The following is a 144179-nucleotide window of genomic DNA, read 5'->3' on the forward strand; positions in this document are numbered from 1 at the left end:
TTTCAAATTCTAGTAAAACCAAAACTCGTCTGAAATTCATGAAACTTGGCATGCTATCATGGAGCGGCATCAACATGTCGTGGTAAATTTTTTGTCCCATTTGGGGCAGGTTTGGGTATAAGCTTCTCACAAACAAGAGCTTCTCACAACAAGCCTGGTGGTTTCGGTAGGGCACGTGCCACCTTTGGGGATGAAACAGTATCTGTTGCCTCTTATTGCTTTCAAAATTTTTCTAGTGTCAACATAGAACAACAAGAGTGTTTTGTTAAATTTTGGAATTTTTGGGGTTCGCTTGGACATTTTTATACATTAACTCGGTTTTCTAGGCATTTTATGAGCATAATTCAAATTTGAACTACATGCACATGCTCCAGTGCATATAAATTTCTTGAAAAAAAATCAAATCTATGTCCTTGGGTGCATGCTTAGGTCCCATGCAAGAAATGGGAATGAATTTCAAACACGAGGGCACTATTGATTGCCGGCAAAACATTGAGATACTTTGTTTTTAAATTCTAGTAAATCCAAAACTCGTCTGAAATTCATGAAACTTGGTATGCTATCAGGGAATGGCACCCAACATGCCGTGGTATTTTGTGTCCATTTTGAGAGAAGGTCCACTCGAATAACAACCAACAATGGCATCTTGAAAAAATAGCTGCCACTTTAATATCTCAAATGTTTGTATAATTCAAACCGTAAGCATTCTGTTAACCATTCACGTGACGCCCCGTGTCTTGGTTTTAATGGATATAGGAGGTGCCGTGCGGACAACTGCTTGACTGAGCGGGAGGCGTGCGAGCGGAGTCCGGTGCACAGGCTGACCGAGAGGCGTGCAAGCTGTCCTCCAATGCGAGGCTCATCGGGAAGCGTGTGAGCTGTACGCTGCGTAGGCTCGTTGGGAAGCGAGCCCTTTGACTTCCATGGCCACCCGCCTTCCTCTCCATTAATGGCGCCCAAGCCGCTGTTTAATACGGGCGGCCTTACTGTTCTTCTCCTATTCCCCTCCCTCCCACGGACCTCCACCACCGCCATGGCGCAGAATGATCATCTGCCAGTAGTCTTCAAGTTTGGTGAAGTCGACTCCGAGCCAGAGGAGATAGAAAATAAGGAGGAATGGGGCCTCATGGACATGGCCCAGAATGAGCTGGCTGCGGCGGTTGCTGCCCCCACTCCCGTCCCAGCTCCCATCCCCGTGCCTGCGCCAACGACCATCCCCGTAGCATTGACGGGTTGGTCGCCGAGCACTATCGTAGAGCTGGAAGCCACGGTCATCAGCAAGGTCTCCACCGACCCGCACGAGCTCGTGTACATGCCAGCGCCCATGCCCGTGCTCGTGCGCACACCTCCACCCACTGTGGCGCCGATCCCCGTGCATTTGGCTGCACCCGCCGCGCCCGTGCCCTTGCGCGCCCCTCCACCCACCGCGGCACCGGTCCCCATGCGTTTGGCTGCACCCACCGCGCCTATGCCCGTGCGTGCGCCCCCCTCAGCAGCATGGGACACCGCTGTCGACCGCTACCTCTCGGCGGCACCAGTTGCCATCCTCCTGCGCCCGCCCGTTTATCACGCGACGACATGATGTTTGATTTACAAGTGAAGAACATTATGTGTTACCTTGAAGACTTCAACAACGGCGTCCCAGAGGACGACAATGACGGCGTGGCACGCCACCTCCGCCGTCTCCGAAAATAGTTTTTTTGGGGTTTAATATTGTATCTCAAATTCTCGATCATATGAATATAAATTTGTAGTGTGACTGAATGAAAGATATGGTTTGAACGAACTTACGTTTTTCTCTCTTAATGTACAAACTTATCAAACGATTTTATTTTGAAAATAATGTCAATGGTTTTTAAATATAAAACACTCATTACAAACATTTTTGGTAGAACACCCGTATGCAAACCAACAGCTTCCCCACGAAGCCAAGGGAAAATGTGCCGAGCAGGATTTGTGCAGCTCTTGATCGCAAACGTTTTAGATAGAACATCTGTATGCAAAGTGAGAGCTATGGTCTTCCCCCTTAAGTCAAGGGAAAATTTGCAGCACAGGATTTGTGCATCCCTTCAACGCAAACGGTTGTTTTGGATGACCCGCATGCAACCACGTAGAAACAATTGGGTAAGATTTGCATCTGTCATATTGGGTATGTTGCCATTTGTCAAATTGGAAAGATTGACATCTGTCATATCTAACAATAATATACGCCGCCACGCGACCTGTGTGCCGTGCGAGCGGGCGTGAGTTGATGGGACACATATGCAAATGTATCATTCATTACGTACAACAAGTCATCAACACACAACGACAACGAGGATAGATGTTGGATTATAGATTATTTCCAACAAAACATTCTAGTAAAGTAAAGTTTTTCTCACAAAAAAATAACAAAGCGATGAAATGAAACTTCAGCTTAACCAATCCTCGGCGTTGGAAACGCATGCTTTGAACCATAACTGATTCTCTGGGAAGGGCCAACTATTGTCAATCTCGAGACCAACGCAGGACTGATCATCCAGGCCGAAGCGGCCTATATCAGGACGCATATTGTGTGACGCCCCGAGACCATTGTGCTAGGTGTCTTCCAGTTATTCGCTGTCTTTGCCATGTCATTCGCTTGCGTGTTGCATCTTGTCATGTCATCATGTGCATTGCATCATCATGTTTTTCAAAACCTGCATCCATCCGGGTTTCCCCAGTTCCTTCTGTTGTCCGTTCTGAGCCCAGACACACTCGCACGCGCCCGCGGCATGTCCGTAATATTATTTTATAAGTGGCCGGAAAAATGTTCTCGGAATGGGGTGAAAGTTGGCGTGTGGTCTTATTATAGTGTAGATAGACCGCCTATCAAGTTTTATTGCATTCGGAGTTCGTCTGATAGCCCAACCGTTAAACTATAGCAGCATTATAGCCGGGCACATGTTGGACGTTTTCGGTCTCCGAAAACAGTCACCGGGCCTCTCCTCTTCTATCTTCTCAGCCCTTTGCCTTCTGTACTACCTCTCACCACCAGGCCCTACATAACCTCTCTTTTCAGCCCGCGGACCTCCTCCCGCGCGCGTCCGAAATCTGTCCTGGACCCGACCCGAACAGACGTTACCGCTGTGTCCGGGTCATCCCCAAACGTCTACAAAACATCTCCGTTTTTCTTTTTGGACTCCCTGCCTATTTTATTCTCGTCCGTCGGATTCCGATCCGATGATCCAAATCCCTCTCCTTTAATCCTTTTGCTATATATATCAGACCAAGCCCTAAAAACTAGGTCGTTTGTCCCCCTCAGCCGCCGCCTCACTCCAAATCCCCCTCGGGATCCTTCCCCTCAGTCGCCGCCGCATCCTCCTTGTTTTTTCTCAACCACCAAACCAGATCCACTCCTCCTGTCTTCCTAGAGATCCACCTCCTCCTTCCCCGAAGCTCCTCCTCTGCTTTCTCCTCGAACCCGTAGCTACAGCGGAGCAGGAGCCTTCGCACCCGAGCCTCACCGACCCTGCAGGCTGCGCCCTTCGGCGACCCCGTCGCCGGCGGCCACGACCAGGACCGGCCTCATCTCGTTTCTCTCCTCCTCCTAATTTTTCCTCTCTCACTCTCACGGTGGCCCTCTCTCTCTCCTTCCCAGGAACGAGCAGGAGCTCGCTCAAGCCCCATAGCGTCGCCGTTGTCGTTTCGCTTCGTCCGGTAGCCCCCGAGCAAGCGCCACCGCCGGATCTGCTCGAGCCCGCCCTGCCTTGCGCCTCAAGTCCCGCGTCCGCCGTGGCCGTGGAGCACATCGGTGTTGTTCTCGCCTCCCTGCAGGAACCGAACTGCGCCGCCGCGCCCAGTTCCTCTGCCTCCTCTGCTTCTTCCTCGAGCCCGCAAGGGAAATGAGCACCGCGCCGCGCCCTGCTTCCATCCCCGCCGCCGCGCCCTGCTTCTTCCTCCTCCTCGAGGAGATGCCCCTCGCCTCGAGCTCCAGCGCTACAAGGCCGCCTTCTGCAGTTCGTTTTCGAGAGAGTTCCCCAACACCAGCAGGTCACCGCACCTCTTCTCCGTCGCCTCCTTCCTATCTCTTTCTCTCACCGGACTCCCTCTGTCTCCTCTATAATAGAGCCGTCGCCTGAGAGGCTCCTCGTCCGCCGCAACCTTCAACCAACACCGCCGGTGCCCCATGTTCCGTGCCATCGCGCCGTCCCGGCCCTGCACCGCCCTTGCTCGTTCCCGCGTCGGCCTGAACCCGTCACTGTCGTTTTTCCTTCAGAACGTCGACTAGCACCAGTGACCGCTCGACCACGTTGACTCGATCGAGTCAACCACCAGATCCACCGCGCCTGGACCGGCCTCGCCTCGGCCCAGCTTTGCCTCTGCCGGCCTCTCCCTCCTCCAGCAGGCCTTGGCCCAATGTGAGCCCCCACAGCCCCCTCTCGATTGGGCCAGCAGAGCTTTCAGATTCGGCCCGATAGGGTTTTTCCCCTGTTCTGTGATTTTGTTCTTTATCCGCAGGATTGCAGTTTTACAAAAAAGCCCTTGTTGATCATGCATTTAATATCTCACAAACCGTGCATCGGATTAAAATAAATTATATATGAAACTTGCTTAGAATTTCATCTAGTTTAATAATATGCAACTTTCATCCATGTTTAAAATGTTTAAAATGTTGTTTGTTTAAATTTTGCCTATTGCCATGCTAAAATGTTTTATTCCATAACTTAATAACCGTAACTCCGAATTTAATAAACTTTACATGTAATTGGGGTGGAAAAATGCCTAGTTTAACATGGTGCACTCATCTTGCATGTTTAACAACTATAAAATTTGGTTTAGGGCAGAACAGTACCAAACCCAATACATGCATATGAGGATTTTTCCGGACTTGTTGTTTGTTGTTCCGGCCTCATTTAAACTTGCCTAGATAGGTAGTTTTACTTTGCTTCACCTCTTGCCATGCTAACCAACATTTAATATTGTTGAGTACCTAAATGAGATCGAAGTAAATAACTTGATGTGGTATTTTGTCAATATGCATCCCGATGCATATTGAGCTTCACTTAATTTGTAGGATTGCTTGTGCACTTTGTCATGCCATGCATCATTAAACCGGACATGCATCATACTCGATTGTGCATCATGCCATGTTGATGTGTTGGTTGTTTACTATGTTGTTTGCTTCTTTCCGGTGTTGTTTCTTCGGTTGGTTCCGATAATGTCGTGTGTGTGAGGATCCGTTCGACTACGTCCGTTTATCTTCTTCATGGACTCGTTCTTCTTCCTTGCGGGATTTCAGGCAAGATGACCATACCCTCGAAATCACTTCTATCTTTGGTTGCTTAGTTGCTCGCTCTTTTGCTATGCCTATGCTGCGATACCTACCACTTGCTTATCATGCCACCCATATTGTTGAACCAAGCCTCTAACCCACCTTGTCCTAGCAAACCGTTGTTTGGCTATGTTACCGCTTTGCTCAGCCCCTCTTATAGCATTGTTAGTTGCAGGTGAAGATTGAAGTTTGTTCTTTGTTGGAACATGGAGATGTTGTTCCTTGTTGGAATATGTTTACTTGTTGGGATATCACAATATCTCTTATTTAATTAATGCATCTATATACTTGGTAAAGGGTGGAAGGCTCGGCCTTATGCCTAGTGTTTTGTTCCACTCTTGCCACCCTAGTTTCCGTCATATCGGTGTTATGTTCCCGGATTTTGCGTTCCTTACATGGTTGGGTTATAATGGGAACCTCTTGACAGTTCGCCTTGAATAAAACTCCTCCAGCAAGGCCCAACCTTGGTTTTACCATTCACCACCAAGCCTTTTTTCCCTTGGGAGTCGCACATCTCGAGGTCATCTTTATTTTAACCCCCCCGGGCTAGTGCTTGTCTAAGTGTTGGTCCGAACTAGTGCCACTTGCGGCGCCACCTCGTGGAAACTTGAGGGCTGGTTTTAGCTATACGTAGTGTTCATCCGGTGTTGCCCTAAGAACGAGATATGTGCAGCTCCTATCAGGATGTCGGTGCATCAGGCGGTCTTGATGGACTTGTTTTACCATTGTCGAGGATGTCTTGTAACCGGGATTCCGAGTCTGATCGGGTCTTCCCGCTAGAAGGAATATCCTTCGTTGACCGTGAAAGCTTGTGATGGGCTAAGTTGGGACACCCCTGCAGGGTTTTGAACTTCCGAAAGCTGTGCCCGCGGTTATGGGCAGATGGGAATTTGTTAATGTCCGGTTGTAGAAAACCTAAAGTTGACCTTAATTAAAATACATCAACCGCGTGTGTAACCATGATGGTCTCTTTCCGGCGGAGTCCGGGAAGTGAACACGGTGTTGGAGTAATGCTTGACGTAGGTTGTTCTAGGATCACTTCTTGATCATAGTTGTTCGACCGTGCTTTTGCCTTCTCTTCTCGCTCTCATTTGCGTATGTTAGCCACCAAACATGCTAGTCGCTTGCTGCAGCTCCACCTCATACCTTTTACCCTTCCTATAAGCTTAAATAGTCTTGATCGCGAGGGTGTGAGATTGCTGAGTCCATGTGACTCACAGATACTTCCAAAACTAGCTTGCAGGTGCCGAGGTTACCGTGCAGATGACGCAACCCAGCTCAAGGAGGAGCTCGATGAAGATCTTGTCCTTTGTCTTGTTTCGTTCTAGTTGATCAGTAGTGGAGCCCAGTCGGGACGATCGGGGAACTGTGTAGCTTTTGGGGTAGTCTTCTTGTATTTTGGTTCCGTAGTCGGACCTTGATTGTATTTGGATGATGTAATGCTTTATTCATGTAATTGTGTGAAGTGGGGATTGTAAGCCAACTATGTATCTCTTTCCCTTATGTATTACATGGGTTGTGTGAAGATTACCTCACTTGCGACATTGCTTTCAATGCGGTTATGCCTCTAAGTCGTGCTTCAACACGTGGGAGATATAGCCACATCGAGGGTGTTACAAGTTGGTAATCAGAGACTTCCCCAACCTTAGGAGCCCCTTGCTTGATCGAATAGCTGGCGTTGTTGAGTCTAGAAAAATGTTTTGAGTCATTTAGGATTATATATATCGGAGAGTTAGGAATTCTTTTTACTCCTCAGTCCCTTCATCGCTCTGGTGGGGCATCCTGACGTAGAGTTTTGACTCTCCTCTTCTCAAATTTTCACAAAATTTTTTTTAGGATCACGCAGGTATCTTGGAATCCTTCCGATGGTTTTGTGACGAGAACATTGTTCTTGGTGCCTCCTGTCATTTAGGGGTTGTGGCAGTGTCCCGGGGAGTTGAGCTCCGAGGTGTTGTCGTCACAATTTTATCGTTGCAGTTCTGGAATACCTGAGTTAGTTTCGCCGACATCGAAAATCTCTTTTATGCAGTTGTTGGTGAGATAACCTCGACGCCTCCCAGTACCGGGGCGGGAGTTCGGGAGTATTGCCATAACTCGTATAACAGATGCTTTTCGAAGGTTGAGGTAGACGATTTCCGAAGGTTTCTTGGTTATGTGTTGAAGGATGGATACAGTTGGATGTAGGATTTGTTAGTTTGGGTGAGATATTATGCTTCCCCTGTATCCCCAACACCTGATTGCATAACCGGAAAGTTTCGGGAGTTTATAAGTGGGAATTCAAGTAGCTCTTAGGATATCTTTCCGACAGATGTATGATATGAAATTGGGGTTCGACGTCTAGTGGTCCGCCTATTCACGGTCGGTTTTACAGTGGTCTCGTTGTGTATTAAAGAGTCCTTGGCTATGTCGACTCGGGGACGCTTAGTATGTCATGTGCACTGCCTTGTACATGATGGTGCTGTACGATCAAGCCTGTGTAGGCCCCACCACGAAAACTTCGGACGAAATCTCTATCATATGTTTGTTCCGGCTTATTCTGCGAGCCAATCCTTTGTTTTGTTTTGAGTTGTGGTATTCGAGTTGCTTCGAAGTCAAATGTTGATTCCATACCTTTCCTAAGTGGTGTTCTCATACCCCGATGTGAACACTAATCCTTCTCGATCATCGAGTTTGTCATGTCAATCCTTTTTAAACCGGTGTGCTTCTCTTCAAGTGGATCCAATCATTGCAACATCCGCAAGATCAAGTATCAGTTCTTCTCAACGGTGTTTGTTTCATCCGTCCCCAAGTTGCCTTTGTTTTCCCGCCCACCCACCCTTTTTCTTTGACGACTCAGATTTCTTAATCAAGTATCCTTTTATTATTGTGAAGTCTCTCCATTCCTTTTTCCGTCAATGTTCTTACCCAGTGTTTTCCATGAAGATGTTCTACTAGCTCATCTTTCATCATTCTTTTTCTTCTCCGGTGGATTCAATTCAAGCTTTTGGTGTTGATCATATCCTTTCCTCATTTCAGAAGTTTTATCATACCGGTGCTCATCATATTCATTCATTTCTCGCTATTCAATTATTCTGGAGTGCTGAAGATATCTCGGAAGCCTCGTCTTTTCCTTCAAGATCCGTTCAAACCTATTTCGAGGTTGTTATCTCATTCTAGCCATTTAATTCAACCGGTGCATTCTCTCTTTTTAAATTGTTCTATGGTGTATCTTTTGAGTGGGCCCTAACCCACAGGTCTTTTCCCCAGGATCTTACCTGACTCTTCTAATTTCCGGAGTTATTCTCATATTCATCTCAAAGTTTGACGTAAGAATGATTTATCATCAGTCAAATGCCTTTCTCCAAGATCGGTTAAATTCTTTTCATCGTTGGCTCAACCTTTTCCATTCTTCATTCCAGAGTGCCTCAACAATTCTTGGTGGTGTTTCTCGTCATCTTTCTCGGATTTTGAAGACCAAAAAAGAGTTTTTCCTCCATATCTTATCCGTTCTCTCAGAGATTCGTGATTCTAGTTTGAGGCCATCCTCTCATAATTGTTTTTGATTGTGGAAATTCTTTTCATCCATCCAGAGCAATTCAAGATTCTTTTCAGTTTGTTTCTCCGGAGCCCATCATCTCAGAATTTATTCATTCTCAGCTTTCAGCTATGGTTCTCCAAATCTTACTAGTGCTTCGTTCAAGTGATCTCTAATCAGTTCGTGATCCCTTCGTTCTCATGTATCTAGATTCTCTCACGCATCTTCATTCGTTTGCAAATTCTTCCCATTGATTCGTTATCTTTTATTCATTCTTTTTCAATTCTTACGGTGGTTCGTTCAAGATTCTTCTTACCTTGTTATCATATCAATTCATTTGTTGTTTTCAATCCTACCGGTGGATTTGTCGAAGACCTTCCCAAGTTTGTGCTATATCTATCTTAATCCTTTCTACGAGAATAGGTAGTATGCCAAAATCCATTGCTTGTCATCAATTTGAATTGGTGAAGGATAAGCATAATGTAATTCTTATTATTGTTTCATCCAAGTGATTTAATTCCTTATTCTGGAGGTTCATCAAAATTCTTGATTTCAGTTGTTCCATCTTTTCTTTTCCGGAGTTCCAAGTTTTTCTGCATTATATCGTCGCGAAGCTCCATCTAAATCATCGCAAGGCTTCACCTTATATTCTCAACTTCTCTTTCTTTTTGTTATCCTTTCGTTTACCGGAGTTCTTCATGGAGGTTCTACATGATGGTTTCATCAAGGAAATAATCCCTTCTCCAAGTGTTCATTAAGATTCTTTTCAGAGGAGCTCAAGCATTCTTCATCTTGCAATCTAGAGTGCAATTCTTTCTTTCGTATCATTGGAGGTGGTATTATGTCATTCTTGATAATTTGAGTTCATGTTTCGTGATTCACATGTTGTTAAGAATGAGGTATTTAAAATCCATCAACCTCTCCGTTGGAGTTATCTTGTGCCATGTTTCACCTAAAGCCTTCCCTAAGGTTTGTTGCTATTATGGTACTTATAAATGACACAAGTTCTTCATTTATCCTCACGGTGAAATAAGTTTGTTGTCTCCTTGTTCATATCAATCCAATCTTTTTCTGGGAATGGCAGGTTGTCACCTCATAATTTTGAGATGTATTCCATAAGTCCATATCAAGCTTATCCTTTTCGTTATTGATAACCCAACAACTTCGTTCTAGCTTTTGGTGTAAGCGTGCTCTCTCAAGACCTTGTTTTTCTCCCCCGTTCATTCAGATCCATTCTCTCAATTCTTCTGGAGGCATTGTGATGTTGCTCTCTTCAAACCTTCTTCTTGTTCTTGTCAGGATCATGTTCTTTTCGTGTTATCCATTTTACCGGAGTGTCGTGCCCTATTTTCAAGTTCTCTCATCTTATCAAGTTTTGTGTCCCTTCTCAGACGGAGTGCTGTCCAAATTATATCATTCTTAATCCTTCTCTATCTTGACTTAACCGGAGTGGTTTCAATATATATCTTGCCCTTCAACCTCAAGGTTTTTTGCAATGTTCTTTGTCCCTCTTTTCTAACGGAGTGTTTTCGACCTTGTTCACCTTCGTTGTATTCTTTTCTCGAATTTGTTCAACCTCTCAAGGTTCCTTGGTTTCACTCGTTTGTCAAAGAAGCAACTTAGTTTTACCTCTTCTCTTTCTCTTCCGTTTTCCCTCCAGTGCCATTCTAGATCTCGGGACGAGATCCTCTCGTAGTGGTGGAGTGTTGTGACGCCCCGAGACCATTGTGCCAGGTGTCTTCCAGTTATTCGCTGTCTTTGCCATGTCATTCGCTTGCGTGTTGCATCTTGTCATGTCATCATTTGCATTGCATCATCATGTTTTTCAAAACCTGCATCCGTCCGAGTTTCCCCAGCTCCTTCCGTTGTCCGTTCTGAGCCCAGACACACTCGCACGCGCCCGCGGCATGTCCGTAATATTATTTTATAAGTGGCCGGAAAAATGTTCTCGGAATGGGGTGAAAGTTGGCGTGTGGTCTTATTATAGTGTAGATAGACCACTTGTCAAGTTTTATCGCATTCGGAGTTCGTCTGATAGCCCAACCATTAAACTATAGCGGCATTATAGCCGGGCACACGTCGGACGTTTTCGGTCTTCGGAAACAGTCGCCGGGCCTCTCCTTTTCTATCTTCTAAGCCCTTTGCCTTCTGTACTACCTCTCACCACCAGGCCCTACCTAACCTCTCTCGTCAGCCCGCGGACCTCCTCCCGCGCGCGTCCGAAATCTGTCCCGGACCCGACCCGGACAGACGTTACCACTGTGTCCGGATCATCCCCAAACGTCTACAAAACATCTCCGTTTTTCTTTTTGGACTCCCTGCCTATTTTATTCTCGTCCGTCGGATTCCGATCCGATGATCCAAATCCCTCTCTTTTAATCCTTTTGCTATATATATCAGACCAAGCCCTAAAAACTAGGTCGTTTGTCCCCCTCAGCCGCCGCCTCACTCCAAATCCCCCTCGGGATCCTTCCCCTCGGTCGCCGCCGCATCCTCCTCGTTTTTCTCAGCCACCCAACCAGATCCACTCCTCCTGTCTTCCTAGAGATCCACCTCCTCCTTCCCCGAAGCTCCTCCTCTGCTTTCTCCTCGAACCCGTAGCAGCAGCGGAGCAGGAGCCCTCGCACCCGAGCCTCACCGACCCTGCAGGCCGCGCCCTCCGGCGACCCCACCGCCGGCGGCCACGACCAGGACCGGCCTCGTCCCGTTTCTCTCCTCCTCCTAATTTTTCCTCTCTCACTCTCACGGTGGCCCTCTCTCTCCTTCCCAGGAACGAGCAGGAGCTCGCCCAAGCCCCACGGCGTCGCCGCCGTCGTTTCGCTTCGTCCGGTAGCCCCCGAGCAAGCGCCACCGCCGGATCTGCTCGAGCCCGCCCCACCTCGCGCCTCAAGTTCCGCGTTTGCCGTGGACGTGGAGCACATCGGCGTTGTTCTCGCATCCCTGCAGGAACCGAACTGCGCCGCAGCGCCCAGTTCCTCTGCCTCCTCTGCTTCTTCCTCGAGCCCGCAAGGGAAATGAGCACTGCGTCGCGCCTTGCTTCCATCCCCGCCGCCGCGCCCTGCTTCCATCCCCGTCGCCGCGCCCTGCTTCCATCCCCGCCGCCGCGCCCTGCTTCTTCCTCCTCCTCGAGGAGATGCCCCTCGCCTCGAGCTCTAGCGCTACAAGGCCACCTTCTGCAGTTCGTTTTTGCCGGAGTTCCCCAACACCAGCAGGTCACCGCACCTCTTCTCCGTCGCCTCCTTCCTATCTCTTTATCTCACCGGACTCCCTCTGTCTCCTCTGTGACAGAGCCGTCGCCTGAGAGGCTCCTCGTCCGCCGCCACCTTCAACCAACGCCACCGGCGCCCCAAGTTCTGTGCCATCGCGCCATCCCGGCCCTGCACCGCCCTTGCCCGTTCCCGCGTCGGCCTGAACCCATCACTGTCGTTTTTCCTTCAGAACAACGACCAGCGCCAGTGATCGCTCGACCACGTTGACTCGATCGAGTCAACCGCCAGATCCACCGCGCCTGGACCGGCCTCACCTCGGCCCAGCTTTGCCTCTGCCGGCCTCTCCCTCCTCCAGCAGGCCTTGGCCCAATGTGAGCCCCCCTCTCGGGTTGGGCCAGCAGAGCTTTCAGATTCAGCCCGATAGGGTTTTTTCCCTGTTCTGTGATTTTGTTCTTTATCCGCAGGATTGCAGTTTTACAGAAAAGCCATTGTTGATCATGCATTTAATATCTCACAAACCGTGCATCGGATTAAAATAAATTATATATGAAACTTGCTTAGAATTTCATCTAGTTTAATAGTATGCAACTTTCATCCATGTTTAAAATGTTTAAAATGTTGTTTGTTTAAATTTTGCCTATTGCCATGCTAAAATGTTTTATTCCATAACTTAATAACCGTAACTCCGAATTTAATAAACTTTATATGTTATTGGGGTGGAAAAATGCCTAGTTTAACATGGTGCACTCATCTTGCATGTTTAACAACTATAAAATTTGGTTTAGGGCAGAACAGTACCAAACCTAATATATGCATATGAGGATTTTCCCAGACTTGTTGTTTGTTGTTCCGGCCTCATTTAAACTTGCCTAGATAGGTAGTTTTACTTTGCTTCACCTCTTGCCATGCTAACCAACATTTAATATTGTTGAGTACCTAAACGAGATCGAACTAATTAACTTGATGTGGTGTTTTGTTAATATGCATCCCGATGCATATTGAGCTTCACTTAATTGTAGGATTGCTTGTGCACTTTGTCATGCCATGCATCATTAAACCGGACATGCATCGTACTCGATTGTGCATCATGCCATGTTGATGTGTTGGTTGTTTACTATGTTGTTTGCTTCTTTCCGGTGTTGTTTCTTCGGTTGGTTCCGATAACGTCGTGTGTGTGAGGATCCGTTCGACTACGTCCGTTTATCTTATTCATGGACTCGTTCTTCTTCCTTGCAGGATTTCAGGCAAGATGACCATACCCTCGAAATCACTTCTATCTTTGGTTGCTTAGTTGCTCGCTCTTTTGCTATGCCTATGCTGCGATACCTACCACTTGCTTATCATGCCACCCATATTGTTGAACCAAGCCTCTAACCCACCTTGTCCTAGCAAACCGTTGTTTGGCTATGTTACCGCTTTGCTCAGCCCCTCTTATAGCGTTGTTAGTTGCAGGTGAATATTGAAGTTTATTCCTTGTTGGAACATGGAGATGTTGTTCCTTGTTGGAATATGTTTACTTGTTGGGATATCACAATATCTCTTATTTAATTAATGCATCTATATACTTGGTAAAGGGTGGAAGGCTCGGCCTTATGCCTGGTGTTTTGTTCCACTCTTGCCGCCCTAGTTTCCGTCATATCAGTGTTATGTTCCCGGATTTTGCGTTCCTTACGCGGTTGGGTTATAATGGGAACCCCTTGATAGTTCGCCTTGGATAAAACTCCTCCAGCAAGGCCCAACCTTGGTTTTACCATTCGCCACCTAGCCTTTTTTCCCTTGGGAGTCGCGCATCCCGAGGGTCATCTTTATTTTAACCCCCCGGGCCAGTGCTTGTCTAAGTGTTGGTCCGAACTAGAGCCACTTGCGGCGCCACCTCAGGGAAACTTGAGGGCTGGTTTTAGCTGTATGTAATGCTCATCCGGTGTTGCCCTGAGAACGAGATATGTGCAGCTCCCATCAGGATGTCGGCGCATCGGGCGCTCTTGCTGGACTTGTTTTACCATTGTCGAGGATGTCTTGTAACCGGGATTCCGAGTCTGATCGGGTCTTCCCGCTAGAAGGAATATCCTTCGTTGACCGTGAAAGCTTGTGATGGGCTAAGTTGGGACACCCCTGCAGGGTTTTGAACTTTCGAAAGCCGTGCTCGCGGTTATGGGTAGATGGGAATTTGTTAATGTCCGGTTGTAGAAAACCTGAAGTTGACCTTAATTAAAATACATCAACCGCGTGTGTAACCGTGATGGTCTCTTTCCGGTGGAGTCCGGGAAGTGAACACGGTGTTGGAGTAATGCTTGACGTAGGTTGTTCTAGGATCACTTCTTGATCATAGTTGTTCGACCGTGCTTTTGCCTTCTCTTCTCGCTCTCATTTGCGTATGTTAGCCACCATACATGCTAGTCGCTTGCTGCAGCTCCACCTCATACCTTTTACCCTTCCTATAAGCTTAAATAGTCTTGATCGCGAGGGTGTGAGATTGCTGAGTCCCCGTGACTCACAGATACTTCCAAAACCAGCTTGCAGGTGCCGAGGTTACCGTGCAGATGAAGCAACCCAGCTCAAGGAGGAGCTCGATGAAGATCTTGTCCTTTGTCTTGTTTTGTTCTAGTTGATCAGTAGTGGAGCCCAGTCGGGACGATCGGGGATCTGTGTAGCTTTTGGGGTAGTCTTCTTGTATTTTGGTTCCGTAGTCGGACCTTGATTGTATCTGGATGATGTAATGCTTTATTCATGTAATTGTGTGAAGTGGCGATTGTAAGCCAACTATGTATATCTTTCCCTTATGTATTACATGGGTTGTGTGAAGATTACCTCACTTGCGACATTGCTTTCAATGCGGTTATGCCTCTAAGTCGTGCTTCGACACGTGGGAGATATAGCCGCATCGAGGGTGTTACATATTGTGATAGCCAGGGTAGGGAACCATAGCAATGTCCAAGGTATAGATACAGTTGCTTCTCATAAATGGTACTAATGTTGTGTCAACAGTAGCTGGATTGCCTTTCACCATCATTGGATAGTTTTGTCCAAGGAAGAGCGAGTTTTCTCCAAGACTATCAATACTGAACCAAGGAGAAGGTGTTGGCGCTAGCACACTAGTATCCATCCCGAATACCTGCAACGGATGTTGGAATAGGTCTAGAGAGTGCGACCATGGGAGACAACACCTACTTCGTTAGTAACATCAGCAGTGCCCTGTATACATACAATAAGAGGTGATCCATCGGAATAAGTTGCCAGGCGCCACTAAGTATATAGGTCCTGCTCGTCCTCATGCTGATGATCATCACTATCGTCATCTCCCCCTTGATTATAATTTTTTTCAAGTATAAGTTGTGGAATGTTCACAAGACCTTGGAAACACAGGAAGGTTAATTAGTAAAGGGAAACGAGCTAACCCGCATGCATGTGGATGAAACAATTATAATTACGGTGGAAGACAAACATACCAAAGTCATAAGGATTCCATGCAAAAACAGTGCCACGAGTGGTGGTAGCAAACACATGACTCTCGTATTGAATTGCATCACAATACTCATCCGTGTACAAAAATTGATTTTTGAGCAATATCCATCGAGGCGTGGAAGTAAGGATGACAACAAGCTTGTCGAAGATAGCAACAACTTCATAGTTCTTGTAATTCCAAGAGCGGTTGGGAACTGGACAAATTGCTATCTTCCGTAGATGATAGTCACCATGATCGTATTTGAACATACATAGATCATCTGTGTGCTCAACCTCAGGGCAGTCTGTGATTTTTGGAAGTGGAACCCGGTGACGAGTGTACACATTCACAAGTTCCCACTCACAGTTATACCCAATATAAACAACCCAATCTCCATTTACACCTGCCCAAGCCTTACCCTCAAGCGATGACATCTTAACATCACACGTATCATTATCAAGCGGCATCAACTTACACAAGGTGACGCTTCCATTGTCCCCACGCCGGCGCCCAGCGTCATGGTGAAGAAGATAGGGGAGATCAAACCGCTCCTGAACCCTTGGGTTCTTTGCAATGATGTTATTTGTGGAGTCAAGAATGGACTTGAATGAACCTGCCGTGCTAGCCGAGGTGATGACGTTGCACCGATCAATGAGTTCCTCCACCACGTCATCTTTCAGATCAGGGGAAGAATAATGGGGTCGTTTTCGGCCTGTTCCCTCCATGGAGAAGATGATCGAACAATGGCAGAAGGAAGGGTGAAGGCAAATGGAGGGAGGAAGAGCGTGCGACAACAGTTCCAAATCGAGAGGGAATGGCGAAGAGGCGGTGGACAGTTGCCATGGTACAAGAAGAGGCTAGTGGGGAGCGAATGGTTGCCACAGAGGTCACACACTAACGACAAGGCCGAGTGAACCGCATGCCATATATCACACACACCTTGATCTAGCTGACCGTTTCTTTTGTGTTGCCCAATCACAAACAGTTCATCCGAGTGAACTGTATGTTGTATATCGCACACACCTTCATCTGGCTGCCCGCTTGTTTTGTTCCTCCTCATCGCAAACAATTAATTTAACTGAACCATATGCCCTGCATTGCACACGCAACTAAAATCCAAACTGTGTTTGATGCATCCGTCATTGCATACATTTTGCACCTTTTGTTTGCGATTATTGCATCGCACACAATTTCGTCGAAGGGTCTCTGATCATAGTGTCGCGTTAGCAGCATCCTGCAGAAGTATCACTTCACCATCATCGTCACCATGCCGTCGTGTTGACGGAGCTCATCTACTACCTCGACGTCTTGCTGGATCAAGAAGGAGAGGGATGTCACTGAGCTGAATGTGTGCAGAACGCGGAGGTGTCATGCATTCGGTACTTGATCGGTTGACATGACAAGAAGTTCGACTACATCAATCGCGTTGTGAAGCGCTTCCGCTTACGGTCTATGAATGTACATAGACACACTCCCCCCTCGTTTCTATGCATCACCAGGGATAGATCATTGCGTGTGTGTAGATTAGGGATGGCAACGGGGCCCCATACCCGCCAAACCCATGGGGATTTCATCTATTAGGGGGTGGGGATGGGCGAAAAACATCCCCATGGGGATATTTACCAAACTATTGTATTCCCCATAGGGTACGACGGGGATGGGGACGATATACTATTCCCTAGACCCAATACCCATCGGGGACCTGGTTAGTAACTGTGATACTGCGGTCAACCTTAAAATATTCACACAAAAACTTGCGGAAACAAAAAAAAGCTCTGAAAAACCCTTAAAACTATCTGACATCCTCACATCGGCTGCCATCATGACCAAGAAGTCAATATGGCCTAGATAGGCATTAGCAGGACAAGGACAACACCATGTATGTATGTTGATTATAGGGTGTCATATTATGTATATGAGTATGGGGAAATTTCATCCCCAGTCATGTAAACGGGGATGGGGATGGGATGATAGGGAATAGATGGGGATGGGGATGTTTTAGGTATCCCCATAGGGGATTGTCCCCATTGCCATCCCTAGCGTAGATTTTTGTTTTGTTTTCCATGCAATGATTCCCAACAGTGGTATTAGAGCTAGGTCTTTGGGTAGATGATATGCACAAGTAGAACACAAAGAGTTGTGGGCGGTGATAGTCATACTGCTTACCACCAACGTCTTATTTTGATTCAATGGTATTGTGGGATGAAGCGGCCTGGACCAACCTTACATGTCCACGCACATGAGACCGGTTCCACTGACTAACATGCAACTAGTTTGCATAAAGGTGGATGGTGGGTGTCTATTTCTCCTACTTTAGTTGAATCGAATTTGACTGCGACCGGTCCTTGAAGAAGGTTAAAATAGCAAACTTGACGAAACACCATTGTGGTTTTATGCGTAGGTAAGAATGGTTCTTGCTACAAGCCCGTACACTACACCATGACACTACAAAGGCGACATGCATCTGTTGGTATAGGTGAGAATCGCCGACACTTATTTTGTCTCAAACTGTACCGACACACAGTATGTCGGAGTTATATAAGCTCATGACATATTATCCATTGGCAAAGCTCCACAGGAGCATCGACGTCATTTTTTTTGGTAGATGAAATCTTTAGCGATTGCCAGTGTGTCGCCGATTCATGTGGACACCAAATGTGTTGGCGTTCTTCGCCTCAGCCCACAGCCAAAAATATGGCGCGAAAAGAGAGCCATGCGCACGCCATACGAGCAGAAAAAGGCAAAGATAATAAAAAACCCTTCGATCCCAAATCCCCAATCCCCAATCTCTCAGGCTCTCAGCCCTCGACCTAATCCACTGTCGCCCCCGACCTGCGCCGTTGCCCCGACCCACTGCGCCTCCGCCCCTACCCGCGCCGCCGGCCATACCCACTGCGGTGCCGCCCCGCCTACGCGCCGCCACCCGTCCTCTGGCCCTCCGTCGCGCCACAACTCTCTAGCCCGCTGCGCACCACCCTTCCAGGAGCTGCAGCTCCGTCCGCTGCGCGAGGAGCAGCAACACCGTCGACCACCACTGGCAAGGAGAAGCAGCAGCAGCGCGTCCACCTGGCCGAGGAGCAGCAGTGTGTTCACCTCGCCGAGAGCAGCAACCTGTCCACCTCGTCGAGGAGCAGCAACTCATCAAGGATCCACCTCCACGGTCGACCTCCATTCCTGCTACTTTCCTCTGCCCCGTCTACTGAATTCAAGAGGTGATTTACCTTCTGTAATTACTAATGGCCCGATTGAATAATGCTTGTGTGATGATCTGATTGGATGACTTGCATGATATTTTTTCAGTTTCAAATTTTTGTTGTTCATTTTCTATTTCAAGTAGTTGCAGATTTGGTTGTGTGAACACTACTTAGTGTGATCTGTGTAATGCCTACTGAACTATTATTTCATCATAGATAGATCTCTCTAGAAGGCATATGATTAAGCGTATCCAGGCTGGTTTTAAGTTTAATGTCCATGTTTTAAGTTTTTTTCTATTTGATATGCATGTTCATAGTGAATGACATTTTTTTGCAGCAACATTGATATTCCGAATCTCTACAGCAACATCGATATTCCAAATCTGTACATTTCAGTCTCTGAATTAGTTGTCAAGGTGCAGTCACCATGGACAAAAGGTGGATGGATGAGCCTAGGTATAACACACAATTTTAGTGGTTATAGGGCGTTTAGCAATTATTTAACTACATTTGATCTGATGCACATGTATATTTATATAACATGTAGGCACCCAAAGGTGTATTTGGAAGGGGTGGAAAAATTCTTAAGCTTTGCATTTAGTAATTCATACGGAAACAAAATATTATGTCCTTGTAAGAACTGTTCAAACTCATTATGGAATGAAGAAAGAGAGGTGCGTGATAATCTGGTATGTGATGGGTTTCTCCGTGGGTATAAAGCTTGGATTTTTCATGGAGAATCTAGTTCTTCTTTCTTGAATGTTCCTGACGCTCATGAGAATGAGATCGAGGAGGAGTCACCCGAAGAGGATGACATTTCTGATTTGCTTCGAGACTTAGGGGGTGGTTTAGATAAGGAGGGGGACTTTGAAGATGACACCGTTTCTGAGCAGACTGATGCATATTTAGAAGCTCTTCAAAAGTTAAAAAATGACTCTAGTCAAGAGCTATATCCTAGGTGTAAGAAGTTCTCAAAACTATGTTTCATAATTAGATTACTTCATGTCAAATTGCTTGGTGGATGGTCAGATAAAAGTTTTAACCTGCTGCTAGATCTACTTAATGATGCTTTTCCTGAAGGGTCCTCACTAGCGAAGAACTATAATGAAGCTAAGAAATTGGTGAAATGCCTAGGACTTGGATATGTTAGTATTCATGCATGTGAACATGATTGCATTCTTTTCTGGAAAAACCATGCTAAGGCTAATGTTTGTCCAATATGCAATACTTCATTTTGTACAATATTATGGTCTACAAAAAATCACATCTATTCCATCCTGACTTCATTTCGTTGCTTGTGCTTGTCATTTTCTAAGATTGCTCAAAGATACAAGTTCTTTTGCAGGGACAAATGGCAGAAAGTAGCAAGTAGTGAAGTTGATCTAGGATGTTCCACTGATCGCTTTTGACCATAACATGGAACATTGTCGACGCATTTTGTGCATATGGAAGTTGATGTCGGCTTGATCGAAGACTAGGTATCTTCCATAATATTTTGTAGTAGTCAAGTGATAAAATGATTGGTCTTTTGAGAACTTGCTCATATTTTGTAATAGGACATGACCAGAATGTCAACTCTGACATATGCCACTTGGCTATTTTCTTAGTGGATGTAGCTACTTGAGTGAAGAAACCCAATGAATCTTCTGTGAATGTTGAATGGATGATGTGCCTGTTATCTTGTTATGAATGGAACAGTGTAAGTGGAATCATCTACATATCTTAGAATGAATGCATTGCTTGTTACCTTGTGATGAATGGAAGAGTGCAATTGTATTGCATATTGAACATGAATTGAAATGTATAACCCTCGCACTAAGTGTGTCGGTAGAAGTGTTCATGTCACATTATATGTTGGCATAACACACTGCAGATAAACTGTCGGCATAGAAATGGACAATGAACTATCTATCGGCGCACGTAGTATCAGACAGACTGTCGGCGTAGCTATGGCATCACTTAAACCGTTGGCATAGAGCTATTTGTCGCTGCAGAAATGTCTGTCGGGAAAGATATCACTAATGTTGTCATGTTATCTGTCAGAAAAGGTTTATCCGTCGGCAAAGCCCTTTCCCGACAGGACTATAGGCGACACCCACCTTTATGTCAGGAAAGGTCTCTACCGACATAAAATGTGTCGCTGTAGGTGACTTATGCCGGCAGATTGTCTAACGCTGCTTTGAGTGTCATGGTGTAGTGGTAGCAGCCACGTAAAACTTGCAACAACAAAGTAGAGGACGTCTAACTTATTTTTGCAGGGCATGTTGTGATATGATATGGTCAAGATAGGATGTGATAAACATTATTGTATGAGATGTTCATGTTTTGTAAGATATCTGACAACCGACATGAGCCTTGTGGTTGTCTCTTTATTGTATGAAATGCACACGCCATGTAATTGCTTTACTTTATCACTATGAGTTAGCAATAGTTTGTGTCACCCCGACTCAGAGAAACAGGAACGCCCCGTATTCCAACCCAGAGATCGAGGAGAAGTCTTCTGGAATACGACACTGCTTAGCATAGAACAAATCAGCTCTTTATTACAATCTATATTGGGTACAAGGGGTTCTGATATAATGAGGAATTACACTGGCACGACGACACTACGCCTGCCACGGTTGCTCTATGCAAGTAGCAGAACAACTCGAAGCAGCGGAATGAGTTCTAGCAGCGGAACAACGACGGCGTGGTGAACTCCACTCCACAGGGACTTTGGCTGGAACCCTTATCCTAGCTCGCAAACAAGGAATCCACGGCAAACAAGCAATCAAATCCGGCATGACCCGCAAACTAGCATGACACGCCAGGTCAGTACATTGAATGTACTTGCAAGCTCACAATAACCAGAAGCATTCAAGACAAACAACAGCATGTCAATTACATGTTAAGCAGGGATTATCATGAGATCATCAGAACAACATGGCATTAACAACATGGTATAGCTAGAACAATATGAGCATGGCATGTGCATATAAACATGATGACACTATCATGCAACATGATGACACTATATGCCCCACTTATTCTGCTCGGTTTACCTCGTAACCATCACATGCATCACGTACCAGCCTCGTACATCACACGATCATCTCAGGATCAAATTAAGCTTGGTACAAACAATATCGTAGTAATCATTAAATGACCACAAGGAGCTTGATCTTTTCCCACGATTCTCGCACAACATCACGAATGTCCAACAACTCGGTATCCTCGATACCACAGTGATCATCTCACGTTCACATAAAGATCAACCAACTCTGGTATCCACGATACCTCCGTGATCCTCTCTTGATCACAACCAATCTCTTTCTCATCATCGAACCGGGGTTGTTGTTAAGCAATTTATTATTATTATTATTACTGTTGACCCATAGTGTGAACAACTACGAACTAGGCCCTTATCCACGGGCGTGGCTACCGATAGATTTAATACACTCTACAGAGGTAGCGCACTTTACCCACACCATGGAACCCATGGCCTCGCACTCCCATTCGGGTGGACCAACGTCATTCTGATAGAACTCTCCCTTTGCCATGACACTCTTACGGCAACTCCGACCAACTCCCCACTGGGCTTAGTCCTGGGTGACCCAGCCTACCAAAGGCAAAACTACCACCGTCGTGGCAAATAAACAATCCGAAACGGGGACATGGTACCATAACAACAATGGGTCCACAAGATTATGTTTCCTTACCGGGCCAGGGTAACACATGCCCATAACCTTGCCTCGTTGGAAGCACCGACAAAAGGCATGGCAACGAACGACTAACGGCCTCCCCATAAAGGGAAATGTGGTTGCACTTGTCATCCCGATATGGTGGCACCATGACTCAACCAATAGTTGCTCTAGTTCAATTTAATTCGGTTAAACTTGAATGCAATATGCTGAGCCATGATAAAATAACATGATGCAATTACAATGCATGAGCATGATATAAGCATGGGGTGCGACAACCATATCAACAATGAATCATATCCAACTGAGCATGGCATGATGACAAGCATGAATATCACAAGTACAACACTACTCATAAACATAGCAGAACTACTACACTACAAAAAAGACACATCATGACATTTTGGGCCGAATGATTTTTTTCTATCATGCTTATGAAACTTCTATGATGATAATTGTGACAAAACCTGGTATCATCATAGATGTGGTGGGCTCCTACATCTATGACAAAAAATCATGACAGAAAATGGGCTTTTCGTCCTGGGCGGGCCGGAGACGCAGCTGCATGACATTCTTTGGTCGTCCATGACGGAGAAAACCGTGGTAGAAGTGAGGGTGAGGAAAATATTGGGGGAGTTCCTGGTTATGGTGGGTGGTCGGGGCCGAACGTTGCGTGTTTCTCTTGTAGGTATGCGCGTGTGTGCGAGGCGTTGCGCTCTAACTGAACCCGAGCGATTGCACTGCAGGCTACACGTTACTGAACCCGAGCGATCGATCGATCCCTTGTTGTTAACTGAACCCGAGTGATTCCTTCGCTACTGCTTCTAACTGAAGCCGACCGATGCTGCCTCTTGATGAACAGTGAGCATTGTTGGGGGGTTTGGATGAACAATTCCTAGTGGGAGGTTAGATGAACAGGACCCCGTAGTAGTAGAGGCCGTTGCCGCTGGATGAAGAGGACCCTAATCGATCGAGTCGGTGGATGAACAGGACCTCGTGGAGGGCTGGATGAACAGGACCCCGTGGAGGGCTGGTTGAACAGTAGCCGGTGGAGGGCTGGTGGAACAGTAGCCGGTGGAGGGCTGGATGAACAGTAGCTCATGGAGGGGTGGTTGAACAGGACCCCGTGGAGAGGGATGGTTGAACAGTAGTCGGTGGAGGAGTGCGCGGTGGAGGCTGGATGAACAGGAGCCCGTGGATGAACAGTCGCAGGTGGAGGCTGGAGGAGGTCGATGGTGGATGAACAGGAGCCTGCGGAGGCTGGAGGAGGTCGACGGTGGAGATGAACAATATCCCGTGGAGTACCATTTTGCGGTACGCCACACCCCTTCCGATGAACAGGACCCCCGTTTCGACCGTAGCGCTCCAACACATGTCTGTTTCCTCCGTTTTCCGGTACGCCACACCCCTCCCGATCAACAGGACCCCGTTTCGACCGTAGGAGGTCTGTTTCCTCTGTTTTGCGGTTCGCAAGACCCCTCCCGATGAACATGATCCAGTTTCCATCGTGGCCGGTCAAACACAAGGCTGTTTCCTCTGTTCTGCGGTACGGCAGGCCTCATTTCCATTGGCTCCTCCGTCCAAGCCGGTTGGCTCCTGATGAACAACACGCGTTCCGTTGCCTCCCAATGAACACAGCGCATTTCGTTGCCTCCCCATGAACACGACGACGATGCAGTTTCTCTGCTCCGACCTGGCCACAACCATGTACACGAGCCCTAGCTGTACGTATGCATGAGTAGGCGTTCGAGACCCCGCCCGTATGTACGTATGTGGCCGTATTTTCTTTGTTGCACCCTGGCCGCTGTACGTACGTGTACATGCTACGTGTGCGCCTCTACTATGACACATGCACGCCTCCACATCAACCAGTATGTACGTACATGTTCGCGACCAGAATGACAATGCTAGGTACGCTTCGACCAGGTGGGTCCCAACTGTAGGCACTTCCTTGCGTGCGAAGATGTAGCTGGTGGATCCCAGTAGTCACGGGGCGAATCATTTTTTTGCCCACAATATGGACGCACTTCCTTGCGTGCGTAGATGTAGCTAGTGGGTCCCGGTAGTCAGGGGGAGAAAACATTATTTTTTAGGGTAAAAAGGATGCAGTTGGATGCATGCATCAATGGGCGTGGTGCGTCCCCACTGTCAGCCTCTCATGTACAGTCATCTCCCAATGACTCTCGTTTGTTGACCATGTTGACCACACCGTGCCAAGTGCACCAAGGATGGTGGACGATGGCGAGGCCCCATACTGGAACGACCCGGAGATGGGGAAGACGCGGCAGTGGAGTCGCAGATGGAGATGAGTGGGAAACTTGACTGGTTCGGGTGCGCGGCAGCACTACCGCCCACGGGAGACAGGAGCAAGAACAGAGGTTGAAGAAGGAGCACGGGTATTGGATTAACGTCCAACGGTCCAGCTGCTAGAATTATTTGTTGATTAAGTTGACAAAGCCCTGCGTACACGTCCGCTTAGTAGGCCCACAAGTCAACCACCAAATCTAACGGGTCCCAGCTGTCAATGGGAGGAATAGTTTTTTTGGCATAACAAGGATGCACTTCCTTCCGTGCGAAGATACAACCGATGGGTCCTAGCTGTCAGGGGGAGAAAACATTTTTTTCTGCTTAATAAGGAGGAACTTTCCTTGCGTGCAACCATGGACCTCATGGATCTCAGCCGTCAGGCTCTCCACGTACAGTCCTCTTCTGATGACTCTCGTTTGTTGACCATGCCGCGCCGAGCGTAGCGAGGCGGTGGACGACGGCAAGGCCCTGGATGAGAACGACCCGAAGATGGGAAGACGCGGCAGTGGAGTGACAGATTGAGAGGAGTACAAGGGTTATAAGTGGTTCTGGTGCGGCGTGGGGCTACAGTCGGTGGAGAATAACAGGAGGTGTGGTGGTGTGGAGGGATAGCCTGGCAGGCGGTGGGGTAGCACTTTGCAGTGATGCGTGCTAAGCAGAGCCACTAGCCGCCAGAGGCCGGGCCAGGCGGTCCCAGCGACGCTGGAGGAAGAAGACGAGAGATTGAAGGTGCATGCCGGCCGTTGGATATAACTCCAATGGCTGTGGATGTTATAATCATTTGTTGACCAAGTTGACAACACCCTGCGTAGGCTTCGACCTATTGGCCCACATGTCAGACTGCAAAAATGTGGTATATATTTAACCCATGTTTTCTTTTTTTAACCCATTTTCTAGAATGTACAGTCCATTTGTTGGGCTGGGTGAACAAATAATTTCGCATCAATGCAGCCATTTAATATTTTCTAAGAAATCCCAGCCCATTTGCACTTTCTTGAAATACACGAATTAGCCGGGCTCATTCTATATACAGTATAATGTTAGGTTAGAAGGAGCAACTTATATCAAAAAATAAAGCGCTGCGACACATTTTTATATATAAAATTAACAAATTAGCGAGTTATTGCTCAAAATAAAAATGAGCGCGTTATTATTACATTGGTCCTTAAAATCTTCGCAAGCTTTTGTACGCAATCACCAGGATTTTCCTACCTGTGAGTCAAAAGCAACCAGGATTTTCCTTGCCAACTTCTATTAAACATTTACTTTTATAAGTTAATAACACGTGGGATGTTTTTATAATGTATATATAAGTCTCTATAAAATATACAATATTAGTAATTATATAAATATATATAATGCGGTTAGAAGGGAAAACATAAATTGGACACAACATTAGTATTCTTATATATAGATAAATAGAACAGAGATCTGCGTTTTATTAAGAAAATACATTGGGCTGCCAATCTTTAAGAAAAAGTAAAACCTACGCTGGGAGGCCCATAGGCCGGTATGGACCTAAAAAATAAGTTGAAACCCTGTCTTCATATGTCGTGGGCTACGCATACCTAGGCCTAGCTGATACTTGTTCGCCCTCTGGAAAAAATGATACCAGCTAGATCCCCGAGCGAACTGGATTAAAGAGGGGGCCGGCGGCACGACTGAAGAAGCACATCAGACACATTTTCTTCTTCTTTAGTGGATGGCTCTTGATGGTGGTTTTTTACTTGCCTCTGCACCATACAACTTGTATTTTTATCCTCTGAGTCTGTGGTGGACCAGCAACCCATTTGTTGGGCGGGCCAACCTACAGAAACTAGCACTCGATTTTTCATCAAGCCCCAAAACACTACAAAAAAATACACTTCCGTGATGATACGTGTTTGTCACAGTAGGTTGCTTTTTTTGTCATGCATGTACATCCATGACAAATTTATGACAGAATCAAGATAGTCATACCTGTGCTATCGTAGAAGTGTTCCATGACATTACCGAAATTATCATCACGGAAGTACCCACTTCCATGACGATAAATCACGCGTCACAGAAGTGCTTTCGTCAAGGGTGACCGACACGTGGCATCCACCGTAATGGAACGCCGTTAAGCTATTATGCCGGGTTTTGGATCCGATAACCCGTTAACAGCCCCAACCAATGGGGATTTTCCACGTGTAATATCATCATTGGCTGGAGGAAACACGTGTCGGTTCATCGTTGGGACAGATGTCAACCACTCATTGGCCAGAAGGCGCCTATGATACATTGACACGTGGCACGGCCCAATAGAGGCCCATTCCTGTGAAAAGGCCGGCCCATTTGACTTGGTCAAAAGCTGGCGGGCCGGCCCATGGAAAGCCTGTTAACGACATGTTCGAATATAGCCCATTTACAGCCTGCTAACCCAAGGCCCGTTACACCCTATCCGAATTAGGCCCAGTAGCATCATGTGGGCCATCCAATATGATTCCAGCCCGTTTTCACTTCTGGCCCATGTATGGCCCATGACGTCTTTCGACCCATATGAGGCCCTATGTAACTCTTGGCCTACCAACGGCCTATGGTGAAACTGGCCCGTAATGAACAGTGTATCACTTTACACCCATTAGCGGTCCATGGTGAAACTGGCCCGTAATGAACAGTGTATCACTTTATACCCATTAACGACACGTTATTCCGTTGGGCCGTTTCCATCCCATGTTATCTTTCGGCCTTCTCAGAGCCCATTTATTCTTGGGCTTATTTCCAACATTCGTTTACTTACGGCCCATTACTGTCATTTTCTTCTTGTGGGCCAAATTCAGCCCGTGGTTACAGTCGGGCCGTTTGTGGTCCGTTAATACGCTGGGTCGATTTCATAGCGTCATCAAATACGGCCTATTAACGATGGCCCGTTATGGTCGGCCCATGAACGGACGCTTCCAACTCTAGCCCGTTTACGGCCATAATGCGGTCTGTTTGGCCCATGTTTGGCCAATCGATTATACGGCCCGTATAAGGCCTATTGATAATACGGCCCGCAGAAGGCCCATTGTTTCTACGGCCCATAGAAGGCCCACTGGTTCTACGACCAGTAGGAGGCCCAGTGTCACTACAGTAAATATTAGCCCATGGTTATTGTGGCCTAGCTTTAAAAAATAGGTTATTGCTGCCACTAGCTAACCGCGGAAAAAGAACTGCAATGACTACAAGCAAACAAATAAACAAGACAACAAGGAAATAAATAAGCAAGCAACTAATGCTAGGCTATCACGGCTATTACACATATTACATCCACTGGGCATCAAAGTTCGCCGCCAGTGCAAATATAGGGAACAAAGCAACATATCATATACACTGGTTGTCAAAGTTGGTGACCAGCACAAATAAACGCCGTAGCAAAACAAATCCAGAACTGAAACCACTTTAGAAGATCTCAAGAAACAATATCCTGGGTACCCATAATGCTAGCAAGATGCTTAGCAAGCTTATTAACTTTCTCTTGTTTGGCACTTAAATCCTCCAGCGCTTGCTGTTGCACCAGAAAATATGCATCTGAATTCTCTAGGGACTTCCTCAGTCCTTTAGCTTCCTGTCGCAGCACATCTGATCGATGTCTTTCAACTTGAAGTTGAGACTCAAGAAGATGAACTGATTCAGGCAATGAGTTCGAAGAGCTTGTGCCAGCAGTAGTGGCCAGTAACTCGAACACTACATCAAGACAGGACTTTTGGGTTCCCTCACTGTCGTCAAGATAGTTTTTATCAGCTTTCTTGGAGACCAACAGGGATGTCTCACTATCTTGAACCTTATCTGCATTACTTCCTTTACCATTGGATAACGCGGTACTATTCTCCAATATTTTGTCCTCATTCTAAAAGAGAAACAAGCAGACACATCACATGTTTACCATGTTGTATATGAAACTCATTTTGGTAAATGAGTTCAGTAGTAAAGTGGACAGGATAACAACATGAAACAAACATATATCTATGTACCATGGTCACTTTATGGTCTATATCATTCTAGTTTTTGTTGCCAAATCAAGATAGAGACATAGTTCAAATAATATTTGTTCAAGACAAAGCAGAATAGACAGAATATAAGTGTGGGTAACTATAGAGCAATAACAACACTTGTAATGTGCATGGCATGAGAACATAACTTTTTATTCAATTGAAACTGAAATCAACATAGAGCAGGTTACAACAGCAAACCAGTTAAAGAAACAGGTTTAAAACATACCTGTTGCGCCATTGGAGTTTCAATTCCATCCTTCAAATTTGAAAATAGTTGGTATGAGTAAATACAGTCATGCAAGAGCAAAGGAGTATGAACCATAGCTACAGAACCTGACCTGAGAACAAATCTTCTTCTCCTTTAAGCGTTGAGTTTGGATTCGGAGTGGTGGTCCTCGTGCTTTGGGCACCGCAGTTCCCTTACTAACTGCTCGTGTTTGGGTGCTCTATGGTGGAGATGGTGCTGTGTCAACTGGAACTGGGTTACTATCTGCCGGGGTTGGGGTTAGAAGGGGTGTAGCTGGTTCTCTGTCCAACTGGGTAGGGGTACAATCTGCGAGACTCTGGGTTATGTGTGGTGGATCTGGTCCTTGGGGAAGTACAACCGTGGTTCTATCTGCATCAACTGGTAGCACTATCTTTTCTGAAGACCGTGTTGTTACTCCCTTAGATACTGCCATCACGCTCTCTAATTCAAATGGCTGATAAACAAGAAAAGTAATTGAAAGTATAGACATTGTATGATAGACAGGTGCAATGGATAGTGGGGAATAAAAGAGGGCATGAAATAATTCATATTTATGTTGTCTAACCAAACAGGATAGCATGACACAATTTCACATATATGATGGCTAACTAAACAGGATAGCATGACACAATTTCACATTATGATGGCTAACTAAGAAAGATGGAAAGACATAGTTCAAAATATGAGACTATGTAAATAGGATGACATGACATAACTATATAATGTGTTTATTAAATAGGTTGGCATGCCATAATTCACATACATTCACGGATAGAATGCCATAATTCAAAATATGATGACTGTAAACACTAAACAGGATGAGATGATATAACTATATGATGTCTTTATTAAATTGGTTGCCATGCCATAATTCAGATAGATGATGTGTATGTACTATGTAAACATGATGGCATGATATAATTCAAATATATGATTTATATAGTAAGCAAGTAAGTAGATGGCAATCCATATATGATGTAAAAACTAAGCAATGCAAGACAACATGCATGACATGGGTAATATAACCCTGCCAAGTTTGAGCATAGACCTTAGGGGGAAAATAGGACTGGTCATCAGTCTTTGAATCCTCCTCTGAGGAGCTCTCTGTAACTAGCAAGATGTCTGCTTCAGCAGGTAGCATTGTATGCTCTGAATACCTTGTTTTCACTCCAGATACTTCCATCACCGCTTCAAATGACTAATGCACAGGAAGAGTAGTTGAATATACAAACATTGTCGCCAAATGGAACACGTAATACAAAAAAATGATAGCATGATATAATTCACATACATGATGATTGGCTAAACAGCATGGCATTGCATAATTCACATATATAATGCCTTTGCAACAATATAGCATTGTATAATTCACATATATAATGTCTTGCAACAAGATGGCAATGCATAATTCACATATATGGTAATTAGACACTAAACATGTGGCATTCACACAAAGCATGTCTAAACTAATCAAATGACATAGCAAAGCGAGACACCATACGCACGATATGAGCAACATAACCCTGCCAAGTTAGAGCATACACCTCGAGGGGGGATAGGACTGGTCATCTGTCTCTGAATCCTCCTCTGAGGAGCTATCCGTAACCAGCGAGATATGCGCTTCGTCAGATAGCATAGTCTGCTCTGAAGACCTTGTTTTCACTCCAGAATTTGCCATCACCATGTCAAATGGCTGATGCACACGAAGAGTAGTTGAATGTAATAACATTGTTGACAAATGTAATATGTAACGAAAAAAAGGATGACCTGATATAATTTACATATAAGATGACTGGCTAAGCAGGATGGCATTGCAAAATTCACATATATGATGCCTGGCTAAACAAGATGGTGTTGCATAATTCACATAAACGATGAATAAACTAAACAGATGGCATTCACACAAAGGATGTCTAAACTAAGAAGATGACATATTTGATGTATAAAGTAAGCAATGCAAGACACCATATGCATGATATAACCAACATCAGCATGCCAAGTTAGAGCGAAGACCTCAGGGGGTAAATAGGAGTTGTCTTCTCCTTCTGAATCCCCCTCAGAACAGATATCTTCCTCTCGATTACAATCTGAAATGCGTGGAGGGGGGCTGCCTTTGCGCCTACCATGGAGTGATGTCTGCATGAAATTTTATTGCCACACAAGGCTCGTCTCTTTTGCTCTACATGTTCAGTTCCATTGTTTACAATAACTGTCATGCATAGGAATAAAACATAGTGAGATTATGTAAGGAGTGCATGCAGAAATCCAGAGTGATGGTAGCAACCTGTGGATAGACCCAAAACCAATAATAGCAGGCAGATAATGGCTTCAGTTAAAAAATACAGATAATGGCTTCTTTACTATTTGTTTCCCACCCAACATGAAACTCATAGTAGACACCGGAGATTAACCAGATAGTAGATAGATACTATTGATAGCGGCCCCGATATGTACCCCACAACCATTTAAAAACTCAAGTTTGACCATTAGTTTGGATCTGACTCAGAGTCTAATCGGTGAATAGGACGATAAAGTAGCATGTAATATTAAGCGATGCATAACGTAAGCAGACACGAAAGAGTGCGACCTCTCTTGCGGACCCGTGTAGTCCTCGAGGTCATCTGCTCGGTTGATGATGGTAGTGCAGTTTTCATGGCTGCCAGCAGCGGGAAAGAAGATCTGAGGCAGCGAAAGACAGTCTGGAGGCCGGATCCCTGCTACGCTGGACCCTTCTGTCGTTGGAGCAGCTGAGCTGGGGTGGACGACGGCACAGCAGGAGCGGGACAAACCACGCAAGGTTTTCTTTGACAACTATCTGTAAGAGAAGTAATTCTGTAAGGGCTCGTTTGAATTGGAGGATCCCAACAATACAGGGATAGGAAATAGACATGAATAGGATAGGAATGCACATGCAAAACAGAGAATTTAAAAACACAGGATTTCTGCCAATCTGGGTGTTTGATTCACAACAATTGGAAGATCACAGGATGCAAAGAAGCATGGTGAGATTAAGTCAAACCACAAGAAAATGTACGGTTATAACGCTATTATGCTACTATCTCTTAGTCTTGTGCTTCATGAATAGGAATTTGAAAAGGAGGACAAGTGAAAATTAAAATTCCTATGTTTTTTCTTTCAAGGAGACACTAAAGGAACAAATCCGTGTGCTCAGTGGACAATATATATAACATGTAGAGTAAAAAAGAGATGCAACAAATGTACAACCTATTTGGCGAAGCCATGTCGATCTTAGCGTGATTGGGTTGGCCGGTGAGGATGCTCCGGCTGACTTGGCTGTCGGAGGAGGGGAAGAAGATCTTAGGCGTCTGGAGATGGAGCCCGAGGTACTGCTCCGCTGTGATGGAGGGTTTCATCGTTGGAGCATCTCCGGTGAGTTGTACGACGCCGAGGCTGAAGCAGGACAAGAGAGACAACGAACAACGTTAACCTGAGTGGAATTCTAATAGCATCTCCAATACATGACGTAAAATACATAACCACAAAGTGCTATATGTAAAATACATCAGCCGCTCATCTCCGAACTTAACTGTCAAAACTGAATTTAACTATCAAAACTGAACTTAACTGTTGAAACTGAACTTAACTGTCGAAAGTGAATTTTGCTGTCGAAACTGAATTTTGCTGTCGAAACTGAACGCACTAGCAAGGTGAGGCTGCACGTCGGTCGACTAACTTTTTCATCTCTGGTCAGTCGATTTTGCAGCCGCTGGATACACAATCAAGGGCCTGCGGTTCATCTTCAACCTCCACCCCCCTGAGCCGGCTAAACAGTAGCCCCCCGCCGGCCGCGGTGCGCCGCCTCGCTCACCCCGAAAACACTCCCCACCGCTGGTCCGCCGCCGTCCCGGCCATCCCTCTAGGCCCCCCCCCGTGCCGAGCTTTTTCTCCGGCGATCCCCACGCCACCGCCCCGCCAACGCCCCGCCACCGCCGGCAACCACCGCCCCCATCCTGAACCCTAAGATAGATAGTGGGGTACCTCTTCGGCGAGCCCCCCCTCCCCGCTGCGGCTAGTTCTTCCTTCAACCCGGCGGCATCGAAGTGAAGTGTAGCTAAATCGGAGCAACATCACAAGCAAGAGCAAGAGCGAGAGCAGCAGCGCGAGCAAGAGCAATAGCAATAGCAAGAGCAGACCAGGCAGGGGACCGAGAGCAAGAGCAGAGCAGCAGCGCGAGCGAGAGCTAAAGCAGCAGCAGGTCCTACTGATGTGGACGTCGCCGCCGAGGGAGAGACACCGTGGAGGAAGTGGCCGGCGACGCCGCCGTGGATGGAGCCGCGCCGTGTCGTCTCAGGATCGAGCGCCGGCAGCACCATGAGATCGAATCAAGAAGAAAATGCGGTGATTAGTGTACAACCTCTTTGGTGGCGCTGATTAGGCCGCAGCTTCATCCGAGGAAACGGTGATGATGATGCTCTTCCGGTGGTGCAGGTGAAGACGGCGGTGTGGGAATGGAGGTGGCGCGATAGACGAGGGGAACGTCGGGGCAGCTCCTTGGAGGTGGAGGACGGGGTGGCTGAACCGGCGGGATGATGAGATCGATGACGGATCCTCATCTCGTACGGTGGGTGAGGGACGTCGAGGTATTGCTGTGGACGACGTCGTCGGGGAAGAGGCTCTGGCTGGGTGGCGGACGGAGCAGGGTGTGGGGTTTCATCGTGGGTTTTCGCGGCCTCGGTGTACGAATGGGTGGGCGGACGGGATGGCAGTGGGGAACCATGGCTTAGAGACGCGCTTGTCCGAAATGTGGGGTAAGTTACGAAAGTACCCCCACCGATTTGAGGCGGCTCTTTCGGTTCAGGCGTACCACGGGCATTTCGCGTGTCGAGATTTCATAGGAGGTGGGAGTTTTTGCGCGTGTTGTAATGTCGGAATAGCAAGGCATGGGTTGAGATGGAGGGAGTTGTCAGAGCACAACGAGACAAAGATATATCTTAAATATTTCAGGCTAACAAGGCGCGGGTTGAAATTTCCGGACAAGCCTAACGTGTACTGTACCAAATCAATGCACCCTACAAATGTCATTCAAAACTTTGAATTCATGTTATGTTCAATTAAAATATTTTGCTACATGTATAACGCATGCAACCTACTACTCAAATGAACGTTTTAGTGCATTCCAAACGTATATACTACCGCTTCAATATGAACTAAATTTGAATTCGTTTCTCTATTTGAATAAGATCTACAGTAATGATTGTTGTGAAGTCAAAGCATTTGAATTCGTTTCTCTGTTTTAATAAGATCTACAATCATCATTATTGTCAAGTTAAACCATCATTTGTGTATTATCTTCACAGCACACCACATGATTAGTCTCGAGTTACATATGTACTATGTGTACTATATGAACTCAAACTAGATTTTTTTAATCCACTTTATTTTGATTTCAAATCACATTACATTTCTAGCTCTAGCTAGATCTTCATAATCTAAACCATGTCTCATATGTATAATGTGCTTATCACATTATGTATGGTGCCCCGCCCCCTACGCCTACAAGTATTTAGATGTGAGTTGTAAACACCACACATTACCACAAATTCAAATAAAATGTGAGAATATTCGATATATAGTATTGTTTAGATTATTCGATATTTAGTTGTAAGCTGCAAACGCCACACATTATCACAAATTCAAATAAAATGTGAGATTGTTTGATGTATAGTATGGTTTAGATTGTTTGGCATTTAGCTGTGAGTTGCAAACACCATGCATTATCACATTATGGTATAACATGTGCACAACACGTGTATCACCGCTATATTCATGCATGCAATGTTTAAAACACTATGATCTCCTATTCAAATATATGAATCCGCTTTCATATCAAATTATGATCTTTGTTAGTCTCTTACACCCACACAATCCTCTAACCTTTGTAGCTACCACTAACTTTCTCTCATGCATGCACACGCACCCCTCGCCCTCCCCCTCCCTCGGCATTCTATCCACCAGGCACATTCATTTTTTTCTTTAGGTCGTTCTCCTAGAGTCTCCACAACTCCTTTCCGACACACACCGATCGATAAACCTCTCCAGCGATTCCTGCCTACAACATACAAACACACCTTCAATCTCCTCTATGTGTCCTTGCCTTGTGTCTCTCATACGGTCAGACACATGTGTAAACTCTCGCCCCTCTTTTCATCGCTCTCACAACCGCACACTCCTCCCCCTATCTAGCTAGTAGTTGGGCCTCTCGCACCACCTCCTAGCTCCATTCTCTCTGTCTATCCGTCTCGCTGGGCCTTATTTGCCTCTAACAAATGGACGTACACCGATCGATCTCTCGCTATACATATAGCTAGCTAGGTCCTTATAACTCGTTTTTACCCACACGTCAATCGATATACCTCATTAGTTGTGTCTCTCCCTTCCTCCGACAAACAATAATTGATCTACTGATCTAGTTAGGTTTGCTTACCAAACACATGGTTCCCCTTCATCATCCATGGATGTGTCCCGACAGATCTATCACGCACAGGCACACACAGAAACACATCCCCACTCTTATTGATAACATTGCAGTTTCACCCTCAGTCTGTCTAGTAGGCCTCTCCCACCATCTTCGAGAAGCAACTCCATCACCCATCCAGCACTCTACCCCTCTCCCTCCCTCTCCCTCCCTCCCTCTCTCCTCTCTCTCTCCCATCATATTTCCCGTCCTTCAGTTATGTATGGATGTCGACCGATCTCCCTCAAGACATAGCTGGGTCTCTCCTTCTCAACACATATACGAGTCGTTATACCTCTATAGTTAGGCCTCTGCCTACCCCTCCCACCACCCCCTCCCCCCCACACACACCGATACATCGAGCGCTCTAGTCATGTCTCCCTGCCACACACAAACTTGACGTGTGCCCTCTAATGTTCCGATAGGCTAGTCGCCCTATATCTTTGACTTTTACACACACACGATTCTGATGGCTCTCTTCATCGATCTCGCACCCACCCACTTGATCCTCTCTTCGACTCTATCGATAGCTATGACCCCTCCCTCTCTTCTCGTGGATTGCCCGACCCTCTATGTATGATATGGATATGCCTCCATTTCACACACATTGCATGCAAAATTTTGTTTAAGATGTCATCGACACATATTCCCACAAATAATTCATGAAATCAACCCCCACCCCACCCCCACCCCAAAACAAAAAACACTCACGAACGTGGTTTGTATCTCTCACACACACCCACGTAGGTGGGGGACGTGCACGAAGAGAAGAGGTGCATGCACGGTGCACACACTCCCGTCTCTTTCCCAACCACACCCGCGCGGGTACACGGTGGAGCTCATTTCTGTACGAAAAAGGCAGCCCACGTGGTAATTTGGCACGTGTCCACTTGGTGGAGGGAGGATCGTCTACCACGGGTGAACAAACAAATTGCGACTTGACACTTTATGTTAAAAAAGAGGCAAACCATGTGGGGCCTACCTTAGAGGCAAGGCTCTATACACTGGAGTACTTTTGATGTGTCCCGTCAACTCACAAAACGAGGAGAAACTTGCTTAGTATGCCGCCTCCCCGCCCCACGGGTGCGGTGGCTCGCAAGATGAGGTGAAGCTTGCTTACTACGCCTTACGCCCACTCCCTCACCCTTGTGTGTAGTGGCTCGCAGGACGAGGAGAAAAATTTATTACTCCCTCCGTTTACTCCTCGTCCCTACTACCTTGGTTATAGAGATTATATCATATTGTTTGGAATATATATGTCCTTTAGTAGATTTCAATATGAACTACTAGTACATACTCCAAACACTGATGTATGTATATAGACGTATTTTAGAGTGTAGATTCACTCATTTTGCTCCGTATGTAGCACTCTCCCTCTCCCCTCGACCCTCGCCCACGTGGTGGACGTGCAGCAATTCATTCGGTCTCATATAGCCAGAACGATATATACTGCACTACCATTATTGCTCGACTTCTCGAAGAGGCGAAGAGCCAATCGCAAGGTCAATATTTTGGAGATGCCTAGCGCAAGGTTATAGGAGAACGAGTAGTAGGTGCCACATCATTTATAAATAAAGTTTTTTTTCTTCAGTGGCACGTACGCAATATGATAGGTTCATATGGAGAGAAAAGGAGTACATAGTCAGGACGTGCCAGCCTACACGGTTGCTTGCTGGGGTTGCTCTCTTCACACTTTCTCGCACAAAACGACTGTGGCCACATCTCTAACATCTCGGCGGATCACGTCCGCTTGGGGAAGGGGTGGATGCTTAGTGTAGATGCGGTGGCCGTCGCCGACGGCGAAAACCCACTGTCGGCACGTCCCGATCAGGGGTCCCCGCCGTTCTCTCTCGCAAAGCTGGTGAGGTTGCCTTCGTCCCTTGCTCACTCCCGCGACGTGGGCAGTTGCCGCCTCCCGCCACCCTCCTCAAGGTTGAGCTACGTCCCTTAGGTACAACTCCCTTTACAGCCGGCTTGCACCACTGCTCCAGCTGCCCACATCACTCCCTGTGGATATTTCTCTACTTCTTTGCCCCGCACATACCTCTACTGGCTTCTACGTACTGTATTTGTGATGAGTTTATGTCTCATCAACTAGTCCCAGTAATCTTATTCTAATCACGCTTGTTCAATTTCTTTGCCACAGGGATGCTCATCTCGATTTTGGTGAAACTGCACAAAATGATCCGATGGTTAAAGGTTGCAAACTTCATTTATTAGGAAGCTCGAAGGTTGCCAGCAAATTGAAGCCTGGTCAGGGTTCACGGTTCAAGGGCTAGGGACTGCATGGATCGTTTTTTTCTTTAGCTGCCTCTGTTCCAAAATAAGTGTCAACTTTAGTAGTAGTACAACTTTGTACTAAAGTTTGCACAAAGTTGAGAAACTTATTTTGGAATGGAAGGAGTACATATTTGCTATGATCTGTCAATCATTGAGATGCAATAGCATGCATGTTAGTCTCCTTTGTATTTGATGAAATGTTGCAACGGGCAACCTTGGACGCAAGATACATGTAACAGAAGCTGGAAGCTTCATAGCATTGTACAAATTTATCTCGCTGATAAACTACAGTACGTACTATACTAGTACTTCCTCCATTCCTAAATATAAGTCTTTGTAGAGATTTCACCATGAACCACAGGCGGATGTATATAGATGCATTTTAAGTGTAGATTCATTCATTTTTTTCTGTATGTAGTGGAATCTCTACAAAGACTTATATCTACTAGTAATAGCTAGCCCCCACTACTAGGAATTCTCTATCCTCTCCTTGAGCCACGTCATCAAAATTGATGTAGTCGTTAGATGAAGTAAATCAGTCCTTAATAGCCGTCTGATCTTGATGTTGAGAGGCTCCTCACTAAGCCACATGCAAGCATGCAGAAATACCGTGCCACATGGATGTGAGTGGGTTTTAAATCACATCAACATGTCTTCATGCAAGCATGCACCGGTAGCATGCATGTAAGTGAGCTTTTAAGTCCCGTTAACATGTCAAAAAGAAAAATATAATCCCATTATGCAGTAGGAGTTGCACTGGCGGAGCTACGTATGAACAAAACAGTGCCATGGCCCGCCCAGCATGAGCCCAAAACACTGAAGTATAAGGGTAAAATTGGTCTACAAGGGTAAAAGTTTCATGTGGCCTTTGGCTTGGCCCGCCCAGAAAATTCATTGTAGCTCCTCCACTGAGGAGTTGGCTGATCTATTTTCCTTACGTGGGATGATCTAAATGATGATGGGAGTTTATTTAGTTTGGCTACCACATTTTTCATGCGGTTATAGAGTTTTTTTTTTGTTCTATGGAATCGATAATTTTGCGCAGAGAGATATACCGCTGTTCCGTGCCAATGCGCGGGGACTCATCTAGTAATATTTAGGAACGGAGGGAGTACTATGTAAAGAGTTAGGTGTCGCACGGTGATACTGTGAGGTGGGCCATGTAATCACTGAGCCTGCGTGTTTTCACTGCTCTTGCACGCCGCCGCTGTAAGAATGGAGAAAATTGTAATCTAGTAGTAGTAGTATACCTCATTTCGCCGAAAGCGTGGGACATCCAACAGTCCTACCACCTCAGTAATAAAGACCAATGAGCCGTCAAATCACATAGACCCAGCAGTAAGTTGGACGGATGAAGCAACCATCACTCTTGCGCCAGTGAGAGGCCGCGTCCGCTCTGCCCGGGAATGAATGCGGCACCGATTCTTTGGAGCGGCGCTGGGCGTTTCAGGCGGGAAGCACACGCGGGCGATGGAGGGGCTTTGGGTGGGCCAGGCTGGTCAGGAGCGGGCATGGCAGCTGTCTGCATGTCCCTACCGGACACGCCCGGAAATGAGAGGATGCACCGACTCTCGCGGCTAAAATCGTACACTACACAACATCTCTCTGTAGGAGTAGGTCGATTTGTCGCTCTCTCTAACACACACGTGGTGTTAAACACACACACACACACACACACACGCACACGCACGCACCTTGTTCCCATTGCACCTTCTAACATGACTTATTACACCTAGACGGAGGGAGTAGTAAGTATACGAGATACGGTGGCACACTGACTTAAGTCGAATACAAGTGGCCAAAATTTGTGTGCATGTTATAATAAGGATTCACTTAAAATAGCGAACAGGGGGATCAATTGGACAGTGTTCCCGAGCAGTAGCGAGATGTGTGAGGTAAGATACAACGCTGACGCTTTTAATTTTTCTTACTAATTTGTTTGTTTCACCCTCTGACTGGTGGGACCCAACGTACTATGTGGAGAGAGGTAAGGTGACTAAGGCTGCATTATTTCTGCACCACTGTGGATAGTCTTACCACCAAAGCCACATGACACGATTATGATTGAAATCCCAATGGCTCCCACACACACAAAAAAATACGGCATGCTTGTCACACGAATGTAGGAATGTATAAAAGGTTACTCCCCCCTTCCTTCTATATAGGGCCTAATGCATTTTTCAAGACCGCCTTTGACTATTGATAAAATTAATACTATATAACATGCATAATGTGAAAATTATATCATTGAAAGCTCCTTTCACATACGAATTTGATGATGTGCTTTGTGTAAGTTGCATGCCATATATTATTGATCTAACATTTGGTCAAAGTTAGCCTCGAAAAATGCATTAGGCCCTAAATAGATGGAAGGAGGGAGCATTTCCCTCTCATTGAACATAACGGGAGGGTTGTGTAGCTGGTTAGCCTGTTCACTCATTCTCTCGCCCTCTCCCACTGGAGCCTCAGCGCTTGTAGTTGCTCTCTTCACACTCTCTCGCCCTCTCTAGATCTAAACAAGACTTCATTGGCCTCTCTCTCCCCTCACTGCTGCTCAAAGAGCCGGCAGGATCCATCCGCCGGGAAGGGAAGGAGGCTTAACGCTGTCGCCGTCGGCGAGGGACTACCGGCGCGGCTGTTCACTTTCCACCCAGCGGCGGCGCGGGAGGGCCTCCGACCCCTTCTTCTTCGCCGCTGTCCCGTCGCCCACCAAACCACACCCCAAGAACCTTAAGGCATAATTTACTTACTCCACATGCATTGCTCTAGCTGCATGTATACCATGAATCTAGGACGTGGTTCAAAGAGGAAAGGAGTGGGGGAAAGTAGTGGGAAAAGTTGTATATAGCATGAATCTAGGACGTGGTTCAAAGAGGAAATGAAGGGTGAAAGTTGTATAGCATTAATCTAGGACGTGGTTCAAAGAGGAAAGGAATGGGGGAAAGTAGTGGGGAAAGTTATATCACATAAATCTAGGACGTGGTTCAAAGAGGAAAGGAAGGGGCGAAAGTACTAGTTCAAAAAGGAAAGGAAGGGACAAGGCTGTAGAGTTTGAGCAGGACTAGATTTGCTGCGCTCACATAGGGAAAGGCGTCTAAAGATAACAAAACCGGGACCAACACAAATATGCTCCTTGGTTGGTTGTTCTTTGTTGCAACAGACTGTGCATGACCACAATACATCGGTAGATGCACATGGTGCTGGTGCGTCCACTGTCCCGTGCAACTCATTAGCTGTTGTTAATCTAAGGCCCTGTTTGGTTAAAAACTCCCTAGTCCCTACCTGCTGGGTTCCAGGGACTAAACATGGACTAGAGGTTATCAAATGACATGCTAAAATACCATGTTACCCCTAGTAATGAACTAACAGAGACAAGGTGCGATGCGTGGCAGGGGCAACTGTTGGAAAAAGTCCCAAAAAGACTCCCTCGGGGTCTTCTTTCTTTAGTCCCAAATGCCCACTTTTAGTCCCTAAAAGTTCTTCCTCTTTGGTTTAGATGGGACTGACACGGAGGTTTTTTAGTCCCTACACCAAAATGTCCCTGTAAACAAACACCCTCTAATAATGCCGCTGGAAAATTGATGCAATGCCACAGTTAAAAGCAAATTACATGTTTAACGAATTTATTGTTAATATAATCTCTATGTTAATATTAATCAATGCCACCATTTGAGAAATGCTACTGTCTTGCTTTCTTTCCCATTTAGATAAGGTAGATGCTTATTTTTGTTGGCTTCTGTGTCATCCACCGTTATTGACCACTAATTGTTTCCTTTGCACCTCTGTGTAAACAGAGTTATCTGCTTCACCTTATTGCCATTGTGACCTTTTGTTGCATTGCACAAAACACTTTTGTTTTAAGAGTGTTTTGTGCAGTTCAACCAAAATGTCACACCGACAACGTTGCTTGATTGCTTGATCTTAGTGGAACTGCACAAGAGGAGATCTTACTTCCTATCCGTTAAGGCGAATTTGGTTCAGATCTTCTTCTTGTGAGTTGTTTGAATTCCGCATCATGAGAGGTCAGTACTAGCCTTCTTTCACATGATTCTGCAGTGTGCATTCATATGTTGTGCTACTTGTACGATAATGTTGCTTGATTTTAGTGAACTGCACAAATGGAGACAAGACTTCCAATCTGTATGTGCACCGTAATATCCCATTAAGGTAAGATAAGGATATTTCACAACTGCTGGCCTGTATTTTGCCACTTACATCAGAAAATTAAGTTTAGTACTATACTTGTGCTCCCTAATTGACATGCCAAATCTTACATTGAAGGTGAAGCTTGTTTGTTATTGAACCAAGTGATGAAGGGGAAGAACAAGGGGAAGCAAAATAAAAATCAACTCCCGGTGCTGTAATGAAGCACTGGAACTGTGATGACACAAGTAATGATATAGTTTTGCATCTTAATTTATTGCTATGTCTGGAACGAGCAATTGTTTTGCCACTAATTTGATGCCACTCTTAATGTAATATGTAATTATCTCTACTTGTGCAAACAGGGATCTTCTTTGAAGATACCATATATTTTAGTGGAACTGCACAAGAAGATGTTGGAAACATTAAACTAATCGAGGAGTATATAGTAAGCATGGCCACCACCGTAGATTGCAACAGATGGTTCCGGAGAATAGCTTCATTTGTATGCTCTACACAATAAGCCTCCTGACAAAGGTTGGTACTCGCCCACTGATTTCATCCATATGATTGAGCTTTGTCATCTCTATTGGTGTTGTGCTACTGTTTAGATACTGTCATGAAAAAGTGGTATTGTCCTTGAGAAGTGCTTCATCTATGCTGTTTTAAATATTTCCTTTCCTTTTTTTCGAGCAAACAGTGATGCTACCATTTAGTAGTCCTCTTGTCTTTGCACAACAGGATCATCTTCCTCTGAAGAAGAATATGGAGTACGTGAAGTGACTAGTTCCGATTATGCTAGGATGAAGAAGCCCTGTCTATCTTATCATCAGAAGGAGCAGTTGAAGGATGGTTACATTACTCCCCACAAGACTAAACTAACTTCAGCTCAGAAGGACTGACAAAATCTCCATTTTTTTGCTGTGATGCGCGAGTACAATGTTGTTCTAGGATTCTTTCTGGTGAGTTCCATTTTTCTAAAAGTGTGCTCTACATGGATGATGTATGTGCCTGTTGAAACTGTCAATTCATAGTGCAGTTTGCTCTATACTAATCACTTTTTTGTATTTGTGCAAACAGGGGTGCTCAGCTTGATTTCAATGGGAACTGCACAAAATGTTCATGAATACATCGAATCATTCATTTCCACCACAAGAAAGGAGGTACCGATAAGTTCAAGGCGTTGCAACATATAAGGGCAAAACATACAAGCTACGCGCGAATTTGGTTGATTTTGGTGGAACTGCACAAAAAGAACAGCTGGTTTATTTAGCACGAGGTGCCATGTCAATGTCCGAACTGATGGCAAACCTTGCCCATTCCACAATCGTAGGCATTTGATATTTTGGAATGGGACAACCTTGTCAAATTTTGCTCATTGATTTTAGCAAGACATGCGTTTGATATTTTCGAATGGGACACCCTTGCTGTCAGCAGCGTCGATCAATTTTTTCTTTATTCTTTAGTTGTGAAGTAAATATTGCCTCTGACATGTGAGTCACCGAGATGCATAATCATCAATTGTTTTGAATCTTCTCTATGAATTGCCAGGCCTGTGTGTTTGATTGTAATGTACAGAAATGCTAAAAACCTGCTCAAACTCCTTGTACTCCTTCTGTTCCTTTTTACTTCGCACATTGTGAAAGTGCATATTTTTTTGTATAAGATTGGTCAAAGTAGAGATACTTTGACTGCAGACAAAACTTGTATGCAGACTAGAAAGGACCGGAGGGAGTACATGTGAAACTGCTGCAAACGAGGTGATCACCCTGGGAATAATGCTAGTGCATATTGTTTTGCATGTTCATCCAATGCCAGTGATACAGGAATTCAAACTAATCAAAATAAATTCATTCATACATGGTCGGATTTCATATAAACATGCCAGATTTCATTACATTTCATACATTCTTCAACTAAAAAGGGGTGCTCTGGAGGTATAATTAATTAACCGAAGCTACCCACCTGTGTCCCGCTGAGCCGAACAGAAGCTTCTGTGACTTAACTGCAAGTGCAGTTGCGTAACTGACATGTGGCCTGTTGGGCCCACATGTCAGTCAGCCAACTGCACTAGCAATTAAGTAGAAGCAGCGTTATTCTCTAGCAGAACTCCCCGACTCCAAGTTGCCGCCAAGAAGCCAACCGGCCGTCAATGGTCAACCCGCCTAGCTTGGCTTCAACAGGAGGGTAGCAGCGGTGACCTTACTTGGACCCGAGCGGCGGCGACCTACCGTGTTCTACTCTTCCTCGTTTTCTGTGTGGCGCGGCCTCGTTGGCAGCGGGGCGGGGCCTCGGCAGAGCCAGCGATGTCCTTTGTCTCGTTGCTGGTGGGCAGCGCCTCAGTGGAGTGGTGGAAATCCTCCCCAGCGTTGCCGGCAGGGTGGGGCCTCGGCTGAGCCGGCGATGTCCTCTGCCTCGTTGTTGGCGGGGCGGGGCCTCGGTGGAGCCGGCGGTGTCCTCTGCCTCATTGTTGGTGCCACGGGGCCTCGGTGGAGCAGGGCCTCGTCGACGCCAACAGAGCGGGGACTCATCGGAGCTGGCATTGTCCTCTACCTCGTCCTCGGTCTCGCCAAACAGCGTCTCGCCCGCTTCATCGCCCTCTTTGCTAGCCTCTTTGTAGGAGGCCGCAGCCTCCGCCACCCGCATGCGCTCTCGCCAGCGCTCGAGGCGGCCCTTGCGGGCGGAGCGGTACGAGTCAAGCTGCACCTCCTGCTCTGCCCGCTCCGCGGCGATCTGCTCCTCCGCCTGCAGGTGCTCCCGGAGGAGATGGTGGTTGTAGGCGGCTTTGGCCTGCGCCTCTCGGAACTACTCCCAACGCATCTGCGTCACACTGTCCATATATTGGGCACGGGCCTCGCTGATGGTCATGGTGCAATGCACCGACGAGGATGGCGTGGAAGAGGGGGTTGGTGCCGGATCGTCGACTACCATGTTCTCCATTGGGACGTCATCGTCCTCCGGCTGCCTGCCGGCCAGCCGGTCGGCAGCAATGGCTGCCATCTCCTTGTGGTCCGTCGTCCGCCCATCCCGAAGAGCGCTGGAGCGCGAGGAATCCATGATGGGAAGTAGTGGTGTGGACAGGAGAAAGGGAACTGATGCGGATGACTGCGGCTATGGCTGGCGCAACAGTTTATATAGCAATGGTGGGCGGGCGGAGGGACGGACGTGTGGCGCCGGAGTAGCCGCCTCGGCAACCGCGTATCATTAATGTGGGCGGCAGATGGACGGACGGACGACACTTGTGTCGTTTGAAGGCGGAGCAATCGCCTGCACCGGGAAGCAGGGCAGGTGGCGCTGACTGTTTCGGGCGGAAAGCATGTGCGGGTAGGACATGACTTTACTTGGAGAGGATGACAATGGGGACCCACCAGGTCCATAGCCTCACGTACGCAAGTGCCTCCTTATTATATATATGTATAAAACTATACTCCCTCCGTCTAGGTGAATAAGTCGTATTAGAAGGTGCATCACGACCTAGGTGCAAGCAGATTGGTGGAAAAGAAGAATATATCTCTCTTCTAAACACAACATTTAATCACAGCAGTTAAGAGGATGCCTTATTAGCTACCCATGCAGGCCATCATAATTCATAGCATGCAAAGCGCTTTTATTTCTTGCCTAATAACCGCATGGACGTGCTGCATGCATTGGTCCTTGTCCGAGCAAAAAAAGGGAGGAAAGGGGTTTCCACGGGAGACAATGAGGTAGAGGTGGAAGCGCTCGCTGGAGTTATTTATTTCGCTTCCCTTGGTTTCCTGACATCACGGTCCCACACCATTGTCAACCTATGTAGTACTAGTCAATAAACGAGAGAATTGCACAAGAAGCGGCCGATAGCTGGGACCAAGCAGCTCGAGCAGTATTTGTGTTTTTGAGGTGTGAGCACTGTAGAGTTTTTCGATGTTCAGCCCAGATATTAATTTTTCTCCTCTGAACAACAACGAAAACATCACTGCGAGTATTAACTGGGCGGGCTGTGGCCCGTCTAGTCCAGGCCAGATATCCAGCCCAGATATTAATTTTTTTCAAGCTGAAAATGGCTAGCCCAGCTATACTTTTTTTAGGAATACCCAGGCAAGGTCAAGTTGTTATTCTCCGCCCCGCTGGGCTGCAAATCTTTCCTAGGAGGGATGCATTAGGCTTAACAAGAAAATGGGCTTTAAGAAATAATAAATGGGATGTAATTATAAAAACTGGGCAGTAACTATAAAAAAATGCACCAAACATGTGATTACTTTATAAATATTATTTTTGGATATTGAAAATTTTAATTTCATTAATTGTGTGAGCGCAATGTTTCGTTGGATTTTTACGTAATATAAATTTATATTGAAATTGTATTTAATTTGACTAGAAATTTTGGGATAAAAATATTTCGGATCCCATCAATATGTGGGAAATTTTATTGAATTCTATTTTGAACGGTTGGTTGAAATGGGCTGTACTTTTAACAAACTGTAAATGGGCTATAGTAAATTCCATTAGAATTCAAAAATGGGCTACACCTTCTTACAAATCTCAAATGGGCTATAAGTTCTCTGCCACACACTTCTGGCCTTACTAAGTTGACGCGTCCCCAAAAAAAACAGAGTTGACGCGTATGCAAGGCTTTGTCAACTTATAGTCAACACATGGTTCTAGCAGCAGTGGCCGTTGGATGTCCATCCATCGGATGCCGTGCTTCTTCTTCAATCTCGGATATTCTAGCTTCACCCGCCCAAAAAATGATTCCTCCCCCTGACATCTAGGGCGCACCGTTTCAAAAGCTGGCCCGTGGGCCTACTAAGTTGACGTACCAAGGGCTTTGTCAACTTAGTCAATATAAACGATTCTAGCTGCAGTGACCGTACGATGTCCATCCAACGGCCATAGTGCTTCTTCAACCTCTGGTCTTCTTGCTCCAGCCACCCAAACCAGCGCCGGTCGTGCCGCCTGCTCCTGCCTCCTGTGGCCGGCTGTGCTGCCTGGAGGCCTCACCGCCCCCTACTATTCCCACCGCTGGCCAGGCCCTGCGGCGACGGCAGCCTCACACCGCAGCCGAACGAGTGAACCCTCATACTCCTCTCCGCGTGGGCATCCACTGTCGTGTCTTCACCGGCTCCGCGTCGTCCCCTTCCTAGGCCTCGCCGTCGTCCACCGCCCTGGTGCTCTCGGTGCGGCGTGGTCAACATGGAAGGAACGACTTCCATCGGACGTGGACCATACGTGGAGAGGCTGACAGCTAGGTCCACGGCGGCAGCAAGGAAGTGCCTCCTTATTACGCGGAAAATAATGATTCCTCCACCTGACAGCAAGGACCCACCGGACGGGCCACCAGTATTTTGCGAAAAAAATCGTTTCCCCCTGACTGCTGGGATCCACCGGACGGGCCACTGTATTTCACAAAAAAAAAACGTTCCCCCTGCCGTCAGCTCAGACCCACCGGAAGTGCCTCCTTATTACGCACAAAAAATGAATACTCCCCCGGCTAGCTGGGACCCACCTTTCTAGGAGGCTGACTTGTGGGCCTACTAAGTTGACGGGGACGAAGGGCTTTGTCAACTTAGTCAGTATGAACGATTATAGCTCCAGTGACCGTATGATGTCCATCCAACGGCCGTAGTGCTTCTTCAACCTCTGGTCTTCTTGCTCCAGCCTCCCAAAGCAGCGCCGGTCGTGCCACATGCTCCTGCTTCCCGTGGCCGGCTGTGCTGCCGCAGAGGCCTCACCGCCCCCTACTATTCCCACCGCTGGCCAGGCCCTGCGGCGACGGCAGCCTCACACCGCAGCCGAACCAGTGAACCCTCGTAGTCCCCTCCGCGCGGGCTTCCACTGTCGCGTCTTCCCCTTCCTAGGCCTCGCCGTCGTCCACCGCCGTGGTGCTCTCCGCGCGGCATGGTCAACATGGTCAAGGAACGACTTCCATCAGAAGAGTACTGTACGTGGAGAGGCTGACAGCTGGGTCCACGGCCACAGCATAGTTTTTTTGTGATTTGCCAAGTAAGTCGCTTTGTCAGGCCCGTTGGGCTGTAAATCTTTCAAGACGAGGAGAGCTTTCATTCGGCTGGCCGAGAAAATGGCCCATCAGTAATGAGAAATGGGCTGTACATTTTTAAAACACATCAAGCCGGCAATTAGTTTCAAATATCTTTTTTTTTCATTTCAAGATTTTAAATTACATTAATTTTTATGCGTGGAGAATTTGTTGGATTTTATATTGATATACATTTATTTTTAAAATCAGTTTGAATGTGAGTCGAAACTTTGGGATTAAAAACAGTTCGGACCGCACCGAAATATGCAAAATTTCGTATAATTTTTTAACCGTTGCCACAATATGGATTGTAATGCTAACAAAAAGAATATGGGCTCCAAAAAAAACCTTAAGAATTAGCAAATGGGCTGTAAATTATTAGAAATAATGGCAGATGGGCTGTATGCTGTTTTCCACAGATTTGAGGCTTTCCTAAAAAAAGGTTGACGCACAAGCACTGACTGTTGGATGTCCATCCAACGGCCATTGTGCTTCTTCAATCTCTGCTCTTCCTGCTCCAGCCGCTCAAACAAGCGCCGGCGGGACTGCCTGCTCCCTCCTCCTCGCGGCCGGCTGTGCTGCCGCGCAGGCCTCACCACCCGACCGTACTCCCATCGTTGACCTAGCCATCCCTCTACTCACCCACACCTGCTGTTATTCTCCGGCGATGGCAGACGAACCAGTAAACCCTCGTACAGTCATACTCCCCTCCGCGTGGGAAACAACTGTCGAGTCTTCCCTGCCTCCGTATTGTCCCCTTCCTAGGCCTCGTCGTCGTCCACCGCCCTGGTGCTCTCGGCGCGGCGTGGTCAACATGGTCAAGGAACGACTTCCATCGGACGTGGACTGTACGTGGAGAGGCTGACAGCTGGGTCCACGGCCGCAGCAAGGAAGTGCCTCCTTATTACGCGGAAAATAATGATTCCTCCACCTGACAGCTGGGACCCACCGGACGGGCCACTGTATTTCGCGAAAAAAACGTTTCCCCCTGACTGCTGGGACCCACCAGCTACATCTTCGCACGCAAGGAAGTGCGTCCGGGCAAAAAAAAAAGATTCGCCCCCTGACTGCTGTGACCCACCAGCTACATATTCGCAGGCAAGGAAGTGCGTGACAGTCGGGACCCACCTGGTCGAAGCGTATCTAGCGTTTTCATTCTGGTCGCGAACGTGTACGTACATACTGGTCGATGTAGAGGCGCGCACGTGTCATAGTAGAGGTGCGCATGTGTCGTAGTAGAGGCGCGCACGTAGCATGTACACGTACGTACAGCGGCCAGGGTGCAAGAAAGAAAATACGGCCACGTATGTGTACATACGGGCGGGGTCTCGAACGCCTACTCGCGCATACGTACGGCCAGGGCTCATGTACATTGCTGGGTCACAACGGAGAAACAGCGTCGTCGTCGTGTTCATGGGGAGGCAACGGAATGCGTCGTGTTCTTGGGGAGGCAACGGAACGCGTCGGAGCCAACCGGCTGGGTCGGAACGGAATGCGTGGTCGTGTTCATCGGGAGGGCTTGGACAGAACAAGCGATGGAAACGAGGCCTAGCGTACCGCACAACGGAGTAAACAGACATACTATGTTCGGAATGGGGTCCTGTTGATCGGGAGGGGTCTGGCGTACCGCAAAACGGAGGAAACGGACCTCCTACGGTTGAAACGGGGGTCCTGTTGATTGGGAGGGGTGTGGCGTACCGCAAAACGGACGAAACGGACCTCCTACGGTCAAAACGGGGGTCCTGTTCATCGGGAGGGGTGTGGCGTACCGCAAAACGGGACTCCATGGGATACTGTTCATCTCCACCGTCGACCCCCTCCAGCCTCCATGAGCTACTGTTCATCCACCGTCGACCTCCTCCAGCCTCCACCTGCGACTGTTCATCCACGGGCTCCTGTTCATCCAGCCTCCACCGCACGCTACTCCACCGGCTAGTGTTCAACCAGCCCTCTCCACGGGCTCCTGTTCAACCACCCCTCCACGAGCTACTGTTCATCCTGCCCTCCACCGTCTACTATTCATCCTGCCCTCCACGGGGTGGTCCTGTTCATCCAGCCCTCCACGGGGTCCTGTTCATCTAGCCCCAACCGGCTCGATCGATCGTGGTCATGTTCATTCAGAGGCAACACCATGGGGTCCTGTTCATCCACCCCCACCGGGAACTGTTCATCCAAACCCCCTCGCAACGCTCACTGTTCATCCAGAGGCAGCATCGATCGGCTTCAGTTAGCAGCAGTAGCGAAGGAATCGCTTGATCGGGTTCAGTTAACAGCCATCGATCGATCGCTCGGGTTCAGTAACGCGTAGCCTGCAATCGCTTGGGTTTAGTTAGAGCCCAACGCCTCGCTCGGGTTCAGTTAGAGCCAACGCCTCGCACACACGCACGTATGTGTATGAGAGAAACGCGCATCACTCGGCCCCGACCTCCCACCGTAATTGGGAACTCCCCGAAATTTTCCTCGCCCTCGCTTCTACCATGGTTTTTTCTGTCATGGACGGCCCAAAGAATGTCATGCAGATGCGTCTCTGGCCCACCCAGGACGAAAAGCCCATTTTTTGTCATGATTTTTTGTCATAGAAGTAGGAGCCCACCACATCTATGATGATACCGGGTTTTGTCACAATTATCGTCATAGAAGTGTCATATGTATGACAGAAAAAATTTCGTTCGGCCCAAAATGTCACGGATGTGTCTTTTTTTGTAGTGAAAACAATGCAGTACTATGCTTGTTTTGAGGCCGAAAACATTACGGCAGGGGTTGAGCGGGGGAGGGGGGAAGACAGAGCAAAAATATTAAAAAGAGCCGATGCGCCATTGCTACCCTAACAAAGCATGTGCAATTCTTCTCGGGAAGAAGGTGTGCTGTTGACACCCACACATCACAAATCCCACAGTAGATATACTAACAAGTTCACACACAAGTACAACAGAACAGGTAAACATTTGTATCAAACTCAGGTTCACATGACACGTTCATATTCATAGCCAACATTCACAATCAACAACTCAAAAGATTCATATATACACAAGTTCAACATGTCTATGCATCCAAATGATTGATAGATCACATGACAATATTCATAGATAATTCACAAAAAGATTCAGATATACACATGTTCAGTATGTTTATGCAACCAAATGATTGAGATCACAGCCAATATCATCCATGGATGAACTTTATTTACCTAGGGTACAGACTGGTAAATGGTGTTCAGCCGGAGGTACTTCTTGCTAAAACTAATGCTTGTACGAGTAAACTTTCGAGTACATAAGAGGTAGCACAGAAAATCTGAACTTTTCTTGTAGGTTTATCCTCAAATGGTGGCCTCAGCCGAGGGAGGTTTGAGCAACTTGGCCACTACTTTCATCCAACTAGTTTACTGGCTCATCTTGGTCCTGTAGCTCACCAGAATTCTACATCGCAAACAAGAAAGGAGGTGAGGGAGTCCTGGATTAGGGGGTCTCCGGACAGCCGGACTATATCCTTTGGCCAGACTGCTGGACTATGAAGATACAAGATTGAAGACTTCGTCTCATGTCCGGATGGGACTCTACTTGGCATGGAAGGCAAGCTAGGCGGATACTCCTTTGTAACCGACCTTGTGTAACCCTAGCCTCCTCCGGTGTCTATATAAACTGGAGGGTTTTAGTCCGTAGGACAACATACAATCATACCATAGGCTAGCTTCTAGGGTTTAGCCTCTCTGATCTCGTGGTAGATCAACTCTTGTAATACTCATATCATCAAGAATAAATCAAGCAGGACGTAGGGTTTTACCTCCATCAAGAGGGCCCGAACCTGGGTAAAACATCGTGTCCCCTGCCTCCTGTTACCATCCGCCTTAGACGCACAGTTCGGGACCCCCTACCCGAGATCCGTCGGTTTTGACACCGACATTGGTGCTTTCATTGAGAGTTCCTCTGTGTCATCGCCATTAGGCTTGATGGCTCCTACGATCATTGATAGCGATGCGGTCCAAGGTGAGACTTTTCTCCCCGGACAGATCTTTGTGTTCGGCGGCTTGGCACTGTGGGCCAACTCGCTTGGCCATCTGGAGCAGATCGAAAGTTACGCCCCTGGCCATCAGGTCACGTTTGGAAGCTTAAACTACACAGCCGATATCCGCGGAGACTTGATATTCGACGGATTCGAGCCCCTGCGGTATGGATCGAGGATTTCCTCCTGCACATCCACATGGCCCGCGGTGATGACCTACACGCCATCAAATACCTCCCACCAAAACTCAAAGGACCAGCTCGGCATTGGCTCAACAGCTTGCCAGCAGAGTCCATTGGTTGTTGGGATGAACTGGAAGCCGCATTCCTCGACAACTTTCAGGGCACTTATGTGCGACCACCAGATGCCGATGACTTGAGCCACATAATTCAGTAGCCAGAGGAATCGGTCAGGCAATTCTGGACACGGTTGCTAACAAAGAAAATCAAATCGTCGACTGTCCGGATGCAGAGGCCCTAGCAGCTTTCAAGCACAACATCCGCGACGAGTGGCTAGCCCGGCACCTTGGTCAGGAAAAGCTGAAATCTATGGCAGCCCTCATGACACTCATGACCCGCTTTTGTGCGGGAGAAGACAACTGGCTGGCTCGCAGTAATAACATATCAAAGAACCATGGTACTTCGGATACCAAGGACGGCAATGGCAGGTCACGTCGCAACAAGCATAAGCGCCGCATTAACAGCGACAATATTGAGGATACGGCAGTCAGTGCCGGATTCAAAGGCTCTAAACCCGGTCAACGGAAAAAGCCATTCAAAAGAAGCACTCCGGGCCGGTCCAGTTTGGACCGTATACTCGATCGCTCGTGTAAAATACACGGCACCCCCGACAAGCCAGCCAACCACACCAACAGGGATTGTTGGGTGTTCAAGCAGGTCAGCAAGTTAAATGCCGAAAATAAAGACAAGGGGTCACATAGCGATGACGAGGAGGAGCCCCGGCAGCCGAACACCGAAGGACAGAAGAGGTTCCCCCTTCAAGTGCGGACATTGAACATGATATACGCAACCCACATCCCCAAGAGGGAACGAAAGCATGCACTTAGGGACGTATATGCGTTGGAGCCAGTCGCCCCAAAATTCAACCCATGGTCTTCCTGTTCGATCACCTTCGACCGCAGGGACCACCCCACTAGTATCCGTCATGGCGGATTTGCCGCATTGGTCCTAGACCCAATCATTGATGGATTTCACCTCACTCAAGTCCTTATGGATGGCCGCAGCAGCCTGAACCTGCTTTATCAGGACACAGTGCGCAAAATGGGTATCGACCCCTCAAGGATCAAACCCACAAAAACGACCTTTAAAGGTGTCATACCAGGTGTAGAGGCCCATTGCACAAGCTCAGTCACACTGGAAGTGGTCTTCAGATCCCCGGATAACTTCTGAAGCGAAGAGTTAATCTTCGACATAGTCCCGTTCTGCAGTGGCTACCATGCACTGCTCGGGCGAACCGCATTCACAAGATTCAATGCGGTACCGCATTATGCATATATCAACCTCAAAATGCCAGGACCTCATCACAGTCAATGGAAACACAGAGCGCTCTCTCTACACGGAGGAGCACACTGCGGCCCTCGCAGCAGAAGCACAGAGCAGCCTCTTAAGGCAATCCACTAGTTCGGCGATTAAGGACCCGAACACCTTCAAGCGCGCCCGGAGTAATCGGCAACAGGACCGCCTGGCACGTTCTGAGCTCACATAGCAATGCGGCCCCCACCTCGGTCCCAGCCAAACGGTGAAACCCGTGCCACGCATACATAATTACGCATTAAAAATACCATGGGCACAGGCGGGGAGGGGGCACGACTGCGGCACGCCCCAAGTCGCGGCTTAAACCGCACTAGGGGCTTCCCGCTTTGTTATTTTTCTCTTTCAGGGCTTTAATCTCTGGAAACCCTATCCGGCAGCATGATTGCCGAACACATGATGCAGTGACCAAGGAGGCAGAAAGCTACGTCACACCACGGAACTCCCAGGTGGATTACGATAACGAGTGAAACATTTGCTTTAATACTATTCCTCAGCTTGCCCTTGGAAGGGACATGTCAAATAGTCCTACTTTTTGCTTATCGCACTACTTGTATCATTCTACTCTAACACACCTTTTTGAATAAACAATGCATAGCATTAAGACTATTATTGCATTCTTCCTTTTTATATATATGTTAATCCACGACATCTAGCACCCGTACACTCTGGTATGGCCAATACGCCAGGGGCTTAAGCATACCCCATAATACGGCGTGAGAAGTCCGAACACTTTCGACAGTGCGGCACCCCGAACTTATAGCATTATATGCATCAGCTCTGAATCATGTCTTGGGTCAATAGTTGGGTTTGCCCGGCTCCCATGTTTTGGTACCTTACGTTCCGCTATATCGACTAAGGTAGCACTGGGAGAACTGCTGCGATTGTGCCCCGGTTCTGCTAGGCTAAGCACCTCAGTAGAGAAAGCTAAAACTGACTAGCATGATAAGGCGAGAGACTGGTCGCTGTTCAAGAGGTTTCAAGTCCCTAAAGACTTATGCCGCTTAGAGCGAGGAGTCGGCCCTATCCGGCTTAAGGCGTGTATCGCGCCCCAAATTCGGCCTTCCGAATACTAGGGGCTTCGCCGAAATTTAAAATTATAGAATTCTATGGCTAAGTGAGAGTGATAACACATTATGGTCCGATTGCCTTGTTCGTTGTGCTGAGCACCTCCCTCGAAGGACCCAACAATGGGAACAAGAGTGCTCAGGTTTATCCCGAACACCCCAGTACTCGTGGCATGGGGGCAGAAGCCGACGACTAGCCATCTCTCAGATTTGATAAACAGCCGAACAGAAGGTAATATTTTAAATTCAGACAAGCGTTGCATAGCGCATATGAACAAGTTTTCATAATACAGGATCACACGAGCAAGTTTACTCAAATATTACATCTTTCATACACTCGTCCGCTACGAGATGGGCACCCTTCAGGACACCCTCATAGTACATCTCGGGGTTGCAATGCTCCTTGCCCTCCGGCAGCCCTTCCTTCACCAGCTTCACGGCGTCCATCTTGGCCCATTGCACCTTCACACAGGCGAAAGCCTGGCGTGCACCTTCGATGCAGGCAGACCGCTTGATGACTTCCAGCCGTGGGCAGGCATCCATAAGCCACCTCACCAGGCCGAAGTAGCTGTTGGGAAGGGCATCGCCAGGCCACACCCGGACTATAAAGCCCTTCATCGCCTGTTCGGCCACCTTGTGCAGCTCGACCAGTTGCTTCAGCTGGTCGCTCAGAGGCATCGGGTGTTCGGTCCCAGTATACTGAGACCAGAACAGCTTCTCCGTTGAGCTTCCCTCCTCAGCCTGGTAAAACTGTGCGGCATCTGACACGCTGCGGGGCAAATCTATGAACGCTCCTAGAGAGCTCCGGATTCGGGTAAGTAACAAGTAATTTACTTTCACATGCTTTCTTTGCATATATAATGCCTTACCCGCTGCTATCTTCTTCATCGCATCAATCTCCTGGAGGGCCTTTTGGGCTTCGGCCTTGGCATTCTTTGCGCTCTCAAGGGCCGCGACAAGCTCGGACTCTCGCGTCTTCAAGTCAAGCTCCAACGCCTAGTGCTTCGTCACAAGAGCGTGGAGCTCTTGCTGCAGCTCACCCACCCAAGCCTCCTGCCTTTTCCCGCTCGGTGCGCTCTTTGGCCGCTTTGTTTTCGGCCTCGGATAGCGCTTTTTCAGGGTCGCCACCTCGGTCGTGGCCCCTAGCAAATTTACGATGATCCTGTCATTTTGCAATCGCATTCTTTTTATATATATCCATAGACTAGGTACTACTTACCTTTGTTCTCCTTGAGCTGCCTCTTGGCAAGGCCGAGCTCTTCCTTGGACCCTTTGAGGTCCTGCTTCAGTGCGGCGACCTCCGCAGTCAGTGCGGCAGAGGACAGCAGCGAAGCCTACATACGCATATAGACATACTTATATTAGACTCCTGCGATATTGTTTGATCCTCTGTTCGGCTTTTCTTTGTGAACACCGAATAGAGCATTAGGGGCTACTGTCTATGCAGTAATATTTTTCTTATATTTCAAATACTTACCTCAAAGCCTGTTAGAAGGCTGGCATAGGCTTCAGTCAGTCCGCTCTTAGCGGACTGAACCTTCTGGACCACCACACTCATAATAGTGAGGTGCTCTTCGTCGATGGAAGCGCTGCGAAGCGCTCCCAGCAGATTGTCCGGTGCCTCTGGATGGACAGAGGTCACCGGCATAGGCGTCTTGCCCCTTTTGGAGGGGGGCCGCCTGCCTGAGTCCAGAACCACTGGAGGTTCCGGCGCGGTGATTGGCTGAGGGCTGAACTCGGAGCCCTCGGGAGCCTTGCTCCCTCTGCTCCTGGAATCCGGGAGGTCGCCTTGAGGCGGCTCCGGGACTGTCTCCCCTCGACCCGGTGCCTCTTGAGACAATACCTTGGCGTTTTCCGTAGGGCAAGGGGAGGTGGCGGTCGGAAGTGGATCGCTATCCATATCCGATGAGCCCAGGGAGCCGTCCGATGAAGATACGTCGATACGGACTCGTGGCGGTCTGCATAATCATAATTCGGAGTTAGGAGAAGCAGTGCGACAAAGGTATGCTATGAGTTACTCTGGCATCCAAATACTTACGACTTTGCCAGGGGCTTGGCCCTGAGCAGCCACTAGTCTTCGCCTTTGGCGATGGTGGTGGAGTAGTCGGAACGGAGAGTCCTTCCCTTCTTGGACCCTTCAGCCCGCCCGGTTGGGGCGGCCTTCCTTTTCTTGTCTCCCCCGACTGGAGGGGGAGCATCTTCATCTTCCTCCTCGTCTTCGGGGGAGGAGTGCATCGCGAAGTTATCAGACGATGAGTCCGATAACACCTGGCATCGAGAACTCTTTCGGGTTCCCTTGGCCTTCTTGGTCTTCTCCGGCACCTTGTAAGGAGCCGGAGTTAGCATCTCCATCAGGAGAGCGTCCGCAGTGTCTTCGGGCAGAGGGGCCGGACAGTTAATCTGCCCGGACGTCTCCACCCAGTCCTGTCAAAGGCATGGAGCTCAGACCCCGCACACGGTTAAGCTAGGGGAAATAAATATCCTACCAGATGTATAGAACTCATCGAATGCGCTAGGCGCTTCGCGCTTAGCCCGCGGTCCTCGGTGAGAGAGGGAGGGACCTCAGCGCCCTTGAACAGCACCCTCCAGACGTCCTTGTGCATCGTGTCGAAGAGCTCTCTCAGAGTCTGGTGCTGGGCCGGGTCGAACTCCCACAAATTGAAATCCCATTGTTGACACGGGAGGATCCGGCGGATGAGCATGACCTGGACTATGTTGACAATCTTGAGCTTCTTGCCTGCCATATTCCGGATACATTTCTGGAGTCCGTCCAGCTCCACCGATGAACCCCAGGACATGCCCTTCTCTTTCCAGGAGGTGAGCCGCGTGGGGATTCCGGATCGAAACTCGGGGGCAGCCACCTAGTTGGTGTCGCGTGGCTCGATGATGTAGAACCACGCCGATTGCCACACCTTTATGGTCTCCACGAAGGAGCCTTCAAGCCATATAACATTGGGCATCTTGCCCACCATGGCTCCGCCGCATTCTGCTTGTTGGCCTCCCACCACCTTCGGCTTGATATTGAAGGTCTTCAGCCATATGCCGAAGTGGGGCCGGATGCGGAGGAAAGCCTCACACACGACGATGAACGCCGAAATGTTGAGGATAAAGTTCGGGGCTAGATCATGAAAGTCTATCCCGTAGTAGAACATGAGACCGCGAACGAATGGATGGAGGGGAAACCCCAGTCCGAGGAGGAAGTGGTGGAGGAAAACTACCCTCTCGTGAGGTTCCGGGGTAGGGACGATCTGCCCCGCAGCGGGTAGCCGACGCGCGATATTCGCGGCTAAGTATGCGGCTCCGCGCAGCTTCTTGATGTGCCCCTCCATAACGGAGGAAGCCATCCATTTGCCTCCCGCTACGGACATGATTGGAGAAGGTTGAGGGGAAGGATGTGGACTTGGGCGTTGGAGCTCGAGTGCGCAAGAATGGATGAGCAAGGAGGAAGAAGGCATGGGTAGAAAAAGGTTAAACCTTGTCCCTTTATAAGGGCGGCCGAAACTATGCGCCCCCACTAGCCTGGTAAAACTCGCTTATCCCCCAAGCACCATAATCGATGGCGCGGTTGGGTCACCCACACCCGTATTGATGAGAATCCCGTAATAAGGGGGACACGATCTCTGCTTTGACAAGACGTGTCAAGAGACTGCCTCGTGTTATGTGCGGGGCTAGTTAAAGGAAACGGTTTGAATAATCACCGGGCCATGGCATAATGTCATGTTGCCAAAACGTGTCAGTAGATTAGATTTGTGGAAATATTATTCTCTCTACGGTGGTATGTGGAACTTATTTTGCAGGGCCAGACACTATCCTTGTATTCAAATTCTTCCGTGGTGTATTCAGAGGAGGAACCCTCCTTGCAATGCCGAAGACAAAACTACGCGCCAGACTCATCGTCATTGAAGCCTGGTTCAGGGGCTACTGAGGGGTCCTGGATTAGGGGGTCTCCGGTCAGCCGGACTATATCCTTTGGCCGGACTGTTGGACTATGAAGATACAAGATTGAAGACTTCGTCTCGTGTCCGGATGGGACTCTACTTGGCGTGGAAGGAAAGCTAGGCAATACGGATATGTATATGTCCTCCTTTGTAACCGACCTTGTGTAACCCTAGCCTCCTCCGGTGTCTATATAAACCGGAGGGTTTTAGTCCGTAGGACAACATACAATCATACCATAGGCTAGCTTCTAGGGTTTAGCCTCTCCGATCTTGTGGTAGATCAACTCTTGTAATACTCATATCGTCAAGAATAAATCAAGCAGGACGTAGGGTTTTACCTCCATCAAGAGGGCCCGAACCTAGGTAAAACATCGTGTCCCCTGCCTCATGTTACCATCTGCCTTAGACGCACAGTTCGGGACCCCCTACCCGAGATCCGCCGGTTTTGACACCGATAGGAGGCGGTTGAGAAAATGAACCACCCAAATTTTTTGTGTAGTTCAACTGAAATGGAGCATCCCTGGCGTGTAGACTGATTAAGTGCCAGATGAATATACGCGCCAACCAACTTGTCTGGAATCTTTAGACTCCATGCCATACAGTTCGCTACCATATGTGCTGATAACCAAAAGGCACAAGTTGGGACCAAAGACTGGACTGCGTTTTTTTGGGCTATGCGCCAAGCAATATTTTTGGCGTTCACTCTCCTAATACTTGGAGTTTGACAACTGGTTGATGCTCGAATGAATATAGGCACTTCTTCTTGTCAACATCGGTGCTTGTCTCAGTGAGCTTTGGAGTACATCGCAGCAGCATAAGTACCTGTCTATCTCATCTTTTTGTGCAGTTCTACTGAAATCACCCAATGTAATGATTTGCCTGCGAGTTCAGGCTCCAAGTTGCTCCTTTATGAAATTGGAAAACAGTAGCACAATACCAAATTACCAATACATATGACAAGCATAATAATCAGGATAAAGACCAGTACCAACCTGTGTGAGGTAGCATATCAATTACTATTTCCTTTGACAGGAAGCTGAGATAAGCCAAGCGACTAACAACAAAGGAAGGAAGCAAGCCTAGATTAGTGACTGACATGAAAGGAAGGAAGCTGTTGAGGCAATGAAGCACCCAAAGTTTTTGTGTAGTTCCACCAAAATTGAGCATCCCTATTGGCACATATATTGAGAGAGTGAGATTACTGTAATAGTGGCACAAGTTGATAAAACATACACTAACAAATAGAAGCACCCTCATTATCTTAATGGGTAAAGTTAGCAACATAGTAGTCTTGCTTAAAGAGAGGTATTAGTTTATTCATCAATGCCAATTAGCTCAACACTCAAAGCATTGCCATGTATCATAGGTTGCAAAACTTTAACGTGCAAAGACAAAGGAGTTTCTCATGACAGTAGCACGATACAAATAGAGATGACAACAAACTAATATGGATGAAGGCCTTAGGCCGGTACCAACCTGAGCAAAAAATCTTATTCATGTAGTCCCAGAAGAGATGATAAAGCACTCACTGGAATCACTCAATAGTATATATTTTTGTGCACTTCAAATGTATGGTTGAAATCACTCTTGTTTACCAGTGTTGAGATTACATCGAAAGATTATCAAGAACTTCCAGGAGAGTTAAAGCACTGGCTGGGATACAGTTCATTGTATTGTCTTGTGTAGTTCCACTAAAATGTATGATTGGCACAACATGATCCCTGTTTGCACAAGTAGGAACAAGGTGAAACCTTCATTAGCTTAGTGAGAAAGGATAGAAAGACACTAGCATATTACTCTAACAGTAGCATCAAATTAATCATGGACAATACGCAGAAGTGGAAGGGCTCCCTGGAGGATCGTCTCACATGTAAGGCAGATGTTGCCGAAGCCCATGAATGGCCTCGACTGAGGCCTCGACTTCAGCAATATCACCTTGGCACTGTTTACTCTTCTTCTTCCTCCTCTTCATGCTCTGTTTCTCTTTATCTTCACCAGTTGGTGAAACCAAGTACATGATTGGCCTTCTATTTCAGAATTGGTTTTGTCAGTGAGGGAGTACAAGTGTACTATAGTAAACAGTAGCATTATTTTCTCATGGCAGTCGCAAAATAGAGATGAACACATGCATTAAATATCATTCTTACCTAAAGGACGGTTATGGTGCCAATATGGATGATGAGGATTGGAACACATATCTCCCTTTGTGTAGTTCCACCGAAATAAACCAACTGTTCCATTCTGACATTCCAGTTAAACAGCACAAAAGTCACTTCTTTTAAGAAGTGTTTTGTGTAGTGCACCAAAAGATCACAACAACAACCAGATGAAATGGATATCCCTGTTTGCACAAATAGCTACAAAGGAAACAGTCAGAGTCTCAAAAAATTACAGGCAAAAACATTTGGCTAAACTTGTCATGGCTTATAACAGTGGCATGGCTTCATTTTACCAGGGGCATTAGATTAAGAATAGCTAAATATTTGGTATAAGGGCATGGGACAGTGGGTGCACCAGCAGTCCAGCACCATGTACCTAAACCGGGGCATAAAGTGGTGATTCAGAGTTTGTTGCCCCGAGAAACAAACATCCAAGAAACATATCTAGGTTGGTCACATTTTTGTTCACTCTAGCCACCTACTCCTATGTTTTTTTGGAAATGGAGGCGTGCCCCTGGCCTGCGCGTATGTATGAGCGCTTGTGTCTGTACTGATGTTCAAAAAAATTGATGCATGCAACCATCTTATGTGTGGATAGCAAATCTAATCCTGGTCATACACCACTTTGTACAGCGTTTCCCCTATATTTCCCTTTTCGACCAAGAGACTGGTTGGATGACCAGTCTGTGCTACTTTCACCCCCTATCCTTCTTGTTTGTACCAAGTCTGATGTACATACTAAATTCCCCACCCCCGCTTTATTTCCTGTTTGAACCAAGTACAAGATTCAACTCCATGAAGTAGCTTTACCTCTAACAATAGAAGAAAAAAGATGTGTCATTGGACCATCCGATCGAGAGGGGCTGAGAGGTAGAAAATGATGCACATGCAGCGACATAGCGAGCTGGGGAAGTAGAGCTAGGGTGGTTTTGAAGGAAGATATACCTGAAGGTCATCGAGATGTGGATAGGTGGGCGGCGGGAGGCCGGATCCGCCCACACTAGGGCAACGATGAAGGGTTCGGAGGACCTCCCGCACTGGCGCTCGGCCAGAGATAACGGTGTGGCTGGCAGTAGGTCTCCTCCCTCGCTGTCAACGACGGCCTAAACGCTGCCCCTCCTCCCCTTCACCGGCGGAGGGGGATACGTTCGGATCTGTAACCAATGGTGAGGATAGAAAGGCAGTCTTTTTGAAGGGAGAAAGACAGTGTTTTTTGAAGGGAGAAAGACAGTGTTACCACCTCTATCTCATTTAGATCTGGAATGGATGAGAGTGTGTAAATAGAGCAACCGTAGCAAGCAAGCGCGGAGGCTCCGGCCTATATATACGTAGTGGGGTAGTTTTCCTTTTTCACTCCATCAAAACAGTCGTTTAAAATTGTGTATGTGCCAGGTCACCGTTTTTTTGAGTTGTTGATTGTTTTTTGAGATAGCTACCCACTTATTCCAAGTGGTGTTACAGTGTGCCAGGCCGCACTTTGTACCGTTCAAGTCTGGTACAAGACCCTCCATTAAATGAACAACCACCCCCTCGTAAAATTTGTGAACAAGCCCACGGCTAAAATTATCGGAAATGTAGGCTTCCCCAACATGCATTATTATTTATATTTTCTATGTGGGAGTATCCTCAAAACAAAATGTGAGAGTACAATATGTATTGGGCCCCTTTGTAATTGGTGCTAAATTTTGACCAAAGATTTAACTGACAAAATGTTAGTGCGTGTTAACAAAAATTATATCATTTGATTCGTATTTGAACATAGTTTTCAATTATGTATTTTTTTGTGACTTGCATGAACATTTGGTTAGTTAAATTTATAGTCAAAATTTGGCAAGGTGCATTAAATCAACACATGCAAGTATCAAAAGGAAAGTCATGGCATGCATGCATGCGTTGTAATTAATGCATCGGTAAACGCAAATTATTCAAATATATCGAGTGCAGTGCTTTGATGTGTCGCGTCAACTCATACAAGACCGAGAAGTTTGATTACTACAACACCCTCTCCCTCGCGAACTAAGCTCCTGTGGCTGCACCAGCCTTTGGTTGCATGACAGGTGGGCCACCCGCCTGTTGGGCCCACCTGTCATGTGATACGTCTCCAACGTATCTATAATTTTTTATTGCTCCATCCTATATTATCTACTGTTTTGGACATTATTGGGCTTTGTTATCCACTTTTATATTATTTTTGGGACTAACCTATTAACCGGAGGCCCAGCCCAGAATTGCTGTTTTTTGCCTGTTTTAGGGTTTTGAAGAAAAGGAATATCAAACAAAGTCCAAACGGAATGAAACCTTCGGGAACGTGATTTTCTCAACAAATAAGACCATAGAGACTTGGACCCTATGTCAAGAAAAGAAACAGGAGGCCACGAGTTAGGCGGGCGCGCCTGCCTACCCTAGGCGCGCCCTCCACCCTCGTGGGCCCCCCGTTGCTCCACCAACGTACTCCTTCCTCCTATATATATCCACGTACCCCCAAACAATCGGATACGTAGCCAAAACCCTAATTCCACCGCCGCAACTTTCTGTATCCACGAGATCCCATCTTGGGGCCTGTTCCGGAGCTCCACCGGAGGGGGCATCGATCACGGAGGTCTTCTACATCAACACCATAGCCTCTCCGATGAAGTGTAAGTAGTTTACCTCAGACCTATGGGTCCATAGTTATTAGCTAGATGGCTTCTTCTCTCTTTTTGGATCTCAATACAACCTTCTCCCCCTCTCTTGTGGAGAACTATTCGATGTAATCTTCTTTCTGCGGTGTGTTTGTTGAGACCGATGAATTGTGGGTTTATGATCAAGTCTATCTATGAATAATATTTGAATCTTCTCTGAATTCTTTTATGTATGATTGGTTATCTTTGCAAGGCTCTTCGAATTATTAGTTTGGTTTGGCCTACTAGATTGATCTTTCTTGCAATGGGAGAAGTGCTTAGCTTTGGGTTCAATCTTGCGGTGTCCTTTCCCGATGACAGTAAGGGCAGCAAGGCACGTATTGTATTGTTGCCATCGAGGATAACAAGATGGGGTTTTCTTCATATTGCATGAGTCTATCCCTCTACATCATGTCATCTTGCTTAAGGCGTTACTCTGTTTTTAACTTAATACTCTAGATGCATGCTGGATAGCGGTCGATGAGTGGAGTAATAGTAGTAGATGCAGGCAGGAGTGGGTCTACTTGTCTCGGACGTGATGCCTATATACATGATCATACCTAGATATCCTCATAACTATTCTCAATTCTGTCAATTGCTCAACAGTAATTTGTTCACCCACCGTAGAATATTTATGCTCTCGAGAGAAGCCACTAGTGAAATCTATGGCCCCTGGGTCTATCTTTATCATATTGATATCCTATTACTTAGTTATTTCCTTTGCTATTTACTTTGCCTTTATTTTACTTTGCATCTTTTATCATAAAAATATCAAAAATATTATATTATCATATCTATGAGATCTCACTCTCGTAAGTGGCCTTATAGGGATTGACAACCCCTATTTGTGTTGGTTGCGAGGATTTATTTGTTTTGTGCAGGTACGGGGGACTCGCGCGTAGCCTCCTACTGGATTGATACCTTGGTTCTCAAAAACTGAGGGAAATACTTACGCTACTTTGCTACATCATCCCTTCCTCTTCCGGGAAAACCAACACAGTGCTCAAGAGGTAGCATCATGCACGCATAGGCAGGAGCAGTAACTCAATGAAGCTGCGTCCCTCCCTCGCCCATGAGCGTGGTGGCTGGCAGGACTAGGAGAAGCTTTAGTTCGCTACACGCTCTCCCTCCCACATGCGGTGGACATGTAGCAGTTCAATCGGTGTCAGATGGCCAGAAGCATGCAGTAGTACTCCATCATTGTTCGACTTCCTGAAGAGGCGAAGAGCCAAGCGCAGTCCGGACGCTCGTGTGGCAGTTTCATGTGTAGAGTAGTCTAGGATAGCGTGTACCATGTCTGTAAGCTTAAAATCGTTGGGGTCGGCTCCATGCTTTTTTTGACTAAAATAATCTTCTGGCCCTACCTGTCATCCTAGTGATTGTAGTTTGCACGCTCATCTAGTCAAGACAGGAATATATATTTTAATTTGTGGTGGGGTAAATGTTAGAGGTTGCAGCAAATGGAGTATTGTACATTGCGGGTGTTTCAGCCATGTTTCGAGGAAACCATGTGGGGCCAGTGCTATGATGTGTCGCGTCAACTCGTACAATGAGGAGAAGCTTGATTTTACTATAGACGCCTTCTCCCTCGCCCATGCGCGCATTGGCTTGCAGACAAGGACAGGCTTTTGCTTAGGCTGGTCGTAATGGAATACTAGTATCATGCATATGATACTAGTGTATGATACTACACATCCGTAGGGCATAGTATCATATGTTAGTATCATCGATGACTTCATTTATTAGCATGCATGACACATAGTAGCACAACATTTAATATGATAAGGTATCATGATATGATACTCAACCCTCTCTTTCTTCATTTACTTCTATGCCACCTCATCAAATTTGCCTAGTTGGCATGCATGATACTCCCTCGTTCCTAAATATTTGTCTTTTTAGATATTTCAAATGGACTACCACATACAGATGTATATATACATATTTTAGAGTGTACATTCACTCATTTTGCTCCCTATGTAGTCACTTGTTGAAATCTCTAGAAAGAAAAATAATTAGGAACAGACGGAGTACTACCTATGATACTCCCATTACAACTAGCCTTATATAGTATTACAACAAGCTATCCCTCCCGCACACGGTGGACGGACATGCAGTAGTGGATTTGATACTGTATAAGTAGTAGTAACATCATTGTTCGTCTTCTCAAAGAGGCGAAGAGCCAAGTGCAACCCGAACGTGGCAGTTGCGAACGCTCACCACAGTGTGTTTGGTTGCATTCTCATCTCGGCATAGTTGTTCCCTCTTCGTGCATGCTCATTCCAGCACCCCTCTTCATGCATGCTATTCTCATGCATGCTCCTAGTGTATTTGTGTTAAGCTAGTGTGTACTCATGCACCCTTCATACACCCTACCAAACACCCAAAAGTGGGTCGAGAAGGGCTTGGAGCACGCATATAGCCAGGCTCTTGCATGAGACAAAATTGCTATTTGAGCCCACTATTGTAGTACTACTTGCTAGTATATCCCTGTAAACTGGAAATGAGTATTTGCCTTTCTAGAGATTTCAACAAGTGACTACACTACACCCTAAATGAGTAGTACTAGAGCAAAATGAGTGAATCTACACCGTAAATAAATGTGTAGTTCTCTTGTTTTTCTGTCCGCCTTGGTCGCGGTGCACAATATTGAGTATTCCTATATGACTAGCCGCTCTATCTACACACGGGACATCAAAGCATCTAGGCCCACGTGCCATCCACCAAATCACAGCGAGGTGCTATAGTCGAGACTCACCGGTCACCCCGGTGTGGCCTCGAAGTGGCCTCGAAGTTGGACTGGACGAAGCAACCATCATTTCACTGGAACGCTCGTTGAAGCCCTTTCTCCCCTTTCTTGAAGAAAACCTCACTCCAAGCTACTCACTTCTGCCACTTTTCTTCTGTACCGAGGAAGGAAAGGTGGGCAAATCAATGATGCCACTATATTTTCATTCCAAGAATCTTCTTTTTGCGAAGCACCAATCGATTCTCACAGCCTATTCTTTTCCCATTTTCATTGCGAATGTGGTTTCCTTTCTATTGATTTTTGTTTGTTAGTTCATTGATGGATCCTGGAGCACTAGGCAAAGAGTTGTCGGCGGACAACCCACTGGCGACAGCGATCTCCAGGAAGCGAGCACCGACCAATGAGTTGACCATGTTGGCGGGCCAACCCATGGAGACGAAGACTCCAACAAACAAGCACTGGCCAAAGAGTTGACGACGTTGGCGGACGAGCTCCTCAAACAGAGTTGGAAGAACAGCAAGGGCATCACCGTGCCTACCCTAGAAACTCTAATGGCCACCTATGCAAGGCTCAAGGCCGAGTTTGAAGAGATAGTCGCCGTTGAGAAGCCGTATTCCCCCGGCAAGGTGATGGCCCCCATCGAGGACGAGGAGATGGCCCCGGAGGGATGGGATCCCTCGGTGAGCTGCACAAGGTAAAAAATAATGGCTTACCATAGTTGTGGTTTTTGATTATTTGCAATTTGTTTGCTAATATGTTAGGGTTGTGCAGGTGCCGATGGACGTCATTGATGATTCTGATGTCGCCGCCCGTCCTGTGGACAATGCCCCAGAGATCGTTTTCGATATCGCGGTCCGTCCTGTTGACCTCGCCCGGGAAATCGATTCCGATGCCGCTGTCCATCCTGTGGACATCTCCCCTGAGATCGATTCCCATGCCGCTGTCCGTGCTGTGGTCATTGCCCGAGAGATCGATGACAAGAAATAGTTGGTCACGCTAATCCTTCAGGGTAATTTGCATTGTGTTTGATAGTGCACTGTCTTTTGTGGGTGATACTTGCTACTTTTGTTTGATAGTGAATCATGTGAACCCTCTCCGAGTTGTGGAAACAGATGTATCCTCACCAGCTTTTGATGTAATATATGGCATGCTTAGATGTAAGTTTGAACTGTTTATCATATCAGTAGGGCTTGTTTGATGATTCTTGGTGTTAGTAGGCTAGCTACTGTGCGAGCTATAGTACTTGCAAAATACTCACCGAAGAGAAACATTGGGGCTGATGAGCTCGTGGTACGCTTATATTGATCCATCGTCGATTAGCCAATAGCCCAAGCTCCTAAAATTGTAGTCTTAGCGATCGATCAGACAATAGTTGACACAGATACATTCAGGCCTCATTTGGCTCATAGGGTAGGAAAATCGTAGCAAAAGTACAGAGACGTACAACACAAAATCATAGCAGTACAGAGACGTACTCCCTCCGTTCCAAAATAGATGAGTCAACTGTGTACTACTAACTTTGAAATGGAGGGAGTACAAATCCTAGGCGGGCTAGTTTGGCCTAATGGGTTTCAGTGATATGACGTGGTACAGTGTCATCCAGTCTTCGCGTGTGGTAGCAGTACTGTGGGTACAATGAGTTTTCTTGAAGAAGCAGAATTAAACGAACTCATGATGGTTCCTTCGTCCGTCCAACTTACAGTGGGAAAGGTTGGGCCTGCGCTACGACCGGGGTGGACCAGGATAATTTTGTGCATGGCAGGTGGACCAAGATGGTCGGCGTCTCACATGTCAGCGAATGAAAGTATTCTTTCTGATATAGTGGACGAGCAACGAGTATTCATTATTTATTTTTTATGAAACCTATTGTATCCACTGTTACGATGGAGGAGTGTGAAACACGGCAGCCCAGTGAACTTGGCATGTGCACCACTCCCTCCTTCCTCATGTAATACTATAATGCTGACTATAAGGTTGGCTATAAGGTTACAACTTTTTCTCACTTTCTCTCTATCTATTTCCTCTCAAATGTTTTTACCTTTCTTTTTTAGACATAATTGTTTTTATGCCTCTTTTTTGGAATTAGTTTTTTATACCTAGGAGCACGTGTAGAGACGGGCTCCTGCAGATCCCACTCCTTGACTTTGTCAATGCCTCTCTCTCCTCCACATTAGCGGGCTTAGGGCATGTACAATGGTTCTATTGTAGGGATACCACATAGGAGAAATGATGAAGTGGAGGAAAGAGAAATCATAAGAAAAGGCTTGTCTTCTCTTATTTAAGAGAAATAAGAGAAGAAAAGAGATGATCTCTTAGCACAATATGTTTCACCATGTTTTTAGGAATAACTAGTTATTGAAGATAAGGCTAAGAGATGATCCATTGTACACATGTTTTTGTGTCATCTCTAAATTACATGCAAGACTTATGATAAGACTATCTTATCAACCATTGTACATGCCCTTATAACCCAGAATTTTACTGGTACTACTTGCTATGAATGCGGGCAGCTAGCGTCTGAGGGGGGAGCGTGCGAAGGGAGGTGGTGGGGTGGGGGTGTTCTGGTGGGCCAGGGCAGTCAGAAGCGGGCTTGGAAGCGGTCTGGACTCCCGCATGGCCCAGCTCACATTATCATCATATATTTCTTGCAATCCGTGTGCGGCGGGCGGGCGATCTCTTCTCCCTCCCCCGTCTCTCTCTTCTCAGCCAACGCCCGCTGAGCGATTAGATTTCGACTATCAACAGTTTATTCAATTACAGTCCCACATGTCAGTGAAAATGCAAGACAACGCGTGTCCCCTCTGGTGAGCGGCATGCGAGACGGACTGTCAGGGGTGCGACGCGAACGCGACACGTACGAGTCGTAAGTGTGCCGCCTTTTCCTTTTGAACTTGCAAAGCGTAACATTTTCGTGTGATCGATCGATAGAAATCCAGAACAAAATGATGAGGGCGGTTCTTTCCCGTGCATTAGGCGGGCTAGTTTGAGTGATATGATGTGCTACAGTGCCGTCCACTTGCTCCATTTTTATGTAAGCAACAGTCTACACTCTTATGTGGGAGGAGTGTGAAACACGGCGGATCTGATTTTGATCGAGGGATAACTGTTCCCTGCGAAATAATGGAGCACTGTTAGCAATTATGGCATGATAGTTAGGGCATCTCCAGCGCTGGCCCTCAAATTTACCCCAAATTTACACCGGCATTTGTTCGAGGACACTAATGGATGCCATCCAATGCTGCCCGCATACCTTTCAACAACTATATGAACTAACCAGACGAAATTCGTGCAAACAAAGCAAATTTCAAATTAACTGGATGACATTCATTACATTTTGAAAACTTTTCCTATAAACTAGACAAAATTCATTACATATTTCACACAAACCGTACTAAAACCTATTGTAAACCTAATCTAAACGATCGCTGGTGCCCGACCACCATGTCCGGCCATGAACCTGAGAAAGCCGGCCATTGCCTTTGCCTCCTCCTCATCCGCCTCGATAACCTCCTCCTCTGGAGCACAAGGTTATGATGATTTCCGCCTCCACGTCGCGGTCAAGCGGCTAATCGGCCACCGATTTTTATCCCACCAAGCTTGGCGTCGACTAAGTGGAGGAGTGGTGGCCTTCCTGGGACTAGAGCGGCGACGACCTACCGTGTACTACTCTTCCTCGATGCCAGCTGCGCCCTCGCACGCGCGCCGACTTCGTGGTCGTGGTGGCGGAGGGCGGTCGGGAGGGGGGGGAGCCGGCGATTTCCTTTGTCTGCTCCTGCAACAGTACGTCCAAGAGAGCTTTAGAGTGCCAGGAGGCCATGGTTGCAGTGGTGCCAACAGAAGGAAGGGACCGGAGGAGAATGACTGTGGGTCTTCGGCTATGGCTGGGAGCTAGGGCTCAAGTTAGTATAGCGGGCGTATGGCAATGAGCCACGACAGACGGATGGGCGGCTGGCGCCGGAGTAGGTTCGTCGGCAGCTATGTGTCATTAATGTGGGTGGCGGATAGAAGGATGGCCGTGGTGTCATTAACACGGAGTAGTCGCTTGCACCGGGATGCCGCGTGGGTGGTGCTCTCTTGGCCGTCGCACTGCTATAATGCCGGCGCCAGTGAGAGGTCGCATCGGGCGTGAATGCAGACGCTACTTCAGTGACTTAACTGCAGGTGCATTGGGTCACTGACATGTGGGCCCAACGGGCATCTAGCCCGCATGTCAGTGTAACAAATGCACCTGCAGTTAAGTCCGGTGAATGCAGCATTGACGCTCTGGAGAGACGGTGAACGTTTCTGGCGGGAAGCGCGCGCTAGCGATGGAAGGGGTTTCCGTAGGCCACGACGGTCGGACCCTGGCGTGGTGGTAAAATTTGAACTCATGGATGACAAGCGTTTGAAGCATATGCGACACGTATTGACAACCAGGCGTCCATGCATCCGCTCTTGTCGCCAGCTAGCCTTCGACGACCACCATTAGACACCACACAACCATGCAAACTTATGAATAATGGACGAATCGATCAGACACACACTCTTGTGCAGTGGCACTATGATCAGTTGCTCACGATAGTTCATACTCCGTACCATAGTACGCTCTCTAGCTAGGCTGTTTTATAGATTGTCGTTGTGATGGACGATATACATGAGCAAGGCGCCGAGTCATGAGTATGACCGTTGGTGTTGAGCCAGGTGAATACTCCCTCCGTTCCAAATTACTCGTCGTGGTTTTAGTTCAAATTTGTACTAAAACCACGACAAGTAATTTGGAACAGAGGGAGTACATGCTCGGTGTTTGCGGAGGCCTCCAGCAAATGTCTAAACAGTAATGTCAGGCACCGCCGGGGCGCGTAGGTGACGGGCTCGCCGTTTGTGTTGCGCCATGAGCAGGGCTTTGATTGAGAGGGCGATGTGCATGCATTAGCATGGTTTGACAGCATGAGCGTGAGTGTCTGGCTGTCTGAACGCGTACATGCTACTTGCCTCTATGGAGGGTGTGAGCTAATGTGTGAATCATGTATAATATATAAAAAATATGTTTGTGCATTTAATGCAAAGTATTTCATTTTCATTTGGCTGACAAGTGTGCGTTGCAGCGATGAGTCCGTGGTTTGATTCCTCACATAAGCATAATTTTGGTTTTTATTTCTTTCTCCACTGACAGGTAGGCCCGCATAGATAGATAGATAAAGAATACGAGCCGATGAGGCGCATGCAGACTATTTGACTGGTCAACCAGACAAATATAGAGCTATACGCTAAGCTAGTGACCGTATAATCACCATATCTCGTATACAATGATCAAAGTGAGCTATCAAGACAAGTTAGATGACCACCAATGCATTTTACTTGATAATAAATGACCAGGATTGAAGGGGAATCCAAATTTCCTTTGTCTTCTGTCCTTGAGCTCTTGACAAACCAATGCACTATATGGTTGTCCGGCCACTCCACCCCAGAGTTGTCACCAAGCGTCGTTCCACCGTGCTGCACACTAACCGGCAAGGAAGCAATGGCATCCCGCCATGCCGAGTTCCTCGCCACCCACGACCGCACACACAATGGTAGGGAAGCAATGGCATCCCGCCGTGCCAAGTTCATCGCCGCTCACGACCTCACACCTATGTGGGCGGAATTTTAAGCTGTCAAGGCCGAATGGGTGGTAGAGCAAGAGGTGGCCAAAGCCGCACAGAGGGAGGAAAAAAGTCAGAAAGCACTCAAGAAAAGAGAGGCCCGCCGCCGCAAGAAAGAAGAGGCGGCACGCGCTGCTGCGGAGAGGTCGGCGGAGATCCAAGCATGGTGGGGTGTCGCCGACAAAGCCGGGAAGGAGAATGACGGCGTCTGGCCAGCATGTGAGAAGTAGTAGTACTAGTAGTTAGTCTGTGTGTGTTTGTGTCGCCCGTACATTTGTTTACTTAATTACGAGCATGTACCAGTACTACTCCCTCCGTCTAGGTGTATAAGTCATCTTAGGTTGTGCACGACGACCAAGGCGGAGGGGAAAACGAGAGAACTTAATGGTTTTGCTAACTAATAGCATTGCATGAAATGAACTAACCACTACATGTCATGTTTGGTAGTCTCAAGTACTTGAAAACATGCACTGCCCACATCTCTTATTGGTTGATGTGTCCCGAAACAAGAAACAAGAAGGGAGTTAATGTACCGTGCCTAAGGCTGGTCATAGTGGGGAGTAACTTATACTAGTGTCATGCATATGAAAACTAGTTTAAGTTACTACCTTCATAGTGCAAAGTAACATAGTAGTAGTGTCATAGATGGCTTCATTTATTAGCTTGTATACTCATCTTGTATTGGGAAGAGCTATGTTACAGTAATATATTATGTTACTACTTCTCATTAACTACTTGCCACATAAGCAAAAATTTCTTGGAGGGTGCTATGTTACTCGCTAAGTTACTCTCACTATGACTAGCCTAAGGGTTTTGGGATTATTTGCTTTTCGTAAGGTGACTTACACACCTAGACGGAGGGACTAGTTACTACTATAGTTTTTAGAGCAAATTACCAGTACATTAGCCTAGACTCAATGGAAAAATTCCTATCCTATGCATCAAATGGCATCTCTTTCTCTATAGGAATTGAGATGCATGTCATCTCACTTCCTATGATTTTCATATTCCTATAAAATTCCTATCCTATGAACCAAAGGAGGCCTCTGCTGGAGTAACTACTATAGCTAGCAGTACTGCCGGTATAGTAGTTTTCTTCAAGAAGCGGAATTCAACGAAGTCATGATGGTTCCCCGAGCAAATTCACAGTGGGAAAGGTTGGGCCTGTGATTTGACGGCTCATTAGTAATTACTGTGACGCGACGACTGGGGTGACTCTCCCTTGGAGTTCTGTGTGCATGGCAAGTGGACCAGGATGGTCGACGTCCCACATGTCGACGAACGGAAGTATTCTTTCCGATATCGAGGAGCAAGGAAACCGCGTGGTATAGTATCACTTCTTATTTATATTTATTTTTTATTTCTGGTGAATGCTAGCGTTTCAACTCTTACGACGAAGGAGTGCCAAACACGGCACGTGCTGGATGTCCCACACGTCAGCAAAAGGAGTGGGACATGAACATCGTGATAGAGCATCTCCACTTCTGGGTCGGAGACCACACGTGGTAGTACTAGTGGTATGAACGATACAAAGTGCGACCCGGAGAGAAAGACACGTCTAGTTGGAAGGTCTCGGGGCATACACGTAAACAAATATAAAACCTAATATGTGCCTCCAATTAATATAGTAGTAGTAGTAGAGTAGGCACGTACTCCATAACATCATCGGGCATTGCACGTACAACATTTTTTGAGATCAACATTTAGTGGTAGTAAGAGACAAATGCCTATATTTCACGCATGTTCATACTATTTGTGCCTTTCTACTTCACTTACTGCACTACATTACTCAGGTTCGTACGTCCACTCCTTGGTACATGTTCGTCTCGTAGTTCTAGTCCCACGTGTTCTTCGTAGATGAAACGATCCATAACTGTGGGAAACGGGAGTCCATATCATCGCAGTTAGTGTGGCTCCCCATGATGGAGACTCATCCAAACTATGGCTAGCCTCGACGCAGAGCAGTTGCGTGCACCGGGAAGCGACGCTCTCTCGGCCATCGCGCTGCTTCAAAGCCGGCGCTAGTGAGAGGTCGCCTCCACTCTGGCCGGGCATTAATGCGGCACTGACGTTATGGGGCGACGCTGAACGTTTCAAGCGGGAAGCGCGCGCCGGCAAGGGAGGGGGGTTGGGTCGGCCAGGGCGGTCAGACGCGGGCGTGGTGGTGGTACTGGTAGGTTGCAAAACTACTCAAATATTGCACTCAGTTTCTTAAGAAATGTGGTAAAAAAACATTACTCCACAGCCCGCTTCCCTTCTCCTTCCTCTTCCACCACCCGCGCACGTCCGCGGGAAGCGACCGGTCAACCCTTATATAGGAGTGCTAGCACGAAAAGATGCATGCATGACCACTAAAATTTCCAGATTAAAGCGCCGCTCCGACGGGAGTATGGCGTATGTCGTTACCTTCGGCCGGCCCATGGCTACCATGCTACGTCGACCAGAGAAGAGGCGGCGGGAGGGGAATGAATGCGGCTACTGTTTGGGTTCCCCGTTCGGCTTAAATAAATGTGCGCCATCATGTGTACCCGCAGGTGCACAAATTGGCGTCACGTAATTGGTGTGTGTGAGAGATTCTGATAGACAGAGTGTGTGTGTGCGACTCTATTCTTCGGACATGTACCCAACCTTTTGCATCAGGATATAAGTATAATGGTATTACACTTTAGCTAGTGATTTACGTGGCCATGTTAACGTGGTTGTGTAAAAAAAATGTCTCTTCCTGCTCGTGATTTGTGTTATATAATTACTAGCAAGATGCTCGTGCATTGCACGGAACATCAATATGCATTTCTTTACAAAACACCTGTTGTGACTGACCCATGCAGGAGTAATCCCATGTGTAAATACTAATGATATCTCAAGATTTTTATCAGAAAAGTGGTATCTCAACAATTTCATCGAAAAAATGAAAGATGAGAGATAAGGTGAGGAGGAGTGGAGCGTGGTGGTGACTGGTGGTCGGACTGGGCGGAGGCATGGGGATGGATGGCGCCCGCAAGTGGCAGCGGCCACCATGCTAGATTGTTCCAGAGACTTCCTTTTTTAATTGCTCAGCAATGAGGTTGTGGGAGATAAGGACGATGAACGAGGCAAGGCCTTGTTTGTAAATGTGGAGAGAGGTGCGTGTATCTTTTGTAAAATTGCCATAGTTTGCTTTATATCCGTCAGATATAGATCGTACGCTCTATATTACAAGATGGCACTCACACCATCATCACCAACTCGTTTTTTTATAAGAGTGTAGATGATAAGTTTGCTAACTACTAAAGTAAAGTGGAATTTTTCCATGTTATACAAGTAAATTAAGGTGATTCCTTATCATACGGGTAAGGTTGGACGAAGGGTGGTAGGAACAAATGCTCCGCCTAGAGCATGTGTGTGTGAGATGGAGTCTTAGCGTGTGATTGTGACGTGGGGTCCTCGGTGGCGGATGTAATTTAAGTGTGTGTGGCTTCATCATAGTGTATGACAGAGGCCACCAACAAGGGGGTGCGAGAGAGAAAAGGCCCGTAGAGAGGGAAGAGAAGGCGTGTGCGCATGAGAGGAGTCGACATCGAGAGAACGTGTTTGTTCAAGAGACACCAAGGAAGACTACTATATATCGTTGGTGCATGTAGGCGGGAATTAAACGAAGGGATGGTCTTATTGGTTTCGGGGATATTGGGGAAGAGTGAGAGAGGGGGGGTAGCTAGAAGGAGATTGTTAAGTGTGAGTGTGTGTTTTACCCATCTAGGCGGAAGTTATGTGCACACAAGAAGAGAACGATTCGATGTGGCATTAGGGTTGAGGGTAATTAACTATGTATGGAGACATAGGAGACCTTGAACGTGCATGTGCGAGAGGTATACATGCATACGTTGGATGTGTGTGTGTGTGCACGCGAGCATGATCGAGATAAAAAAAGAAGACATAAGTCATAAGATCAACGATATGGGAGAGATCGGTATGACAATATGCATGCATGTGAGTGCAGGGAAGAAGGCTCGATAATTGAGCATGTGTTTTTGTCTTTAAGAGATAGTGGTGTGGGCTGCAGCATGCATCTATGGCGAGCAGAGGGAGCGAGACAGAACGATTGTGCAAAAGAGATCAACCTATAAATGCATGTATGGAGAGACATATATAGTGTGGGTGATAGGAAGCAAGAGTTCATGCAAGAAAGAAATGTTGATGGAGAAACTACAAATAGATATAGAGACAGAGATGCTAGCTAGAGGGACATCGGCTAGTTTGAGTGTTGGAGATAACCGCCGGGTGGTTCAGAGGGTGAAGTTATGTGTGTGTGAGAGAAAGATAAAATGAGGGCACTTGACTGCATGTAGAGAGAAACATATATAGTGTGCATGTTAGGAAGCAAGAGTGAGGGCGAGAAAGAAGGTTGATGGAGAAACAGATAAATAGAAAGATAAAGATGCTAGCTAGTGTGTGTTAGAGATAGGAGTCGAGTGGATCAGAAGGCTGAGTTATGTGTGTGGGTGTGAGAGAGATAGAGAGAGTGTGCATGTGAGTCACACACAAACAAATATCAGAGAGAAATTAGATCCTGAGAGACGGATTTTTGTGTCTGCGAGAGAGAAAGATATTTCACAACGAGAGTGATAGCTAGAGAGACATATGAGGGAACGCAAGATATCTCTAGGGAGAGAGAGTGTGTGTGAGCGACATACAAGAGAATGGTGGAGAGATATGAGACCCTGGGAGACAGAGTTTGTGTTTGTGTGTGAGAAAGAGATATTTAAGAGGAAGAGTCGTAGATTCTCATATGTAAGGAGCGAAAGACATCTCTGTGTGAGAGTGGGTGTGCGAGTGGCACACAGGGGAATAGTAGAGAGAAATGAGACCCTGGGAGATGAAGTTGGTATTTGTGTGAGAGAAAGAGATTTCACATGGAGAATCATAGTTAGATCCACATAGCAGGGAGCGAGATATACTTAGAGAGAGATAGAGTGGTGAAGGTTGAGGGAGAGAGTACCGTTAGTGTGTTGCGACGATAAAATATCATTGTCGACATACAGGTAGCACGAGAGATACCCGAGAGACAATGAACGCGTATAGGTCTAGAGAGATACTCCTATATAAGCATGAGTGGTAGCTATATGAGACGAATATCTGGATTAAAGGGGATTCAAATATTTAAACTGGAGATCACGACATCGATAATATCATGATGCAAATTGGTGTATCAAACATGCATATTCATTTGAATTTGGGGACACATGTAATGTTATATAGTTTATCAATATTAGTGATCCATAGATTCTTTAATTAGAGACAATGCATGATTTATATGCAATTAATGTCTAAACGGGATTACACTATATGTTGTGTGTGCGAAACACATTATGCATGTTTGAGAAGTAAAAAAAACGCATGAAACACACATTAATTGGAGACAGTTAGCGAGGAATGCATACATTGTATTTTGATACGTCTCCAACGTATCTACTTTTCCAAACACTTTTGCCCATGTTTTGGACTCTAACTTTCATGATTTGAATGGAACTAACCCGGACTGATGCTGTTTTCAGCAGAATTGCCATGGTGTTATTTTTGTGCAGAAATAAAAGTTCTCGGAATGACCTGAAAATCAATGAAGATTATTTATGGAATATATAAAAAATACTGGCAAAAAGATCCACGTCAGGGGTCCACACCATGTCCACGAGGGTGGGGGCGCGCCTACCCCCTGGGCGCGCCCCCTACCTCGTGGGCCCCCTGACGCTCCACCGACCTCAACTCCAACTGCATATATTCATGTTCGGGGAGAAAAAATCAGGGAGACGGATTCATCATGTTTTACGATACGGAGCCGCCGCCAAGCCCGAAACTCTCTCGGAGTCCGTTCTGAGAGGGGAATCCGCCGCCATCGTCATCATCAACCTTCCTCCATCACCAATTTCATGATGCTCACCGCCATGCGTGAGTAATTCCATCGTAGGCTTGCTGTACGGTGATGGGTTGGATGAGATTTATCATGTAATCGAGTTAGTTTTGTTAGGGTTTGATCCCTAGTATCCACTATGTTCTGAGATTGATGTTGCTATGACTTTGCTATGCTTAATGCTTGTCACTAGGGCCCGAGTGCCATGATTTCAGATCTGAACCTATTATGTTTTCATGAATATATGTGAGTTCTTGATCCTATCTTGCAAGTCTATAGTCACCTATTATGTGTTATGATACGTTAACCCCAAAGTGACAATAATCGGGATACTTACCGGTGATGACCGTAGTTTGAGGAGTTCATGTATTCACTATGTGTTAATGCTTTGGTCTGTTACTCTATTAAAAGGAGGCCTTAATATCCCTTAGTTTCCAATAGGACCCCACTGCCACGGGAGGGTAGGACAAAAGATGTCATGCAAGTTCTTTTCCATAAGCATGTATGACTATATTCTGAATACATGCCTACATTACATTGAGGAACTGGAGCTAGTTCTGTGTCACCCCATGTTATAACTGTTGCATGATTGATCGCATCCGACATAATTCTCCATCACTGATCCATTGCCTACGAGCTTTTCATATATTGTTCTTCACTTATTTACTTTTCCGTTGCTACTGTTACAATCACTATAAAACCAAAACTGCTACCATTACTTTTGCCACTGTTACCACTACTATCATATTACTTTGCTACTAAATACCTTGCTGCAGATATTAAGTTATCCAGGCATGGTTGAATTGACAACTCAGCTGCTAATACTTGGGAATATTATTTGGCTCCCCTTGTGCCGAATCAATAAACTTGGGTTGAATACTCTACCCTGAAAACAATTGTGATCCCCTATACTTGTGGGTTATCAAGACTATTTTCTGGCGGCGTTGCCGGGGAGCATAGCTCTATTCTTTGATTCACTTGGGATTTATATCTGCTGATAACTATGAAGAACTTGAAAGATAAAAGAACCAAGATTTTTCCCTCAACTACAAGGGGAGGTAAGGAACTGCCATATAGCTCTGCACTTGATTCACCTTCTGTTTTGAGTAAACATGCGACACCTACACATGCTATTGATTCTGATAGGTCGCATGTTATTGATGATGCCACTTCTGCTTTGCATGATACTTATGATGAAACTACTTCTATGCTTGATACTACTGTGCCACTAGGTGAACTTCTTGATGAACAACTTGCTAGGGTTAGAGAAAATGAAATTATTGAAACTGATAATATTGATGAAAGAGATGATGAAGATTCTCCCCTAGATATGAATTGCCTGTTGTGCCTAAGGGTTATGTTATGGATGAAGAAACTACTAGAGACTTCTTAGCTTGCAATGATAGATCTGATCTTAAGAAATTATTAGCTAAGCTTAAAGAAGAGTCTTTGAATGCTAGAATGAAATATGACCCTGCTTTTGCTACTTCACCTATCTTCATTACTGATAAGGATTATGATTTCTCTGTCAATCCTGAGTTAATTACTTTGGTCGAATCTGATCCTTTTTATGGCTATGAGTCTAGAACTATTGTGGCACATCTTACTAAATTAAATGATATAGCCACCCTGTTCACTCATGATGAGAAAACTCACTATTACTTTATCCTTAAGTTGTTTCCGTTCTCGTTAAAGAGTGATACTACAACATGGTTTAATTCTCTTGATCCTGGTTGTGTGCGTAGTCCCTAGGATATGATTTATTACTTCTCTTCTAAATATTCCCCCGCTCATAAGAAACAAGCTGCTTTAAGGGAAATATATAATTTTGTGCAAATTGAAGAAGAGAGTCTCCCACAAGCTTGGGGGAGGCTTCTCCGGTTACTTAATGCTTTGCCTGATCATCCTCTCAAGAAAAATGAAATACTTGATATTTTTTATAATGGACTAACCTATGCTTCCAGAGATTACCTAGATAGTTGTGTTGGTTGTGTTTTCAGGGAAAGAACTACTGATCGAGCTGAATTGCAATTGAATAATATGTTGACTAATGAAAATAATTGGACACTTCTTGAACCAACTCCTAAGCCAACTCCAAAGAAAAGGGGTATTCTATTTCTCAGTCCTGGAGATATGCAAGAGGCAAAGAAATCTATGAAAGAAAAAGGTATTAAAGCTGAAGATGTTAAGAATTTACCAGCCATTGAAGAAATACATGGTCTTGATAACCCAACACAGGTAGTAAAGCTAAATTCCCTCTATAGATATGATAAAGCTGAAATCCCGCCTATTAAGTTTGCTAGTCAATGCTTAGATGAGTTTGATAATTTTATGGTTAAACAAGAAGATTTCAATGCTTATGTTGGGAGACAATTGAAACATAATGCTTATATGATTGAACACTTGAGTGATTATATGGCTAGTGTTAAGGGTGAACTTAAACTTATTAGTAAATATGCTTCTATGGTTACCACTCAAGTAGAACAAGTACTTAAGGCTCAGAATGATTTGCTCAATGAATTAAATAATAAGAAAAATGATAATGCTGTTAGAGTTATGACTAGAGGGGGTAAAATGACTCAGGAACCTTTATATCCTGAGGTCCACCCTAAGAGAATTGACCAAGATTCTCATAGAACTAATGTTGATGCACCTAGTCCTTCTATGAGGAAGAAAAATAAAAATGATAGGACTTTGCATGCTTCTAGTAAACCTGTTGTTGACACACCTGAGAATCCCAATGATATTTATATTTATGATGCTGAAACACAATCTAGTAATGAACATGAACCTAGTAATAATGTTAATGATGATGTTCATGTTGATGCTCAACCTAGCAATAATAATGATCTAGAGATTGAACTTGTTATTGATCTTGATAACCCACAACCAAAGAATCAACGTTATGATAAAAGAGACTTTGTTGCCAGGAAGCACGGTAAAGAAAGAGAACCATGGGTTCAGAAACCCATGTCCTTTCCCCCTAAGCCACCCAAGAAAAAGGATGATGAGGATTTTGAGCGCTTTGCTGAAATGATTAGACCTATCTTTTTGCGTATGCGTTTGACCGATATGCTTAAACTAAATCATTATGCTAAGTATATGAAAGAAATTGTTACTATTAAGAGAAAGATACTGGAAGCTGAAATTTCCACCATGCTTGCTAATTATACTTTTAAGGGTGGAATACCAAAGAAACTTGGAGATCCAGGAGTACCAACTATACCATGGTCCATTAAAAGAAACTATGTTTAAACTGCTTTATGTCATCTTGGAGCCGGTGTTAGTGTTATGCCTCTCTCTTTATATCGTAGACTTGATTTGAATAAGTTGACACCCACTGAAATATCTTTGCAAATGGCTAATAAATCAACTACTATACCTGTCGGTATTTGCGAGGATGTGCCTGTTGTGGTTGCAAACGTTACTATTTTAACGGACTTGGTTATTCTTGATATTCCCGAGGACGATAGTATGTCTATTATTCCTGGTAGACCCTTTTTGAATACTGCAGGGGCTGTTATTGATTGCAACAAAGGCAATATCACTTTTCATGTTAATGGTAATGAGCATACGGTACACTTTCCGAGGAAACAACCTCAAGTCCATAGTATCAATTCTATTGGAAAAATTCCAACTATTACTATTGGAGGTTTTGAATTTCCTCTTCCTACTGTCAAGAAGAAATATAGTATTCTTATTGTTGGGGACATGCATATCCCCGTTGAGGTAACCTAGTGTTATTCGAAAATTCTCTGGTTTCATGTTATTCGAAAAGAGTTTGTTAACAAGACTTGATCAACCTTGTTAGTAGATTCCTTTTGATGAGCATGAGATGGATGAATTTAGAAAACACAACTCTATGTACCCTCTTTTTACTTTCTGTTATTTATATTAAATAAAGCACAAATAGTATTTTCTGTCTGTTTTCTAAATTATCCGTGCAATAAAAAATACCCCGAAATAAAAGTCCTCCCATTGCCCTGAAAATTTAATATGATTTTTTCTGAAATATTTGAGAATATCTGGCACTGAGAACACATCAGGGGGAGCCAGGACCTGGCCATGAGGGTCCAGGGCGCGCCCACCCCCTGGGCGCGCCCCCTGTCTCGTGGGCCCCTAGTGCCCCCCTCCACTTATTCCAGCCACCACACACTCCTTCTTCCTCCCAAAAAAATCACCAACCAGCTCAAACCCGTGTTCTAGCTCATCTTGCTGCCATTTTCGATCTCCTTGCTCAAAGCTCCATTCACAAAACTGCTTTGGGGGATTGTTCTTCAGTATGTGACTCCTCCAATGGTCCAATTAGTTTTTCTTCTAGTGCTTTATTTATTGCAAATTTTTGCTGCTTAGGTGACCCTGTTCTTGAGCTTGCATGCCAAATTTATATGGTCCAAATTAGTTTTAATGCATGATATGGCCTCTAGGCACTTGTAGGAGTAGTTGCTATCAATTTTATTGAGTTTGGTTCACTTTTATTTTGAGTCACTAAAAATTTCAGAAATTTTTCAGAGGAATAAAAATGTTTAGGAAAATGTACCAAGGTGGTTCCTCAAGGAAGCAAGGCCCAAGGCCCGCAGTACGCGAGCCGGACAATGAACTACCAAGGGAGGCTCAAGTGCGGCCTTGTGAATGGCCGTCAGAAAATCTCATGGTCCAGGCAGGAATTAAGGAGGAATTTGAGGCATATGTGCGTAACGCTGATCTTGAGAGCTTTGAGGCAGATAAGTGCCGTTAGTACCTCTATTTATCTCATTCATCTGTGAGAAGGTTTAAATTTACATCATCACGCAATTCTCAAACTGTCATGTTTTATCTTTATGACAAATCTTATACCATGGACTTAGAAGATTTTAACACTGCTTGCAAACTCCCCTAGTGAGGTAGTGCTAGTGAACCATGCAAATCTGAATATAAAGACTTTCTTGCTAGTATAACTGTGGGGGAATCTAGAGAAATAACACAAGCTACCATAGGGAGCATTCATTTTCCTGCCATACATTATTTTGCTCTCTTTATAGGTAGATGCATTAACGGTAAGGACGAGGCATGTCACATGTGCGTTCCCGATCTTAGTGTTCTCAAGAGTGATGTATTAGGAGATAGACAATATAACTTGGGGGCCATTGTTGCACGTAGGTTGCATAATAATAGTATTAATGGAGATTTCTTTGGTGGAATTTATGCAACCCATTCAGCTGATTTTCTGGAGACACCCATACGCGGAGATGATATTGAGTTGCTTCCTGCTTATCTAGATTATAATGCTATGATTCGTCATCAGTTTGTTAAGAGGAATGATCAGTCCCTCCAGTACCGACTAATCTTTGACAGACGATGCAGCTATCATGCCGCTCTCAGTGCTCCTACTTTCTTTGACTTTCAGGCAAAAGGGAGATATGTTATAACCAAGGAGGAGGCGAACGAGTACGAGAGGAGGACGGAGGCAACCCGCCTCCAAGCTGCAGCCCTTCGGGTAGTAGTTGATGCATCTCAGTATGACCCCAACTTCAACTTCGGATATCCACCAGGCCATCCATGGGCATAGACCAACTTAGGCCAAAAGCCTAAGCTTAGGGAAGTACGTATCTCTCACCGACATTACATTCATGTTCACACACTCATGCCAGTTGTCGGTGCTCATACTTTTTCATTGTATCATCCATGCTAGTTTAATTTCTTTTTTAAGCTTTCTTATTGTGTGTTTGAAAAACCTTAAGAAAAACCCCCAAAATTAGTTGTTGCTTTTAGCTAGTTTACTTTCCAGGCCTGTAATAGTAGTAATTAAAAGAAAACCCAAAAAGATTTCTCGTTCTTCTTTTGCTTGTGGGAGCTTTCCCGTGTAAATAGTTTTATTTCTTTCTTGTTCTTTGGGGGTCGATAGGAGAAGACCATGATTAAAATGTTGAGTGGTTCTCATATGCATTATTGTTGATCTAACAGAGAGCCCATATTACTTTGTCTTCTCCTATGCATTGGATGCTTGCAGATTCCAGCTTAGTCCAATGCACGTGCACTATTATTATTATCCACACTATTCGGTTGTGCAAGTGAAAGGCAATAATGACGATATATGATGAACTGATTGAGATGAGAAAAGCTGGTATGAACTCGACCTCTCTTGTTTTTGTAAATATGATTAGTTCATCATTCCTGATTCAGCCTATCATGAATGAAACATGTTCGCAACGACAATTAGAGATTATAGTTGCTTACGCCATGCTTAATTAGCTAGGAGTTTATAATGGTTTACCTTGCATGCCAACATGCTATTAAAATGGTTGTGATGTGGTATGATAGGGTGGTATCCTCCTTTGAACGATTCGAGCGGCTTGACTTGGCACATGTTCACACATGTAGTTGAAACAAAATCAACATAGCCTCCATGATATTTATGTTCATGGTGAATTATATCCTACTCATGCTTGCATTCGGTGTTGATTAATTTTAATGCATGTTCATGACTGTTGTCGCTCTCTAGCTGGTCGCTTCCCAGTCTCTTTCTAGCCTTCACTTGTACTAAGCGGGAATACTGCTTGTGCATCCAACTCCATAAATCCAAAAAAGTTGTTCCATATGAGTCCACCATACCTTCCTATATACGGTATTTACCTGCCATTCCAAGTAAATTTCTATGTGCCAAACTCTAAACCTTCAAATAAACATTCTGTTTTGTATGCTCGAATAGCTCATGTATCAACTAGGGATGTCTGTATCTTCCATGCTAGGCGGGTTATTCTCAAGAGGAGTGGACTCCGCTCCTCACTCACGAGAAAATGGCTGGTCACTGGGATGCCCAGTCCCATGCTCAAATCAAATCAAAATAATTGCAAACAAAACTCCCCCAGGATTGTTGTTAGTTGGCGGCACCCATTGTTTCGGGAAAGCCATGGATTGATGCTTGTTGGTGGTGGGGGAGTATAAACTTTACCATTCTGCTTGGGAACCGCCTATAATGTGTGTAGCATGGAAGATATCGAGATCTCTCGGTTTTTATGTTGACAATGAAAGTATACCGCTCAAAATATTATTCAGCTCTATTTCAAAACCGAGCTCTGGCACCTCTACAAATCCATGCTTCCCTCTGCAAAGGGCCCATCTATTTACTTTTGTGTTGAGTTATCATCCTCTTATTAAAAAGCACAAGTTGGAGAGCACCGCTGTCATTTGCATGTATTATTGTTAGTTTACATTGAGTATGACTTGACTGGATCTTTTTTACCATGAATTACAATGTCTAGTCAGTCCTTGATCTTCAAAGGTGCTCTGCATTTATGTTTTGCGGTCTCAGAAAGGGCTAGCGAGAAACCATCTTGTTATATCATATTATGATTGTTTTGAGAAAGTGTTGTCATCCGAAATTTATTATTATTGCTCGCTAGTTGATTATGTCATTGATATGAGTAAACATGAGACCTAAATGTTATTGTGAATATGGTTAGTTCATAATCTTTGCTGAAAACTTGAATGTTGGCTTTACATATTTATAACAACAAGAGCAAATAGAGTTTGTAAAAGTTTTTCTTTGTCACTTCCAGTTTATCAACTAAATTGCTTGGGGACAAGCAAAGGTATAAGCTTGGGGGAGTTGATACGTCTCCAACGTATCTTCTTTTCCAAACACTTTTGCCCTTATTTTGGACTCTAACTTGCATGATTTGAATGGAACTAACCCGGACTGACGTTGTTATCAGCAGAATTGCCATGGTGTTATTTTTGTGTAGAAATAAAAGTTCTCATAATGACCTGAAAATCAACAGAGATTATTTTTGGAATATATAAAAAATACTAGCGAAAAGATCCATGTCAGGGGGCCCACACCCTATCCACGAGGGTGGGGGGCGCGCCCCCTGCCTCGTGGGCCCCCTGGCGCTCCACCGACCTCAACTCCAACTCCATATATTCGTGTTAGGGGAGAAAAAAATTAGGGAGAAGGATGCATCGTGTTTTATGATATAGAGCCACCACCAAGCCCTAAACTCTCTCGGGAGGGCTGATCTGGAGTCCGTTCAGGGCTACGGAGAGGGAAATCCGTCGCCATCGTCAGCATCAACCTTCCTCCATCACCAATTTCATGATGCTCACCGCCGTGCGTGAGTAATCCCATCGTAGGCTTGCTGGACTGTGATGGATTGGATGAGATTTATCATGTAATTGAGTTAGTTTTGTTAGGGTTTGATCCCTAGTATCTACTATGTTCTGAGATTGATGTTGCTATGACTTTGCTATGCTTAATGCTTGTCATTAGGGCCCGAGTGCCATGATTTCAGATCTGAACCTATTATGTTTTCATGAATATATGTGAGTTCGTGATCCTATCTCGCAAGTCTATAGTCACCTATTATGTGTTATGATCCGTTAATCCCAAAGTGACAATAATCAGGATACTTATCGGTGATGACCGTAGTTTGAGGAGTTCATGTATTCACTATGTGTTAATGCTTTGGTCTGGTACTCTATTAAAATGAGGCCTTAATATCCCTTAGTTTCCAATAGTACCCCGCTACCACGGAGGGTAGGACAAAAGATGTCATGCAAGTTCTTTTCCATAAGCACGTATGACCATATTCGGAATACATGCCTACATTACATTGATGAACTGGAGCTAGTTTTATGTCACCCTATGTTATAACTGTTGCATGATTGATCGCATCCGACATAATTCTCCATCACTGATCCATTGTGTACGAGCTTTTCATATATTGTTCTTCGCTTATTTACTTTTCCGTTGCTACTGTTACAATCACTATAAAACCAAAACTGCTACCGTTACTTTTGCCACTCTTACCACTACTATCATATTACTTTGCTACTAAATACCTTGCTGCAGATATTAAGTTATCCAGGTGTGGTTGAATTGACAACTCGGCTGCTAATACTTGGGAATATTCTTTGGCTCCCCTTGTGTCGAATCAATAAATTTGGGTTGAATACTCTACCCTCGAAAACTGTTGCGATCACCTATACTTGTGGGTTATCATATTTCAACATAAAGTGGTTTCAAATATTTGGAAATCGAAATTAAGATGAATACAGCCTTATGAATATAAGATCATGCCATTTGTGAACCATATTTATGTATAAAGGTGTTGTGCTTTTGAAAGTATATATATATATATATATATATATATATATATATATATGATGTATATATAATTTTATTCGAGTCGCAAATGGATCCTGGCCGAACAAAAATAGAATACAAATTGGATTCAAATTGAGTTGGCACGGTAAACGTGCACTCTTACTCTGCAAAAATTGGAACGAAGCGAGGAAAGTCGCAGTAACCGCCCGAAACCAAAATCTACAAGATGGAAATTACTGCCTATCCCTGACACGCAAAGCATATCGGCTCGATTTCTATAGGTTCGATAGGGGTAGGTTTGTAATTTCACTCAAACTTGACATAACCGCCTCTCACCTGGATTCATACACGGTGGGCGCCAAAACATAGTGTCTCCTCGGCTGAAATCGACTCTCTCCTCGATTCATACACGGTGGGCGCCAAAAAGAAACTCTCGTCAGCAAATATTCGGTGTATGCAAGATTACCGTCCTATCCCCAATCGACTAATATTGCTGTGATGTAGGAAATTTTAAACGGGGGCTAAGTTTGTAAATTTCCTTGCATTTGGGACAAGCTCACCCTGAAGACATGGTTCCCACCTTCCTCTCTCCCTCCATTTCCCCATTCGTACTCTGTGGGCGCCAAAACAGCCTCTCCACCCCAGCCTCCTCCGTCCGCCACCCCATCCACCACCGTCCTCCTCCACCATGCCGGAGCTGATACCCCGACACCGTCGTCCATTACAAGAGATCGACCTCTCTCATCCGCAGCTTCGGACCGGAATCCTTGCATCCCGTCCTCTCGCTTCATCCCCGCCGTCGTCCACCTTGCTGGCATCGCTCCTACGACCGTCTCGCCCACCGCACCCCGCCGCCACCGTCTACCCTCCTAGATCTTCTTCCACACCACCGACAGCCATCGCTACCATAACATCATCAAATTCTCAGCAGATGCATACACGGCGCCGCACCAGAGGCGGTACTCTTTTGTATCTGCTCAACTTATTTATCGCAGCAAGAAAATAGATCGCCACTGCTTTACTCTGATTTTCTTGTCCATCACTTACTTGCTAGTTGAAAGCAAACATTGGTTCCGAAGTTGCCTTTGTCCAGTTTGCACCTTCAGATCCGCCATGGCACGCTCAACACTATACTCGCAATGCCTATGGTTTTGCCCTTTTATATTGCACACTAGTTAAATGACAGTAGACTAAATTTCAAAATTGGGTCAGTCGATTTTTCAGAGCTCACGGGAGTTTGCCGGTGCGAAGGAAGGGCCTCGTGTGGGGATGGTGGTTTTGGTGGGACACGTCGAACGAAGAAAACTCGACGCAGGTGGGGGTGGGGGTGGCGGAGGAACACACGCGGTGGGGGCCGTTCAGGGGAGGGCGGGGGGTCGGGCCAGTGGTTCGGCCGGCGGCCCGTGCGGTGTTCTGTATGGGAAGAATCAGAGACGAGGAAGAAGAAGGGTTAAGAGACGTAGGATCTTCATCCAACCCGCCCGAAAATGGTCGACTGACCCAAATGACAAAAGTCATGTGATGACCCACAAGTATAGGGGATCTATCGTAGTCCTTTCGATAAGTAAGAGTGTCGAACCCAACAAGGAGTAGAAGGAAATGATAAGCGGTTTCCAGCAAGGTATTCTCTGCAAGTACTGAAATAAGTGGTAACAGATAGTTTTGTGACAAGATAATTGTAACGAGCAACAAGTAACAAAAGTAAATAAGGTGCATCAAGGTGTCCCAATCCTTTTTGTAGCAAAGGACAAGCCTGGACAAACTCTTATATGATGTAAAGCGCTCTCGAGGACACATGGCAATATCGTCAAGCTAGTTTTCATCACGCTCATATGATTCGCGTTCGGTACTTTGATAATTTGGTATGTGGGTGGACCGGTGCTTGGGTACTGCCCTTACTTGGACAAACATCCCACTTATGATTAACCTCTATTGCAAGCATTCACAAATACAACAAAAGTATTAAGGTAAACCTAACCATAGCATGAAACATATGGATCCAAATCAGCCCCTTACGAAAGCAACGCATAAACTAGGGTTTAAGCTTCTGTCACTCTAGCAACCCATCATCTACTTATTACTTCCCAATGCCTTCCTCTAGGCCCAAACAATGGTGAAGTGTCATGTAGTCGACGTTCACATAACACCACTAGAGGAGAGACAACATACATCTCATCAAAATATCGAATGAATACCAAATTCACATGACTACTAATAGCAAGACTTCTCCCATGTCCTCAAGAACAAATGTAACTACTCACAAAGCATAAACATGTTCATAATCAGAGGGGTATTAATGTGCATATAGGATCTGAACATATGATCTTCCACCAATTAAACCAACTAGCATCAACTATAAGGAGTAATTAACACTACTAGCAACCTACTAGCACCAATCCCAGACTTGGAGACAAGAATTGGATACAAGAGATTAACTAGGGTTTTGAGATGAGATGGTGCTGATGAAGATGTTGATGGAGATTGCCATTTCCCGATGAGAGGAGCATTGGTGATGACGATGGTGATGATTTCCCCCTCCAGGAGGGAAGTTTCCCCGGCAGAACAGCCCGCCAGAACCCTAGATTGGCTCCGCCAAGGTTCCGCCTCGTGGCGGCGGAGTTTTGTTCGAGAAGATGGCTTATGATTTTTTCCCATCGAAAGAGTCCATATAGCAGAAGATGGTCACCGGAGGGCCACCAGGGGGCCCAAGAGGTAGGGGGCACCCAGGGGGTAGGGCGCGCCCCCACCCTCGTGGGCAGGGTGTGGCCCCCCTGGTGAAGTTCTTGAGCTCAATGTTTTTTATATATTTGGAAAACATCATCTGTGAAGTTTCAGGACTTTTGGAGCTGTGCAGAATAGGTCTCTAATATTTGCTCCTTTTCCAGCCAAAATCCCAGCTGCCGACATTCTCCCTCTTTATGTAAACCTTGTAAAATAAGAGAGAATAGGCATAAGTATTGTGACATAATGTGTAATAACAACCCATAATGCAATAAATATTGATATAAAAGCATGATGCAAAATGGACGTATCAACTCACCCAAGCTTAGACCTCGCTTGTTCTCAAGTGAAAAGCCGAAATCGAAAATATGTCCACATGTTTAGAGATGAAGGTGTCGATAAAAATAAAATACGGACATGAGGGCATCATGATCATTCTTAGAACAACAACTTATATGATTCTTGTGTTATGATATCTTATGCTAGAGTAATAATTCAATCACAATATCAAGTATGAATCGTAAACTTCATTGAAAACTAACAAACTATAATCTCAGTCATTGAGGCAATTGCAATTTATCATAACATAGGAAAGAGTCAATGTATAAGAGCTTTTCAGAAAGTCCACATACTCAGCTATCATATAGTCTTTCACAATTGCTGACACTCACGCAATACTTATGGGTATGGAGTTTTAATCGGACACAGAGAAAGATAGGGGCTTATAGGTTTGCCTCCCAACGTTTTACCTCAAGGGTAATGTCAACAGTAATAGCTCATGAAAACCCACATCCAATTAGCCATATATACCAGGATCTTTCCAACATATTGTGCTTGCCAAAGGATAAAATGTAAAAAAAAAGAAGGGTGAAGATCACCATGACTCTTTTGTAATAAAGGAGACAAAAGTAAAAGATGGGGCCTTCGCAGAGGGAAGCAGAGGTTGTCATGCACTTTTATGGTTGGATGCACAAAATCCTAATGTGAAAGAACATCACTTTATATTGCCACTTGTGATATGGACCTTTATTATGCAGTCTGTCGCTTTTATTACTTCCATATCACACGATTGTATAAAGCTTATTTCTACCACACCAATCAATCATACATATTTAGAGAGCAATCTTTATTGCTTGCACCGATGACAACTTACCTGATGGATCTTACTCAATCCATAGGTAGGTATGGTGGACTCTCATGGCAAAACTGGTTTAAGGGTATTTGGAAGCACAAATAGTATCTCTACTTAGTGCAATGAATTTGGCTAGCATGAGGGAGAAAGGCAAGCTCAACATATTGGAGGATCCAAGACAATATAATTTATCTCAGATGTAAGAAAACATAAACCATTATGTTGTCTTCCTTGTCCAATGTCAACTCTTTAGCATGTCATCTTTTAATGAGTGCTCACAATCATAAAAGATGTCCAAGATAGTATATTTATATGTGAAGACCTCTCTTTCTTTATTACTTCCTATTAATTGCAACGATGACCAAAACTATGTTCGTCAACCCTCAATAACTTTTATTCATCATACTTTTCTATGTGTGCTCATTACTCTCCATAAGACTCACATGATCTCTTTGTTTCTTTTTGTTTATTTCTCTTTTCTTTTATTTTATTTGGGATCATGGCAAAAATAAGCAAGCCCTTGACTCAACACTAATCTTTATTATCTAGCTCACAAACTCAGTTACATAGAAGGATCATAAAGCAAAACTCACAACTAGATCATACTAAGAACTTTTATTCTACTAGATCAAAATATTACCAAAAGGATCGAACTAAGAAAAACGGTAAAGATAAAAGTCATGGTGATACGATACCGGGGCACTCCCCCAAGCTTGGCAGTTGCCAAGTGGAGTGCCCATACCAGATACTCAATTCTACTTTGTTGGTAAAGAAGGTGGAGGTGTTGATGATGGATAGTCGCACATCGAGCATAGGAGGTCTTCTAGCTTGTGGATAATGCCCTTGAGTGCGATGATATGCTCCTTCAACAAAATATTTTCACGTGTGAGATACTTATTTTGTATACGAGCCAACTCAATCATCTTGAAGGCTTCGATTTCTGTTGGGGTAAGAAGATTCTGATCCAGTTGAAGGGTGTCCTCTGTTGCTGGAACTTGGTCATCCATGGCCTTCTTTATCCCTTCATCCTTGTTGATCTCCATAGGTTCTTCTCTCTTCAGCTCTATCTTCATTGGCCAAGCATCATTGCCCTCATGGTTGGAGGAGGAGGGAGACGACATAGTGCCTGGCCTTGACAATCCTAACAGAAACAGCTCAAAACAAAAACAAGAGGATTTTGTGTGATACGGGAGTCAAAAACCTTCGGGAGATTATATAATGAATTTTTACCGACCAAAATACGTGTCATGTAAGAAAACGGAGTCCGGAGAGCACACGACGTGCCCAAGAGGTAGGGGGCGCGCCCAGGGGGTAGGGCGCTCCCTCCACCCTCGTGGGGCCCTCGTGTCCTTTCCAGACTGCTGCTTATTTTTCTATTTTTCTAAATATTCCAAAATGGAGAAATATTGCCTTAAAAACTGTTTTGGAGTCGGTTTACTTACCGTATCACATACCTATTCCTTTTTGGAGTCTGAAGCATTCCGGAAAGTGTCTTTTATGTATTCCTCCGGGGTTACGGTTTCAATAACATTGGTTTCAAATTTATGGGATTACCTGAGATATAGTGTTTGATTCTTTGACCGTTCACCACCTTCGGATTTGTGCCTTCGAAGTTGTTGATTTTTATGGCACCGGAATGATAGACCTCCTCGATAACGTAAGGGCCTTCCCATTTAGAGAGAAGTTTTCCTGCAAAAAATCTTAAATGAGAGTTGTATAGCAATACATAATCACCTACGTTAAACTCACGCTTTTGTATCCTTTTGTCATGCCATCTTTTAACTTTTTCTTTAAACAACTTGGCATTTTCGTAAGCTTGGGTTCTCCATTCATCAAGTGAGTTAATATCAAATAACCTCTTCTCACCGGCAAGTTTAAAATCATAATTTAGTTCTTTAATAGCCCAATAAGCCTTGTGTTCTAGTTTGAGAGGTAAGTGACATGCTTTTCCATAGACCATTTTATACGGAGACATACCCATTATGCAGTTCTATAGGCCCATAATGCATCATCAAGTTTCTTGGACCAATCTTTCTTGACCTATTAACAGTCTTTTGCAAAATTAATTTGAGTTCTCTATTACTCAATTCTACTTGACCACTAGACTGAGGGTGATAAGGGGATGCAATTCTATGATTAACATCATATTTAGCAAGCATTTTACGGAAAGCACCATGAATAAAATGTGAACCACCATCAGACATTAAATATCTAGGGACTCCAAACCTTGGGAAAATAACTTCTTTAAGAATTTTAATAGAAGTGTTAGGATCAACACTACTACTTGGAATAGCTTCTACCCACTTAGTAACGTAATCAACAGCAACTAAAATATGTGTATAACCATTAGAGGAAGGGAAAGGTCCCATATAGTCAAAGCCCCAAACATCAAATGGTTCAATAACAAGTGAATAATTCATAGGCATTTCATGACGTCTATTAATATTACCAATTCTTTGATATTCATCACAAGATAAGACAAACTTACGGGCATCCTTGAAGAGAGTAGGCCAATAAAAACCAGATTGTAGTACCTTATGTGCAGTTCTATCTCCAGCATGGTGCCCTCCATAAGCTTCAGAGTGACACTTGCATAGGATCTGTTCCTGTTCATGCTCAGGTACACAACGTCTAATAACACCATCTACTCCTTCTTTATAAAGATGTGGGTGATCCCAAAAGTAATGCCTCAAATCATAGAAGAACTTTTTCTTTTGCTGGTATGTGAAACTAGGTGGTATAAACTTAGCAACAATGTAATTAGCATAATCAGCATAACATGGAGTAGTATGAGAAGCATTTATGACATTTAATTGCTCATCAGGAAAGCTATCATCAATAGGTAGTGGGTCATCAAGCACATTTTCTAACCTAGACAAGTTGTCTGCAACTGGGTTCTCAGCTCCTTTTCTATCAACAATATGTAAATCAAATTCTTGTAGCAAGAGAACCCATCTAACAAGTCTAGGTTTAGCATCTTTCTTTTCCATAAGATATTTAATAGCAGCATGATCAATGTGAATAGTTACTTTAGAATCAACAATATAAGGTCTAAATTTATCACAAGCAAATACAACTACTAAGAATTCTTTTTTAGTAGTAGCATAATTTCTTTGAGCATTGTCCAGAGTTTTACTAGCATATTGAATAACATTTAGTTTCTTATCAACTCTTTGTCCTAGAACAGCACCTACAACATAATCACTAGCATCACACATAGTTTCAAAGGGTAAATTCCAATCAGGTGGCTGAATAATAGGTGCAGAGATCAATGCTTTCTAAAGTATTTCAAATGCTTCTACACAATCATCATTAAAGACAAATGGTATATATTTTTGTAATAAATTAGTCAGAGGCCGAGAGATTTTTGATAAGTCCTTAATGAACCTCCTATAAAAACCTGCATGACCAAGGAGACTTCTTATACCTTTGATGTCCTTGGGACATGGCATCTTTTAAATAGCATCAACCTTGGCTTTATCAACTTCAATACCTCTTTCAGGAACTTTATGCCCCGAGACAATACCTTCATTAACCATAAAGTGGCACGTTTCCCAGTTCAGGACAAGATTAGTTTCTTCACATCTCTACAAAACTCGATCAAGGTTGCTCAAGCAATCATCAAAAGAAGATCCATAGACGGAAAAGTCGTCCATGAAAACCTCACAAATGTTTTCACAAAAGTCATAGAATATAGCCATCATGCATCTTTGAAAGGTAGAAGGTGCATTACATAAACCAAAAGGCATACGTCTATAAGCAAAAGTACCAAAATGGCATGTAAAAGTAGTCTTTGATGATCTTTGGCTGAAACAGGTATTTGAGAGAAACCAGAATAACCATCTAGAAAGCAAAAATGTGTATGTTTGGATAATCTTTCTAGCATTTGATCGATAAAAGGTAAATGGTAATGATCTTTTTTAGTAGCCTTATTTAATTTGCGGAAGTCAATTACCATCCTATAACCAGTAATAATTCTTTGAGGAATCAATTCATCTTTATCATTAGGAACAACAGTAATACCTCCCTTCTTAGGGACACAATGGACAGGGTTACCCACCGAGTATCAGCAACGGGGTAAATTATACCTGCCTCGAGGAGCTTTAGTATCTCCTTTCTTACCACTTCTTCCATTTTAGGATTCAGCCGGCGTTGATGATCACGAACTGGTTTAGCATCTTCTTCCAAATTAATTTTATGTTGGCATAGAGTGGGACTAATGCCCTTAAGATCATCAAGAGTATACCCAATAGCAGCACAGTGCTTCTTCAGAATTTTCAATAATCTCTCTTCTTCATGTTCTAAAAGGTTAGCACTAATAATAACATTATATATCTTTTTCTCATCAAGATAAGCATATTTAAGAGTATCCGGTAACGGTTTAAGCTCAAACACGGGATCACCCTTGGGTGGAGGAGGATCTCCTAGGATTTCAACAGGTAAATTATGTTTCAGAATAGGTTCCTGTTTAAAGAATACTTCATCTAATTCCCTTCTTTCATTCATAAACATATCATTTTCATGGTCTAGCAAATATTGTTCTAATGGATCACTAGGAGGTACGGCAATAGAGGCAAGACCAATAATTTCATCTTTACTAGGTAATTCTTCTTCACGATGTTGTCTACTAAATTTAGAAAAATTAAATTCATGAGTCATATCATCTAAACCGACAGTAACAACATCTATTTTACAATCTATGGTAGCATTAACAGTATTTAAGAAGGGTCTACCAAATATAATGGGACAGAAGTTATCTTGTGGGGAACCAAGAACAAGAAAATCAGCAGGATATTTAGTTTTCCCGCACAAGACTTCAACATCTCTAACAATTCCCATTGGTGAAATAGTATCTCTATTAGCAAGTTTAATTGTGACATCAATATCTTCTAACTCAATAGGTGCAATGTCATGCATAATTTCGTTGTATAAGTCAATAGGTATTGCACTAGCACTAGCACCCATATCACATAAGCCATGATAACAATGATCTCCTGTTTTAACAGAAATAATCGGCATACCTACCATAGGTCTAGGTTTATTTGTATCATGGGATTTAGCAATTCTAGCAGTTTCATCACAGAAATAAATAACATGCCCATATATATTATCAGACAAGAGATCTTTAACAATAGCAATATTATGTTCAACTTTAACTTGCTCAGGAGGTGTATATGTTTTAATATTGCTTTTACGAACCACAGTTGAAGCTTTAGCATGATCTTTTATCCTAACAGGGAAAGGTGGTTTTTCAACATAAGAAGTAGGAACAACAGGATCATTATAAGTAATAGTCTTTTCTTCAACTTTAATAGGTGCAGCTACTTTTACTTCTATGGGAGGATGATATTTAAACCACTTCTCCTTGGGGAGATCAACATAAGCAGCAAAAGATTCACAGAAAGAAGCTACTCAGAGTCAAGTCCATATTTAGTGCTAAATTTATGAAAAATATCGGTATCCATAGAAGATTTAACACAATCAAAACAAGGTGTCATACCTGACTCCTTACCATTGTCGAGGTCCCAATATTCATAGTTGCGTTTAATTCTTTCCAATAAATCCCATTTGAATTCAATAGTCTTCATCATAAAAGGGCCAGCACAAGAAGTATCAAGCATGGTGCGATTGTTATCAGAAAGCCGAGCATAAATTTTTTGAATAATCACAAGCATGGTGCGATTGGGGCATGAATATAACATTGATTTAAGCCTCCCCCAAGCTTGAGCGATGCTTTCTCCTTCGCGAGGCTACAAATTATATATATAATTGCGATCACGATGAACAAGATGCATAGGATAAAACTTTTGATGAAATTCCAATTTCAATCGTTTGTAGTTCCAAGACTCCATATCATCACATAGCCTATACCATGTCGATGCATCTCCCCTCAAAGATAAAGGGAAGACCTTCTTCTTAACAACATGTCCGGGTACACCTGCAAGCTTAAATAATCCACAAACTTCATCCACATATATTAGATGTTCATCAGGATGTTTTGTTCCATCTCCTAAAAAAAGGATTAGCTAGCAGTTTTTCTACCATACCCAAAGGAATTTCAAAGCAAGCATTTTCATTTTCAGTAGGTTTAGTAGGTTGAGGAGAAACTCTTTGCTCTACTGGTCGGGGCGAAGATACCCCGAACAATCCCCTCAGAGGATTACTTTCCATAGTAACAAGTGACAGTAAATTTCAGCACACTATATAAATTTTTCCTTACCAAATTCCACCTACCAAAGGCGCTTCACTCCCCGGCAACGGCGCCACAAAAGAGTCTTGATGACCCACAAGTATAGGGGATCTATCATAGTCCTTTCGATAAGTAAGAGTGTCGAACCCAACGAGGAGCAGAAGGAAATGATAAGCGGTTTCCAGCAAGGTATTCTCTGCAAGTATTGAAATAAGTGGTAACAGATAGTTTTGTGATAAGATACTTGTAACAAGCAACAAGTAACAAAAGTAAATAAGGTGCAGCAAGGTGGCCCAATCCTTTTTGTAGCAAAGGACAAGCCTGGTCAAACTCTTATATGATGTAAAGCGCTCCCGAGGACACATGGCAATATCGTCAAGCTAGTTTTCATCACGCTCATATGATTCGCGTTCGGTACTTTGATAATTTGGTATGCGGGTGGACCGATGCTTGGGTACTGCCCTTACTTGGACAAACATCACACTTATGATTAACCTCTATTGCAAGCATCCGCAAATACAATAAAAGTATTAAGGTAAACCTAACCATAGCATGAAACATATGGATCCAAATCAGCCCCTTACGAAAGCAACACATAAACTAGGGTTTAAGCTTCTGTCACTCTAGCAACCCATCATCTACTTATTACTTCCAATGCCTTCCTCTAGGCCCAAACAATGGTGAAGTGTCATGTAGTCGACGTTCACATAACACCACTAGAGGAGAGACAACATACATCTCATCAAAATATCAAACGAATACCAAATTCACATGACTACTAATAGCAAGACTTCTCCCATGACCTCAGGAACAAATATAACTACTCACAAAGCATAAACATGTTCATAATCAGAGGGGTATTAATGTGCATATAGGATTTGAACGTATGATCTTCCACCAATTAAACCAACTAGCATAAACTACAAGAAGTAATTAACACTACTAGCAACCTACTAGCACCAATCCCGGACTTGGAGACAAGAATTGGATACAAGAGATGAACTAGGGTTTTGAGATGAGATGGTGCTGATGAACATGTTGATGGAGATTGCCCTCTCCCGATGAGAGGAGCATTGGTGATGACGATGGCGATGATTTCCCCCTCCGGGAGGGAAGTTTCCCCGGCAGAACAGCCCCGCCAGAACCCTAGATTGGCTCCGCCAAGGTTCCGCCTGTGGCGGCGGAGTTTCATCCGAGAAGATGGCTTATGATTTTTTTTCCATCGAAAGAGTCCATATAGCAGAAGCAGGTCACCGAAGGGCCACCAGGGGGGGCACGAGGTAGGGGGCGTGGCCCCCACCCTCGTGGGAAGGGTGTGGCCCCCCTGGTGAAGTTTTTGAGGTCAATGTTTTTTATATATTTGCAAAACATCATCCGTGAAGTTTCAGGACTTTTGGAGCTGTGCAGAATAGGTCTCTACTATTTGCTCCTTTTCCAGCCAGAATCCCAGCTGCCGGCATTCTCCCTCTTTATGTAATCCTTGTAAAATAAGAGAGAATAGGCACAAGTATTGTGACATAATGTGTAATAACATCCCATAATGCAATAAATATTGATATAAAAGCATGATGCAAAATGGACGTATCATCACGCGACTTGCATGCAGACATGCAGAATATGCTTCCTCTTCTGTTCTTTAACATGTTCCTCTTTTGTTCTTCTTTAGTAAGCACAGTATGTTCCCTGTCAGGAAGGAGAGCAGGGACATCTGCAGTTGACACCTCTACTGGGCCGGTTCTGCTAAATGATTTCGCACTTCGAGTTGGTCTGCCATAATACCCCAGAAATGGTGGGAGCCGCCCGGTCTTTGATAGACTAAACTGATAGTAACAGTTGTGCGCCTTCAGATGAATAGAGCTGGCCTGTAGGTGATCGATAGGCTGCATATTAGTAGCGGCAAAACCCTATGTTTTCCAGCCAGTTCCGCTTTCCAGATATATTTATGGTGGTTATGGTGTACCCCTATTATCTACACTACGATCTGTCTACTGGCTCTGCGCTCTCGTTATCATGGTTTGGCAATAAAATTTCTATATGGTATATTATGAACCTATCGTCTGCCAACTATCCTTACATCTGGGGCCCCCAATAGGGAGCTTATTTTTTTGTGTAGTTGTGCCAGATTATATTAATCTACTCACCATATTACATCACACATGGGTTCTCTCATCAGAATCTAGTGATAGCACACAAGGGTTTACAGGGAGCATCTATTATATTACAATATCCTTTGCATTAACAAAGATAACCTTACTACTATTTGTGTTTTCATGCTTTACATATATTGTACGTAATCACAATGAATATAAGAATGCGCACATCAGAAGAATATTGCAGAATAGTTCATTGGGTAACAAACTTGGCATCAAGGGATTGAGGTCCATTGTGGAAGCAATGAAACCCACATGCTCCCGACCTATACATTTGTATTCAGAATATAATCCTAATGACTATTCTGAGTTCAAGGAGTCAAAGGCAGATGGCCTATCATGTTCACCCAATAAGGTGCTTGTTCTAATTTGGCAAGGTTTTATTGGTTGCACATATATTGCATAAGGTGTCTTGCATTTCTTTTGCTTCGTTGCACTGCCATCTGCTTAGTTTACTCATGATATATGTGAAGATGCCATGCCCATCCATTATCAACACCTATTCCATTTGTTGTCATACCATGTTTTTTCATTAAAATGTTGTTCTTGTGTTTCAGACATCTAAAAGGAAGAGGGTGATTGCAGAACCTGAAGGAGTACAAGAAATGTCCTTGAAAAAGGTGGTGCTACCGGAGAAATCACATAGCACCCGACGTATATTGGCGATAGAACCAGCGCCGCAAAACCTAGGATATCGCAATTGTGCTAGTCGCTGCTTTGCTCTTGTGAGTACGTATTGTCCTATCGCTGTCCTTACATTCATACCCAGTGGATTATGTGACATCATTATGCATTATAGCTTGCTTATCCACTGTTTGCTCCAAATTATCAGATATATATTAGTGCTTAAATTAATGTAGAATAAACCCAATGCCTATGAAGAAATTTAGTTCTGCATTGTTCTTGTAAGTATCTGTTGTCCTTCATCACTGTACTTATATTTGTTAGCTAGTTCTTCATGTACACTTTGCAGCTTATTTTCCCTTGTCCTCCATTTTTCTACACATAAGATCTACATTTACTCTTGCCAAAATATTGAATAAAACCAATGTTACTGAAGAAGTTTAGCTCTGCATTGCTCTTGTCAGTGCGTTCTGCCTGTATGTTGTATTTACATTTGTACTCTGCATCTTAAGTTAAGTAATTGCCATTTGTTCCTATATTTTCACATCTATATTTACTCTTAACAAAATGTAGAATAAAGGCAATACTCTTGAAGAAGAGTGTGCGGTAAACTTCTTGAATTCCCCCCCCCCCCCATCAATATGGACAAGGCCTTTATAGAGCCTGTCTTCACTACAAATGCAAGTTTGTCCTCCTCCATCCTTCAAACTTTGTTGTTTATATTTGGATAGCTATGAGTGCAAATGATGTTTATTTTTGTCGTCTGCATCAAATTGCTTGTTCATAGTTTATAAAGTAGAAGTACATAAACATAAGTTTGTCCTTCTCAATTTCAGTCTTTAGTTGTACAATCTAGTTCCTTATTTGTACCATGTAAATTAAACTAAACATATCAAGTTATCTTCTTTAGCACTATGTGTATGCTTGTGTTCTTGATCTGTAATCCAGTGGTGTGGTGAGACTACCAACAACAACACAATGTCATATCCTGCTATGTCTCAACTATGAACAATGCCATATTATATTAATGTTATTTAAATCGTGTCTCTTTATTTACCAATCTGAAATGTTATAAATTGACAATGCACTCACCATTCATTCTTATACGTTGTTTAGAACTACATCTATGCTTGTGTTCTTGATCTGTAATCCAGTGGGCTGGTGAAGCTGGCCGCTCATGCACAATGCCATTTCCTGTTGTCTTAAATATGAACAATGCCTATTATGTTAATGCTATTTTAAACCGTGTCTCTTTATTTCTGACAAAGAAATGAGATGAATTGACAGTTCTGATGCTTATATGTGCAAAACCTGTTATCTACCTACTTGTTTCTCTTTTAGGGTGACAACACTGCTGCTAGGAAGAACTGCCACAATGATAGTGAGACGAACCCATTGTTTGTCCCTCTAACACATAATCCAGAGGAGAAGGCAACACATATTGAGGGTAGGGATACAACCATGAAGTCACATATTGATGTAGTGTCAAACTTACTCAGCGACACAAGCTCGATGAAGTCGCCGCCTGAATCTGTTCGACTTATTTAGTCTGAAATTCAAGTAGAAATACATGCTTCCGCTCAAATACGACTGGAACTCCAATCTCTATGCAAGATTAACCACAAGCACATGACGTTTATTAATGCTATGCAGCTTAAGTTGGTGGATATGAGCGCCAAAGAAGCGCGGTCTCATCAGGTTGCTAAGCTGCTTGCGGTGCAGCTCCTGGGCCAGGCTAACCTTTCTTGAACTGTGCGAAGGAAATATGCCCTCGAGGCAATAATAAAGTTATTATTTATTTCCATATTTCATGATAAATGCTTATTATTCATGCTAGAATTGTATTAACTGGAAACTTAGTGCATGCGTGAATACATAGACAAACAAAGTGTCACTGGTATGCCTGTACTTGACTAGCTCGTTGAATCAAAGATGGTTAAGTTTCCTAGCCATAGACATGAGTTGTCATTTGATTAACGGGATCACATCATTAGAGAATGATGTGATTGACTTGACCCATTCCGTTAGCTTAGCATTTGATCGTTAGTATTTTGCTATTGATTTCTTCATGACTTATACATGTTCCTATGACTATGAGATTATGCAACTCCTAAATACCGGAGGAACACTTTGTGTGCTACCAAACGTCACAACGTAACTGGGTGATTATAAAGGTGCTCTACAGGTGTCTCCGATGGTACTTGTTGAGTTGGCATAGATCGAGATTAGGATTTGTCACTCCGATTGTCGGAGAGGTATCTCTGGGCCCTCTCAGTAATGCACATCACTATAAGCCTTGCAAGCAATGCAACTAATTATTTAGTTGCAGGATGATGCATTACAGAACGAGTAAAGAGACTTGCCAGTAATGAAATTGAACTATGTATTGAGATACCAACGCTCGAATCTCGGGCAAGTAACATACCGATGACAAAGGGAACAACGTACGTTGTTATGCGGTTTGACCGATAAAGATCTTCGTAGAATATGTAGGAACCAATATGAGCATCCAAGTCCCGCTATTGGTTATTGACCGGAGATGAGTCTCGGTCATGTCTACATCGTTCTCGAACCCGTAGGGTCCGCACGCTTAACGTTCGATGACGATCGGTATTATGAGTTTATGTGTTTTGATGTACCGAAGGTAGTTCGGAGTCCCGGATGTGATCAAGTACATTACGAGGAGTCTCGAAATGGTCGAGACATAAAGATTGATATATTGGACGGCTACATTCGGACACCGGAAGGGTTTCGGGCGATCTCGGAGAAAACCGGAGTGCCAGAGGGGTTACCGGAACCCCCCGAGGACTAATGGGCCTTAATGGGCCCTAGTGGAGTGAGAGAGAGAGGGGCCGGATAGGGCAGGCCGCGCGCCCCCTCCCCTTGAGTCCGAATAGGACAAGGAAGTGGGGCGGCGCCCCCCTTGCCTTTCCCCTCTCCCACTCCTTCCTTCCCCCTCCTAGTCGGACTAGGAAAGGGGAGTCCTACTCCCACTAGGAGTAGGACTCCTCCTCTTGGCGCACCCTCCTAGGGCCACCGGCCTCCCCCTTGCTCCTTTATATACGGGGGCAGGGGCACCCCAGAACACACAAGTTGATCATTGATCTTTTAGCCGTGTGCGGTGCCCCCCTCCACCATAATCCACCTCGGTCATATCGTAGCAGTGCTTAGGCGAAGCCCTGCGTCGGTAGCTTCAACAACACCGTCAACACGCCGTCATGCTGACAGAACTCTCCCTCGAAGCTCTACCAGATCGTGAGTTCGTGGGATGTCACCAAGCTAAACGTGTGCCGATCGCGGAGGTGCTGTACGTTCGGTACTAGGATCGGTCGATCGTGAAGACGTACGACTACATCAACCGCGTTGTCATAACGCTTCCACTTTCGGTCTACGAGGGTACATGGACAACACTCTCCCCTCTTGTTGCTATGCATCACCTAGATGGATCTTGCGTGTGCGTAGGAAATTTTGAAATTACTGCGTTACCCAACACTGTGTTGAAGTGTTGTCGGTTCTGTCTATTATTGTGTCCGCATGTTAACTTCCACTAGTGGCGACATGCCCAGTTTATGTAATCTGTTGTCTGGTTGCCCTTTATTATCATGGCAGCGAACTTTATGTCGAGGGGATGTAATATGTTGTAATTTCTTTGTTGTATAGTCTAGGTTTATTCTTGGTCGGTATGTTGTAATTTAGGCTGAAAGGTTCAGTGGATCTCAGTTTTGTCGGTCTTCAGGCCGGCCCATTACTCATATGGGCCAAATACTGGGCCTATAATCATCTTGGGACATTAGCAGGTCTAAACCTATAGTTGTTTCCCGCCTTTAACAGGCCGAGTAAAGTTCTATCCAGCTAGGCTAGAGAATACCATGGGCTTTTAACAGACTAAAACCTAGATTGGGCTAGTGTTGAGCCGAAAAAATCACAGGCCAATACAGGCCGAAACTGCCTAAGGCCCATGTTTGGCCCAAATAGGACGAGCAGTTAACTGGCCAAAATATATCTCGGGCCTGTTTGGCCCAATAAAATTATGGGCTTTAAGCAGGACGGTATCTACACGGGCCATAGGCCTAAAAGTCTCATGGGCCATTATCAGATGGGTTGTAAGCAGGCCGGATTCAACGTGGGCTGTAATTAGGCCCAACTGTTACACGGGCCATTAACAGGCCGATAGGCCAGTTGGGCTGAAATTTATCCATGAAGTCTACGGGTAGTTAAGAGGCCTAAAGTTACTTCGGACAAGAAATAGCCTAGTTTCTGCATGGGCCGTTAAATGGCCTAAAGTTAAACCGGGCCGACAACATCCGAGATGCACCATGGGCCGCTAACAGGCCAAAACTATTATTGGGCCGAACTGGTAAATGGGCATTTAATAGGCTGAAATATAAACCTGTCTTAGTATGGTCCCAAAAGAACAGTGGCATGTTAACGGGCTTGATCCGATATGGGTCGTAATTTGGCCCAAAACACGGCAGGCTCTGAACGGGCCTGATCTGATATGGCCCGTAATTTGGCCCAAAACATGGCAGGCTGTGAACGGGCATGATCTAGTATGAGCCTCAATTTGGCCCAAAACATGGCAGCTGTTAACGGGCCAGCCCACTAGTGTCTGAAAAACATGGCGGGCCTTTAGCTGGGCCGGCCTTTTTACCGAAATGGGCCTCTGTTGGGCCGTGCCACGTGTCGACGTATCATAGGCGCCTCCTGTCCAATGAGTGGATCACATCTGTCCGAACGTTGAGCTGACACGTGTTTCCTCCGGCCAACGATAATTTTACACGTGGAAAATTCCCATTGGTCCGGACTGCTAACTGGTTATCGGATCCAAAACCGGACCCGATAGCTTAACGACGTCCGTTACGGTGGATGCCACCTGTCGGGCACCCTTGACGAAATCACTTCTATGTCACGTGATTTATTGTCATGGAAGTGGACACTTCCGTGATGATAATTTTGGTAATGTCATGGAACACTTCTACGACAACACAGGTATGACTATCTTGATTCTATCATAAATTTGTCATGGATGTACATGCATGACAGAAAACGTGACCTACTGTGACAAACATGTATCATCACAGAAGTGTATTTTTTTGTAGTGCTAGCATCAATGATCAATATCATGCAAGAACATATCAACGATGCTACCATGCAAGCATTTACCCAACTGGAGGCAATGGGACATGCATAACAACGACACTTGGAACAAATGACAGTCATGCCCGAAGACCATCACCGACATCAGCATGCACTACTAGCAAGCATAAGCATATGAAAGGAATACTAACAGGAATACATGATAACCAAGTGCAAGACAACATAGCACGAGAGTGAACATGAAACTCTAAGCATCACCGAAACAACGGTAACCATATTTTAAATGAGTAAACATTGATTAAATATTCAAGTAAAAAACCATGGCTACTGCATGACTATCATGCAACTGGGTATTATGGCTTGCCTGGGGATGAAGAATACACCGGGAAGAAGTGCGGTGAAGCCGCGGAAAGAATCGCCGGAAACAGTCTCTCTCAGAGGGAGCTGTTGACGGGCAAAGGCAAAATGGTCATTTTCAGTATGCCCAAACATAATGAAAGTGACACCAACAGAACGGGCTCGACGAAACGAAGAAGTGGGCTTTGGATTCACCTAATTTGGAGTTAAGGGTAAAAAGATATAGCTGTTTTTCTGCCAAGGACCCATTTGTAAATAAAATCATCACAAACAGGCCCTCAGCCAGAAAAACTAAAAGCGTCTTTCGGTGAAATACGCTTTCTAGCAAGGAAAGCGTATTCTTGGTCAATGCAGGGCCAAAGTATGCTTTCATTGACTGAAAGCGTATTTTAGCAAAATGCGCGTCCACTTATCCACGCCAGCCCGCATCTTATGTGGCTAACGGGTGGGACCGCGGGGAGGAGGGGGCCGCCTGGCCAGTACGTCGTCTTCCTCGCACCTGCCCGCGAATCAGAGGGAGACAGTCGGCGTTGGGCGGCGATTGCCGGCACCACAGTGCACCTCCGGCGATGCACTGGCTATGGATGAGCTCGGAAAAGACCGGAGCATCCAACGCAACCATCCACGGCTGGCGAAGTGGACTAAAATGACGACAGATTTGACTCCGGCAGACGGTAGTTTCGGTTGATGTGGGAGTCGGGGCTCCGGTGCGACCGGGGACAAGGCAAAGACATGGGGAGGCTCAGGGTGCCCCGGGTGGTCTACTAGGGGTGTAAGAATGAAGGAAGGGGGTGTGGTTTGTCGGAATCGAAGTGAGCAGAGGCGGCGGTGGAGGCTAGGGAGGGGTATTGGAGTGAGGCAAAGGCGATGGGGTGCTCGGGAAAGGCTCGGGTGGGGCTACTTAGAGCCGGGGCAAGAGGCACGGTCTCGGGTGCCGCCGGGCACGTCCGGCCGAGGCTCTGGCGATGGCAGCGATCACGAGGAGGCATGGGGAAGGCGACGAGGGGAGAACAGACGAGCTACAGAGGAGCAGGGGGCAGCAGGGGCCAAGGAGGAGCAGAGGAAGAGGCCGAGCACCATTAAAACACTGTCGGCCATAGTGTTCCCGTGGGCGAACGACGGCGAGCACTGACGGAGGGGCTTACGGAGGGGGGAAGGAGTCCAGGGGGATGGCGACGACCCAGTGAAGCTATTGGACATACTCAAGAGCGCGAAGACGACGAGAGGAGGAGGGGCCCGAGCAAAACACTACCCCGCTCGCGGCCATGGCATGGCAGGGCAGTGGTCACCGCCTGACCCTGGGCATTCAACGCTCACTGGCGCCCAAATTGGTGTCTAGCAGAAAGTCCCTGGTGCCCTTAGTTGAAATAAAGGAAGAAAAGATCCTAGGGGCAAAGAAGAGATTTGCAGATGGCCACAAATGAGAGCAACACCAAGGTGTTTGTAACTTGGTGTGGTTCACATGAGAGGAGTTAGACTCTGAGATTTGGCACCGCATGATTAATCACTAAGGTGATGCTTATTACCAAAAATCAAACTAAGAGGAGAGGTTTAGAGGGTACTTGCTGTAGAAATTGCCATACTGGCCAGATTAGGTGATTTGGATGATGCACTCATTTGGAGAGGCAAGTTGAGCTGAAATTAGGCATGACCCAATGATTTGAAGATATGAATATGCTCAAAAAGGTTCAGGCCATTTGGATGAACCAAACTAGCACTTGCTTCATATAGCTTTGTTCTGGTCAGAAACTTGGAAACATTGCATGGGCAAATGATGCAATTGATTGAGCCAAATTTTGGTGGAGAGTGTTTATATGGATGGGAGAATGTCCTAGTAAATTTTCATAAATAATGGAGCAATATAAAATGTACTTGCTTCACTAACTAAAAATTTGGACAGAAGCAAAGATTTGAAGCTATGCTCACATGGATGCATTGCATGAGCTCAAATCTTGATTAGGGTGATGATTTTGTGATATTAAGATGTCGGTGTGCAACGACAGCTATGGGATCACAAGAATCCCTACTACGGTTGCTGGGGCGCAGGGTTGCGAGGAGAGCATGGCTAGTATACAGCACAAGGATTGTTTACCCAGGTTCGGGCCGCGAGGATGCGTAAAACCCTAGTCCTGCTTTGGTGGGTGTATTTCTGAGAGTTCTTGAGCTCTCGAACTAGCTGTGGTCAGCGTGTGGTTCGAAAGAGCCGAATCCCTCTCCTCGTCACCTCGGGCCTCCTTTTATAGGAAAAAGGGGTTGCCACAGTGGCACATAGGAGGTGGAAAGGTCTACAGTGGCACGAGGTTATCCCTCGTATTACAGGACAAGGTGCATTTAATGCATCGCTTAGGTGTCCTCTTGCTTTATCGGGGACGGGGCGAGGCCCGTCCCGTCCGTCGCCGCTCCTCCTCGCTTCAACACGCGCCTCGGTCAGGGATGCGTGCGGTGCCATGTAGGCAGGCAGGCAGCTGAGTTGGCGTGGTGGTGGAGCCTTCACGAAGATTTGCATGCCGCCAAGCAGGCACTTGATGAGTTGGCCTGGGAGCTGCATGTTGCCACGCAGGTGCCCGCCAAGCTTGGTTGGGCTGGCAGCTGCATGTGAACGACGGTGGAAGCTTGGTTGACGTGGGCTTGGTGGTGGCCTTGCCGGCGTCTTTGGCGAGGGCCTTGCCGGGTGGCCCGGCAAGGGTCTCGCCGTGGCGTGTTGTCGTCCCCGGCAAGGATCTTGCCGGGGGTCTGGTGGCCTTTCTTGGCAAGGATCTTGCCGAGAATCGTCGTCTTCTAATCTGATCTTGAATATGTCTTCACAAAGATCTACATGCCACCACAGGGGTGCCTTCCCGAGCCCTGGCTCCACGCTGATGATGGCACTGGGGGCCGTGGGCTCAAGGGTGGCTCGCTCTGTTGGTGTGGAGCAAGCTGTCCCGGCAAGAGTCTTGTCGGGGCCGCTGAGGCCACCTGGCAAGGGTCTTGTCGGGGGAACTTGCTTCGTCCCTCCACTCATTGTGGTCTTGGCCTTGGCATTGCTTTGATTGTCTTGGGCTTCGATCTTACCTTGGCTCACCTCCCTCGTTCTGCTTGATGTGGCCATGGGCGCGGCTCTGACTGGCCGTGCACAGGAAAGAAGGGGTACAAAGATGCGCCCTATTTTTGTACACCGACAGGAGCCCCCGGGCTTGGGCCACACATAAGCGCAACATTTTGTTGGGCCAGGCCCAAAACGATGCACGGGCAGGTGGGGCGGTTTTTACCGTGGTAAGATTCTTCGCGCGCTCTGCCTCCCACGACCCACGTGCGTGGCGCGGCATGGAGGGGTGTGCTTGACGTGGGGCGGCATGCGTGGGGCGGTTTCCACACGCATGCATCACGTCGCAGTAAATGGGCAGCGCGCCCCGCGGCTTCCCCCTAAAAAGGGATAACTGCGGGCGCACTATTCCTTTTACCCTCCGCGCAACCCCAATCTCGGAAAGCTCCGTCTGCCTTCCTCTTCTTCCTTAAGCTTCATCCCCGCTTGCCGTCGTTGTGCTTCCGCCACCCTCTGTCCTGCCCTCCTCCCCCAGTCGCCATGGCGCCAAAATTCACCAAGGGCAAGGGAGTGGCCAAGGACGCCGGAGCCGCGGAGCCGCCGGAGAGTGCGCTGGCGGTGCAGCGGACGCAGTCCGCCTTCTTCCCCTCGACGGTCAACGTGTTCAAGCTTCGGGACTCCTTTAGGCCCCTATGGGGAGTGAAGATGGGGGGAGAGAATTTGGGGCATCCGGCCACGTGCGTCATCCCCGCCAACTGTGCCGAGGCTGACCCAAATCGGTACCCCTTCTTTGTTGATTATTTTTCTTGCGGGCTCTGTTCTCCCTTCTCCGATTTTTTCAGCGACATCATGCACACCTTCGGCTTCCACCTCCTGGATTTTACTCCGAATGCGGTGGCATGCATGGCCCTTTTCGCGCACCTCTGTGAAGGCTTTGCCAGGGTGCACCCAACACGGCGCTCTTCCGCCATTACTTCTTCCCTCAGATCCAAATGGGAGATGCCATCTCAGGGTGCATCGCCTGGATCCCAAAATCCAATGGAGTGTACCCGGACGGCGCCATGAAGGAGAGGTGGGAAGAATGGCGGGGCCGATCATGCTGGATCGAAGAGAAGGACCCGCCGGTGTTCTACAAAGTTTGCCGAGCGCCGCCGGTTCGCAGAAGCGATTGGAGCGACGTCGACGCCTACGACGGAAAGCTCACAGTCGCCACCACCAGGATTCTCCGGCTTACCCAGGCCATGCTCACCCTTGAGATGATCCGGGCGGACTTCATCCGTCGCCGGATCGCTCCTCTGCATAACAAGGGGAGGCCGGCCTGGCTCTTCACGAACCCCGCCGACATCATGCGGCTCTGCCCTGGCCTCGACCACAACTTCATAGCGATGGCGCACGCCCATTTCTGCCAGCGGATCTTCCAGCTCGACGTGGGACGCGACGGCGAGGCCGAGCTGACCGGCAAGGTTGCGAGGGCTGCTGCGAAGGCCGGCAAGGTCCTCAAGGGGCCTCTATTCAAGCTGCCGATGGAGGTGGTCCCGTTGTGCAACAACTCGCGTCGGTCCGAGATCATCGCCATGATGCCAGACCGCAACGCGCACGGCCCCGTCCCGAGCTGGAAGGAGCCGGAGGATAATGAAGTGGAGTAGTTCTTCGACACCCTGCACGAGGTGTATGTCAATGCTGATGTCGAATGGCTGCTTGTCCAGGAGACCTCCCAAGCGGAGCTGAACTACATCGGCACCAGGGCGAGGGAAGCGTAACTTGCCAGGGAGGCCGGCAACGCCGGCGGAGTGGAGGACAAGGCCGCGACGGCCGCAGAGGAGGAGGAGCTTGCCCGATGGGCGGTGGCCACTGGGGGAGCTAGCAGCACCGGCACCGAGGCTCCTTGGGTTGAAGATGTGACCGACGAGTCGTCGGAGGAGGAGGCCGAGACTGCAGAGCCGACGCCACCTACGGGGAGGGGGCGAGTCCTGCGGCAGGCCAGTTCCGGCAAGCCGGTCCGTCCCAGCAGGGCTGCGCGGTCACAGCTGACCTTGGAGGAGCCCGGGCGCCATACGAGGGCTGCGGCGGCAAAGAACTCGACGAAGGCCGCGCTGAAGAAGAAGACAGCCGCCCCTTCTTCGTCCGCGCGTGCCCAGACACCACCTCCTTCTCCTCCTCCGGCGAATGTTTATATGGAGGTTACTTTTGATTATGGATCCCTCAGCCCGAGGAGGAAGAGGAAGACAGCAGAGGTCGAGGCGGACGACGAGTAAGTATCTGGTTCCTTTTCGTTATCTCTGCCTCCTCCATCTGTGTTGCTTGTCTTGACTTGTTTTCATCTTTGCAAGGACGGGGAGACGCTGGCCCAGAGAGCGAAGAGGGCCAACGTCTTGGCGGGTGGCCAGCCCCCAGCTGGTACTTAGGGGGCGCCATTGGTGGTGTTGAGCAGCCCGGACAGCAGCCCCCGGCAGAGCCCCCAGCGTAAGTTCATCACTCTTCTCCCGTCAACATGTGTCAGGGGCACGACACCTTGGTGTTGACCTTGTCAGGTATGCAGGAGGAGAGCAGCAGGAGGAGGAGCCACAGAGGGCTACTCCCAACACGCCGCCCCCATCGACCACGCCGCCCCGGAGGGCGTCCCTGGGTACTGGCACAGGTAAGTCGTTTGCCGTTTTGTCCCTGCTTCCCCCCTCTTTTTTTGGCTCCCGGTCCTGGCCTTGCCTCATCCCCTTCTTCGGTGCCCAGATTCCTCCTCGGTGAACCCAGAGGACGTGGACGCCGTCATTGAGGGTGTCACCAAGGCCGTCGGGGCGGACGCCGAGAGGATCGCCGCCGAGGAGGCCGCCAAAGACACTGCCGAGGGGTCCACCGGGGAGGCCGACAAGGTTGCCGATGAGGAGGCCGGCAAGGGGCCTGCCGGGGAAGCCGGCGGGGCCGTAGCCGAGGAGGAGGAGGAGGCTGGTGACCAGCCTTCCTCCTTTGCTGCTTCCGGCTCCGGCAAGTACCTGAGGGTGAGTGACGATTTGTTCGTCCACCTTCCAGGCGCGTCGAGCACCAGGACACCCGTTGAGGGAGAGGTGTTCGACGACGAGGTGCTTGCCGTTGCCGGGTTTGAAGTCGTCGATGAGCCGATCGTTGGCGGCGATGACTCATAGGAAGAGTGGCTCCTCCACGCCATGGGCGCCAGCTTCCGGAAGCTCCCGGCGCTCCACCGCGCCCGCCTGGACAAGGCTAAGTCCAGGACGGCAGTGGTGGAGAACGCGGAGACGGACCTCCAGAAGCGCATTGCCGAGGCGCAGGACTGGTTCCGTGAGGCTCACAAGGAGCTCAAGGCGGCCCAGGGTGAGCAGGCCAAGCGCGACATGGAGCTCACCATGAAGCTCGCCAACGTCGAGAAAGCTCAGGAGGCGGCGAAGAACTTGGCCAAGGCCGCCAAAGCCGCTCGGACCCAGCGCGAGGCCGCGCTGAATTCGTAGGAGGAGAACCTCGTTGCGTGCGAGGAGAAGCTTGCCGCCATGCTTCGCGGCAAGGATGCAGAGGTGGAGAAGCTTGTATTGCAGCGGACCAGCGAGCTGGAGCAGAGGCACAAGGAGGCACTCAATGCCCAGGCCCAGGTTCACGCCGGCAAGGTGGAGGAGCTGGAGGCAGAGCGCGACAGGATGAAGGAGCAGGCCCTGAAGCTGTCCCAGGAGCAGGACACACTCAACAGTGCCCTGACAGAGGCGCAGGGCACGGTCGTCAGCAAGGTTGGGGAGCTCTCCGAGGCCAACAACTCCATCAAAGACCTCAAGCTGAAACTAGAGGGTCTCGAGAAGGTGCTGTCGGAGGCCATAACCCGAGAGGGGACCCTGGCCAAGGAGCTGGAGGCCGAGAAGCTATTGCGGAAGAACGAGGGCCTCAACTTCGCGGACCACGTGGAGGGCGAGAACAGTTGGCTCGATTGCCTTGCCACCTCGCCAACCAGGCCTCCACACAGCTGGCCATCATGGGGATGCCAGACGTGAGGTATGTCCCGGAGCGGGGCGTGAGCGCCAATTGCAGCCTGACCATGTTCTTCGAGAAGGTCATCGGTGCTCTGGAGTGGCTCCATGCCAACCGGGCGGCCTCACTGGCCGATGAGTCCCGGAGGGTTTGCCAGGGTGCCATGACCAAGGTTCTCACCAAGGTGGCGCACTGGTACCCCGACCTCGACTTCGACGCCACGCTGGAGAGCTTGCCGGAGGGAACCGACCTTGTGCCGCTCAGGGAGCGCATCGAGCCCATCATCAGCCGAGTCGGTGGAATTCTGAGGGTAGAGGGCCAGTGCTGGGATTAGGCATCCCCTTTTTTTGTCGCCACTACAAATTCACAACCAAGACAATTGCTATCTCTAGTTAGAACCGCAACAACAATTTGATGTAACATAACTTTGCAGCATTTTTTAGTATCATGCATGTTATTTTCCTGTTTGATTTTTCCTTGTATGTCCACCCTACATAACTAGGTAGGCTTGCCGGTGCGTAAACCCAGGGCGGCTCGTGGGGACGGATCCCCATTGGCCTGCCGGGTGTGCTTGCTGCCGGGCAAACCACCTTACCGCCCTTAGCGCGGCTGCCCGAACTTTCGAGTTTGACTCGAGTCAGAGTCAGGAGCGTTGCCAGGTGCGGAAGGCTACCCCGCCACTCTCGACGCGGCAGCTTTGAGCTGTTGAATGGACTCGAAACAGATCAAAGGCGTTGCCAATCGCGGGAGGGGCCCTTGCGTGCAGGTTTCCCATACATAGGCCAGATCTCCGAGGACGATAACCTTAAGTGTAAGAGGAAATAATCCAAGGCTCTGAATGACTTAGTTTTTCTGTCGTTGAGACGGCATCGTTCCTCCAACCGCCTTCTTCTCAGAAACCGAAAGCGATGAAGAACTGCTCGGCTAACTACCAAACCAGATTCTCACAATTACGCCCCCTACCAGGCGCGCCAAAGATGTCGGTGTGGAACGATACCTATGGGATCACAAGAATCCCTACTACGGTTGTCGGGGCACAGGGTTGCAAGGAGAGCAGGGCTAGTAGACAGCACAAGGATCATTTACCCAGGTTCGGGCCACGAGGATGCGCAAAACCCTAGTCCTGCTTTGGTGGGTGTATTTCTGGGAGTTCTTGAGCTCTCGAACTAGCAGTGGTCAGCGTGTGGTTCGAAAGAGCCGAATCCCTCTCCTCGTCGCCTCGGGCCTCCTTTTATAGGACAAAGGGGCTGCCATAGTGGCACACAGGAGGTGGAAAGGTCTACAGTGGCACAAGGTTATCCCTCGTATTATAGGACAAGGTGCATTTAATGCATCGCTTAGGTGTCCTCTTGCTTTATCGGGGACGGGGCGAGGCCTGTCCCGTCTGTCGCTGCTCCTCCTCGCTTCGACACGCGCCTCGGTTAGGGATGCGTGTGGTGCCATGTAGGCAGGCAGGCAGCTGAGGTGGCGCGGTGGTGGAGCCTTCACGAAGATCTGCATGCCGCCACGCAGGCGCTTGATGAGTTGGCCTGGGAGCTGCATGTTGCCACGCAGGTGCCCACCCAACTGGTTGGGCTGGCAGCTGCATGTGAACGGCGGTGGAAGGTTGGTTGATGTGGGCTTGGCGGTGGCCTTGCCGGGTGGCCCGGCAAGGGTCTCGCCATGGCGTGTTGTCGTCCCCGGCAAGGATCTTGCCAGGGGTCTGGTGGCCTTTCTTGGCAAGGATCTTGCCGAGAATCATCGTCTTCTAATCTGATATTGAATATGTCTTCACAAAGATCTACATGCCACCACAGGGGTGCCTTCCCGAGCCATGGCCCCACGCTGATGATGGCACTGGGGGCCGTGGGCTCAAGGGTGGCTCGCTCTGTTGGTGGGGGGCGAGCTGTCCCGGCAAGAGTCTTGTCGGGGCCGCTGAGGCCACCCGGCAAGGGTCTTGCTGGGGGAACTTGCTTCTTCCCTCCGCTCTTTGTGGTCTTGGCCTTGGCGTTGCTTTGATTGTCTTGGGCTTCGATCTTACCTTGGCTCACCTCCCTTGTTCTGCTTGGTGTGGCCATGGGCGCGGCTCTGATTGCCCGTGCACAGGAAAGAAGGGGTACAAAGATGCGCCCCTATTTTTGTATGCCGACATAAGGGCCTTGCAAAATTTCAACTCAATAGGATTAATCTAGCTAGTGCTTCCTTCACAACCAATTTCGTTAGATAGGAACTTCGAAAAATTGCTTAGGAATATTCACTAGGGAAATTAAGTTGAATTTTTGCATGAGGAAATTATCTAGACATGAAAAGATGTCCAAAAAGTTTGGGGTCAATTGGGCAAAGATAAATGGCACTTGCTTCACAAACTGCCATTTAGGACAGAAAAGGAAAGGAATTAATTGAGCATGATGGGGAACATGGCCAATGAAATATTTTGCCATATTTGAGGAAGATATGACCCAAAAAATTTATGAGAATTATTTGGGAATCTTAGGAGTGATGGAAATACAGGTTGCTTCACAACCTAGGGCAAATTGGGTTATTCCTTTAGTAGAAAAAGGAATATTCCCAAGGAAAATAATATTGGGTTTTGGTCCAAGATGGAAATGGCAATATCTTGGTAAGGGTTTGAGGATGACAAGCCACTCTGGAAAGAAAGAAGAGGGCATCTTCTTCAGTTTCCAGACCACATAACCACAGAAAATAAAATTTAAGCAAAAAAATCTCAGAAAAACAAAAGAAAAAGAAAGGGCCAAAAATCAGGCTGTGACAACTCTTCCCCACTTAAAGAAATCTCGTCCTCAAGATTTGGTTGCTCAGGGAACAAGTATGCATATACTGACTTAAGGAGACCGTTTCCAACTCGGGTATCCTTTTTCCTTTATTGATTGTTCCCATTAAATTCTTCATCTTACTTGATTGTCTCTGGGGTGGTTTTCTTTACTGTATCCACATCCTGACAGATCTTACCTCACGGGTTCATGCTTATACTGGCCCCAATTATTTCTGTATCCACTGACTTAGCTGAGTGTGACGAGTTATCATGACTGAATATATGCCCGTCTCACAAATCCGAGAGTGATTTTCGATTGTTGTGGCTATACTGGCAAACTTCCATGAATTGGTGATTAGATTTTTCCTGATGAACACCCAAGCTCTTACTTCTTGCATTGGGTTCTTCCATTAAATGCAGGTACTTCGGGTTCCAAACAGTGAGTTGGGGCATAACCGTTTTCCTACCAAATTATGACTTATCGCATGAATTTCTGGATCATCCTGACTGGCTCCACTGTTTTGAGTCTCAAATTCATACCAAATATTGTATTGTCGCCTGATGTGGCCAGCATAAAAGGGTACGACCCTATATGATCTGCAAACTTGACTGGTGGGGTTTCTGACAAAAAAGATTTTGTTCATGACAGGATATCCTTTGCTGATTCACATAAGTGAGGGCACATGCTTCAAGACTGTTATTCATCATCCTGATTATTCATTCTGTCGGCATATCCATGGGGATAGTAGGTTGTGTGATGTTTTACCATAGTCGCTGGAATCAACTCTTGGATTGACCTTTGGTGTGACTTGACAGACCCATATATTCGATACCGACAAATCCAAGCATATATTATTAACTGAGCGAGTCTTTCCTTGATATGGGGTTTTTACCAAAATTGAGTAGACCCCCTTGATGAATATTCATGGCGGTCGATACTAACTCACACTGTCCAGGGTATCTGCACCATGTGGGTTATGCAACAATTTTCATACCTGCATTGCCGGTCTTGCTCCTTCATTATTGCGCTCTTATTCTGGATTATTTGTTGAAATAGCTTGATCATATCGCATTCTTCGTGTGGCCATAGGGACTGTCGGGTGCAATATTTTGGCAGGCATAACTTATCCTTGTTCATGTAACATGGGAACTATCCCGGGTTCACATGTGCTTGCTTCTAACTCACTTTTGCGGTAAAGCATACCAAGTGGTGACGAATGATCTCACCTTGTCGGGTATGAGGAATCTGGCCTGACTGAGTACTGACAAAATTTGCTGTCCCATGTTGTCTTTCTCCAAACCTTGTCGGTTCTTGCATGGCCAACTGAGGTGTATAACGGACTTTCTTATTCTGGCATGACTCGTGAGATTTACGAATTCTCACCTTGACTTCACCATCGTACCACTGACTTGCAAGAGCTTGGCAGCATGCGCACAATATAATTGAGAATTTAATTCCTCAGGCAGACTTGTTTTCTGACTGATGCTTGCTTCTGACCAAACTATTGTGAACCTGATTATTGGGATTCATGGTCATATGTTGTCAATTCGTCATGTCATATCTTGTACCCATGCCACACTGAGGAAAATTGGATGACTTATGTTGGAGACCAGTGAGAGCATCTTGCTGAGGAAGACCGGGTATCGTGCTTCAGAGGCTTCCCTCCTTAAAGACTTGCTAGGGAGGACTCGGTACCTTATGCCGGAAGCTTTTGCGGTTGCTTACTGAAGAAGTCTGAGTACCTTGCACGGGAGTCATCCATATATCATACAGAGGAAGATAGATGAATCTTGCACTGGAAGCTTCTCTGGTAGATTGCGAGGGAAGACTGGGTTGCTTACACCAGAAGCTTTTCATTGGGATATGCGGACCGGTTACCATATAATGTGGCTTATTTCTGATGTGGATTATTTGTATGAAACGACGCTTTGCTGGACGACCCTCCTCTCTGAATATTGAATACATGGTACACTCTTGCTTTCTTCCAGGTATATCAGATTTCAAAATCATCCTCAATGAAGAATCAAAACATGCATCTGAATCATACCTTTTGACTGAGAATATACCGTCGATCCTGCACACAATTTATCTTCTCGCTGATTTGATCATTTTTGCTATGAAGGGTGCACACTGGGGGTGACTTCATTATCCGTACTATTGTGAGAAGTGCACATTAATGCAAACTTGATTATCATCACAATCAGATATTTCTCATTTCACTACGGTCGGTTGAGAATTCCATTCTGTTCAGCTGAATTTCCAAATGTAAGCACTCCTTGATGACTCTTTGGGTCCAACGTCGGGTGACGAGCAACTTTAATGAGGGGAAAATATGTAACACCGAAGGCCCAAAGAAAGAAACAAAAGAAACGACGAAAACAAAAGCACACAAGCATAATAATAATAATAATAATAATAATAATAATAATAATAATAATAATAATAATAATAATAATAATAATAATAATAATAATAATCAAGCAACATCACATATTACTGCTACTCACAACAATAATATGCATGCATACCTAAGCACACAACTCTCGCAAAAATGTTGGTACTATGGTCTGGCATGCTGTGGCAATGTGCACGAAAATGAATTCACGTGTGGAAGGAGTTGGCGTAACCAAGGATACACCAAGCGTTGGCTGAACACCGGTCGCAACCAGATGGATACGGAGGCGAGGACGGACTTGGTGATCAAGTAGCGATACACAAGGTCACGACCACATCATCATCAAGCATGCCAAAGGGAATCATACATGTCCAAAGAATGGAATGACATGGCAAGATAGGGGAGGAAAAGCAAGGCTTGCTGGCATTGCCCTTTTCTGATAACAAATAGCAGTAAGTGTTACCGAAGGGACGAGATGGATGGCACGATTTGGGATAGAGATAAGTCTATCACTGAAATAATACGGGTGGGTGATGGAAAGATCTCGAGGCGATATTTGAGCATACTCCTGTGAATGGTTTCTGGAACACTTGGCACCAGGGCATCACTCTACTGGGACAGAGATGACGCCAAACACCAAAGAGTAGGCATGCTAAGAAGGAGGCTGCAGGTAGTGGATCGAAACCGATGCCACCTACACTCACAAGATTAACTGTTAGCGACTAAATAATAATCTATATGTATGTTATGCAACAAACAAATGCAACAAACAAGTGCAACAAATCAACTAGGCTCCATACTACCGATTTCTAACGTTCGCGCGGGCTAGGGCATCCTACAGCCAGACCTACTCTGATACCAAGCCGGTGGCACCCCGGCTCCGAGAAACCGGAACACCCCGTACTCCAGCCCAGAGATCAAGGAGAAGTCTTCTGGAATATGGCACTGCTTAGCATATAACAAATCAGCTCTTTATTATAATCTATATTGGGTACAAGGGGTTCCGATATAACGAGGAATTACATTGGCACTGCGATACTATGCCTGTCACGGTTGCTCTATGCAAGCAGAAGAACAACTCAAAGCAGCGGAATAACTTCTAGCCGTGGAACAACGACGACTGTGGTGAACTCCACTCCGCAGGGACTCTAGCTGGAATGCTTATCCTAGCTCGCAAACAAGGAATCCACGGCAAACAAGCAATCAAATCCAGCATGACCTGCAAACTGGCATGACACGCCAGGTCAGTACATTGAATGTACTTGCAAGCTCACAATAACCAGAAGCATTCAAGACAAATAACAGCATGGCAATTACAGGTTAAGCAGGGTTATCATGAGATCATCAGAACAACATGGCATTAACAACATGGTATAGCTAGAACAATATGAGCATGGCATGGGCATATAAACATGATGACACTATCATTCAACATGATCATAGTGTATGCACCACTTATTCTGCTCGGTTTACCTCATAACCATCACATGCATCACTTACAAGCCTCGGACATCACACGATCATCTCAGGATCAAATCAAGCTTGGTATAAACAATACCCTAGTAATCATTAAATGACCACAAGGAGCTTGATCTTTACCCACGATTCTGGCACAACATCACGAATGTCCAACAACTCGGTATCCTCGATACCATGGTGACCATCTCACGATCACATAAAGATCAACCAACTCTAGTATCCACGATACCTCTGTGATCCTCTCTTGATCACAACCAATCTCTTTCTCATCATCGAACCGAGGTTGTTGTTAAGCAAGTTATTATTATTACTGTTGACCCAAAGTGTGACCAACTATGAACTAGGCCCTTATCCGCTGGCGTGGCTATCGATAGATTTAATACACTCTGCAGAGGTAGCGCACTTTACCCACACCACGGAACCCATGGCCTCGAACTCCCATTCGGGTGGACCAACGGCATTCCGACAAAACTATCCCATTGCCATGACACTCTTACGGCCACTCCAACCAACTCCCCACTAGGCTTAGTCCTAGGTGACCCAGCCTACCAAAGGCAAAACTACCACCGTCGTGGCAAATAAATAGTCCCAAACGGGGACATGGTACCATAACAACAACGGGTCCACAAGATTATGTCTGCTTACCGAGCCAGGGTAACGCATGCCCATAACCTTCCCTCATTGGAGGCACCGACAAAAGGAATGACAACGGATGACTAACGGCCTCCCCATAAAGGCAAATGTGGTTGCACTTGTCAGCCCGATATTGTGGCACCATGACTCGGCCAATAGTTGTTCAAGTTCAATTTAATTCGGTTAAACTTGAATGCAACATGTTGAGCCATGATAAAATAACATGATGCAATTACAATGCATGAGCATGATATAAGCATGGGGTGCGACAACCATATCAACAATGAATCATATCCAACTGAGCATGGCATAATGACGAGCATGAATATCACAAGTACAACACTACTCATAAACATAGTAGAACTACTAGCATCAACGATCAATATCATGCAAGAACATATCAACAATGCTACCATGCAAGCATTTACCCAACTGGATGCAATGGAACATGCATAACAACGGCACTCAGAACAGATGACAGTCATGCCCAAAGACCATCACTGACATCATCATGCACTACTAGCAAGCATAAGCATATGAAAGGAATACTAGCAGGAATACATGATAACCAAGTGCAAGACAACATAGCACGAGAGTGAACATCAAACTCTAAGCATCACCGGAACAACGGTAACCATATTTTAAATGAGCAAACATTGATTAAATATTCAAGTAGAAACCATGGATACTGCATGAATATCATGCAAGTGGGTATTGTGGCTTGCCTGGGGATGAGGAATACACCGGGAAGAAGTGCGGTGAAGCCGCGAAAAGAATCGCTGGAAACAGTCTCTCTCGGAGGGAGCTACTTACGGGCAAGGGCAAAATGGTCATTTTCAGTATGCCAAAACATAATGATAGTGACACCAGCAGAACGGGCTCGACGAAACGAAGAAGTGGGCTTTGGATTCACCTGATTTGGAGTTAAGGGTAAAAAGATATAGCTATTTTTCTGCCAAGGACCCATTTGTAAATAAAATCATCACAAACAGGCCCTCGGCCGGAAAAACTGAAAGCGCCTTTCGGTGAAATACGCTTTCCAACAAGGGAAGTGTATTCTTGGTCAAAGCAGGGCCAAAGTACGCTTTCGTTGACTGAAAGCGTATTTTAGCAAAACACGCGTCCACTTATCCATGTCGGGCTGCGTCTTATGTGGCTGACAGGTGGGACCGCGGGGTGGAGGGGGGCCTGCCTGGCCAGTGCATCGTCTTCCTCGCGCCTGCCCATGAAGCAGAGGGAGAACGCCGGTGTTGGGCAGCGATTGTCGGCGCCATAGTGCACCTCCGGCGACGCTCTGGAGCTCAGAAATGAGCGGAGCATTCAACGCAACCATCCACGGCTAGCAAAGTGGAATGAAACGATGACGGATTTGACTCCGACGGATGGTAGTTTCGGTCGATGTGGGAGTCGGGGCTTTGGTGCGACCGAGGACAAGGCAAAGACATGGGGACGCTCAGGGTGCCCCGGGTGGTCTACTAGGGGTGGAAGAATGATGGGAGGGGGTGTGGTTCACCGGAATCTAAGTGAGCAGAGGCGGTGGCCATGGCGGTGATGGTGGGCACAGAGAGCTCCTCGAGCTCAAGCAAGAGGCTAGGGAGGGGTCTTGGAGTGAGGCAAGGGCGATGGAGTGCTCAGGAGAGGCTCGGGTGGCGCTACTTATAGCCAGGGCGAGAGGCACCGGCTCGGGTGCCACCGGGCACGTCCGGCCAAGGCTCTGGCGACGGCAGCGATCACGGGGAGGCACGAGGAAGGCGACGAGGGGAGAACGGACGAGCTACAGAGGAGCACGGGGCAACAGGGGCCAAGGAGGAGCAGAGGAAGAGGCCGAGCGCCATTAAAGCATCGTCGGCCACAGTGATTCCGTGGGTGAATGGCAACAAGCGCTGACGGAGGGGCTTATGGAGTGGGAGAGGAGTCTAGGGGGATGGCGGCGACCCAGTAAAGTTGTTGGACATACTCACGAGCGTGAAGACGACGAGAGGAGGAGGGGCCCGAGCAAAATGCTACCCAGCTCGCGGCCATGGCATGCCAGGGCAGTGGTCACCGCGTGACCCTGGGCATTCAATGCTCACTGGCACCCAAATTGGTGTCTAGCAGAAAGTCCCTGGTGCCCTTAGTTGAAATAAAGGAAGAAAAGATCTTGCGGGCAAAGAAGAGATTTGCAGATGGCCACAAATGAGAGCAACACCAAGGTGTTTGTAACTTGCTATGGTTCACATGAGAGGAGTTAGACTTTGAGATTTGGCAGCGCATGATTAATCACTAAGGTGATGCTTATTACCAAAAATCAGACTAAGAGAAGAGGTTTAGAGGGTACTTGCCGTAGAAACTGCCATACTGGCCAGATTAGGTGTCGGGGATATACCTCGCGGCGTAACCCGGCCGGAAGTATAACCCGGCCGGACTTGGCGATTCACCGGCGACCCGCACTGACCAGACGGTTTACAAGCAACCTGACTAAACATTATGACTCACTGGTAACCCGGCGGGCGGGACAGACGGATGACAAGGCCCAAGGCCCAGAAGGCCAGTTTATGTTAATGGTGGGCCTGTTTAAGAGAAAAGGTGTGAATAATATTACCCTTACAAGGAGTCAAGACCCAGACTTGTATCTGGTTTGTATTAGAAGATAGACTAGTCCTAATCCTAATAGGACTCCACATGTAACCCGCCCCTTGAACATATATAAGGAGGGGCAGGGCTCCCCAAAAGGGACAAGATTCACAAGTCCACAAGTTGGCCAAGTTAGGTTTAGACAATAGCTCTTGAGATAGACCACTCTTGTAACCGTGATCATCATCATCAATATCAATGAAGCAGGATGTAGGCTTTTACCTCCACCGTGAGGGGCCGAACCTGGGTAAAACGTCGTGCCTCTCGTCCCGCTCAACCCCTCTCAAGCTACCACATAGATGCGTTGGCCTCGCGACTAGGTCCTGACATTAAGGACATCTGTCGTGACAATTCCACGACAGTTGGCGCCCACCGTGGGGCCTGCACACGATGGTGTTGAGTTCTTGAAGGGATTTCTTTAGGGATCGAGAAGTTCATAATTTTCTGGATTTAGAAAGTTAGTTTCAGAAAGATCTACGTCGACCAACAGTCGGAACAACGCGTACGAAATTATGATATGGAAGTTTTTAGGGTTGCGTGATAAAGCGGCTGCAGTGAGCGCTATGGAGATCCGTTCGAGACAAGGATTTTTTATAAGGAGAAGTGTCAAGGATCCATCAGTCGCCTATTGCACCGAGACGGACCAGAAGTTTTTCATTGTGGTTGTTTTTTGCGATCCACCGAGTTGTGGCTGTTTTTGTCCACATCTTCACATTTGTTTCAAGTTTCAATGCAATCTGAAGCATCTCGATTACTCCAGATTAACTGTCAACACAAAAAAGGAGTCCGGTATGGATTCATGCAACCCATTGGGACCAGGAGGAAAAGAAAATTATTTTGTCCGTCAGAATCAGATGAAGCAGAGAAAACAAAAGAGGCCAGATTTAAAGACCGAAGACTTGGACACTCAAATTTGTTTATATGCAGATCAAGACAAAAGGACTGGTAGCAGGCCAACCATGATCTGACGCTTCCACGGTTAATTTCCCCAAAAGCACTATTGATTGTGGTGCACAAGTGGGATGCCCCAAGAAGCTCCTCACGTGGAGGCTAAATACAGCTACAAGTACATCTAGTACTAATGCTACACGGATTTCAAAGTTTAATTGACACATAGTACAACCACGTCTCTCCACTACGTCAGCTCTGGGAAGATACCATATAAAGCATGCATGCAGTTTTTATCGGTTACCTCCACCGGCTCGCATCGCCACTGCGACCCGCCTCCCTCGGCTTGCTTCTGCCAGGGCCCGCCTTTTGAGACAACAGGTTGCCGTATCGTCACCTGCCCTTTGTCTCTGCTGCGCCGGGCCACCTGGCCATTTCACCAGCCAGCGCCCCTGTTAAACCGCCAACAAGTGGTTGATCTGCTGCTGCGGCCCGTTCCCCGCACACCTCTTCGGGTGAGGGTTTGGTCTCCGTTGAGTCACCATATGTGAGGCCACCGTCACCGTTACCACTTCTGATATGAGCTGCTGCTGACGTTCGCCGCCCCCACCGGATTACTGAGCCGCCCCTGCTGGAGGGAAAGGCCAGTCTATGATTATGTTCGAGGCGTGTGCCCGCTAGCTCCGTTCGATGGTGCACTTACATGCAAGGAAAGTCAAACCAACCAAAAGGAGTACTAGTATTCATTGCTATTTGGAAAACTACTAGTACATGCACGGATTCTGAGATGATTTACAAGAAAAAGGATCCATCAGAGGGAGATGATAATGGGAAGCTGGCACCTCTGAGACGCCACGGCTGCACTCCGTTGCTACCTATGATCAAACCGGACCTGAATTAGTCACCTATTGAGCTGCCCCTTGCCAGCGTGTCGAGCGATTGCCGTGGCCACACCGTCGAATCCGAACAGATGATCAATTCTTGCTGCAGTCGTTTGTCATCAAGGCTGACAAGAATTGTGCTACGCTGTCATCGCCGGAGCCTGGCCACCTTGGCCAAGCTGCTATCAACATTCGAAAAATACCATGTGCTATTTTTCCTATTTATTTTTAAACACGTATTTATTCATGCGAGTGAAACTACTTTGCCCTGCTGTGTTTTATATGCAGAAGAATTATTTGTCACAAGGTTGCATTATACCGCAGAGATGGAGGCATGCCAACATCATTTGGCACGGGTGGTCGTCTTTATTCAACGGACTCCTGCACCGGCTTACAAACGTCGTGGCTGGCTCGCTCGTCTGCACCGCTTTACAATGCCACGGCCGACTCGCCCGTCCGCCCTCGCCGTTGGTTCACGCGTCCGCACCGGTTTATTACGCGGAGGACAACTAGCTCGTCTGTGCCGGCTTACAAGGCCGCGACCGACTCATCACTCCAAAGCCGTTTCTGATGCTGCGGTGGTTTTACTGTCTGCCCGAACATCAGGACAATTTTTATGCCATTCACGGACACGTGTATCATGGTTCGGGTTACATCAACGCGCCGGCCGACTCGCCCGTCCGCACCACATTACAACACCATGGACGATTCGCCCGTCCGCCCTGGCCACCGGTTCATGCGTCCGCGCCAGTTTACAACACGGAGGACAACTTGCTCGCCCGCACCAGTTTACAATGCCGCGACCGTTTCATCTGTCTGCTCGCATGGCCGACTTGCCCATGATTGATTTTAGCTTCACTGTGATGATTGTCAACTCCGCGGTGGATATTTTCTGGCTAACATATCAGTTCGCGTCAACTTGTCAGGACCATGCGAATTACCCAATAACGCATGCACAGGCCGCCGCCCCCTGCAGTCCGGTCTACATCAACATACAAGGCTATTTATTGAGTATGAACAAGTCACAGCTTGGGTAGCCCGGTTTTCTTTCAACAAAATGAAGGCAATTTATCATATACTATCAGCCGCCGTCTGCACTGGGTGGTTCAACGGGCGGACGCACAAGTCGCCGCCACTATAGTTTTGGTTAACTTCAAATCACCAGTTGGAAGGAACCATTGGCCGAGTTGCTGACACAGCTCATGCGGGATCATTTATAACTCGTCGCAGTCACCTCAACCTTCTGTGGATTCACATCGTGCTATCAACACTAATGATATACAAGTTATGTCGGATTATATCACGGTCAAATATGGAGAATATCAAGTCAACTCCTCGAGTCACCTTGAGACTCGGGGGCTATAGTAATATGACTCAACAAATGTTGCCAGTTTTCATTAAAGTCAAGAACCCTAGGACGTTGGAGGGAAAGATAACCCGGTTCCGGAGGCTACTACCATATGGATGAAAATTTAAAGGCCGTCAGAAAATTTTTGGATCAAAATGAAGAATGCCGATTTAAAATCCGGTTCAAGGGAAATCTGGTCTCCCGCAAGGCCCTAAGGCTCTCAAATCCGGTTTAAGAATTTCCGGTTCAAAAAAAAGAATTAACTTCTCACAAGTTCGAGTTTAAAGGCCGTCAGAAAATTTCTGGCTGAAAATGAAGACTCCAGTTTAAGATCCGGTTCGAGGGAAAGATGTCTCCCATAAAGCTCTGATGCTCTCAATATCCGGTTCAAAATTCCGGTTCAAGAAGAATTTATCTCTTGCAAGAAATTAAAAGTTGCCGAAGAGGACCTGTTGCCATGATGCGCGGTTCAAACATGGGTATCATGCCTTATTGGCTTATCATATTATTGATCACTTGGGGGCTTGGTCGTATTCGAACTATAGCTACACCTCTTGATCCGCGCAAGGCTACCAGAAAAATCACCAAGGGGCTTGGTCATATCTGAACCATAGCTACACCTCTTGATCGGTTTGAAACCACAAAGGGATATCACTAGGGGGCTTGGTCATATCTGAACCATAGCTACACCTCTTGATCGGTTTGAAACCACAAAGGGATATCACTAGGGGGCTTGGTCATATCTGAACCATAGCTACACCTCTTGATCGGCGTAAGGCCAACATGAATTCACTTTGGGGCCAAAGAGAGTGTTGCAAAAAGCACGAACTCAAACATGGGCACCCACTGAGCACAGCTCAAAAAGTTACTTGGGGGCTCTTTGTGCAAAGCAACAAAGAGTCTGAAAGGACCCTTGTAATTGGCTATCAAGCCACGGCTTGGAAGCCTGGTGTATTCACCTAAAACCACGGGTTAACCTGCCTTCATCAAGTAAGCCACTCCTGTCCAGGTAATCCTGGTATGACCCGCCGAATGTTTGACAAGTCAATCTTATACAGACCCTGAACTTGTCAAAGTTAAAACGACGATTGGTTAATTGGAGGCCCATCTTAAAAGGCTTTGTTAAATGGTTTAACTCAGCGGCCTGGCAGCCCATGAAAAGCCTCGATTTGGAGCCTGGCAGCTCGTAAAAAGCCTCGCATGTTCTTTTTGAGTTCTATTTGCCAAGTTTTTTCACCTTTGTTAAGATTCATAATATCTTTTGGTAAACCGGCGTCCTTGACCCGGCTTGGATTTCAACTACAAGTTGTCAGTACATGATCAGTTATAATCCGACGCTTATTAACCCGGTCTGGTTTCGACTATAAGTCGCCAGTATTATATATGGTTAATCTGGTGTTTATCACCACCCGGTACAGTTTTAACATAAACCGGCACAATATGCAAGGAGTTATAAGTACTTAAGATTGGGGTTATCACCCTCACTACAAGAATTGGTTAAACCAATGAGGTGATTCAATGTCATAGGATAAGAATGCATTCGGGTGGCTACCCACCCTGGCTTTCGACGTTAAACCGCCAGGGCATATGTTATTTACACTTTGTGCAGGATTTGCAGAATTATGACATATAAATTGAAGCTCATCATCAAAATTGGTGCTTCAAAAGGGTTATCCATTTTGGATTTTCTCAAAGGCTATCAGCCGCCGGGTTATAAAAACTCTGACTTACAATGAATGCGCATTAAGTCGCCTTCGGCCAAGAGTCGCTGAGTATTTAAACTCCGGATTTACTTATCAACTGGTAAGGTATTCATATCTTTCATAGCCAAAATTGGCTGGATTTTCATGATGATATTGAATGATTGAGGTTTTTAAACCGGATTATATTATTCAAATCTTCAAATAGCCAAACATGGCTGGATTTTTATTATTATTATGGTTATCAATAACCAATATTATGATTAAGGTTTTCAAAGTCGCTTCAGCACGATGGTTATTATTTATCAATGGATATGATTTATTCTACAAAGGAATAGTCCCAAGTCAGTGCAGGCTTATGACCCGCAATTGGGGGCTACATTATTCAGGTTGAGATTACATCAAAATATGCAAGTCTCATGTCGCTGCAAGCATGCACCATGACACTTGGGGGCTAATGCAAAGTCATTTTGACACTGGCCTTATTGAAGACCCGATTCATCACATCATAATGAGCCGGCCCTTGGGGGCTACCAATTCCTCCTATCAATGATTCAAGGTACACAAGTCTTAATCCATTATATTCAAAGGTCCACTGCTTAGTTGGTAAAGCATAAAGCTCTTAACCTTGTGGACGCGGGTTCAAGCCCCATGGTGGAGTTACATCATATGATGTTATTTTCAATGAAGCACGATTGTATTTATAAAGACCTGACTCATCACATCGTAATGAGCCGGCCCTTGGGGGCTACATATTGCTGCTCAAGTTTACATGATCATATTTACAAAGTCCCTGCTCATTATTGCATAAATAACCCGGCTCTTGGGGGCTACATTGGTTGAAGTTTTTATGAGCATAAGTCAATTTCAAGTCCCAGGTTGCTGCAAGCATGACAACCCGGCACTTGGGGGCTACATATGTGGAATACTCAGTTCTGACTGGTGATTGAGATGAACAACCTGGATTTCTTCAAGCTTGTGACATTCATATTGAAGCAAGTCTTAAGTTGTTGCTATGCTACCTTCTTAAGACTTGGGGGCTACAAGTGATAGGCATATAAGAGGTATATTTTCAAGCTTGATGTTAACTACAATTATGACCCGGTGCCATCAATATTTGTAAACCGACAATTATAAACCGGCAAGTTCAAGTCTTAAACTGGCAAAGTTCTACATTCTTAAACCGGCAAAGTTCTACATTCTTAAACCGGCAAAGTTCTACATTCTTAAACCGGCTGAAGATCAGATGAATATTTCAAAGAATAATATTTTTGTTAAGTATTGGGAGCTGAGTCAAAGGAGTTATTCTTCACAATATTTCTCTGTGAAACCAATGTCGGCAAATTGACTATGAAGCTGGTCTGTTGACCCGGACATCCCAGAAGGAGGAAATAACAAGGACTTAAGGGTGATCAGGTACCGGTTTACAAGAACTCTTAACCCGGAGCACAAGCTGTCAAATTTGTTCTTGTGTTTATTTTGCAGCATAAGTTTACCATGGATAAATCCAAGCTAAACTTGGGGGCTAATGTCAGGGATATACCCCGTGGCGTAACCCGGCCTGAAGTATAACCCGGTCGGACTTGGCGATTCACCGACGACCCGCACTGACCAGACGGTTTACAAGCAACCTGACTAAACATTATGACTCACTGGTAACCCGGCGGACAGGACAGACGGATGACAAGGCCCAAGGCCCAGAAGGCCAGTTTATGTTAATGGTGGGCCGGTTTAAGAGAAAAGGTGTGAATAATATTACCCTTACAAGGAGTCAAGACCCAGACTTGTATCCGGTTTGTATTAGAAGATAGACTAGTCCTAATCCTAATAGGACTCCACATGTAACCCGCCCCTTCAACATATATAAGGAGGGGCAGGGCTCCCCAAAAGGGACAAGCTCACAAGTTCCACAAGTTGGACAAGTTAGGTTTAGACAATAGCTCTCGAGATAGAGCACTCTTGTAACCGTGATCATCATCATCAATATTAATGAAGCAGGATGTAGGCTTTTACCTCCACCGTGAGGGGCCGAACCTGGGTAAAACGTCGTGCCTCTCGTCCCGCTCAACCCCTCTCAAGTTACCACATAGATGCGTTGGCCTCGCGACTAAGTCCTAACATTAAGGACATCTGCCGTGACAATTCCACGACATTAGGTGATTTGGATGATGCACTCATTTGGAGAGGCAAGTTGAGATGAAATTGGGCATGGCCCAATTATTTGAAGATATGAATATGCTCAAAAAATTTCAGGCCATTTGGATGAACCAAACTAGAACTTGCTTCATATAGCTTTGCTCTAGACGGAAACTTGGAAAATTGCACAGGGAAAATTATGCAATGGATTGAGCCAATTTTTTGTGGAGAGTGTTTATATAGATGGGATAATATCCTGGTAAATGTTCAGCAATAATGGAGCAATATAAAATATACTTGCTTCACTAACTAAAAATTTGGACACAAGCAAAGATTTGAAGCTCTGCTCACATGGATGCATTGCATGATCTCAAATCTTGAGTAGGGTGATGATTTGGTGATATGAAGGGCCTTGCAAAATTTCAACTCAATAGGATTAACCTAGCTAGTACTTCCTTCACAACCAATTCCCTCAGACAAGAACTTTGAAAACTTTCTCAAGAATATTCACTAGGAAAATTAAGTTGAATTTTGGCATGAGGCAATTATTTGGACATGAAAAGGTGTCCAAAAAGTTTGGGGTCAATTGGAAAAATATAAATGGCACTTGCTTCACAAACTGCCATGTAGGACAAAAAGGAAAGGAATTAATTGAGCATGATGGGAAACATGGACAATGAAATATTTTTCCATATTTGAGGATGATATGACCCAAAAAAATTATGATAATTATTTGGGAATTTTAGGAGTGATGGAAATATAGGTTGCTTCACAACCTAGGGCAAATTGGGTTATTCCTTTAATAGAAAAAGGAATATTCCCAAGGAAAATAATTTTGGGGTTTGGTCCAAGATGGAAATAGCAAGATCTTGGGAAGGGTTTGAGGATGACAAGACACTCTGGAAAGAAAGAAGAGGGAATATTCTTCAATTTCCAGACCACATAGCCACGGAAAAGAAAATTTAAGCAAAATAATATAAGAAAAACAAAAGAAAAAAGGGGCAAAATCAGGTTGTGACATAGTTGCAGAAGCAATAGTTGGCGAGACGACCATGATGCTACGATAGAGATCAAGGTGTCAAGCTGGTGACGATGGAGATCATGACGATGCTTTGGAGAAGGAGATGAAAAGCACAAGATGATGATGGCCATATCATGTCACATATTTTGATTGCATGTGATGTTTATCCTTTATGCATCTTATTTTGCTTAGAATGGCGATAGCATTATAAGATGATCCCTTCACTAAATTTCAAGTAAAAGTGTTCTCCCTGAGTATGCACCATTTCTACAGTTTGCCGTGTTCAGACACCACATGATGATCGGGTGTACTACAAAAAAGACACATCCATGACATTTTGGGCCAAACGAATTTTTTTCCTATCATACTTATGACACTTCTATGATGATAATTGTGACAAAACCCGGTATCATCATAGATGTGGTCGGCTCCTATTTCTATGACAAAAAATCATGACAGAAAATGGGCTTTTTGTCCTGGGCGGGCCGGAGACGCAGCTGCATGACATTCTTTGGGCTGTCCATGACGGAAAAAACTATGGTAGAAGCGAGGGCAAGGAAAATATCGGGGTGTTCCTGGTTACGGTGGGTGGTCGGGGCCGAGCGATGCACGTTTCTCTCGTACACGCACACACGTGGGTGCGAGGCGTTGGGCTCTAACTGAACCCGAGCGAGGCGTTCGCCTACTGAACCCGAGGGATTGCACTACAAGCTACGCGTTACTGAACCCGAGCGATCGATCGATGGCTGTTAAGTGAACCCGATCGAGCGATTCCTTCGCTACTGCTGCTGAAGCCGATCGATACTGCCTCTGGATGAACAGTGAGTGTTGCTTGGGGGTTGGATGAACATTTCCCGGTGGGGGTGGATGAACAGGACCCCGTGGTGTTGCCTCTGGATGAACAGGACCCCGATTGATCGAGACAGTTGGGGCTAGATGAACAGGACCCCGTGGAGGGCTGGATGAATAGGACCACCCCGTGGAGGGCTGGATGAACAGTAGATGGTGGAGGGCTGGATGAACAGTAGCCCATGGAGGGGTGGTTGAACAGGAGCCCGTGGAGAGGGCTGGTTGACCACATTATTTTCCGCGTAATAAGGAGGCACTTCCTTATTGCGGCCGTGGACCTAGCTGTCAGCCTGTCTACGTACAGTCCACGTCCGATGGAAGTGGTCGTTGACCACATTGACCACGCCGTGTCGAGGGCACCAGGGCGGTGGACGACGGCAAGGCCTAGGAAGGGGACGACGCGGAGCCAGGGAAGACGCAACAGTGGATGCCCACGCAGAGAGGAGTACAAGGGTTCACTGGTTCGCTGCGGTGTGAGGGTGTCGTCGCCGCAGAATAACAGGGGGTGTGGGTGAGTAGAGGGATGGCCTGGCCAGGGGTGGGAGTAGTAGGGGGCGGTGAGGCCTCCGCGGCATCGCAGCCGGCCACGGGAGGCAGGAGCACGAGGCACGACCGGCGCTGGTTTGGGCGGCTGGAGCAAGAAGACCAGAGGTTGAAGAAGCACTACGACCGTTGGATGAACATCGTACGATCACTGGTACTAGAATCGTGCATATTGACTAAGTTGACAAAGCCCTCCGTCCCCGTCAAGTTAGTAGGCCCACAAGTCAGCCTCCCACTATACTGGGTCCTAGCTAGCAGGGGAGTATTCATTTTTTGTGCGTAATAAGGAGGCACTTCCTTGCGTGCGAAGATATAGCTGGTGGGTCCGAGCTGTCAGCGGCGGTAACATTTTTATCGCGAAATACAGAGGCCCTTTTGGTGGGTCCCAGATGTCAGGTGGAGGAATCATTATTTTGCACGTAATAAGGAGGCATTTCCTTGCGTGCGGCCGTGGACCCAGCTGTCAGCCTCTTCGCATACAGTCCACTTCAGATGCATGTCGGTCGTTGACCACATTGACCAGGCCGTGCCGAGAGCACCAGGGTGGTGGACGACGGCGAAGCCTAGGAAGGGAACGACATGGAGCCAGGGAAGACTCGGCAGTTGTTTCCCACGCGGAGGGGAGTATGACTGTATGAGGTTTTACTAGTTTGCTTGCCGTCGCTGGAGAATAATAGCAGGTGTGGGTGAGTAGAGGGATGGCTAGGCCAGCGATGGGAGTACGGTGGGGTGGTGAGGCCTGTGCGGCAGCACAGCCGGCCACAGGAGGCGGGAGCATGCGGTCCCGCCGGTGCTGGATTTGGCGGTTGGAGCAAGAAGATCAGAGATTGAAGAAACACGACGGCCGTTGGATTGACATCCAATGGTTACGTCTGCTAGAATCATTTGTTGACTTATATAATAACTAAAAAAATCTTGCATACGCGCCAACTTAATAGGCCCACAAGTCAGACCATTCCCTCTTTTTTTAATAATTTATATATAGCTCATTGCGACTTCTTATGCAATTTATTGCAGTCTGTTTTTTTTTGTTGGTCAGGGCCAATTTCACATATTTCTGTGGGTTCCAAACTATTTTTAATACCGAAATGTCGAGCCAGTGGCGATGTCGGGGTGGAAGATCGTAGTGAAGATGAGACCAGGTTCTGATATTTCCATCAACATTCGTGCGCCAACTTTCAGTCCGTAACACTTGAGAAAGTTTATCCAAGTTCGACCATAAAAAGCAGCGATCTTATTGGTTCATGAACCCAACTCGGAACTTATATCCATGGCTTGTCTTCACTATGACCATTAAACTAGTGTATTCAGTTATGGCAACGCCGAGCATCTTGAGTACATGTGTTCTGGTAGAGCAAGTAATGCACTGTAGGAAAAATAATATGAGAACACAATGTATTCCCTATCCAAATCTAGAAATAACTTCCTCCTTCACGTTAGTGTTGACCATCATACTGGTAGTACCTTTTATCCAAATATAGCAATCCAAATTTCCAAATTAGTCGACAACATGTTCAAAAAAAACCACCCTCCCAGATAGAAAAGAGGATTCTAAGAACATACTATGTGCGTTTTAAAATCCTGTGTTAGGATGAGAAGGAACAAGTGTGGCGTCTCGCCGAGGGCACAGAAACCTGTAGGGTCCTTGCACTTTGGGCACTGGAAATGAAACACACTAGATTCAGTAGGAAGAAAAATGCATCAACGGCGGCGGCTGCCATCCTAGGATTACCCGCGACCAAGGGACTTGGATTTATCAGGGATGGATGAAGAATCCGTACCTGGTTCTCCATGAGAAAACCCTCTGCAATCGCCAAGAGGGGGTTTTCTCTGAACAAGCAGACGAGGGAGAAGAGGATTCAGGCCCAGTGAAATATTGCTGCTTCGTCCGTCCAGCTTACTGCTAAAGCTGGAAAGGGGGGGTTGTGATTTGACGGCTTGATACGTCCATTTTGCATCATGCTTTTATATCGATATTTATTGCATTATAGGCTGTTATTACATATTATGTTACAATACTTATGCCTATTCTCTCTTATTTTACAAGGTTTACATGAAGAGGGGGAATGCCGGTAGCTGGAATTCTTAGCCGGAAAAGGAGCAAATATTAGAGACCTATTATGCACATCTCCAAAAGTCCTGAAACTTCACGGGAGCACTTTTCTAATATATATAAAATATTTGGCGCAAGAAGTACCAGAGGGGGGCCACCAACCAGCCACGAGGGTGGGGGCGCGCCCTACCCCCTGGGCGTGCCCCCTGCCTCATGGGCCCCATGGTGGCCCTCTGATGCCCATCTTTGGCTATATGAGTCTTCCGTTCGAGGAAAAATCATAAGCAAGCTCACGGGACGAAACTCCACCGCCACGAGGCGGAACCTTGGCGGAACCAATCTAGGGCTCCGGCGGAGCTGTTCTGCCGGGTAAACTTCCCTCTGGGAGGGGGAAATCATCACCATCGTCATCACCAACGATCCTCTCATTGGTAGGGGGTCCATCTCCATCAACATCTTCACCAGCACCATCTCATCTCAAACCCTAGTTCATCTCTTGTATCCAAACCTCAGATTGGTACCTGTGGGTTGCTAGTATTGTTGATTACTCCTTGTAGTTGATGCTAGTTGGTTTTCTTGGTGGAAGGTCATACGTTCAGATCCATTATGCATATTAATACCCCTCTGATTATGAACATGAATATGCTTTGTGAGTAGTTACGTTTGTTCCTGAGGACATGGGAGAAGTCTTGCTATTAGTAGTCATGTGAATTTGGTATTCGTTCGATATTTTGATGAGATGTATGTTGTCATCCCTCTAGTGGTGTGATGTGAACGTCGACTACATGACACTTCACCATTGTTTGGGCCTAGAGGGAGGCATTGGGAAGTAATAAGTAGATGACGGGTTGCTAGAGTGACAGAAGCTTAAGCCCTAGTTTATGCGTTGCTTCATAAGGGGCTAATTTGGATCCATATGTTTCATGCTATGGTTAGGTTTACCTTAATACTTCTGTTGTAGTTGCGGATGCTTGCAATAGGGGTTAATCATAAGTGGGATCCTTGTCCAAGTAAGGGCAGTACCCAAGCACCGGTCCACCCACATATCAAATTATCAAAGTACCGAACATGAGTCATATGATCGTGATGAAAACTAGCTTGACAATAATTCCCATGTGTCCTCGGGAGCGCTTTCCTTCATATAAGAGTTTGTCCAGGCTTGTCCTTTGCTACAAAAGGGATTTGGCCATCTTGCTGCACCTTATCTACTTTTATTACTTGTTACTCGTTACCAATTACCTTATCACAAAACTATCTGATACCGATAATTTCAGTGCTTGCAGAGAATACCTTGCTGAAAACCGCTTATCATTTCCTTCTGCTCCTCGTTGGGTTTGACACTCTTACTTATCGAAAGGACTACGATGGATCCCCTATACTTGTGGGTCATCATGGCTCATTGGGCATTACTGCAGTGCTACGACCGGGGTGTGTCTACCGTGCAGTTGTGCACTCTAACTTGTGCATATGGCACATGGACCTCGTTGCTGGATGCCCCACATATCAGAGAAAGGAAGTAGAAAGACAGGAGTAACTAGTTACACATAAATATATTTTTGACAGAGAGATACTCCCTCTGTAAAGAAATATACAAATCTTTTATATCACAACATTATAAAAACAGAGTTGTTTTTAACACAGTATAGACGAGTTGGTGATGATGGTGTGCCTGCCGTCCTGCAATATAGGTCGTCTGATTTATATCTGACGGATAGGAAGGAAACTATGGCAATTTTGCAAAAAGGTACCCACACACCTCTCCACATTTGCAAATAAGGCCTTCCCTTGTTCATCCTTTTCTCTCACAAGATAAAATACTCATACATATGCACCTTGATGTTATGTCCAACGCACGGGCATTATGGGGGTTCAACTGAGAATATAATACTCAGACAGGCTCATGGTTCTGGACTTTGGGCCGCAGGCCCACCCTGCATGTTTGGGGCCCATGTGTTCTACCTCGACGCTTTTCATATTTCAATCGATCGGTACGGCGCTGGTTTTAGATGCTGTCGCAAGGCGAATACACAAAATTGAATAAAGCACGATAGTTGTTGGCATGAAATTGAACGACAGTTCCTAACCAGCAATGAGAGTTGCAATTCTATCAATGATATACCATGTGATAAATAATATTGTCGTATTACTTATACTCATAGGACACCTATTTCACCATGCCAGATTATTACATCAAAATCTCTTGGAGGATAGATCGGTTCGGCAGTTGTGTGCTGCTACTGAAGAATTTCAAAGTTGATTTGGACCAGCTCTCCTTGCCGAGAAAGTTCGATTTCGAGATCATCCCCTACCACAAGATATGATTTAGATTTGAACCTTGACCATCCTTTAGCATCAATCCTCATGCGACCATCCTTTGTACTTACGGTATATTGAGCAGGTTCATTCACACCGAGGTTGCGCATGGTAAGAGAAACTTGGCCGCTGTCGCCCGGATTGTTGAACGACTCCCTTGTGCTCTAGGAATTCTTTGTTTGCAAACAAGAAGACATACCCAAACAGTTAGATCAACATAGTGAATCATGCGAAACAACATGGAAAGAAAAAAGAACGAAGCACTTGGGCGGCCAATGCTTACCAAGAAGGTGGACATGTCGGTTTTTGTAAGGACTTTGGTATATGAAGTGTGAACTACAATGCAATCTGTTGCCGGTGCAACTGCTCGTTCGGTTGCCGCTGCACGGGCCGGAGCAGATGCAAGTGCAAGTGTTGGTGCAAGTGCCGAAGCCGCTGCTGCTGCCGGAGATGGTGCTCCTTGTAGAGCTGGTGCCGGTGTCGAAGCTGGTGCCGATGTTGATGCCCGATCCTCTGGTAGATCAGCCTGATCCGCTGACGCGGTCGGTGCCCAATCCTCAACTGGATCAGACTGAGCTGTTGCCGCTGTCAGTGCTAGAGCAACTGGTGATCGTGTCTGGTCTGCTATGATCAGCTTTCTAACTTGACTAGGCTCCATGGCCGTAATTCGGTTTTTTTCTTCATTTCTTTTAAACGCGAGAAGGACTAATTGTGGCGTTTCTGTTAAACCAAACTGCAGTTCATCATAGGGATTCAGCTTGTACTCAGACAACAGATTGATCCAATTTTTTCCAGTAATATAACTGATGGACAGTGCCTTCGTTACAGACACGACATAAGAAGTGAAACCTGCAAAAAATAGCCATCGTAGAGCAAACCAAACGGTTTATTCTGTGATGAATGTCACATGGAAAAACCTGCATCATAAAATTGCAGGAAAAGAAAGAAAACATGACATTAAATCAATAAGATTTACTTGATGTGACACGAGTGAATCATTACCAGGAAATCACTATGTAGAAGTACTAAACAGAAGATTGATCGTCCAACTACGGGTGGCATGCAGGGGCCCCGCCTACTCCCACAAGCAGGATAGTCCAAAGGTCGTGACAAATCGTATGGACCAAACATCCATGGGACTGGAAATCTTGGTGGGTGTGATAAACCCTGCAATGCATACAGATATTGGAGTGTAACCATAATTGATAAACCATCCGCACAAAAAAGATGATCTGGATACTTCAAAATATACAGACTGAATTGAGTGGATAGACATTAACATAGACCATTCTCAGGACTGACCACACACCAAAAGTGGCAGTACTAATAAACAATACAGGGTTCACAAACACAAATCAAGTACTAAACAATAGTACTTACTACAGACAAGCAAAGTTGCACTAATTAAACTCTGCAGACTATTTCTTGCCACCGACCTACAGGATGAACCCCACATAACTGACTAGGCCATGGACTTTGTGAGATATGTCTACATGCACCATCACCATCTCGTCAACCTTGGAGAACCTAACAGAGTGGTCTTTCCACTCATAAACATGATGATGAAGACAGACCGCATCAAATTTGTTGGGAAGCTTTACAAGAACCACACCCTGCGTAATCGAAGGCACAGCCAGGAAATTGGTATGGTCAAGTATAGCCTCGAGAACACGCCTGACAACAATGCTACAGGAAAACACTAGTTCAGGACACGTGGCGACAAGGACACAGTAGCTGGATAGTTTAGCAGTAGAACTCATCCTCAGGTCTTCCAGTTCACATGGCATGACTTTAAGAACTTCATCTCCACCACGGACCTGGTTCTAATTCAAACAGAAACCATATTTTATTACTACCTCCGTTCAGAAATATAAGATGATTTTCGATATTATACTCCATATATGACTACATATACACACAGAAATTAGTGAACAAAGACACTAGAACATGTCTTCAAAGGCATGAGAGCAAAGGGATTACTTGCAATATCCATAACACAAGTTACTGAGGCAAATATACCCTCTTCAAAGGTAGCATTGATGTTCATATAGTACTAGTTGAAAGTAATCTATAAGAAATCAGTGTCAACCTCTCACATGTTCTGGTCAAAAGAGGAATTTAGAATCGTCATTTGGCACACAAAAATCACATGCAAGATCACCCAGAAAGTTGTACTACTAGTACTAGTACTGCATGTTAGATGAAAAAACACGATCAAGATCGAGAAAAAGATCATCAAGAAGAGATATTACCTGGACTTGCTTAATGAGGGATCCCGAAGAGGGGGGCTTGGACAGGGCGATGGCTTTGAGCTTGTCTACAGTAGTCTTGGCGGGGTGCTTGTGCTTCTTTGTACCATGATCCTCGACGGTTTTGGCCAAAGCCATAGACATCACTTCGGCCGGTGCTCCAGCGTCCATCAAGAAAATGTCAAATAGTAAAGAAACCATAATCACAAACCCAAAAGAAGAACAGAGAGGGAGTTATAGGTTCAGTCTCGGGGTTGCAAGACCGGGCCTTGGCCAGAATCAACACCATTGATGCGCTAACCTTTCCTTCTTTGGGAGAGAAGAACAATGGCAGAAGCAGGTCGGGGTTTTCTTGAAGAAATGAGGAACAAGATGAGGGAGAAGCGAGTTGGGTAGAGAGGAAGCTGAGAGAGAAGAGTGAAATGATGGTTGCTTCGTCCGTCCAACTTACTGCTGGAAAGGAGGGGTTTTTGTGATTTGACGGCTCATTGGGCATTACTGCGGCGCTTCGATCGGGGTAGTCTACCGTCACTCTACTACGGAGTAATTTAGTGCATGGCTGGTGGACACCGATGCTGGCTGTCCCACACGTCGGCAAAAGTGAGTAATTTAGTGCATGGCTGGAGGAGGATCCGCACGATAGAGCGTGTCCATTGTTTTTCTGAAGAAAAAATGATTACAGCAAGCGTTTCCACTCTTATGACGGAGGAGTGTGAAACACGACAGCCACTTGAACATACACAATGCTCCTACTACTAGGCATGTGCAGTGGTTCATACGTAGTACTACATAATCTTGTTGCTAGTGTAGTAAGATATGACGACAACAAATGATGTTGTGCGCATGTCAACTATATGAACAGTAATGTAGTAACATAGTACCGCTTTTTCGACTATCCGGTCGAGAACGAATGGTGAGATCAATGTTAACAGAACTAGGTCTACAGCGCACGGAGAGTACGGTGCTACAGTACTCCATGAAACATGAACCATATGAAGCACGAATAGTGTTAGGCAGAGTGTATGAAGGGTGCACGGGATGGGAGCAAAAGTTCCCTTCAAGACCCACTTTTGGGTGTTTGGCAAAGTGCATGAAGGGTGCATGAGTCCACACTAGTAGGTTAACACAAATACACAAAGAGGAAACAACTATATTCAGATGAGAATGCAACCAAACACACCCACATGCTTTGTGCTACAGTGACTGATCTGCACCGTCTGAGTTTGATCCAACGGTCATGTTGCGCCGAGACATAGACATGCCCATGCAGAGGGCGCCTAAACACCACCGAAGTCCCTCTGCTTATCGAGGCGCATGATGTTGGTGATGCAGGGGGGTGAAACGAATGAAAGGCAATGCAATCTACGGGAAGGCGGAGGGAGCCAGCCAAGGAGCGGGGCATCTTTTGGTTCTCACCATGGTAAAACAAAAGTTGACGATGATATGTGTTCAGGGAGCAATGGGTTTTACAAGCGGAGTCATCGTGACTAATTGTTGTCGTGCCTGCTCCCGTCAATCAACAAATTAAAATCCTGCCGCGCGTGCTCCCGTCAATCAAAAAATTAAAAATCCTGCCGCACCCAAACACCAGAGCAACGCCACGATGGATATTAAAATTTACCTGCCGGCAAGTAGATAAAAAAGGGCGAAAAAACAAATGTGGCGGCGGCCTAGCTAATCGATCGAACTAGCCCAACTAGCTAGCCACCGTGCTTCACTGATGTACTCGGCAGGAAAGGTGGTTGATACGTCTTCAACATATCTATAATTTTTTATTATTCCATGCTATTATACTATCAACCTTGGATGTTTTATATGCATTTATATGCTATTTTATATGATTTTTGGGACTAACCTATTAACCTAGAGCCCAGTGCCAGTTTCTGTTTTTTCCTTGTTTTTGAGTATCGCAGAAAAGGAAAATCAAACAGAGTCCAATTGACCTGAAACTTCATGGAGATCATTTTTGGACCAGAAGAAGCCCACGGAGTACTGGAGATGGGCCAGAAGAGTCCCGAGGCCACCACGAGGGTGGGAAGCGCTCCCTACCCACCTGGGCGCACCCCCCCCCTACCTCGTGGCTGCCTCGGAGACCCCCCTGACTTGTCCCTGACTCCAACACCTCTTATATAACCCCAAACTTCCAGAAAGAAACCTAGATCGGGAGTTCCGCCGCCGCAAGCCTCTATTGCCACCAAAAACAAATCTAGACCCGTTCCAGTAGCCTACCGGAGGGGGGGATCCCTCTCCGGTGGCCATCTTCATCATCCCAGCGCTCTCCATGACGAGGAGGGAGTAGTTCACCCTCGGGGCTGAGGGTATGTACCAGTAGCTATGTGTTTGATCTCTCTCTCGTGTTCTTGATTCGGCACGATCTTGATGTATCGTGAGCTTTGCTATTACAGTTGGATCTTATGATGTTTCTCCCCCTCTACTCTCTTATAATGGATTGAGTTTTCCCTTTGAAGTTATCTTATCGGATTGAGTCTTTAAGGATTTGAGAACACTTGATGTATGTCTTGCATGTGCTTATCTATGGTGACAATGGGTTATCACGTGATCCACTTGATGTATGTTTCGGTGATCAACTTGCGAGTTTCGTGACCTCGTGAAATTATGCATAGGGGTTGGCACACATTTTCGTATTGACTCTTTGGTAGAAACTTTGAGGCACTCTTTGAAGTTCTTTGTGTGGGTTGAATAGATGAATCTGAGATTGTGTGATGCATATCATATAATCATACCCACGGATACTTGAGGTGACATTGGAGTATCTAGGTGACATTAGGGTTTTGGTTGATTTGTGTCTTAAGGTGTTATTCTAGTACGAACTCTATGATAGATTGAACGGAAAGAATAGCTTCGTGTTATTTTACTACGGACTCTTGAATAGATTGATCAGAAAGAATAACTTTGAGGTGGTTTCGTACCCTACAATAATCTCTTTGTTTGTTCTCCGCTATTAGTGACAATGGAGTGACTCTTTGTTGCATGTTGAGGGATAGTTTTATGATCCAATTATGTTAGTATTGTTGAGAGGACTTACACTAGCGAAAGTATGAACCCTAGGCCTTGTTTCAACACATTGCAATACCGTTTGCGCTCACTTTTATCACTTGCTACCTTGCTGTTTTTATTATTTCAGATTACAAATACCTTTATCTACTATCCATATACCACTTGTATCACCATCTCTTCGCCGAACTAGTGCACCTATACAATTTACCATTGTATTGGGTGTGTTGGGGACACAAGAGACTCTTTGTTATTTGGTTGCAGGGTTGCTTGAGAGAGACCATCTTCATCATACGCCTCCTACGGATTGATAAACCTTAGGTCATCCACTTGAGGGAAATTTGCTACTTTCCTACAAACCTCTGCACTTGGAGGCCCAACAACGTCTACAAGAAGAAGGTTGTGTAGTAGACATTAGTGGTCATAAATGATTTGACGACTCATTTACTTGCTTCGGCAAAAACACGCAGTAGGGGGTCCCACGTCAGGAAGAATATATGCGTGCACCACCCGGGAGGACCCCGAAACCGCGCGGTAGGGTGTGCCATGTCTCGGCACGGAGGAAAAATGTGCGTGTAAAAATATACTATATCATACATAGTACCTATGGTTCCACCTTGGGACCCAGCCAGTCGGTCGAAAACACCCCACTTGCCACACAGCTTCATCATGCTAACGTGGCACGGAGGATAGGTGTGGTTAGCTCCGTCTCGACCAACCACAACGTCTCTTGTTCTAGGTGATTCTTCTATTTTCCAAACTTTTGTTTAGTTGTAATAACACCACGGCAAGCTAGCACCACTCTTCGTGTGTGCCCGTGCAAAGGTTAGACGATGGAGAGAAGAGAGAGATCGCAGACCTGGGACCCACCAGTAAGTGAGTCAACAGTCATGCATGTGTTGACGAGGCACTCCCTCTACTCTACTCAACGTAATACTGTATAAAATCAAGTTATGGGACAAAGCCAACAACCGTTGTTGTTTCAGGCTATCGACTTACGTTTTGTAGTCCAGGTTGCCAGTTTGAAACTTGTCTTTCAGATTTGTTAGTTTTAGGTCCAAATTTGATTAATGACAAGTGGGACCCCGTGTGTTGTTCCGATATTTCAGTGTAGGATGGTTTTTTTGAACAAACACTTTGCGCGATTAGACAAGTAACGGCACGAGTTACACGTATTTTGCAAGTTTACAAACAAAAATGACAGCGGCATAGAATATCACATCCACCCCGCAGCTTAGATGCTATGGTGATACGAGTTTTTACACCGTTGGAAGTGAGATCCAATGGCTTGGGAGTAGTCTTTGTAATTATGCACAATTTCCAAACTCTCCAAAGGTTTTTTTGCAAATAAAACATTCAGGCCTTGTGTGTGCCGCTGCATCTTGGATCCAACGGCTCCCCATTGCTCATATTAGGTGCTCCCCGTAGCTTAATTACCCGCTACGGTGATATGAGCATCTAGGTTGTATGATCAGTGATCAGATGACACATGCGTAGTACTTGTACTTTCTGCGCAATTCCCAAACTCTCTCAGCCATATATTGCCAAAACATTCAAACCTCCTACTATGGGCCATATACACTTTTATATTATTTTTGGGACTAACCTATTAACCGGAGGCCCAGCCCAGAATTGTTGTTTTTTTGCCTATTTTAGAGTTTGGCAAAAAAAGAATATCAAATGGAGTCCAAACGGAATGAAACCTTCGGGAACGTGATTTTCGGAACGAACATGATCCAGAGGACTTGGACCCTACATCAAGACATCAACCAGGAGGGCACGAGGTAGGGGGCGTGTGCACCCCCACCCCACCCCAAGCGCGCCCTCCACCCTCGTGGGCCCCTTGCTGCTCCACCGACGTACTCTTTCCTCCTATATATACCTACGTACCTCCAAACTACCAGATACGGAGCCAAAACCCTAATTCCACCGCCGTAACTTTCTGTATCCACGAGATCCCATCTTGGGGCCTTTTCCGGAGCTCCGCCGGAGGGGGCATCGATCACGGAGGGCTTCTACATCAACACCATAGCCCCTCCGATGAAGTGTGAGTAGTTTACCTCAGACCTTCGGGTCCATAGTTATTAGCTAGATGGCTTCTTCTCTCTTTTTGGATCTCAATAAAAAGTTCTCCCCCTCTCTTGTGGAGGTCTAGTCGATGTAATCTTCTTTTGCGATGTGTTTGTTGAGACCGATGAATTGTGGGTTTATGGTCAAGTTTATCTATGAACAATATTTGAATCTTCTCTGAATTCTTTTATGTATGATTGGTTATCTTTGCAAGTCTCTTCGAATTATCAGTTTGGTTTGGCCTACTAGATTGATCTGTATTGCAATGGGAGAAGTGCTTAGCTTTGGGTTCAATCTTGCGGTGTCCTTTCCCAGTGACACTAGGGGCAGCAAGGCACGTATTGTATTGTTGCCATCGAGGATAACAAGATGGGGTTTATATCATATTGCATGAGTTTATCCCTCTACATCATGTCATCTTGCTTAAAGCGTTACTCTGTTCTCTTGAACTTAATACTCTAGATACATGCTGGAGAGTGGTCGATGCGTGGAGTAATAGTAGTAGATGCAGGCAGGAGTCGGTCTACTTGTCTTGGACGTGATGCCTATATACATGATCATACCTAGATATTCTCATAACTATGCTCAATTCTGTCAATTGCTCAACAGTAATTTGTTCACCCACCGTAAATACTTATGCTCTTGAGAGAAGCCGCTAGTGAAACCTATGGCCCCGGGTCTATTTTCCTTCATATTAATCTTCCAACACTTAGTTATTTTTATTGCCTTTTATTTTACTTTGCATCTTTATCATAAAAATAACAAAAATATTATCTTATCATATCTATCAGATCTCACTCTCGTAAGTGACCGTGTAGGAATTGACAACCCCTTATCGCGATGGTTGTGAGGATTTATTTGTTTGTGTAGGTGCGAGGGACTTGTGCGCGGCCTCCTACTAGATTGATGGCTTGGTTCTCAAAAACTGAGGGAAATACTTACGCTAATTTTCTGCATCACCCCTTCCTCTTCAAGGGAAAACCAACGCAGTGCTCAAGAGGTAGCAAGAAGGATTTCTGGCACCGTTGCCGGGGAGGTTCGCGCAAGACAAGTCAAGATTTGACTCCCGACAACGAGTCATTTGTGGCGCCATTGCAAGTCAAGACATACCAAGTACCCATCACAAACCCTTATCTCCCGCATTACATTATTTGCCATTTGCCTCTCATTTTCCTCTCCCCCACTTCACCCTTGCCGTTTTATTCACCCTCTCTCTCCATCCTCCCTCTCTTTCTCTATTTGCCCCTTTTTGCAAAGGGAAGGAGAAAACCTAAAAGACGCTTGGTATAGAATTTGCAATGCTCAAAATAGATCTACCAGGAAGCAATCTACTTCTATTCTTCTTCGCAATTTTTATGTAGGTGCTATTCCTTGGCACAGATATGTCCTTGATACCATTACCGGAGGGAATTTCTTGGGTAGCCACACTTTTGATTCTTATAATGCTATGATATATTTGTTTGGTTCACCCCCTCTTTTG

The 144179-nt window shown here is 46.0% G+C and overlaps 1 protein-coding gene across 1 annotated transcript; it reads left to right on the forward strand.

Annotated features, from left to right (window-relative positions):
- Positions 1 to 11746: 11746 nt before the first annotated feature.
- On the forward strand, positions 11747 to 12534 carry LOC119329196. Its single transcript, XM_037602201.1, has 2 exons — positions 11747 to 12019; positions 12096 to 12534. Exons 1-2 carry the CDS (start codon positions 11822 to 11824, stop codon positions 12264 to 12266), a joined length of 369 nt encoding a protein of 122 aa, XP_037458098.1. The 5' UTR covers positions 11747 to 11821; the 3' UTR covers positions 12267 to 12534.
- The last annotated feature ends 131645 nt before the right edge of the window (positions 12535 to 144179 follow it).

Source organism: Triticum dicoccoides, chromosome 7A (assembly GCF_002162155.2).
Source record: "Triticum dicoccoides isolate Atlit2015 ecotype Zavitan chromosome 7A, WEW_v2.0, whole genome shotgun sequence".
NCBI lineage: Eukaryota > Viridiplantae > Streptophyta > Magnoliopsida > Poales > Poaceae > Triticum > Triticum dicoccoides.

Coding starts and splice junctions, on each gene's coding strand:
- LOC119329196 (XM_037602201.1), top strand. CDS start 11,822: ATGAGCACTGCGTCGCGCCTTGCTTCCATCCCCGCCGCCGCGCCCTGC. Junction 12,020..12,095: donor GAGTTCCCCAACACCAGCAG/GTCACCGCACCT, acceptor CCTCTGTGACAG/AGCCGTCGCCTGAGAGGCTC.